We start from the raw sequence: 104,724 nt of genomic DNA, 5'->3' as shown, positions 1-104,724 counted from the left end.
GAATTATTTCTTCCTGTAACTCCCTCCTTGATCTTTTCTTCAGGCTTTCATCCTGACTGCTCTTTACTGAGCCTTCCAAAGGTCTTTCTTCTGCTTCAAGCTTGAGGGCTACTTATTTATTTTTAAATAAAGCTTAACTAGGAATGTAAATTTGGAGCTGATGAGTTTGAGTTTAAAATCAGGGCTAAACTATCTGCTCCTTCACTCACAGAGGTTTTTGCCAACTGGGATCACCTGGATCTGCCTCTACAGAAAGCAGTTGTGCCAGAGCTTCTGGAAAGGAGAGAGAGGGATGCTGGAAGTTAGCTGGTATGAGGGGAGCCAGTGCTTTCCTGAGCTGCTTGGTAATGTGTCTGGTGTTTGAGTGCTGTGGGAACTTGACAAAAAGGAAAAGAGTTGGGTGGGCTTTCTCTTTTAGTGTTGTTTCTGTAGCAGGACATGAGTTGGGCTGTGTCCCTGGAGTCCTGCCACATGCACCCCAAGTGATGACCACACTAGTGCCCTAGAAACCAAGAGATTAATTCTCAGGCTGTAATGATGGCTGGGAAGACTTTTAATTAGTCCTCTCTAGGCCAATGAAATACAGATCCTCTGAAAAGCCAAACTGGGGAGGAGTGGGGGGGTGGTGATGGAGGAGAAATAAGAGAGGGATGGGATCCCCTCTGAGGAGGATTGGGTCAGACAGCCAGTAACCTGGCACATTTGCTGTAGAGAAGAGTTTGGAGTAGAAACAGTTGCATCAAAGTGGACTAGAACCAAATATGGGGAAAATTATAGGGGAGTAATTTTGTTGCATGTGGAAACACAGGAGAACCACATCCACAGTGGTCATTTAGCTGGGTGAAATTTGGTAAATGCTTCTCTAAAGGCAAATGGTGTTGTTTGGGTTTGTTCTGTAGGTTGTTTGGGTGTTCTTTGTTTGTTTGTTTTTAATACTCTGACAGTTCATTTTAATACTCACAAAACAGGTTATATTCTTGGAAACAGAGATGTTCCCCAGGCTACATTGAGTAAGAAACCTAAGGGCTAGGCTGCAGCCTATTGAAAGGGACTTGCTTGGTCCCTGGTAAGTGTTCTTACAAACCCTCTGCTGTTGGGCTGCAGGAAATGCTGAGGTGGGTACCTGTGTCCCTCTAATTGAACTGCTTTAGCATTTTAGAAGTACATACTAATTGCAGAAGCACCTGGAAGCAGACTGCAGCTCTTCTCTGGGGCAGGTACCCTAATACACTTCGTGTATCCTTTCTCTTTCCTCTTGTACTGCTTGGCCAACACAGCTGAAGAGCTCCTGTCACCCTCCTTCTTAGGGGATCTAAGTTTCCTTCCTTCATTGTGACTTGTGAGCATTATAAACAGAAGCAAGGAAGCCCCAGAGAACTGCAAATGTTGAAATTAGATGTTTGGATCTGCCTGAAACAAAATTTGTTTTCAGTGTTCTTTTCTTGCTGCTATGGTAACAAAAAATCAGCACTTCACTGCCCTATGAAAATAAATAGGGTGTTCTCAGCATTCTGGGCTTCTGGCTCTACTTCTCCAGTGAAGAACTCCATGCCCATGTGATGACAGGAGGCATTGCCCCTCTGCCACTCTCCCAGGTTGGGTGCAAGTTAGCAGGGCTGTTATCCCCATTTCTAGGGCTGTGTTTCTGTTTTGCAAACCCCTGTGATGCTAGAGCTGTGTGAAAAGTGGTTTTTATGCTGCAGCATGTTGCAAAGGTGCCACTGGGCAAAGGGAGGGTGGAATGGGAGAGAACTGAACAACCTTGTGTTTTTCTGACTGATCTGTGTCTGTTTGAGAAGCGCTGCTTAAATCTCTCCTGTGACTGACTGGTGATTAAAACAGGCCATAACAGGGTCATATTTCCGTGCTGGAAATTGCATTAAGTGTTCAGATCTGCCTGTCTTTGAGTCTGGGACATCCTATCAGAATGGAAACAGTGGCTTCTGCTTGATGTATCAAGGAAACTTATGCTTTGTGAACTTATGCTTTGTGAACCCAGCCTCATCTGTATTGCATGGTGCAAAACAAGAAGAATTAGAGAAAATATAATAAATAATCCATTTGGGACACAATTGTGGTTTAATGTGATTTTGGTGGAAACCAGCTTCTCTGGTTTTGATTTCCATGGAAACTAGCACAGCAAGACTGCTTACCACTGCCTGCAGCGGCGCTGAGATTGGCAGGAACATCAGTAGCAGTGAGCTGGGTGCTGAGCTGGCCAGTGCCTGAGGCTCAGATTGCTGACCATGAACTGAACAAAATGGGGTCAACTCACCTAAAAAACCACCCTCTGCACCTCTTGATATCTCAAATTTGTTTTTTCAAAGGCTCTTCTCCCTGAATTTTGTGGTTAGAGAGCAGGACTTCTTTGCATTCTCCTCCCCATCTTGGTCTCAATGTAGATTTCAGTACCATTTTCTCTGCAGCAGTCTGTGCTCCCTGAAAGCATGGTGACAGCTGACTCCCAGAATGGTCATCAGCTCACACAGGATTCACCACAGCTCTCAAGATCCCTCTTCATCTCACACCCTTGGCTGTCAAGTCACTGCTGCTTGAGGCTGCCATAGAGTCTCCTGATTGTTATTTAGTGTTAACCTGTAGACATGCTGTCTTGCTGGTGCCTTCCCTTCAGCAGCTGGGTGAGCAGACCTGGCCCTGCACTGTTGCTGTATTTTGGAAGTGACCACAAAGGTTTCAGAGTAGTTGGAGTGCGGCATGCAACGTAGAGAAAACAGCTTAATCGAAAAAGTGACATCCTTCTATGTTTCAGCAGTGCTTGTGTAAATTCCTTTATCCATCAAAACACCTTGTTCCCTGGTCCTTCCAGCATACAATGAGGGCAAATCAGAAATCATGTCAGTCCTGTTGTAGTTTGAAGGCAGTGGTTTGAATTTTACCCTTGCTGAAGAGAAGCACTATTGTTTCCAGTGTTCTGGCAAGCAGAAAAGCAGTGAAAGGGAACGTGCTGAAGTTGGTATGAGGGCACTCAAATGTGACCATGGTTTCCAGAGTAGAAAAAAATGACAAGGTGGCTGATGAGTGCCATTGAACCTGATCAGTAGAATTGGCTGAGGTGGAAGGGAACTTAGAGATCATCAAGTCCAACCCTTGATCCACTACCGCCGCGGTTACTAGACCATGGCACTGAGTGCCACATCCAGTCTCTTTTTAAATATCTCCAGGGACGGAGAATCCACTACTTCCCTGGGCAGCCCATTCCAATGCCTGATCACCCTCTCGGTAAAGAAATTCTTTCTAATATCCAACCTAAACTTCCCCTGGCACAACTTAAGACCATGCCCTCTTGTCTTGTTGAAAGTCGTCTGGGAAAAGAGACCAACCCCCCCTGGCTCCAACCTCCTTTCAGGGAGTTGTAGACAGCAATGAGGTCTCCCCTGAGCCTCCTCTTCTTCAGGCTGAACAGCCCCAGCTCCCTCAGCCTCTCCTCATAGGGTCTGTGCTCGAGTCCCTTCACCAGCCTGGTTGCCCTCCTTTGGACCTGCTCCAGGACCTCGATATCCTTCCTAAACTGAGGGGCCCAGAACTGGACACAGTACTCGAGGTGTGGCCTCACCAGCGCTGAGTACAGGGGCAGAATCCCTTCCCTGGACCTGCTGGCCATGCTGTTCCTGATCCAGGCCAGGATGCCATTGGCCTTCTTGGCTACCTGGGCACACTGCTGGCTCATGTTCAGCTTCCTGTCAATCCAGACTCCCAGGTCCCTCTCTGCCTGGCTGCTCTCAGCCACTCTGTACCCAGCCTGGAGCTCCCCAGGGGGTTGTTGTGGCCAAAGTGCAGGACCCAGCACTTGGCCTTGTTGAACCTCATCCCATTGGAATCAGCCCAACTCTCCAGTCTGTCCAGGTCCCTCTGCAGAGCCCTCCTGCCTTCCAGCTGATCCACACTCCCCCTCAGCTTAGTGTCATCTGGGAATTTGCTGATGATGGACTCAATCCCCTCATCTAAATCATCAATGAAGATATTAAACAGCACTGGGCCCAACACTGATCCCTGGGGGACACCACTAGTGACTGGCCGCCATTTTGATGCAGCCCCGTTCAGCACCACTCTCTGGGCCCGGCCCTCCAGCCAGTTCCTAACCCAGCACAGGGTGCTCCTGTCCAAGCTGTGGGCTGACAGCTTTTTCAGGAGGATGCTGTGGGAGACGGTGTCAAAGGCCTTGCTGAAGTCCAGGTAGACCACATCCACAGCCTTCCCCTCATCCACCAGTCAGGTCACCCGATCATAAAAGGAGATCAGGTTGGTCAGGCAGGACCTGCCCTTCCTAAACCCGTGCTGGCTGGGTCTAATCCCTTGCCCATCCTGCAGGTGCTGTGTGATTGCACTGAGGATGATCTGTTCCATAGCCCTGCCAGGCACTGAGGTCAGGCTGACGGGCCTGGAGTTTTCCAGGTAGAAAGGGCAATGGGGTAGTAGTAGAGCAACGAGGTAAAGAAAGGGGTGCGAGAGGATCGGGAGTCTTCCTGTGGTGGCTGGGGGTGTTTCTAGGACAAGAGGACTATGGGCCAGGCTCTGAAGACAAAGTAGACCTGTCTCTCACTTCTAATCCTTACTACCACCCTTTTCTTTCAGAGCCCAGCTTAGTCTGTGCTGGGCAGCCAGTAGAACTTGGAAGAATGGTGCTCAGGCTGGGATATTCAAGCCTGGCACCCCCCAAAGGGATGTTATGCAGGCAGCAGTGGGTCTGGTCTGGTATGAGGGTGTTGTTATCTCAGGCTGTAGCAGAAAGCAGGATGCCACGGTGAGCTGCGCCTGATGTCCCAAGTCACATACAGCACCCACTTGCTTCTCTCCTTGTCTCTCTCTCCTGAGTCTTGTTTCTTAGGGTGTCAGTGAGGATCAAATAGTCCAAGGCTGTCCAGGTCTGCACTTGGCCAGCACTTCCACTACACTTCCACCACTTATCCCAATGATTCCTTCCCTTTTAAGATAAATACAAAAGCCACTAATGATAGAACTGAAAATGGAGTTAAGAACACATAATGGAGGCAGTTAATTCTGAGTTTTGCCTCATCTTACCAGGGGACAGAGCAAAAGGGATGCGTTCTGCTGTCAGCTGTGATCCCCACTGACTGCAGACAAGTCGAATCAACTCCCTGTACTCTCCCTCTCCTCCTAACTGGGAACTGTTCCACCTGGCTGCCACATGAAGTGAACTTTATTTCAGTCACCTCAGAAAAGCACTTTTCTCCATGGGAAAGAGGAGCCATTTTTGTTCGTGATGTTTCTTAATCAGTCTCCTCCTGCAAATTGTTTAATTCTGTGCTGAGTTTTATTCCTGTGCTTGATCTTGTGTGACCTCTGAGTTTGCTGTGCTCACTCTGCAGGGTGAGGAACATGAGCCCCACCAGGGGCTGCCCCTGGGCTGGGGGTGGTCTGCACCATCTGCCTTGACTACCCCACTGATGCTGGGGCAGTTTGTCCATTCTGATCCCCTTCTCTGCTGACCCTGGTGTGTGCACTGACATGTCCTTCCTTGCCTACCCAGCCAGGCAGAAAGACAAGTGAGAAATTCTTGCTCTATTTATTCTGTCTGTGTTTTGCCATCATCTTCACTTCCATTTGCCTCCTTTTTTTTTTTTTTTTTTCTCCTGGTTTTCAAACGGACCTTATGGGTGAGAAAATGGAACAGAGAAACAGTTTCCTCAGCAGAAACTGATGGTGGGCTTTCTTGCTTTCTCCCCACTGCTGCATTTTTCTTTCTCCTTTTCCAGGGTTGTGAAGTGTATTATGTTTTAGAGCACACACTTGTCAGGTTTGGGAAGCAGACACAGGCTAGATCACTGATCTTCCTTGGGTTAAATTTCTGATTGTGCATTTTAATACTGTTGGCCTTGAGAAAGGTGAGTAGCTGGGAGGATTCTACCTATCAGAGTGCAGATGCAGCAGGAGGGAGTTAGCCCAAGGTAGGTGAGACAGGGCTACCAGGGAGCTCAGTGGTTATTCTGCCTAGTTTATCCTCAGCAACAGGCACCAGTAAACCACTAATATAACACTTACCTCTTGAAGTGGCCATGAGGAGAGAAATACAGGTAAGGCTTGCAGCAGGCCTGCTTTCAGTCACTGCTTAGTAGGATGTTATATAGAGGTCCTTCCTCCATGTCCAGCATCATGTCTCTTCTCCTATGAACACCCAGCCTATCTCAGGCTGTTCATCTGCAGTGCTGCTTAATACTCTGATATTTCTCCCCATTAAAATCAGCTTAATGACAGCTGCTGTGTAGATGAAGCCTTGCTTTATAATATCATCCAGACAGCCTTTGCTGCTGAACATGTAGCTGGGCATGGAGCATGTAAATAGTGTTTCAGCAGGTCAGGCATGGAGGGACCTCTTTGAGGCAGAAGTAATTTTTTCTAGGTAATTTCTCAGATTTTTTAGGAAAAGTAGTGAACTGTAGCAGAGACTCAATTCCAAATTGCTGGATTTGCTCAGCCTTGTGTATTAGGTTTGCAGGCTGTTCTGCCCTTTCAGCCAGCCCTGAATAGTTGAAAATCATCCCTTATCTCAGGCATACTGGCACAGGCTGTCATGGTGCAGCCTGGCTGCAGCTGTAAATATCTGCTGATGAAAATGGGCATTAAAAATGTGACAGATGTAGCTGAGACTAAAAGTATACCAGAGGGTTTATACTTGGGGTTAGATTACAGAGAGCCAATGCTCATCCTGCTTCTTTCACAGCTCATCTCAAGGTTTCAGTGGAACTCATTCATCTTTGGTATTTAAATGCTCTCACATGCTGTTGGGTGAGATTTGTTGTGTGCATTTTTTTTTTAAATAGAGGTTATGTGTTACAATGCTGTTGGCAAGGACAACCAAGTGATGTCTAAGTCCTCCTGGTTATTCCAAGCTGAAGTGTGACCTCTGTTTTCCCTTGGAGTCAATGAAAGCAAAGAGACCCACTTCATGCCAGTGCATTTTCCAAGGAAATCAGCTGCGGGGAGCAGAGAAGTGTTAGGTGGTAAAGCAAGCCCAGAGCCCGATTCTTGGTGGATGTGGATAGGGTTCCATGGGAGGGTGAGGTTCAGCAGAAGTTTTCAGAGGTCAATCCTTGTGTTTGGGAGCACGTCTGGACATTTGGAATTTTGGAGCTGAAATTGGCCAGTATAGGAGAGCGACCGAGAGGACAAACACTTGAGGTTCCAGGTGGTAAAAAAGCCTAGAGCCCAGCTGGTGGTGGTGCTGTGGAGTAATTCCCCCTTCCTCCAAGCAATCTAAATGTTAAGGAGATTTTTAACATGATTGCCATAGCTAAGAGAAGGAACATTTTTCCCCTTCAAACACCTGATTCTGATTAGCAGTATTTAACATTATACACATCTGCTCTCTTTACTCTAAACTTTCTTAGTTGGTCAGGTGTCTGCAAGTGCTGAGCCTCTGCTGAAGAGCTTGGTGAAGCCTCTTTCCCACTAATCCTTTGTCCTGAGGGACAAGAGGATCTGGAGAGGAAATGTCCTCAGGTTGTGCCAGGGGAGGTTCAGACTGAATACTAGGAAAAATTTCTTTACTGAAAGAGTGGTCAAACTTTTGAACAGGTTTTCAAGTAAATGGTGGAGTCACCATCCCTGGAGATGTTACAAAAGCATGTAGATGTAGCAGTTTGGGACCTGGGCATGGTGGTGTTGGGTTGACAACTGGACTTGATCTTCAGTCTTCTCTAGCATAAATGGTTCTATTTTATGATTTCTGCAAAACTCTTCCCTCCTCCCCACTTCCCAGCTTCATTTGGATCTTATTCAAATAGTGTCAGTGAACAATGCCAACCTGGCACCAGCCTAAGTTTGGCCCCAAAATTGGAGATGAGCTTAGAGCTGAGTTCTCGAGGTGCAGGGTGGTAGAAATCTGGCTTTAACTTATTTTTGCAGCTTCTCTTTCCCAGGTCAGAAGAGAACACAGCTGGGTCTCTGGTGGCTGCTTGCAGCATCCAAGAGCCTTTGGCCAGGAGCTACCAGCATGGACACAACCCCTCCAGCCAGGGGTTTAGCACACTCAGAACCAGGAACCCCTGGGGCTGCCTTCCAAGCAGCAAGCAGAGCCTCCTGAGAGGGGAAATCCATAGGAGGGGTCTTCACTCTGCACCTCATCTGAATGTCAGGAATCACTCCCAAGCTTCTAGCAATGCAATTTGATAATGAAGGAGCAGACAGCTTGGGAACTGTAGCTCCTTGAGGTGGAGCCATCCTTAGCTCTGTCTGCTAAAGCAGCTTTACATTACACCTCACATGATAATAAAGCTTAGTTTGGGTAAAGGTTGCATGATTCTAGCTTAGTGGTTTGAGGGTTTTCTATCTCTGGAGCTAGGGCTGGAGCCTGAGATTACTGCAGGATTTACTTTGCATTTTTATTCTGTAGTCATTTAATATCAAGATCATAAAAAGCCTCCAGATCAGTGCCTGGAATGCAGGATCTTCTTGCCATGCAAATGCCCCAGCTGCTGCTAGAAAACTGTAATTACTTTCCCTCTGGTGCAGATCACCCATACCAAGGATTTCAAAAGAGCCTCATCATAAGACATCATCAGTTTTCCACCCTCCTGCCAGCCCCAGACAAGTCTGTGCAGCTTGGTGAAACAGAGAAAGCAGTGACTGTTCTTTTATTTTTGTGTTTATTCCCAAAGGCTGAGCTCTGAGAAGGCTTACCAAAGCAAGGGAAATGGAGGAACACCTTGTTTATGAGGTCCCTTAGCACTTAATCACAGAGATGGCCTGAACACAAATGGTCTAAAGTGCTTCTGGGTAGGTCTTGGAGCAGATCCTGAACTGTGAAAACTGAGATGTACATGTCTGAGATAAATCCAGCTTTGGACAACAGCTGAATAGAGGCATTTTGGATTGCAGTGTGAAATCTAATGGTTCAAATCCCACCTTTGGCTCTTGGCTTCTGGACACCATATGTCACCTGGGCTACAGGCTGGAGAAGAATCTGAAATCATCTGACTTCAAGTGCTGTTTTAGCTAGGACGCCAAGCATCCCTCTTAATGCACACTTCTCAAAGTTCTTATTCTAACGTCTCACTTGAATAATGTGTGCTTCATCACCACAGGGATTCTTTACCCTTTAATAAACTTCAAACAAGGCTGAAGGTCTCACGTTAGTGGAGTCTATGGGAGCCTTTTGTGGATGTGCTGTGCATGGTAATATTATCATCTGTGACCTCTGTGAACTCAGAGCTTCCAGACACCAGTTTCCATTAGTAAAACAGATTACAAAAACTCAAAGAGTTTTTTTATATATATTGCTCAGAGGGGAAGCAGGCACTGTTATAGAATTTTCCTCTCTCTGCATTATATAGCCATAAAGCCTGACCTGGAGGACTGTGAGAGTGTGTAAGGGTTATTTGGGGGCTCTCCCTCATACCCCTGGGCCCCCATCATCTGATCTGTTCAATCACCTCTGACCATAATCTTAGGAAGCAAATGAAAGGGAACTGGCAGGACAGACTTGGTGCCTTCCTTCACAGGGAGTGACCAGGCAGATCCTGAAAGCTGTAAAAGGTTTTAAGGGGATCAATATTCTCTGTGCTCTCATTTCTAATTGTGCTTTATTGCAGGGCTCTGGTTCATGTAGTTCATTAAATGAACTCAGAATGAGTTTCTATAACTGACTTTATACTCTTAGGGCACAGGATCAAAATAGCAGCAGCAAGCTATTGCCAAGGCCACTAGAACTCATCTAGAGAAGTAATTACAAGAGTGCTGAAGCATTAAACTTCAAAGAAACATGGATGGGGTGAAATCTGTATTATTAATTGCAGTTAAGTTTACGAAAAAAAAAAGTTATCTGCCATGTTAAGAGTCACTTAAAAAAACCCACTCAGTGCCATTTTTTCAACTAATTTGTAGTACCATTTGCTTTCTGCAGCAAATACTTTCTTCATGAAGCCCATAAGTAAGCAGCTTCTAAAATGTAACTATATCATGCATTAACTCCAGTTATCTTACTGTCCTAACATGGTGCTCAAAACACCAAACGAGTGGAAACAATGAGTAAATACACAACAGAGAAAGATGCTGCCTATTGTAACTCCTCATCTATCTTAGGTCTGCTTAGGCTCTCTCATCTTCCCAGCAAAAGATCTGTGGAAAACATCAACCAAGTAAAAAACAAAAACAAACTACCAAACAAAACCCACATCAGAACTCAAAAAACCTCAACATGGGCTGCTTAAGTGTATTTTATCAGACAAAAGTGCCACCTAGCCCATTAGCCTGTTTCTGTCATTGACCAAAAGCAAGTCTCTAGAGGAAAGTACAAGAACAGGACAATTGCATGGTGCTGCTCTGCCAAAACACTCCTGAGGCCCTCCGTGACTTCTGAGCCAGGGCTGGCATCCTTGTATTTAATAGTCATTGATGGATTTCTCTTTATGGGCCTTATCTAAGTAAGTAGGAAGAGGAATGTGTTTCAGTTTTTACAGGATCTTCTGCATTAACTAATCAGCACTACATATTGCTAGTTAGGGTGAGCATCAGTCAGGGCAAGAGGTATCACTGGGTCAATGTAGGTGTGAGGAGGGAAAGGGGAAATTGGACCGAGGTGTTCAGCATTAAACTGCCCAGCTGGTATTGGGCTGGGACCTGCATTTTACTCTTAGATTATTCCAGGAGCCAAAAGAGAGGCTGGGGAAGTCACATTCAATCTGACTTATGTGTCAAACACCTCCATTCTCCCTGCAACTAGATTTAAGCAATGTCTAAATTCTAATGACAGTGTGCCTGGAGGTGGTCATGAATTTTTTCTACCTAAACAGTTTTAATGGTGAACTCTGATATATGGAGCTTAAAATGTTTTACTTGGGATGTCCTGGGGGGAAGGAGGAGTTTGATAAAAATTCTGCTGGCTGCTGTTCCTCCCCAGGAGGAGTGTGGAACTGCTAACGAGATGCTCAGCCTTCCTCTACCTAGGGAGAATGGGGTCTGAGGAGTCAGCTGGAGTATGCTGAGCTCCATGGGTTATACAAGATGCTAACAGGATGATTAGTCCATTAATAAGATGGAGGGAGGTGCCTCTTTTTCCTTGGGAGTTTCTCAGGGGAAATGCTTCCTGGCGCTATGGCTTTCTCCCATGAAACAGAGCAACAGAGTTTTGTGGTGAATACAGCCCCTGTTCTGCTCATTTCAGATGGGATTTGAATTCCTTGGAATATCCCAGGTGAGTGTTCTCATTAAGATCAACTGTTTGATTATTCTCATGTGTCTCTTTCTTGGTCTTTTTGTTGAAGTTTTTTCATTTTATATGAATAATGAGTGCTTTTACTTGGAGATGATAGAGGAAAAAGATAGGGGGTGCACTGAGTGACCAATTAAATGTCTTGTAAACATGAAAAGGAAGCATTAAGTGAATCATCCTTAGTTAAGACTAAGGAGATATTAGCACAGTATGAAAAATTGGTAAACTTCATCTAGAGCTGCAGGTGCCCAAGCTGCAGAGAATCAATAGGATGAACAAAAGGCAAAGCATCCTATTCTTCAAGAAGAAAATACTTTAGCAAAACTGAGTTGGGGAATAATTTCCTAGGAGAGGAAGGGAGAAGCACTTGGAAAAAGACATGACTAGCACCAAGTGGATAGAAATTGAAATTAAACTCACTTGGCCCAGAATCTAGGATACTGATGGTGAGCTGGCACAGCCTTAAATCCAAACAAGGAAAGCTGCGTTGCTTTGGCACTGGCTAAACATCCAGAGATGAGAGGGATGGAAAAGAAACACTTCTGAATTTGAAAAATGCACGTCTTTGACAAGAAGACTTGAATGCTGACTGCTTGCTCTGATTATGTCTCAGTGCTTCTTACATTCCCATGCAACAGGGGAAGAGCTAAGAATGCCCTCAGGAATCAAGTTATTGTCTTGAGAGAGAAAATAGTTCATCTTTTCTTTCTGCTCCTTCCCTCTTCCTCCCCGCTTTTCCTTCCTGCTCAGAACCTGAGGTAGCCATAGCTAAAACTGAAATGTGTAGCAAGGTTTATTTCTAGGCCAAGTAGCACTCAGTTTCCTCTTTCCCTGCATGCAAATTACTGGATACTGCATTGAGATGCTTTTCCCTCCCACTAAGGTTAACAGGGAGATGTTGGGGTGCAGGTAGTGGTGTGATTGCTTTTCTCTCTTTTGTCATGTGTGACCCAATTCTTACCTTTCCCCGGCATTATACAATGTCCTTGAGATTTATCTATTAGTACATCACAGATTTCTGAGGCCTTTTATTTCTTTTTTCTTTTTTTTTAAATTTGTTGAGGGCTGGAAAGGCTTGTGGGGTGTGTGAGTGTATGGAGGGGAAGGGGGGCACGTCTGGGTAGCAGGTCTGATGATCTCAGGATTAAACCTCTATGACAAGGCATTATTCTCACTGTTTCATGGGAACCTTCATTCATGTATAGAGACCATTGGAACAAGATCAGATCTGGGTGTTCTGAACCTTGCCTTTGTCACTGGGGATTAGCTGCATTTTCTGTTCCCCAGTGAATATTTACCACGGTGTCGTGCAAACTCAAGTACTTGGTAGCCTGCTCTTTGGGCCACTGTCCTAGGTGACCTGAGGAACACTGAGATCAAATGGCTGCAGGAAACTGCTCAGAGGGATTCAAAGCTTAGGTTGCCCCCTTTTCATATTATGAGAAGTTCCAGTAGTGAGTTCAAGTGAATGATGAACAATTTAGGTTCAGAAGTCATCTAATCAAATCCTGCTCAGAGCAGATCTTCTGACCAGATCTGTTTGCTCAGTGCTGTGTCCAGTCAGGTCCTGGAGATCCCCAAAGATGTTTATTCCCCAGCTTCTTGGGGCAACAGCTTTATGTTGGGAGGGTGTGAAACCAAATCCTACAGTAACTAAGGTAAAAGTTAAAATTCAGGAGGCTGTGTCCTGCACAATGGAGTGTTGCCTTGAACAGAAAAGAAATACAGTAGATGGAAGAACTGGTGCATAGAGATCTGGGACATGCAAGAGGCACATTTAGCCTCTAAGTGCACAGCTTAACTTTTCCTCTTCTCTAGGTCCCATTGACTTCCATGGCACACACTCAAGGCATGCAGCAGCTATGCAGCATTCCAGCAGCTGTGTACATGTCACTGGCAGCTGATGCTATGACAACAGTGCATAGAAATAGGCTTAGCTGGAAGGACTATGGAGACACTGCATGGGCTGCCTCAGGAACAGCAGACTGACCAGGGCGTATACAACACTGGCAACAAAACCCTTGCTAATGCTCCTCCTGGGACAGCACTGAGCAGCGTGCGAGTTTTACCTTGCATTTCATATGCAAACTCAGCACAAGTAGCAGGACTAAAACCTATAAATTGGAGCTATGCCCAAACCTCACTCGGATAAACTGTTTATACAGCCATATGTTCATATAGGCATATGCCTACTGTAATGAGAAAACTAACTGCTAGAATATGATGCTTCCCTGTAACCAGTTTGGATGGAGCTGACTTTAACTTCAACCCTTTAGAGACACAGTGTGGATGAAGCATTTATTAATGGGTCAGAACAGAGAGCTGCCTTGTACTACACAAAACTAAACATCTCCATTCAGTGTATTTCAGTGGCAAATTCATTCCCCTGCCATTTCAGTGAATGGTATGTTGTATTCAGCCAGCACTAAGTAACATTATATCAGGCAAGATATTCAGGGTAGAAAACCTCAGAGATTTGACTAACATGGTGAAGCTTTAAATTAATTTTCTGTTTTGACAGGTTTACTCCTGCAGTTTATGTCTAGCTAGCACAAGTTATTTATTTTTTCATCTCAATTTCAAGGGAAAGTGAGTACCTCAGGCAAGTGGCCCAGATGCTCAGTGAGGCTGAGAACCTCAGACTCGGTTACTAGACTCAGCCATGCCCCACCTCCTGCTGGAGGATTGCTAAATTATGCTCCCTGGCATTGCAAATACTTCTTCCCCCAGACCTCAATCTATGATAATAATAAGAAAATTTGTAATTCATTTGTTTTAATGCTCTCCAGGGTCTAGCAGACACTTACCAGTTTCATAGCTGTTGAAAAACAGAAGCTTGAAATTACTTTGTACTTGTAATCCAGCTATGCTTGATTTTACAGTTTATTAACTTTCTTGATGGATTTGAGTTTGAGTTTCCAACATAGCTGAGTTGCAGTACAATCAGGCTGTTACTCAGTGGGAATTGCAAATGTACATAACTGTTTATGTACACTAAAGCGAAGTAGCTGGAGCATTCCCCTCCTCCCTCTGAAAGTCATCTTAAGGAGCATCCTTGCTCTCAGTGCACCATGAACTAGCTCATTGCTTGGCATCTGGTAATGAGATCACAATCAACAACTTTGCAACTTTCTGACCTCCTTCTAATGAAAGTGAAGAATCTGGTGGTTCTGCCAACCTAAAGAATACTGTGGGTGGTGAAGTCTCCTCTTGCTGTAAACAGGTCTTTCTAAAGCATGTACATTAATCATTAGTAAAGATAACAAGGTGGTCTTGGCTACTAATTACTCTTTCCTTGCTGTACATGACAGGGGTATTGAGCATGAGAAGGGACTGATGTAACAATGGGGATGCTACCTTCCTGCTGTGCTTATGATATAGTGTGATAGATGTCATAATTTCAGTCTATTTTAAAAGAATGCGATGATGGAAGAAACTGTAAGCAAGTATTTGTAAGCACCTAGCTTATTTTACCCTTAAAGTAAGAGCACACGCTCTACTTTCAGAAGCACCCATATTGAAGAGTGAGATTCCTGTAAAAGAGAGATCCTGTTGCTATTGTGGTGTCAAATAGGACTCAAATTCTGATCCTTGTGGGGTTACATCAGACCTAGGTCCTTGAATTGGCTGCAAGATTTTGGCCTGTACCAAAGGATTAATTAAAGCAAGCAACAGAATGTCAAGCATTCTCCCCCTGCCCCAAGAGCATTACTGACTTTTAGGAGCATGCAGTGGTACATAAACTGGTCCTTTATATAAACATCACAATTTATCTGCTATTTTCTGCAGCAACATCTACCATGTTTGACTTTCTTGTTGTTTCGGTTTTGTGAGGTTTTTTTTATTTGTTTGTTTTGTGGGGGTTTTTTGTTTGTTTTGTGGGCTTTTTTTGTTTTTTAAGTGACAGCTACTCTGCTTGGTGCTGCTTGGCAGTTGTCCTCTTCTCCACAACACCCAATGCCCTTCTTTTGTACGTAGCAAGAAACAGCATTCTGCCTTTCAACAGCTGTAACCTGTTAGGTCAGCTCAGCCCACTCTCAAAATTTCACCTCACTATTTGCTTGGCAAACAGCCATGGAAGAGATGAGTTGTACCATTCTGGCCATGCCTCAACTGGGAATCAGCACCAAGCAGCCCAGGGACTGCATGAACCCTTGTCTATTCAATGGTTAGCAAAGCTGCAGCATGGTCCATGGCTCCAGAAGCGAAGGTGAGCTCAGGGAAGCAGGCCTGAGCCAGGATCCCATCCTGGCCATGGCCATGGATGTGGGCTCTTGTGTCTCACTGAACTGAGCCTGAGCCTGGTGAATGGACTGGCTTTCTAAAAAAAAAAAAAAAAAGTTAATTAAGTCTACCTTTGTAATTCAGAGACCTCATCTATCCATTCTTTATCCCTGTTTTACAATACTGTACTGTTCTTCCAGAGGAACAACAAATGTAAGTTACTTTATAATTTCCTCCCATGCTGTGGCAGGTATAACCACCACTGCCACTGCCCACATAACCTTCCAAGTACCTGCTCTTTATGGAGGAAGCAGCAGGCAATCTGCCACAGGAAAGGCACACATGGGATGGCAGATTCTTTTCTGACATGCTTTCTATAATCATGTGATTTGTTTATGGATTTACGTGTAAAATGCTGCTGACAAACCTGACTTTTCGAGGAGCTGAACTCAGGCAAATTGTTGATGCAGCTTAGTACTTAGTAGAATTACCATCTTACGCCTCTAGGGACAGATGCAACTAGAGAAAGTTCTAAAGGTGTTGCTGTCATCCTTTGCTGGAAAGGAGCCAAGAAGCAAAGCAGAGGGTAATTTTTCACCTACCCTGCTAAAGCAGGCTACACTCCTAAAGTGCTGGTCACTGAGACACTGTGTTTCCCCTGGTTCCAGGGGTATAAAAGGAACATTAACTTGCATTTTCCAGTTCCATGAAAATGTCAGTTACTGAGATGACTACAGCAGTTTAAAAAAAAATAAATAGCTGAATTAATGTTTAAAGCTTGCTCACCTTCTACTTTCCAAAAATCATACCTTCACAAAATCCTTTTCATAAAGGAGAAATGCTTATTACTACCTGCTTTGAAGTACCTGCTTTCCATTTTCTGCTCTAACATGAGAAATTAGTGTTTTGTGTTTGTTTATTGGTCTTAGTTTGCACTGTTATACGAGAGCCAGAGATTTTTTTCATCAGCCAGAACTTCAGGTTATCTTTGAAGGAAGAGCTGTGTTATGTTTGAAATTCCCAATTGCTATAGATTCACCATACTCCCTCCACTTTTCACACTAAGGACTGCACATTGCTGGTTTTCCTTAAATTGCAAGCAAGCTCACAGAATGAGGAAAATATTAAATCACAATTTTTAGTGTGAGAGGAAGTGAGAAGGGATGTGTATTTGGGTTCAATTAAAGTCTGCAAAATTGCATCTACCCTTGAATGATCCACTATGAGAGCACTGGAAATGTTTTTTTAAAAATCATAAAAATCTACCAGAAGTAAAAGCCAAATGTGTTAGGAAAGTAGTAAAGTAAAATTTGTTACACAGGAAGATAAGCTATACAAGCTGGTTAAATTATAAATCTCAATGTTGTTATGTGGTGCAATAGCTAATTATATGTATTACTTGCTATGTCAAGATGCATTTGAATATCATCTTCCATTAAGAGATTTACAGATTTAAGTAACATTAAGTAGATTAATGTACTAGGGTTTGAAAAATCCCTATTTATTATAAAGGAAGCATGTTTCTACATTAACAGGATGTATCAATTCCTGGACACTACAAGTGTAGTGCTGGTAGGTATAATCTCCAATTTATACTCCTCTTGGAGAAGACTTTTTAACACGCTCTCCTCATACTTTTGAAAGAATTTTTGTCTCTTCAGTAATTTGATTCCAAGGCTGTGTGTTATTAGGAAGTGCAATGGAAAATTACATTGATCTGTTAATACTAAAACTGCTCCTGGGTCAGCATACCTGCATAGTGTTAAGGCTCAAATCTGCACCTATAGTAGAGAAACTGTAGACTAAGGCACAAGGTGCCAAGCCAGCCTTGCTTTTTTGCCTGCTTTATTTTTTTGGTCTAATGTGTCCTCCAATTCAAGCTTTTTAAGTACAGCAAAATTACAAAGACCTGAGTGTTCAAGAGGTGTATCTGGGGACAGATATAATTTTACAGTGTATGTAAGCAGTTAAGCCCTTATCCTTTGTAAAGAGAAAATGCAGTGTGGGGCAGATTCCCATCAAAACAATTTGCTTTGCCTGTTGCTTTCTCACTGGAAGTTTAGAAGTAGACCAATTCATGGTTTCTTTGTGATACAGTCAGCCTACTCTTACCCATCACCTGTCCCAGAGACACCTGAAGAGAAACACACTGTTGAGAGATCAAGTTTAGAGTGTGAGAAGGTTGCTGTGTTTCCCACAGATCCCCAGGAGAGACAGGAATCAAGAAGAGGCCAGGGAAATTAACTCAGCAGACCAGAATTTGAGGCAAACAACTGCTTGTTTGAATTAAACAGCAAAGAACTGTTAGTGCAGCCCACATAACCTTCCAAGGCCTGTTCTTTGGCAAACAGGTAAGAAAGAGAGAATTTGGTGTTTGGCAGAAAACACAAAATTCAGCACTCAAGTTTAACTAAAGGTAATTTTTTATTTCCCATTAAGACTGCCTCAAGGACATAACTAAATGCTGGAAACCCCACAGAAGGGCACATACAGTAAATGTGGTGAAGTATAATGTGAACAGCCCCAGGGGTTCAAACAAGGTAGGACATTAGCTGACCAGAGATAAAAAGAACAAATTAAAATTCTGCTGTAGTTGTTGCCCTTTCTTCTCCATTTACACTGAAAAAAGTCAAATCCAACAAAATCCTTGCACCTCTAACAATACATTCAGTCCTGGCTAAAGAGTTTAACAAGATGGCAACAGGATGACTATAATACAAAACGTTCACTACTACACTCTGTACACACCTGTTGTCCAAGCCCTCCCCCAAGCCCATGTACTGATGCTGCCCCATTATTTGCTTGCTTGCTGGGCTTGCCTGCGGAGGAGGACGTAGATCTTCTCCTTTATCCAGTCTTTATTGTATGGTTGGTATGTCTGAGTATCAGCACGGTAACTAGAAAGAAAAAAAAAAATATATATTCTCAGTCTGTCTTATAGTACCTCTACCAGAAGAACTACACAAACTATGAAGTGTCTTCAAGTATATGGGGCAGAAAGTCTTGCACAGATACAAACAGAATCAGAAGAGGATGGGGATTGCCAGTTAGGGAGATTTATCCTTTTTCCCTACAAAACAGTTACCCAGCAGATCATTAAGAACTTGAAATAAAACTAGATGATCCAAAGGCTACTGAATGACTGGATGACACTGGGTACACATCTTAATTATTGAATGTAAAATGACTTACGGGAGACAAAAAACCACAGCACCTCAATATTCTGGAGGTTGAAATGAAGCAGAATGTTTCCCAGACAATCTAATTTGTCTCAATAACCCAAACACTTCTTCAACACTACTTCAAGCAAGTGCTCATGTGAGGTTTCCAATGTTCCACTTCTGTTTGGAGTTTTCAGAAGAGGAATAAAAGCACAATATTCCAGGAGCAAAGGTAGACCCGTAGATGGATGACAAAGGATTCTTGCCAGTGGGCAGTGACAGCAAGCTTACACCTAACAAACAAGGACACTTCACAAAAAGCAAACTGAAAATGAGAACCCACAGACTCATTTTCTTCAGTGATATCAGGGATTGTTGATAGTAATCCACAAATACAACTTCTTGCCAGGTCAGAGAACTTGGTTACTCAAGGCAGTGTTTAACTGAAGCAGGATTAGACTGAAAAATGAGATCAAACTGCAGGAAGCTATCTGTGCAGATTCATGCCTTCCTTCCCCCAAGTTGTTCCCCACTGAATTTATTTTGGGGTTTTTTTTGGTTGTTATTTTGGTTTTTTTGTTTGGGGTTTTTTGTGGGTTTTGTTTGCTTGTTTTGTATGGTTGTTTTTTTTTTTCTAATGAAGATGGTAGTTTCAGTGAATGCATCAAGAATTACTGAAGAGTGAGATGGTCACTGGTAAGAAATTAAAATCCAGAGTTAACTCACTCCAGAATAATTTATAGTTTTTACCTAAGGAAAAAAACCCTAAGCATTTTGTCTCTAAGAAAGCCTTGTTATTTGAAACCCAGAATGACTAGCTCAGGGTCATGGTAAGTTTCAGTATCTATTGGTATAGCAGTAGTTAGTAGTAGTAGTAGTACTACTACTACCAGTAGCCCTGCCCCAATCCATTCATTATTCTACACAGCAAGAGCAGATAGCAAGTACTTTAGGAAACTCCATAAACACAAGGCAGGTCTTGTACATTATGTGCTACATGTGCCATCTGGTGGAAAACTGGAAGTTGGAGCAGAATTTGGCATGACACCGAGTTTACAAGCCTTATTAAGAAAGGCACAAGACTGTACTAGAAATCAGTTGCTAGTTCCTAAAGCAAGTCTGGTAGATAAACTAAAGCAAAGTTAGTCTTTCAATCTGCATCAGCCCAGCACTATGACACCTGCAGGTCAAAGGTGGCACAACGTCTAAGAAGGCAAATGCAGAAACTGTAATCTTGTTTTACTCATTCTGCTGAAAACTTTGGTAAATGGCATTTGTAGGAAGTCACTATCAGTAACACTGATTCTGTATGTACATCAGAATGCAAAGGAAAGCAATCTGATGCTCATTTTTTAAAGTAGGTTTTTACTTTTAAGTGGGATTAACTGGTAAAGGCTTTTTGCCAAGCAGCTGCACAAGTAGTTCCACAGAGATTTCAGACAGTGCACTACAGCTGTGGGAATGCCCACACCAGGTATGTTTTGAGAAGCTGCTGGAATTTTAAGTTTAGAGAGCCATAAGATCTGTATATTTATTCCTACAGAATTTCTGCAACATTCATGCCACATCAAACCATTACCTTGAAATTTATGGTATAGAAAGAACTCATGATCTGGACTAAGTGATTTAGTTACAATGTTCAGAATAATGAAAAAATACATTTGGTTTCACAGTGCAATCAGAATTGAGAATAGACAAGACCCCCTTTGCTTTGCCACAACTTCAACTCACAGATGCACAGATGAAAGCTGGAAATAATGTGTTCACAAGAAAACTCAATTAGCTAGGGCTCTCTGGAGAACTGATCTGTTCCTCAGTCGTTTTGTTATGATTTGCAGAAGCTTCCACCTTTCCATATCTTGACCAAAATGAACAATCAGCTGTAATGTGCTTCTGTATACTTCTACTGCACCTCTAGACCAGCCCTCAGCTGAACAAAATTTTGTAATCATTCTGCCTCCTTAAGAATTTGACCAACTGCACAAGGGTAGATACAGCCCCAATTTGAAGATGCTAGAATTAATAAAATACATGGTTATATTAAGCTGTCAGACTGCAATATTGCTACCTTGCTACCACTGTTACTGAAAAAACCTCCCACCAGAATCTTATGAGATTTTACATAAAACAGGTAAGAGTTCATGTGGCCCTGTAAAGGACTTGTACTGCTGAACTCACACAAGACAGCTGAGGTCTGCCAAGTCATCAATGAAGTCAAACAACTGGCTGATATCGTATGTAATGGATGGACTGTTGGGATTCATTCTCTTCAGATGCTCTTCATACATTTTACAGACTCCTACAGACAAAAAAAAAGATTAATAAACAAAAAAACAACTGCTTTTGTTGAAACTTCACCAGCTATGGAACCACAGATATCAGAAAAGTTTAGAGATGACTACCATGAAAACAAAGACATAGACTCCTTACACACGTTTTGCAGAGTTTAAATGCTTTTCTTCTAGCTATATGCATTGCAACTTAATACTATACTTTCAGGTAAGATGCCTGGGCAGAGGCATCTAGAGAAAAAAGTTTTAATTCTTTCAAAGATATCTAACTTTCCATGCAGGAAGCTCCAAAAGAAACCTGAAATTCCTTCAGATAACCTTAAGGACAGCAATTGCAACATACATCCCTACTGCACAAGCACCTGAGGGAGAGGAGAACTAATGTCAAAACTACTCAGAAGAGAGATCATTCTTGATGAAAGCCCTCAACAGGCCTATTGTGTAAGAGAGACACCTATATATTACTTTTAAACAATTTTATATTAAATCAATTATATATTTCTTTAAATCAATTTTATTTAAGCTAGCTCATAAGTTATTCAGATACATTTGAGAAGAATGTAATAGTAAAGTGAACAGAGGCTTTACATGGTCGTTTTGCTTTCATTTGCCTCACAAAACTTCTTGAAAGCAGAACTTTTAATGATAAGTTCCACATATAAATCATACACTTGCAATATTTTGGTCTTTCCAGCTCTGTTTGTGCCTCTTCATGTTATGCAGCATTTTTTTTCTGGCACATCTGCCATAAGGCTGCAAATTACAGATCAAATGCATAAATAACTTTTATTTTTACATATTATTTCTAGTAGCAATCTTTGCTTTACATGGCTAGCATAAAACCTGGTGAGTTAGGTTCTGAACCTGCAATGAAAGGCATTCAGGCAGGTCTGCTGCATGGCCCCACCAGGAATATTCCCCCCTTTAATGAGTTGAACTTGTTCAATCTAGTTAATTCAAAAGGAGATATTTAATATAAAAAACAAGTTTTAGAAACAAATAATAGCTATTTTTAATTTGCTAAAACATCAGTAAACTAAAAGACACTTTTGGATTTTTTTGTGAATTATCTTGAAGAATTTATTTTCTTAAGGGCAAAGTCTGAGAATATGTTAAAATTGGAATATGGCAAAAATGGGGTTTTAACAACAGTTTTTATCTATCATGTCTGCACCCACCTTCCATGCACTCATTCACTGACTCATAATCAGCATATGTTCTGCCTTCTGGCCTCTTGGTAGGCTGGACGAGTAGAATTGTGTGCGACTGCAGAAAAAAAACCAAAAGAAAACCACCAAGAAAACAGGTTACTCACAAAATTGTAATGATTTCTTGTTTGCATTACTTTATCTGAATGAAGAATTGAAAAGAATAATACTAAACACTGACCCAGCAATCAAGGACACAGACATTTTACAAGCAGCACTTATTGCTGATGTTATTTGTATTAAAGAAGTTCTATTTACAGTAAGTCTTATCAATCCTTGTGTAAGCTTAAAAATGAGTACAGCAGCCACTGCATTTAAAAAAATCCCACTGAAATAGTAGTTTCTATTTAAACAGAAAAGCAAAGCAATAAATTCAACATATAAAAACTATGCTATTAGTGCATTTACTTATTTTTTTATTCCAAATGCAAGCTGTCAGGATGATTCTAAACACCTCAATTAAAGAGCAAGGAGTCAGCATCAGTCTCACCTTAAAGGAGTTTAACACAATATAGTTACTTTGAGTTATTCATTCAACTTCAAAGGAACACAAATTATACAACAAATCCACACTTTTTATTCAAGATTATTTCCTTCAAAGCAGATGTACTGATTTTTCATTCTTCATTCAGTGTGTCTCCTGAAACAGCAATTATGGCACAGAACTGTTCCAAATGTCAAGTCTGTAAGCTTGTTCTTCTGCAGGGAAGACTTTGATGATTGCACAGTCTGTGGCTTGCAGTATTGCTATAATATTTTTCACTTGTTTGTTCAAATTACTTGTAGCCAAGTAAGGTTTTTGAAGTGTACACAGTCTGTGATCTAATTATCAGGTTACCCAGCACAGGAAGCTTGCAAGCATGACAGAAAACACCATTTCCAGTGCTGGTAATGGGATCCAATATTCTCCATGCTAAAATATGAGGTGAGCACACGTGTAATATTCATGGAGGCAACTGCAGAGGAAGACACACTGGAAATGAATACCAGTGCATCTTATTGGGCTTTAACTTATCAGCTGCTCATCAAGAAATCCTGACCCACACTTTGGACATGTCAGTGAAGATGCCAGTTCAGTGTTCAAATGCAGTGACAGAGAAGAAAAATGGCAAATAGGATGTACAAAAAAAAATCACACAAAGTTTTACACCAGGACTGGTAGTGTTCTGCCTGGAATGTAGTTTTTAGTTCTTTAAATTCTGTCTCAAATAACATGATATGAGGAGAACCAGAGAAGCCAAGGAATTAGTTACATGGAGAAAAAGAAGCAGCAAGACTTTTCCCAATCAGAAGTGGAAAGAGAGGGGAATTCAGAGCTACAAAGGACACTGGGCCTGTAAAGTCCACTTTCCTGTACATCAGAGGATGCTCGAGGTGAAATGAATTCCCCAAGGGGAGCTGGTATCTGACTGTTCCTAAGTGCATTGTACTTCAACAGGAATGTCCTACCAAGGAGCCCAAATGATTCTGACAAACTTTAATACAAAGTACTTTGTGCAGCACTATCATTTTTATTGGTCAGCCACTGATAACAAGGCTTGGTTCCAGGACTTGTAACTCTGATTTCCTTGCTGCATTTGCCTAGAGACTACCTTAGTAACAAGCTGCATCAGCCACTTCAGTCAGTGTGCTAAAAGAGTTTTTTCAGCACTGCATTTATAGTGTCTGGTTCTGTACATGTTTATCTCTTGCAGCTAAACTCAGTTGGGTTTCTTTGACAAAACAGAACTGACCAGCTGAACTGGACCATAGTGGAGTGAATTCTGTATTTGGTCTCAAAATCTTGCTGGGAAATCATGTATATTCTGAAATAATCCCAATAATTAGATAATAGAAAAAAATATTAGTAAAATAGACCAGTAAACCAGTTCTTTTAGAATTCAAAAGCAGAAATTATTAGGGTTTCTGACTTTAAACCATTTATCACTTGAGGGGCTTTACAATGCCCACATCAGATACTGGCCTGGAATTTATTAAAATTAATGCCATTGGGACCCATGCACTGGAGCATGACATCTCAAACATTTCCTTGGGAACTTCCCAATATTTTACCTTAAGGAGAAAAAACATAGAGAAGTGCACAAAATTACCAGTTCAGAAGCCTCAGAGGATTTTTGTTCAACTATTTATTACCTGCCCTACTGAATATATGCCTATGTGACATCAGTGTGTCAGGGAAAAATCAGTGTGTCTAGTAACTGTTTTCCTATATGTATGGATCTTATTGTTAGGAAAAAGACAAATGAAACAAAGGAAAATCTATAAATCCATAAACCTTCATGCTTTAGGACGAGGTTATCTGGAGAGCCCACTGTAGACTCTTAAGATTTTGATGCATACATTGGGTTCCCTGAATTTTCTTTTAGAGCACCCCAGCACTGGCTGCTGTTAAGCAGGACACTGAATGAGATCCCACGTGGTTTAAGGCACAATTCTGAACTTAAAGAAATCACTTTAAAAAAAGCACTCCAACTGTTCACAAAACCCTGCAAAAATGGTTAAGGCAATGCTGACAAACCAGTAGGACTGGGGAGCATTTGCCCAAAGAGGCTTCTAAAATTGTAGTCTATTCAACAGTTAAAAAAAAAAAAAAAAAAGACAAGTATTTTAAGAATAAGGTGCACAGCAATGGAAATACAGGTATCCTTTCAGTTATTCCCACTAGGCAGGAAAAGGGGTTCAAGTGTTTTCTTTCATTTTGGACAACAGGGACAGGGCTTGTAGCTGCTCCTCCCAGCAGAAGCAAACTGCTACCGAGCCGATGCCAGACAGACGTATAACTTTGCTGCAATCCCAAACGCAGTTCTCCTTCCACCACAGGGCAACAACTCGTTCCGGCATATTCAGATGTATCAGATGAACGCCACCGAGCTGTTGTGACTGCCGGGCCTTTGTGCTTTATTTAACCTGCCATGCAAGCAGCCCACCAGTGCTAACTATCGCCCTTCCCTCCTCCTAGTGCTGGGGAGGAGCAGCAGGGGCAGAATCAGCCTCGATTAACGCGATTCTGCTACCGAAGGCAAGCACGCTCGACGGCTCCGCCAGAAGGATCCCGGGAAGGAGCAGAAGCTCCCGGGTAAACCCGCTCCACGCCAGGCCCGCAAGCCTCCCCTCTCCCTCTCTCCTTCCTTCCTTCCGCCGCACCGAGAACCGAGCCCTTTCCGCAGGGCGGGCAGGGGGCCGGGGGGCGGCGGGGCGGCCCTTGGTGAAGCCGCTGCCCCCCCTGCACGTGGGGCCTCCCGCTCGGGCCCGCCGCGGCCTCGCCCACCGCGCCCCCCCTCCCGCCCGCCCTTTGCCCCACGGCGGGGATGAGGCATCCCTCCCCGCTCCCCTGGGCCGCAGGAGCCCCCCCTAAGCGGGGGTGAGGTGCTCAGGGCCCGTCCCGCCGCCCGCCCCGCCGCCCGCCCCGCTCACCATCCCGGCTCCCGCTCCCTCAGCACCGCCACGGAAAAGAGGCGCGCGACGATCCTCCCCACAAGCCCCCGCGCTCGCCGGAACCGCCTAGCTCAACGGCCGACCATAGAGCCGGCCGCGCCAGAGCGCCACACGTTGGGCGCGGAGGGTGCCGGGAGCGGGCAGAGAGCGCCAGTCTGGGGCGGGGCGGGGACGCCATCTTTGATGAGGGAGCCGCTCCTTCCCCCCGCGCTTCGCCGCGCCGCAGCGGTCGCCTGCGCCGCCATCTTGGAGCCGGGAACGGCGGTTGTGGGGCGGGGCGTGCCCGGGAAGAGGAAGCGGCGGGTGGCGGAGGTGCCACTTGGCCTCCCAGGTAGCGGCGGGGGCGGGCGGGAGGGTGAGGGGAGATGCGCACTGGTCCCGCAGGCCCCCTACTCATTCACCGTCTCCTCAGGGCTGCGGCCCGCCTTAGGCCGCCTCTCCGCTAGCGTTCCCCCCCGCTTCTTCCCTCAACCCCGGTCCTCCTCCCGTTGGGGTGCGGAGGAAAGCGCCTCAGGTGAGCGCTAGGCCAGGCTGCTCCCTCCCCCGGCCGCGCAGGTGTCTCGCCGCCCGCTTTCCCCCGCCCTGAAGCGGTGCTGGGCTGTCTCTAACGGGCTGGCTGGCTGCTGCCACACGCCAGGCCCGCAGGGACCGCTGCTCGGGAACGAACCGGCCGGGGCCACCTGGCAAGACGGAGATGGCGGAAAGGCTTCCCTGGGAGCTCGGTGTCTGCACGGGTTGAGGCGTGCCGGGAGAGGCGGGGGGAAGAAGAAAGAAAAAGTTGCTGTTGAATTTCACTTTAAAGGACCGGACAGAAAGCAGCGACATGGATGATTTCCGCTCCATCTGCCTGCTGTCTCTGGCCATGCTGGTCGCCTGCTATGTGGCAGGAATTATCCCCTTGGCAGTTAATTTTTCCGAGGTAAGACAGCATCGCCGAACTGCTTGTTGCTTGCTAAGGGAAAATAGCAGAAACTAAAGGGAGAGATCTCCCAGGAGGAGGTGGTGCGGTACCGGTTCAACTACGGCAATGCTGCTGGGGGCGATATTGTAACTTAAAAAGACGTTTAAGGAAAATTTGAATACCGATCTTCTTTCAAAATCGCATTGCAAAATTATGCTTGTTCTACAGTCAGTATAAAAACCATTAAAAAAAAAGCCAACTTTGATCTCAGTGTCTCCAGGTGAATCAAAGTCTTGGCATGTAGTGGAAAAGGACATGATAGCATCAGGACATAGTTATTTTTAGAAGCTGCTGAAGTCAGAGCTTAACTGTTGTTATGTGTCTGTGGACCTTTCAAACTAAGGTTTTTTACAATTCTAAGAATATTCTCAGAAAACTGTTTTGCTTCACAGTTTTGTTCACAGCTTATACCACTGAAAATGAAACCTTAGCCCTGATTACAACACAACTTCGAGTTCTGTTACTGCCCTATGGAACTCAAGGGAGTCTTTTGGAAAAACATCTTGGATATGTGAGGTGTTGTTATAGGAGATTTGGTTTCTAAGGGGTTCAGAAGTGAATGTTTTTGGATGCTTCTAAGAGGTGATTATTGAGGTGATGATGATTGTTACAGTCTCTGGAAGTCTCCTGATGCTTTTTTCTCTTTCTAAATGGTGATTGTTTTATACAAGTGTGCCTCAGAGTTAAGTTCTTCTAATATTGTCAAAGCTCTCTTACAAGAGTTTCCTGTTTCTGGTGGGAGTTTGTGGAAAGCCAGGTGCTGGAAGAGAGACATGACCTGTTCTTCCATCAGGTCCCAGAGCTGGTTGTACCTGTGCTTTGGACTCTATTACTGGGAGGCTTTGGGAGCAGTGGGCTCTGACCAGCATGGAATGAAAGATTGTTTGTTCATTTTTGGTACAGTACAGCTGGATGGATTGAGACAGGGCCATAAATTCTGAAGTTTTTACATAACTATTAGCATCATTCTGTTTTGCCAGTGTTTCCTCTGGTCCTTGGATGGACATTCCTTTCCATGTCCTGACTGCTGTTGATTCCACTCAATTGCTCTTCAAAACTCACTTTTTGCCCTGAAGCCTACGAAAGATTTTCTTGCAGATTTGCTGGGAACACTGCCTAGTGTTGTTTCCTTTTAAGGTTGCAGTTCCTCATGTATGCACTTGATAGTCACCTGATTTGATATTTGGTGGTGTTTGAAGGTGGGCTTCTTGATTTGTGTTCACATGGTTTACTTATATAATTGAATCCTAAAACTTTTGGGGTTCCCAACAGCTGCAGGTACACAGATCTGCTGTGGACACAAAACCATGTGCATAAGCAGTAATCACACATCTGTCAGCTTTGTGTGTCTCCGGGGTCTTACCAACAGTACACACATGCACAGGCAAGTTTATTGTGGTATCTTAAACTCTCAGAAATTCTTGATTCAGGGTTGGACTTAAATTAGGTATTTTGAGGATCTGCATGCTGTGCTGGTTTAAAATAGAAGCTGAATCTCTCTGCAAATGATGTGTGAATGCTACCTAATCCAGGAAGTGTGTAATTAGAAGTTAGAATTGTTTGTTAAAAATGGTTGCTTAGGCCTGTGCAACATAGGCAGTTTCAAACTGAATTGACTGGACTGTATGTTTTCTCACATGCAAAAAGTTTTGGGTTTGTGAGGAAGAATGCTTCCTCCCACTGGCCAGAAATAATGATTAGAAAACAAAAATGACTGCTTTACACAGTACACCCCAGATGCTGGAGAACAATAAAGTTATTCATTGGTTTTAATATATTTCTTCGATGAGTGGGTTTTTTACTTTGGAACCTATTGGTTATGTTCTGATTTCCTACTGATTTCTATTAGTATCATTAAATTTGGGTATTCTTGAAAGTATAAAATTCCAGCAAAGCCAGGTATGACTAAACATTGGTGAAAGGGTACAAACTGAACAGAGCTTCACTTCATTTCTCCGTGCAGGTATCCTTTCTGCTTAATCCTGATTTGCAGTACTCTTTTGGTATAACTTTGGTCTGGAAACAATGCTACATCAGTTCTTGAGACTGTATCCTAAGTTGTAGTCTAAATGCAAAAATCAACAACAAACGAGATGACTTTTGCCTGTCTGGGTAGGTTTTTATTAGTAGATTGCTCTGTTTTCTGTGTATTTTGTACTGAAAAGGAGAGGGGGACTTCTCCTGAAACAGTACCTTATTAGTATATATGGTTTTCATGGGTCTTCAAAATTTACATATGCCTAAATGATAGTAAGCAGTATTCAGTATTCCCAGTTCTAATAAAACAGTATTACTTTTGGCACTTTTTCCCCTGTATTTAAATATGTATGTAAAAGAGATTAATAGTGTTACAGTATAAAAATAATTTTATTTTTTCCTGTATTTTTGCAAAATGAATTTATGAACAGTGTGTGTTGAAGGTTATATCTTCTCATGTAGATTGACACTGTATAATGATTTACCAAGTGTTGCAGGCTTTATCATGTGAGGTCTTGGAGTGTGAATTCGATCCCAGTGAGCATTAGTGCCAAAGATAGCAATTCTTGCTATTTTCCACTATGCTACATTTGATTTTTCGTCTGATTTTTAACATTCAAATGAGTCATCTTAAACTTTCATTTCCTGCTTCAGTTGACTTCATCAGACACTGGGTATCTTCCCACAACAGAGAAGTTGTGGCTGTCCTCTCTCTGGAAGGATTCAAGGCCAGGCTGGATGGGTCTTTGAGCAACCTGGTCTAGTGGGAACAGTCCCTGTCCATGGCAGGGGGGTTTTTAAGGTCCCTTCCAACCCAAACCACTCTATGGTTCTGTGCTCTCTTCTCAGAAAGATAACAGAAATACAGGACTGTGCAGCTGAATTAAAACCTGCAGGAGATTTTGTGAATCATTCAGTATTGATTCTTAAAGATGATACTTCTTTTGTACTTTCTTGCAGGAAAGATTAAAATTGGTGACTGTTCTGGGTGCTGGGCTGCTGTGTGGAACTGCCTTGGCTGTTATTGTGCCTGAAGGAGTACATGCACTTTATGAAGACATTTTGGAGGGTAAGAACCAAACCCAGATGGCCTTGTTCAAGATGACTCGGGTCATGGTGTTACGATCTACTGGGGTTTGTTTCTAGGGTTTTTGACACGAGGGTTTGGTAGGACGGTTTCACAGCAGCATGACACAACCAGCATAGAGTCACAGAACTGCCACAGGCATGAGGTGGCATGGTTATGGTGATCTCAGAGAGGGATCTGATGGGAAGACTTGCTGAGTGATCAGGTCATTTGAAGGTCTGGGTGCTGTACTGCTTGTGGAACTGCAGCCATTTATGCCAGGTCATGTGTAGTGTTCCTTATTCTGGGAAGAGTTAAACTTTATGGAAGGAGATGTGAGGGTGCCTTTGGCAGAGAATGAAGTTGTGGCTATTTGCTGTTGTTTTTTTGTTGTTCAGGTTGGTTCTCATCAAAGCAGTTACAGAAGTGTTTTATAGATACACACTTACTTGCCCTCATAAGAGTTTCCAACTTTGAAGCTGAAGAATGTCTTGGAGTTACCTTAATATACTTGGCTGAAAATGATGGTTATATAGGTCTAGTTCACAGAGTAGGAGAAATTTCTTTCTTGGATGGTGGTGTCTGCTGCATGTGGATATCTGTGTGTGGTTCCAAGCCCAAGCATCTAGTTGGAGTCTGCTGTCACCTGTCTTCAACTTCACAGCCTTCAATGAATAGCTCAAAGCTAACAGCAATTATGTGTCTTGTAGGGATGTGAGTGTGGAGCTCCCCTTACACCCAAAAGTCTCAGTAAACCTCAATTTGAGGTTCTGACATTATTTGAAATGGTCAGGGCTCATTACATCTGTTTGGAATGCACTTTAAATCTTGCTTTAGCTTCAGGTCTTTTGGTATTACGTTACTGTTGTATGAATGTGAGTTTTCCAGTATGCTCAGAATCAGATCTTTTTTCTGTAGGCAAACAGCAACAACTTAGTACTCACAGGAGAAAGGACTATAAAGTTGGGGCTCTAGAAAACTCTGCGAGAGTCTAATATACTGTTCTTACTAATGTGGTATTGAGAGATAATTGTAATACTCTGCTTTTCTTGTACTACAGGTTTTTTTCTTGTTTCTACAGGGTTTTAAATTTCTTTTTAGTAATATGCTTTAATTTATCATGTTTTAGTTTCCACTAAATTTGTTGTTCTGCTTAGATTTAAAGTAAACAGAAGATGGTTTATAAAATCATCACTTCATCAAGACATGAAAGAACCTCTGATCATGCTTTTATACTATGCTGTAATTTGTGCACTTTAATGTCGGATGTCTCTAATGAGCTGTAGTTGTGCGTTTGCTCTCCATTCAATTTTAATTCTAAGTAGATTAAATTTTCTTGTAATGATATGGCTAGCAGTAAATACAATTGATGTAAATGTTTGGTTTTGGCTTTCTTTTTACTAAATGAGACATATTCTTGTATGAAATCTACAGTCTGCTATTTAGAGCTACATGCCATATGGCTTCAAGTTTAGTACGTGGAGGAAAAGGTACTTCCCATTACTGCAGTAGTAATATCAGAAGTATTTACTTAGGAAAAAAATAATTTGTTATGTGAATGAATTCAGACTGAATTCCTTACTCATAGTGACTGAAGCCAGTTTGCCTGTAATGATATTTTTATGTTGCAGAGAGGCAAAATTCATATGTGAATGAGTTTAACTACGAAAATGTTTTCTCATATCAAGGCTATTCAAAGCTAAGCTTCAGATTCTGAGAACTTAACAGAACCAACAGAACTTAAAAAGGGAGAGAAGGGTGTCTGTCCAGTTCCAAGTGTAAATTAATTCAAGAGACTGATGAGTTGTTATCAAAACAGATGCTTGTCACTGATACAAAAGTCATTGACTGCTGCTTATGTATATTCTCACAGGTGACACAGTAAATAACTTCTAATTTTTGACCTTGTAGGCTGAGAGCAAATAGCACACCATGATTCGGATTATTATTTGGTCATAAACCTATGTGTGTGTGTGTAGTGAAACATTGATTTGACTCTTACTAGCAAAGTTCCTTTGTCAACTTCAGTCCTTTGTTTTAATTGGTGAAGCTGTGTAACCACTGTCAGAAAGGTAACTCAGCCACAGTAATGTTTCATGGATTGAAATAATCTGGAGCAAACTTAACTTTATATGGTCAGAAACAATCTTATATGGTCTAAAATTATTTTACCGATTCAATCTTGTAAGGGGAAGATAATGTTTTTTTTAATCCTTCAAGCCCTATTCTGATGTGTTTTGTTTGTAGTAATGGCAGTAGGCCAATATTTCGTACAGTAGATGGATGTTCAATTGTCTCATCTAAGATATATGACTACTTCAGCAAGATGACTTGCTAGAGTAAATCAAGTTTTTGTTGTTAATGACTAGAACTTCTGAAAAGTAGTTGCCAACCAAATGACACCCCACCCCCCCAAATGACAAAAATTCTAGTTTTCTCATCCAAGCCACATATGTTGGGTAAAGTCTTAATGTATAATGTGCTCCATTTTGTTTGTTGCCATTATTTTTTCATTTTCTTTTTTAATAGTTAGGTGCGGGAAAGTTGTACTGTCTCTCACTTCAATAAAAAATCAATCTAGAGTCAACTTGAAAAATACAAGGTGAGAGAGACTCTGCTGAATTGTAATTATTATAATAAATTCAGACATTAGTATTCTTACCTTTAATCAAGCAGAACAAATCTGCTGCTCTGAAGTAAAAAAGCTGAATTACTCCTCCAAAAGCCTTGTCTGTTCTCATACTGAGAAAATACTGTTAGCTGTTAGACCAATGAAACAATATATTTACTATACTAGTTTCTTTTAAGAGCTGTACACTAGTCCTGTTAGTTGTCTTACCATTACATAATAAACTAAAATCAGTAACATTGTTTCTAGTAAAGATGTTTAGAATTTCTGATGCAAGCTTCCTTAATTGATGCTCTAGCTGGCATTGCTGTCCCCCGAAACAGCAAGAAATACAGAATGAAACTAAGGGAGTTTGTGCGTGTTACTGTTTCAGGTCACTTTGGATGGAGTGTTTTCTAGAACAGAATTCAGCCAATGGACAGCATAAAGTAGGTCACTCCAAACTTCAGGTAGAATTAAAAGGGTTAGATAGGAACAAATAATTAATATGTAAGGCTCTGCCGTCTTTATACCCTTCCCCATCAGGTATTTATTTCTATAAATTGCTAAGATCCCTCTGAGCCTTCTCTTCTTTGGGTTGAACAGCCCCAGCTCTTTCAGCCTTTGCTCATAGGTAGTCATCTTTGTGCCCCTCCAGTATGTCCAGCTGTCTCTTGTCCTGGGGAGTACAGAATCTCAGCCCAGTGCTCAGAGTGTGGCCTCAGCCTCACTGTTGCCAGGGAGAGGGCAGGAATCACCTCCCTTGACCTGCTGCCAAGCCAAGACTCAGTGTTTCTTTGCTATGGGGCACACTGCTGGTTCATGGTAAACTTTGTCTCCACAGCGATCTAGAGATTATTTTCTGAAAAGTTGCTTTTAGGTAGTTGGGTCCCAGCATGTACTGGTACCTGGGCTTATTCCTCCCTGGGTGCAAATCTTAACCTTAAGTTAGCTTTTAAGAGAAGATACAGTTCCTGATCAAGCATGACAGAGTCCTCATGTTCTTAGTTTTAGTGCTCCATCGCTCTGTGAGTGCATAAAAATTAATGTCACCTGCTTCCTTATATTGGACTGTGTTGCATATGAACTGGAGCTTTGCAAATGGGTTCTCTAGTTTATTTTTTATAGCAAGATGAACCTCTTTTAGGGCACAGCGCTCCAAGGTCCAACCAGGTGTTCCAGCAGAAACTCACAAATAGTGCTCTGAGTCTATTGCCCTCAGGGTTGACCAGCCTGGATCAGTGCTATTGCTCTGAGAGCAACTGACCTCTCTGCTGGCTTGCTCAGGACTGAGCTGAGCCTGTGAGTTTGAGCCTCACCTTTTATTGGCCCCCTAATCCTGCTCATGCGCAGTGGGGGCCCTGCCCTCATCAGGCACAGGTGGGCTTAACACAAGCTCATGCCCACTGCCTGGCAATTAGTGGCACCTGGTTGCCTCATTTCACTACAATTTTTTAATTAAAAAATTCTATTGACATCCCATGTAAACACAGGAAGGTTACTTGTGTTCTAAGTATAGTGGAGACTATGAAAATAATTACAATTATAGCCTTTGATACTGTCATTTGTTCTATCAGAGAAACAATATTTCCTTAAAAGAATGTTAAAGAAATTTACAAATATTAACTGAGCCTTCTAAATATGGTTGTTTTAAGCATTGGCTTTGTTCTGAAATTGAGGGAACTTGTACTGAATGGTAGGTAGTTTAGAGTATTCAAGAATAGCATGCAACTCAAACATCTGGTTTAACTTTAGGTATCAGATGTAGAAGTAGATTTACTGTATCTGTTCTCTCCCTGGAAACATTTGAGAAGTACTTACTGTGTGTAAAACCCCTTACCTGCCGTGGGCATACACCTGTTTATAATGACAAATATGCCAAGGAGCATTAAATGCCTCTTCTGCATCACCCAGAGGGCTTTCTAGCCTGATGTATTGTCTCTACCAGGGGCTGTAAGGGGAAATATAAAAAAAAAGAAAAAGAATATGTGATTCAGGTGAGGACAGAGCTTGAAACCAAGAGGTCAGATGTTTACTGTTCTCTGTATGGTACTTGGGAACTTAATTAAATTTAATTAAAAATTAATTTTCCTGATCTTTGGTACAAGTACCTTTCTGACAGTGGATTTCTGTATTGTGTTGGCAGAAGGAGCCTTAGACATAATTCTTTGCTTATGTCAGCTGGAAAGAATACCTAGAATTTTGTTTAAAATAGCTTTAATAAATCAGCTTGGCATAAATGCACTAAGGCAACTCATGCCAATCTGGTGGCCAGTACTGGAAAAGCTGTGTACTTCTAGACATTGCCCCCTGTGTCAGATGGGACTGCAGAAGCAGTGGTCATAAGCAAGGTTGGAGGATCTCCTGGATCTATCCTGGGAGCTACTAGGGCAAAGACTGCTGGAAATGTTAAATGCATGTGCCAGAAAAGCCTGCTTTTTCTTTAAGTCCATGTAAATTCAGTGCAAGACTGATGTGATTGTTCAAATTGGTGGGAATCATGTGTGGTGAGGATTTGCTCGTGATACAGATCACACATGCTGGGCAAATGGCAACCTGCAAAAGTTATATTACATCTCTGCTTTCTAAGAGTAATTTTAGGGAGAGGCACTTGTCACCTATGAATATGAACCTATAAAATATTTGAAAATGTTTTTTTAAATTATGAACTGTGCAGCAAATAAAGCATTTTATACTATGGCAACTAAAGTAAAAACCTCCAGCCATCTTATCTCTTCTTAAATTTTAAAGTAATTCTGAACTCGCCTAATGTCAGGGTAGACAGCAAATGTCTGGGGGAGGGCATGGAATTAAAGCTTGTGTAGGGAAATAAAACATTTACATAATCCCAGGGCTTGAACTTTGGGCTTTTAGTATGGTAGTGACATTTGTAGAAATGTTCTGACTGAACTGTTGTTCTTATCCATATCAATGGAGTGTATCAATGGTGACTTGTTTAACTCTGTGTAAAAAGTTCATCTTAAAGATTGCATTGGATCTTTTAGTGCATGGAACCTATTTTATGTTCTCATCCTGTAGTTTCCCAGTTAAATGAAGTTTATAACTGAACTGCTTGATAGTATCTCTGAATACTGACGTAACTCTCAACTTCAATTAAAAAATGAATTATTTAGCAGGTTTTATCAATCAATTTGTATTTAAAATGCAGTGTTTAAACAAAGTAGCCTGAGTTATCAAGTATTAATGTTGCCTTTGCTTTTGCCTGATGAAGAGGTATGGGGAGGGGCGAACAAGGCAAATGTTTTTCCCTAAGTAAATGATCCAAGACTGACCACAAATGAGAACTTTCCTGTGTTACTCAGGAAGATGTGAGGAATGCTTTCAGCAAAGGAGGAGAAGATTGACCGTGCCATTTTTAGTTCCCTTTCCTAATCTGCTTCCTTGCCTGCCACAGGGAAGCATCACCCAGTGAGTGAGATGCAGCATGTGATGGAGTCTGAGAAGGTAGCAGAAATTTCAGCTGCACATGAGTATGGCCATGACCATTCCAGGTTGCATGCCTACATTGGTGTGTCACTTGTCCTGGGCTTTGTCTTCATGCTGTTGGTGGATCAGCTAGGTAGCTCTCATGTGCACTCTACAGATGGTAAGTAAAGTTTCTCTTCAGTTAGACTTGCTAATTAATCACACGTAGGGGATTTCTTTGGCTTTTCAAAAAACTTAAGGTTAAGGTGGAGTCTCCATCCCTGAAGACATTCAAGACCCACCTGGATGTATTCCTCTCAAACCAGTCCTAGGAGATCCTGTTCTAGCAGGGAGGTTGGACTAGATGATCCTCTGATGTCCCTTCCAACCCCTTACTGTTCTGTGATTGTGTGTAATCTCAGCTTCATTTGGTTTTCTTACTTAATTGTCATGCATGTTGGTAAAATGTGCAAAGAACAAATAATTACTTTAAATAAGACTACAGAAATTACTCAGTGTAAGATCTGGTCTGCTACTGTAACTGCACAGCTGTAGTTCCACACTGGTTTGGAGCCTCCTGTACTTCAAAATAGGTCCTGCTTAACCTAAAGATTTCTCAACCTCATTGCAAGGTTCTCAAAATACTTATAGTTGCCTTTGTTTCTTGCCTGTGGCTTCCTTCTCAGATTGTAGTTTGAAATGCACCAAAGGTGTTTTGTCATCTGAAAAAGTGTCTTATTGCCTTTGGCTGCCCATTTTCTCCCACATGATCTCCTCTGATGGTGCCATTTGGCCCTCAAAATTTAAGAAACTGATCTGGAAGAAAAAGTAAAATGCCCAGAACAGAGGAATTGACACAGAATTAGTGTAACAGAGGCTGCCCCACACAGTCACTAAAGAAAATGCCAACATTGGGCTATGTGCTTTAAGGGTCAGGATGAGAATTCTAAAGATGCAAAACTAGGTTTTCTTTGCCCTAGTGGCCCAGAACTTTGGTTCAGGAGTTTAGTTCAGAACTCAGTTTCAGGAGATGAAAAACCAAAAAGCAGCAGCTTCTGCCTGTTTCAGTGATCCTCTAAATTGCAAAGAATTTGTTATTCTGTCACTTGCTTGCTGGCAGAACTTCATATGGTACAGAATTATTTTGAATATAACTGCCAAAGCAGCTAGTAGAGACATGTGCAGTGGTGCTTACAGTTTTTCTTCAAGCATAATTTCAATATTTATCTTTATCCTAACTGTCCTCATTTCAGATCCAGAAGCTGCAAGATCAGGCAACTCCAAAATCACAACAACGCTGGGTCTAGTAGTCCATGCTGCAGGTAATGTGGGACCTAATGTTAGCTCTTGACAAGGACTCTTCTTCATTGCTGTGTGGCTCATCTTTAAATGTGGCAGAAACACCTGGGGGATTGTTTTTGACAGTTCCTTCTTATATAAAAAAAAATCCTGCAAGGTGGGGAGAACTAAGGATACTTCCTAAAGCTTACTGGGAAAACACACTCCAGTGTTTCAAATGTTCAATGAAATTTCATTTGAGTACAGGATTTCCAGTCCTTTAGTTTTCCCATCTGAAAAGTTGTATTATACGTACTCTTTATCTTTTCAGTTCCTTTGGTTGCTGTAGCTGCTAAATTTCAATACATGGTAACACATTTGAGAGGTGGTATGAAACATGTCTGGGTTTGCTTGACAGTTGACTTGTGTTTTTAACAACAATACTAAGTTTAAAAAAATACCTTGTGGGAAAAAGGACATTATAGGGTGGAGTACAATGATTTGACTGAAGCACATTTGGGTTGACTTGAAAGGACTGAAAAAGTTGTTTACAGATTGCAGTCAATTGCAATTTGTTCATGTTGTAATTATTCACTATATGCTTATAGTATAAATATGTTGCTTTTTAATCTCTCCTGCTGAAGATTATTTGGTAAGTCACAAGATGTTGATCAAAAGATATTTCTTCCCTTTTTCTTTCCCATCTGTGTATCCATTTCCTATTTCATTTAGATGATATATTCACTAGGTGGTAAAATATTATTTACTTATATTTGAAAATTAATTGAAAGAATAATCATCAGCATTCTGTTATAATGCTTAGAATCTAAAGCAGATTTTTAGACAGGAAGCCACTTCTACAGCAGCAGGCTAAACTTCTTACCTGGCTCTAATTTGTCAGAATGTGTTGATATTTGATTGATTCTCAGTGTAGGTTTTTTTGGTGTTGTGAAATATGATACAGCTCCTATTGAGAGTTGTCTTAAATCCTGAAATTGTTATGGCTTAAAAAATAAAGGGGATTGAATAATATGTTGGGTTGGTATTGCTAACGGCATGTTGAGTAACAGGACATCTCAAGTCAACATGTTTTGTACTGTCAGCCATAAAGTGGGTGGGAAACCTGAAACTGATGTAGAGGAATAATCCATTAATTTGCACTCCTATTTCAGCTGATGGTGTTGCCTTGGGTGCAGCAGCTTCTACTTCTCAGACTAGTGTCCAGTTAATAGTGTTTGTTGCTATTATGTTGCACAAGGTAAGTCCTTATCCAAAAAAAAGTCCCCCAAAAATTGTTCTTTAAAATTGTTCTTTAAAAGACTGCTAAAGCATACCAAGATTACTGAAGACCTTAAATTTCACTAGTGATGTAACTTGGCAACGTGTAAAGCCATTAAAATGAACAGGCTCATAGTACAGCTTCAAGGACCAAAATGCACTGGAGTGATGTACAACAGGATAGCAAATAATGGATGTTAAGTTTGAATGGGGTACAAATGAGGAGGGTACTGCCTGCCTACTACTTGCCAGTGTTTGGGAAAAGTCTCCCACAAATACAGAGAGAATAACAGTTCATGAAGAAATGTAGCTTGACATTGACTTTTTCTGAAGCTACTGTAGTCCTGTGTTTTGGTTTGGTGGTGATTTTTTAAAAAATAAACTAGAACCCCTAAGATTGTTACTGCTGTGAGTGATGTATTTAGAGAAGTTCTTCAGGGTGAAGTACAGAAATATATGGTAGTGTATTCAAGAAGGAAAAGCAGCCTTATGCTGATTACAACATCTTTTTGGTTCTGTGATGCTTTCAAGAAAATGGGAAGGATATTTGTTACAAGTGTGTAAAAGGGTTAGTCTTGGGAAACCACTTAATACCAAAGCACTAAATTAGAACTTCTGGTTAGCTCTGTTATTGTATTAGCATCAAAATCAGTCACATGCCATATCTACAGGAAAATTCTTTAGATGTTTTTGTGATAGTAAAACACAGTGGCCCTTGAAGATAGGAAGATCTTTTTTTTGCCTAATGTTTGTGCAAATAAATCTATTGGCTATGTAGATGCTAAACTTATGCATGCAGATGCATATTTGACTTATTGGCTGCACATGCATGTATTACAGTAATTAGTCATATATTCAACCAAATCTTGCTTCATAATTGCATGTTCAAACTGTTAAGAAATGCAGATCTAGTAGGTCTTCACTCTTGATACAATAAGTTGTGATTTACATTACCCTCTTCAAACGTGGCAGCATCACATCTTGCAGTGAAGCTTGGTTTATGTCTGTTGCCAAGTGAAATTTGCTTTTATTATTCTTAATGTTCAAATTAATGGACTTCTGCAATTGTACAATTTTAGAGGAAGAAAATTCCATGATGAAAGATTCTCAAGAAATACTTGGTATTGAAAGAGAAGTGTATTTCTTGTCTGTATTTTTATTTTTCTAGTTTTCTGATCCTGGATGATGCTTTTGTCTTTCTCATTTTTTCCTTCACTCATGGTTTCCTACTTCTAGGTTTAAAAAGAAAGAAAGAAAGAAAGAAAAAATAAAAAAAGATTCAAGGATTCTGTGTGTAAGAAATGCTCAGAATGTTAGTTTGCCTTCTCAGAGGTTTCAGGGTGGACTGATGTTGTCTTTATGTGAGCAAAAACATTGTAAAGTCCATGAGCAGTAGGACAGCTGTGCCTTGTGAATGAAAAACTGGATGCCAGCAGAAGGAGAAGGAATGACTTGTTTGCTTCCCAGTGGGAACAGAAATGAAACTGAATTATGATGAATTAATCAAAAGAGCTCTCAAGTCTTTTTCATGTGGAGGCAGTTATCTGTCTTTGGGAATTTTTTTCCCCACTGTGTTAATTGTGGAATTTTTCTGCTGTAGATAGAGACTGTCCATCTAGGGATGCATAGTAGTATCAGGACAAAAAAAGAAATTACATAAGATAATGGAGACCTAGGGGTTATAGGAATGACTTGAGTGAGTGAACATTGTAGTATTTATAATGATTACACGAAGATTTGTGCTCTGATAGCCAGGCCATGGGTTTCCATGAGGTACTGTTATAAAGATAGAGCAGTCTGCAGAATTCTATTGATTAGGTTTAACTGCAACATTATTAAGGTTCTCCTGGTGCTAGTGCTGCATTTCAACGTAGTAAATCACATTGCAACTTGATCTTAGATTTCATTGGATTTTAGAAAGTATTGGATTACCAGTAATACTGTTTTTTTTTGCAGGCACCAGCTGCCTTTGGCCTTGTTTCCTTCCTGATGCACGCTGGGCTGGAACGGAATCGAATTAGAAAACACTTGCTGGTTTTTGCATTGGCAGCACCTGTTATGTCCATGGTGACATACTTAGGCCTAAGCAAGGTAGGTCTGTGATTTTTTTTTTTTTTTTCTGCCAAAAAAGTAGCTTAGTGGTTGAGTTTGGGGAAAGGAATGCCATACAAGTTATATGGAACATAATTGCAACCTGATTGAAAAATTTAGTAGAATGGAGATTTGTTTTAAAACGCTGTATAAACAGGTAGCAATATGAATGTGTGAAAAAAAAAATAACCCGTGCTTTCCAACAGACCCATCAGTTCCATCTAACTCCTCTGTAGAGTTTGGTATGTCTTTCTTTTCTTAGAAGGCTGATTTTTGTCTTTCTGCTATTCCCTCCTGAGAAATTAAGAGTTTGCTCATATACCAGATCTTCCCTAATCACTACAAAACTGACTAATTTTCAGTGATGCTGCATGCATTCTGATTTTAATATGCAGGTTGAAAATAATCTTTGCTAGTTCTCCCCACTATTGCAGAATTGGTCCTATATGTTTAAAGTCTTTTTCACACTGTGTCAGAAGTTGAATCCTCAGCTGGAGCAGCTTTTTTGCCTCTCATACTCCTTAAAGCTTAGTCTTGTGTTGGCTGCATGCAACAAATGGCCTGTGAAATGGGCCACTGCACGAGTTCCATGTCTGTCCACGTTAAGTGTTCCTGCTTCTCATAGTATTTCCTATGACACTGCAGTGAACAGTGCTGTTGGCACACTGTGCTGTGGTGTTGTAAAGAATCTCACCTGTGATCTCATGAAACTCAAGGCATGAGAGGGTACAGGAGACAGCAGGGGAAAGGCTTGGTTTGGAAATAGAAATGAGAATGCTGTTTGAACAACTTCTGTATGTTCACCATATCAACATAAAAGTTGGTTTTGCATTTTGCTCTTCAGAAAGAACAGGGAATTGATGAAGTATAAGGGCTGTCACAATAGGTGCATAGTTCCAGAGCAGATAATGTGTCTCTGGTCTTTGGAAAAATAGCATGAGAGTATGCCAGAGAACTGGCACCACCCTTGAGTTGGAAATTGTTTAAGAAACATTTTGAAACTGATATGAGTGCGTTTTCATTCCAGTACACTTAATGATGTGCAGCATGATCTTAATCCTAGTATGAATGTGATGAGGTACTCAGTTTTGATCCAGAAGGTGCATTTCTTAGTGAAGTTTACATGGAAATTCTGGAAAAGTTTTGGATGTTATCTTGTACATACAAATGAAATACTCAGTGAATAATGATTTGGGACTTAAATATAGCGAATCTTGCTCTGGCCATCAGGGGACCAGGCATTTCAAAACTAGTATTTTGAACTCCTTGTTTAGAAAAATGAGGGGTGGTTTAATATTTAGTGTCCTTCTTAAAGTTTGTGGCTTTGCAATCTGAGTTTTATTTTTATCCTAAGCTCAAAATGTTTGTTACTGTGAGATGGTGAAATTAGATGCTTCTGCACAGACTTACTTTTTTTGTTCTGTAAGGGTTCCTAGAAGTCTGAAGCAAACTAACTAGGATGAGAGGTGTCTTTCTGTCCCCCACATTCACTTTAGCCATGTAGCCAGTTGCTACATGTCTGGTGCAAGGCACAAAAGAATTTATCAAACCAATGTCACTGAGAGAACAAGAGTTCACCAAAGTGTGGACACCTGAGGAGGATTTTATTATTGATTGAAGAACTTTTGCTTATCTTTGTTTTGTTTTTTTCTCTTTCTGTTGTTTTGTTTTGGTTTGTTGTTCTTTGTTTTGGGGGTTTTTTTTGTTTCTTTTTCCATTTCAGAGCAGTAAAGAAGCCCTTTCAGAAGTGAATGCCACCGGAGTTGCTATGCTGTTTTCTGCTGGGACTTTTCTTTACGTTGCCACAGTTCATGTCCTCCCAGAAGTAGGAGGAATTGCTCATAGCCACAAACCTGAATCAGCTGGAGGAAAAGGACTCAGTCGTCTGGAGGTGGCCGCCCTAGTATTAGGATGCCTTATTCCTCTAGTTTTGTCTATTGGACACCATCACTAAATACTGAAATTTCACTGTTCCTCCTCCTCAGTCTGACATGAGCAGTGAATGTCAGCTGCTCCCTTTATCATTGTCTCTTACCCATCATCCATCCCATCTACTTTATGGAGTTCAGAGGGAATCTTGGTTGCAAAATGAAGAATACTGGGCAAGTTTTTAGTGTAGCAAAATGTACTTTGGCAGCCGGACATAAATTCTATGTAACTTTCTTTTCTGAAGACATTTGCTATTTTAATTGTTACTTCTGGCCCTATTCTCAGGGAAGATGGAATTTGGAGCTTAAGAAAAACGAGCAGGGGGGAACGTAGCGACTCATCATGAAATTGCAATCACTGAAGTATCCTGCAATTCATCTTTCAGAGCTGAGAGCAAAATCAAAGGAAGGCTGCTTTGGGAGCAGTTGAAGTCTTGCTAAGGAAGAAGGGGGCTCTCCCCTGTCTGTTCTGTGTTTTCCTGACAACTCAACCAGTCCTTGTGGTGTTTGTCACTAAGTGTATTCCAAAAATGGGCTGCGCTCTGGACAACGTTGCTATTGTCACACAAGTGTCACTGACAGGAAATAAATTATGTAGACAAAGTTTAGGATTAGAGTAGGAAATCAGCTGGCTTAAGAAAGTGCAAATGAATTTTGCAGTGTATTCCATTATTTAAGACAGAGGCTAAAAGCAAAGAGAATGGTGTTTTGATTGTTTATGTGATTGTTAATAAATTTTAAGAGGCAGTATTTCTTGGGAGATGGTCTTCTGCCAGGTCAGTAAACAGTAGGCACCAAAAATGTTAGCAGGAATTAGGTAATGGATACTGTGATTACACTACTGCTACTGTTGAGAGAGATGCCTGTAGTGTCCTCTAAAATCAAGCTGTTCTGGGTTCTGAGGAGTAGAAATCTGATGGAGACAGCTGCTGAGGGACCAGTGAACTTCACTAGCTCATTTTGAGAAATCAAAACTGCTGAAATCAGTGGGGGAATGTGGTTTTTTTTCATTAAATAAGAGCTATTAAGGCTAACAAAGCAAGATGTTTAGTTAAATGTTTATACTACAGATAGAGCACAGAGTGTATCAAAAGCGGTTCTGAACAACAACAAAAAAACAATCAACAAACAAAACCCCAAACAGGTGGATTCCATTAGGCATTCTCCTCGTCCTTTGGGAATTGTACCTTTACCTCTTACCCATAAGCATTAGTTTTGGTGAATCTGCAGGAGGGCTTATTGCCAACTGATACGGAACTTTCACAGGCACAACCTTCTGTGCCTTTCACAGGCACAGCCTTCTCTAGTCACCATTCCTCTTATGCAAAATATATTAGACTCTAATAACTGTAGTGCTTGGAAAGTCAGGAATGCTTGACGTGCACAGACTCAACGGAAAATTCTTTCCTTAGGGGAAAACCTTTTAATGTTGTACCCTTTTTAAGCTATACTCTGTCTGCACTTTTGAAATAATACATAGCCAAATATATTTTTCTTTTGATTTTTTTTTTTTTTGGTTTGAAATGGATTTTCAAGGCTTGAAATATCTTCTTAACGGAAGTGCTTCTTGATCCTTTTGGATGATTATGTCTAATTTTCATGCTATTTATTACTTATACTACACAGGTCATTGTGCCTCTTAACTTCTTTACATTTTTGTCATTCATTGTTCTGTGTGTTTACTAGTTCAGTACTGTGTCTGGCCTGGCCCTTGCACTGGGTTTCTGTGGGGTTTGTAACAATACAGGTGTGTCCCAGCATTGAACCAAGTATTGATCTCCAGGAGCACTTGTTCATTTCTCTGGTTTACTGTACAAAATCAATGCAAAATCATTAGAACATTTTTTCCCACAGGTCAGTATTTTTGGTAGAATTAGTGCATCAGACTTTTTTTACATTAGACCTTAAAATGTTCATTCTTTTCTAAAAAGCCATGGCAAAATTACTGACATGGATGAGATCTTCTCCTGAATGTTCTTAAACCTCTTGGGTTTTTTTTTTTTTGTTTTTGTTGTTTTGTTTAGTTTTTGTTTTTTTGTTTTTTTGGTTTGGTTTTTTTTTTGGTTTTTTTTTTCTTGTAGAGCATACATATGCAACTGGTAAGTTACCTTTTTGCAAACTTCCATGGTACAGGTTACTGATGCACATGAATGATACATGGGGATGTTTACACCAAAGCTCCCAGTGTTCTTTCAGATTGCATTCTCATTTCTTTCTTCCTTGATAATGTCACTATTTTACCTTGTGTAATCTTTCCACATAAATGTTTCCAAAGGCTGTAGAGATCTGCAAGATCTGCAGCAGAAGCAGGAGGTGGTTTAGTGCAGCACCAGACACTTACATTTTGTAAGGCAGTGAGGTTTTTCTGTATTATCTGTCACTTGCAGGTGCACCCCACCCCACCCCACTGGTTGAACTGGCATCCTGACTGTTCCACTTCATCCTCATTTTGTATATAACAGTTAGGGTTTTGAGGAGGTGTACAGTTATGGTCCCATTTCATTCCTTTTGATCTGGTGTTGGAGTATGTGGATAGTACCTTCATGTATATGGATCAGCATATATTTGAGGATGTGGCAGTCAGCCTTGTCATTGCTGGCATAACCTCTGGCCTATAAGTCATAAGAGGTGTCACTGCTAAGTGATCTTGTAGTCTCTCTTTTTTCCTGTCCCTCAGATCATGTTTTGAGTTTCTGGGGCAGCCACCTGAAACGGTAATACACAGTTTAACAATTTATAAACCATAGAGACCAAGTTATAGCAGCAGGTGAGGGATTTTAAATGAAAACATTAGGAACTTAAAATTGGCACAAAAATTCTGATAGCATATAGTTTTCATTTTGGCACACAAGTGACAGAAGACTTCTATGGTGTATTTTTTTTCCCTACCCATTTAGCAGTAGCAACAGCATTTTCTTTCAGCTGCCTCTTATTTCTCAGTTGAACTATTATTTTCAATTCTGTAGCTGAAACTGCAGCAACTAAGGAAGCTTTTGGCTATGTGCTAAGGAGAATACAAAATTTTAAATGATCAAACCTTTCAGAATTTTTAGTTCCACACGGTAGATTATTTTCTTGAAGCAAAGCAATGAGTTGAGTGATAGGGTCCATTTTATAGACCCCTTTTTACGTGTCTCTCCATCTGTCACAGTAAATCCAAGCACTGGTCATGGCCATCTGGTATCGTTTTCTACTCCTCAGGGGACCTTGGTGCAAACAATTCCTCTGCAACAGCCATCTCTGCCTATGTTTTCTGCTTTGAGGTAGGTGACAGCAAGTCTAGCAGTAATGCTTTAACCAAGTGCCAGGCATATCCCCCTTCTGTAAATCCCTCTAGGAAATAGGTAATTGTCTCATCAACTCTTTTCCAGTTTATGATTTCTTAAGTGGCAACAGGAATGGGAGTAAAGTTGTTTGCATTGATACTGGTGTGTTCAGGTACTTTCCCTACTTCTCTAATTATTTTATTGTTCCTTATATAAAGAAGGGAAGTACTTCTTTTTCTTTGCCTGATGACAGATGCAGAAGCTGCACTGACATTAACTGAAGTAATGATGGCAGAGCTGTCACACCAAGACAGATTTTTGAGAGTTGTGGCACGTCTGATGGCCCAGCTGTTAAACACAGACACCTGACTTTAAGGAGCCATTTCCAGGTGGGTTGTGTTAAAGGTTTATGTTATCCAAGAGACCCCGGAAAACTGCTGTGTTTATTCATGAACTAGTTCAGAGCCTCCAGGGAGCTTTTGGCAGTAGCAGCTGTGTCTTTGTATCAGCTCTATGTGGTATGAGGGAGAGATGCTGTGCAATAAATGTTCTTGCTGCTCCCTTTCCTGTTCTTTGCTGGGACTTGGGAAGAAGAGTAGGGAACTGTATTTGTATTCTTCCAGAGGTAGAAGGAGAGGAGGAGTGGTTGCAATGTGGTGGAAAGGTTTATGATGAATTTCACATTCTTTATGATGGATTTCAGATTCCTGTTCACCTCAGACTTTTAAAAATAAAATTATTTTTGTCCTTACTGTCCTTTTATGACATTTCTTATCAGCCTTGGCTTTCCAGGGAAATACATTGTGTGGTCATTACTGTTTACCTGACACCATGTATGGAACTGTAATTTTAATGTCTTTTTCCAAACCATTTGTACACAAAATCATTCCATGAATGGCTGCCTTATAATTTTTCCACTTTAATTGTGAATGGTTAAAATAATGTTGCTGTTTTCAATTTGTTTTATTATATTAAATTTTTACTAGGTGCAGTGCTTTGGACTTGGGTTGTTATTTACTGCATGGGGTTTTGTGACAACTCTGACAAAGAAATGTCAGTCAATGCAGACACTGCATTTTATTTTTGTATACGTGTGTCTGATACTTTTCTCCAGAATGTCTGAGCATCTCCTGGAAACCTGGTGTGTGAAACTGCATGTTGGAAGGCAGTCTAGCAGGTTGATTTGGACATGAGTATGAATAGATTTAGAGGGAAGAAAGGATTTGACAGCTCTGCTGGAGAGGGAGATTTGACTAAAAGTGACTCCCACAGAGTGTTTAGGAGTTGGCATTGCCCTGAAGCTCTCTTCTCCCACCTCCAAGGATATCTCTGAAGCTTACAAGGCAGAGATCTCTTTGTAGGACTATAAGGAGATGATTGGCTAATGAGTGCTCCAGGACACTGTTAAAAGGCTGGAAGACATCTTGGGGCTAAGGAAAATTGAGAGCCCAAAATGGACCCAACCCAAAATGCAAACACTGAGTCCTTCTGCTCTTTTTTGAGACTGTGACAAAATAGCCTTTCCTGTGTCTGTGCCTATGTGTGGTTTGGAATAAAATTCAACTTTAAATATGTATGCAAAGATGTGAAGAAAATCATAGCCTGGTTTTTGTTCTTGAGGAGTGTGGGGGAAAATGCTGCTGAAGTCTTTCCCATGTTCTATGAATTCTTTGTTTTGTGGTTTTTTTTTTCCTTCCAGTCTTGCTGTTTTCAGGCACCATCCACAGCTCAGCTTTCCTTCTGATTGCCCCGTGATCCTGCTGCTTAGCTCTTCACAGGTCTTCAGTATTGCTCTTGCTATTGACAACAGTTTTTCTCAGAGGCAGATTAATTCTGTACTGCAGGAGGAAGGTAAATGGAAGCCTTTTTAAAGCCAGAGCTACTTAAGTTTTCTCTCTTTATGCTAGTCATGGTGGTCATTGTAACTGAGAGCAGATTGTGTTCTTGCTGTGAAGAAAAATTGCCTTCTCAGGCTCCTGAATTTCTCTAGGAGGGTTTTTATTTGCCTCTGGCACAATTTTGAGTTGCAAAAAGTAGTTGGAAATTAAAATTTAGGAGTGGTCTCTGAGAGGTGCTGAGGCAGGAAATGAGAGCTTTGAAAATTATTATCTGAGTAAAAACTTGTAGATCAATTAGGTTTGCAGGTTACATTAAAAGAGTCTCCAAAAATCCAGTGGGTTACACAGTGCATGCTGTGATTGTAGATGTGTCAAAGTTTTTGTATTGAAACAAAATTTTTCTGTAAGATGCAGCTTTAAAAAGGAATGACCACACCTAGACACCTCTGGCTGAAAATGGTATTTTACCAGACTTGGCTGGGACTAGGTTTAACACTTGAAAACACACATAGGGCACAAATAGATTAATAAATAAATTGCAGAACTATATGCAGAGTGAAAAGCAGAAGGGCTCTTGTCTCTTGCCAAAGCATATCTAAGTTATGACTTCTGTCCTGATGTGTGTATGCATTCAGGGTTTTGTAGAAGAAAGTTATTACCACAGCAACATCCTACAGCTGCTGCCAGGATTTACTGCAGGGATGAGAGACAGAGCTGGGATCCTTGCAATAACTAAAGAATAACAAGGAAGATGACTCCCTGCCATGAGGCAGTCCCTGAGGAAACATCTGTGCAGGCTTTTCAGATCTGTAAGTATATCTGTGGAACTCTTGTCACTTGACCCTGTGTGATAAAACTATCAGCTGAAGCAGTTCAGGAAATGTTAATGGTCTAAAGCAATCTTGGAGAGTGAGGCAACCCTGTAAGCTGCTTGCAGAGAGGTACTTAAGGACTCACCTTCATCTCCCTGACACGAGGATGGTACCTGGCAGTGTGTCAAGTTCTTCAGCACATACTGGGAACACACTAATTTAACACAGCCTAGGGCACTGATCCAGAGTGGTTGAGGCTGAAAGGGACCCCCAGAGGTCACCTGGTTCAACAACCCCCCTGCACCCCACTCGAGGCAGGGCCACCTAGATCCAATTGTCCAGGACCATGTCCCAGTGGCTTTTGAATATTTCTGAGGTAGGACACTCCAGGACCTCCCTGGGTAATGTGTGCCAGTGCTCAGCCATCCCAAGAGTGAAATGCTTCTTCTGCTCTGTCCAGGGGAAACCTCCTGTGTTTCAGTGAGTGCCCATTGCCTCTGTTCCTGCCACTGGGCAGTGCTGAAAAGAGGTTGGCTCCATCTTCTTTGTACCCTCCCTTCAAGTATTTGTGTACATTGATGAAATCCCTTTTACAGCTGCTGAATTGACACAGTTTAGATATTCTTGCTTTTCATGCTTTCCAGCTGCCCTGTGAGCAGAATTGACTTTTAGATCCATTTTCAGGAAAGAAAAAGGGTAATGATGCTGTTACAGGGTGATGTATGCATTCCAAAAACATTCATACATTCATTTAAGAGAGACCCTTGATGGAGATGATTGGTAAGCAATTCATTAAAAAAAGGATTAATATATTTTTTTCTTCTGTGGTTACTATCTACAGACTTACCTAGGACTATGACACTTCAACAGTGAATGTTTTATCTATTTCACTCAAGCAGTAAGCAAACTTCTCAGCTAATTGCTTACATTTGCTTCTTTTTTTTCATAACTAATAGGACTTGGGTTAGGAAAAAGTGCCATCTCTTTACACTGGCTTTATCACAAGAGAATGATTACTGTAAAGTCAGTAGGAGAACTGAAATAAATGACAGGGTTGCTATTGCAGCTAGTACAGGCAATGCAAGGCAGGAAGGATAGAAAGTCAGTACTTGCCCAGATAGGCTTTTGTTTTTTTGGCAAGTAAAATTCAATTGTAATGGTGAAGCATTATGCAGTGTATTAGCATTCTTTTATTGTGTTCAATAAAAATGTTGTCTCTGTAACTTGAGACTTAACCACTGCAGTCTCTTGTAAATCCTATTGAAGATGTGAGGAAGTGCTTTGGGTGCATTTATGTAACAAGAGTTACCACTAAGCACTTCAATATTGAGGAGCTGTGGTATTGCAGGTCTCCTGATGATGGCTGTAGAGTGCTCCTTCATTGTTAAGGAAAAAGAAATTTTCATCAGCATTTTTACCAGAGGCTCATTAGGGATGAGCACAGCAGCAAGAAGATGAGCTGTCATCTGTTGTTCCAGCTTACAAATTAAGCCATTCTTCTACTGATGTGTGCAATTTACATCCCTGCAGGCAGACTTGCACAATACTTCACACAGAACTTCTCCCTCTTGTCTGAGCTGTTTAGAGATGAATCCCTTGATGAGGGATTGAGAAAAATGCCTCATTCCAAAAACTTGTAGAGCTAATTGAAAAATAAGCTGTGTTGTGATGTTGGACATGAAACCTATTTAGTATTTAGAAAATCTAAAAGGTGAGGTGAAATTATTATGGGAAAAAAGCTTCTGGATCTGTATGCTCACCTGCTGTCTGAAATAGTAATTACCTTATGAAAAATGGTCGTAGTTGTGTTGCAGTCTGTGCAAGGTAAAGGGCTCCTGCTGTCTGAAGGAAGATTTGAAATTTAGTACTTGTTGCACTGGGCTGAAAAGGGCAGCTAAAGCCCCTGCCTTAGAGCTTTAGTACTAATCTGAATGGCTCTTCTTGTAACACTTCCTAGTTGTGCTTGGCTTCCAGAGGTGAAGCTGTAAGTAGAATGAGTTGTAATTTAGGACTGCAAGAGATTTCCCATGTTCTGTTTTCCCTTTTTGACAGAGAAACTGAATGGTAGCTGGTCTTTAACAAAACTTTCTACTCCTGGTGTCTGCTCTGGGCATGTGTTGCACGTGAACATGATCTGGTGCACGTGGAGAGCTAACCCATGGACTTGTCTGGGAGTTTTTCCACGCGTGTCCCCTTCAGCTTTGCCTACAAAAGCTGTGTGGCAGCATGGCTCACAGGAGGATAAATTGAGACTGAGGGGGGGGGAAGGAGATGGCCCTCAGCCTGCTGTGTTTTGTGGAGAGCAGGGTTTTTTTGGTGTCCTTTCTTGCCAGGAAGTTTGTGTTTCATCTGGTTGATGCCTCTTCTGGACACAGAATTTGTATTAGAGCTGTCATGGTGATAAATGGTACCAGGAGATCTTTTTGCCTCTGCATTTAGATGGCCACTTGAGAATGCCAACAGGAAGAATGTGAGAAGTATGTCCTGTTCCTGTTCTGTGTAAGCACACAGAATGAGCCCTGACCTTGTTGTGGCTGGCTGTGAGCAGGACTGGAAAAGAGAAAGAAACTTGGAGTGGAGGCTGCTGCAGATTAGAGCTGAGGGTTATAGCAGAATGTATAAATTGTGTGAAGAATGTCAGTGTTGTGGTCCCTGCAGTTTCCTCTCCTGACTGAAGTCCTTATTGTTGTGTCCTTAGATTTTTTTTTTTAACACCTTACCTTCAATTGTCAGAATCATGGCAAGGTTAAAGGGAACATTAAATGTGTATGCAAGAGCAATTATGGTCTCTGTGTCCATGTGCTGGGCATTTTATGACTTAAGATTAAATTAAAAAATGTTTTAGCCAATCTGGTTTTCTGGATACAAATTTCTTGTTTAAAAGTTAAGCCTACAAATACTTCCCCCCTTTTGACCAGAAGGAACAAAAGTGGTTAGAAATTAGTGGACAGCAATCAATATCTAAACTTTTGCTGTCGAGATACACCTTGTAAAAAGTAGTCCTGCACCTAACCTTATTTTAGAAACTTGTTCAGTTCTTCTGACTGGTGTTGTAACAGTTAAGGATTGTGCTTCTCCTGAGTGAGCAGCCATCAGCCCTGGATCTCATTTATTGTCCTACTTCTTGCTGGGCCGTTATGATCCTCCAGTTGTTTGCCTGTGTTACTATCTAGAATATTACATTTTCCCCCTCCATTGTTCTTCCCAGGAAACTAACAAACCCTTCTCTTTTTTTAGATTTGTTTTGGTTTTTTGGTTTTTTTTTTAGCTGGCCATTGTATCCAAACTGTGCAAAGGCACACCTATTCTTGTGATATTCTGTATTTAGTACCAGTGTCATAGGTGAGGAACTGTGGCTGCAAGAAAACAATTTACTTGCTCAGACAGGGAGGGACATAGCCAGGGCTGGAAACTAAGCCCAGGTGTGCCCTGGAACACTGCCTTAGTGCTCTCATCATGGAGGCAGTACCTTTCCTCTGCTCAAAAGCAGGACAGAGGAACTTTGAAACTGTGTTGGCTTCCAGAATAACTGCTCTAAACCTTGCTTCTGATCTATGTGCTAGTCTCTGAGTGTGCTGCTGAGCTGCCCTTTATGTAGTCCCTGATACTCACCTGGTATGTGTATGCGTGTCATAGGTAGTCCTTGACTTGGAGATTTTCTGTGCAGAAAGCTTCTTGCAGAGCTCACTAAGCTGTATGACTTGGTCAAACCATGTCCTAGGTAACTCTCTACTGTTGCTACTGTTATTTTTGGGATTGGATAGAAGAATGTTGATGGCAAGCAGGTAAGACGTGGATAAAGCAAAATGCTACAGGCAAGGTAAATAGATGTGTAGGTGGTCTGCATGCTAAGCTGCAAGCTTGTCAGCTCTGAACTCTGTTATAAAACCTTCTTTCACAAAGGTTTGTTCTGTGTGTGTGTGTGTGTGTGTGTAGGTTCAGCTGCCCCTCATGAGGAAAAGTGCTCCCCCAAAGCCTAAGAAACAGGACTGGGAGTTGTCTGGTGGGGCCTGGTGTACTGCAATGAAGCTTACAGCCTGTCTTCTGGAAAAACCTGTTTCAAATGTACCTGACCACTTGAGTATATTCTAAAAAATGCCTGTTTAGCAGAAACCTTTTTGTTTTGTTTGTTTGGTTGGTTGGTTTGGTTTGGTTTTTTTAGCACCAGAGTGAATGAGTCTTTTCCCAGAAGAGATTTCTTAGTAGGATTTAAAAAAAAAAATCTGCTTTAGATGCTGAGAGAAATAGTCATTGACTGTGGTGTCAGTCACTGAGCATGCCACCTTCCAGAAGCCAGGCTGTGAGTGCCTACTGTCCACAAGGCTGTCAGGGCAGCTGCTTGCTGGGCACATCCCTTTGCTTCAGTAAACTGTCATCTTATTTTCTGCCTTCTGTGAGTGTCCTGAACTGGTGTTATATCCACAGCTAAAAGTTTGATTATTATGCTTCATGGGCCATCCAACATGGATTTGTGTGGGTTTGAAGGGCTGGGACTGATGGAGAGCTTTGTTTGGAACAGGGTACTGAGATGACGTGATTCTCACCAAGAGATGATGGCAGATGGGGTTGTACATCTGCAAAGGCTCTTCCCTTTACTGCCCATTTGCTGAATAATGTTTTGAGCTCTGCAGGACAGCTGACTTCCAATGTGACAGTAATAATGTAATCATGTGCAAAAGAAATATAATCTGTCAGTATCTCACACTAAAGAGATGGACTGATGGTGGTTGATTTTTTTTCTATTTAAAATTGCCTCTGTGCACAATTGCACTTCTGGGAAGCTGGAGCATCATTTTGATGCATTTGGTACATGTGATATTTTATCTTTGCAAGAAAGGTATATCATAAATTAAGCTTAAGATGGACTTGCTTTTTATTTCTCCACATTGTTCCAGCACCTTTTAATACATCTGATAATTGCTAATGGTTCTCTGGGTTGAAAATGGCAACAGAGCTTATCAGAAGCTGTAAGAGGAGAGCGAGCTCATACTGGAAGGCAAAATCTGAGTTTTTCCAGCTCTGCAGTGGCTCTAATCCAGATCTTTATTTTCTGGCCCAAGGATTAGTTTCTTATTTTCTGCATTAGGTACTATTATAAAGCTGCCCAGAACATAAAGCTATAACTTTTCCCTCAAAAAAAAAACCAAACAAAACCCAAACCAAACCCCACAAGCCTCCTCATTGGCTACAGTCAGCCACTATTTGCACCCTTAAACTAAAAGGGAGCATCTTCAAGGTGGAGGGTGGCCTGTGATGATGGAATGTTACTTTTGTGCTAGCTTGTGCTGCTCTCTGCTAATTTAAAGGTTATGGGGGGAAGTGTTGAGTAAAATTTTATTGTCTTGATGCACAAGAAAAGTAGGGACAACGAAATAATTCCAATATCAGTACAGTCTGCCTCCCTGCAGGAAAGTTTTTTGAGTAAAACTCCAGTGCGTTCTCTCCAGGATGTTCAGCTGTGTTTTTACTTGCGAGCCGTCGAGAGTGACACATCCTTTTAAAATCTCTTTTTCTCTGAAACATTTTGTTCTGGAATAATAATATAGTGAACCAAATCTGTACCCCTGGAAGGCATGGCCAACCTCAGGTTGCTGTGCATGTAATTGATTCAACTAATGACTTTTTGCTTCTGCTGCTCTTGTTGCAAGGCAATTCCACAACTGCCTTGCTGTGACTGTTACACCTTATTTTTTCATGGCCAGTTTAGGCCTATTTGCTTTACTGCAGCCATCAACCTTTACCAATACATTAAAAAGGGAAAGAATGCTTGAAGCCAGACAGCATTCAAACTCTCCCACTTGTTCTCATTGAAATGAGTGAAGAACTTTCACTGTTCTTCTAATACTATGGGTTAACTATACTTGTGATCAACCCTCAAGTTGTTCTCTGGATCTCTTCAGGGCTGGGGAATCTGTGTGGCTAGAACTGTAGGGAAGGGATCTTGTGTGGGTCTAATACAAGGGCCTATTTCTCCCATCACTTAAAATGCAGTCATGGTCTGTATGACTGCTTTTTGCACTGGTGTCACATGCTTGTCCTGATAATGTCTCATGTACTTGGGTCTCCTTCTGCTATAGTAAAACTATGAGCTCCAAGATTAAATACACATGGCTTACCTCTGTGGCTGTTAGACTTCACCAGGATCTTACAGCAAAAACAAGTCTGCTTGTGCATCCATAAGGATTTCCGTCTCCTGGAGTATGGAGAAGGTACTTCTGCAGGACCTGACTCTCCTTCCTCACCCTGTGGGATTCTTTTCTCTTGTTTAGTTTTTATGATGCTGTTCTTTTGATCTCAGAGTTCCTGGCCAGTCAAAGTAAGTTGTGTCTGATGCAAGAACTGAAGAAATTTTGGGCTTGCCTTTCCACCATTACCTTCCATTTGTGAGAGGCAAGCTTCTTTGACCTGTTGTGTTGTTCTCCTCCTCTTTCCTTCAGAGAGGCCCCCTATTTATTTAGATTAGTATATACATAAAGGAAATGTTAACATAACCACTGTTATTCTAAATTATTTTATCCAGATACCATCTATTACGTATCTCCCCCATTGCTTTTTACTGCTCCAGTACTGCTGGCTCCTGCCTATGTTTAATTCTTTGTGACTTTACAAAAGAAAGTTGCTGTTTCCCCTCCCCTGGAGCTGCTCTGAGGGTATTGATATGACTGTTCAGTCTTCTGCTTCTCCTGGAAGTTTTCAGAAAAGACAGACATCTCAGGTGTTGATGTATGGTATGAAGCTGGAGACCTCTTTTCTCTCTAGGTCTTTGCAATGTAACTTTAAGAAGCAAAGGATGAAAATCTGCTTTCCCTCACTAAAGGTCACTATTATGAGATCTTTCTTTCATATCACTGGTGAAGTACAATGGCAGAGGCAAGGGATTGTCCATACACAGGAGCTCTGTGGCTTTTCATTGCACATTTATAAATGAAGGTGATGCTGTGAGGTGCAGAATTCTTTTTACTCTTTGTGCAACATAATTCCAGGGAAACTTTGCCCTCTTCTGAAGCTCCTGGTTATGAGTGGTATTTTCTTTTCAGTGCAGTGTGTGGAATGGTCATCAGAGCATTAATGCTTCTCTTTTGCAATGCAGGGTTGTATTAAAGAGCTGGGGTCAGGTGAGATGGAGGAACCTCTGCTGCGGTTTCCCCACCCTTAATAGCACTCTGAGATGAGATCTTGCTTCTTCCTGGGACATGCCCTGTTTCGCACCAGAAAGGCAGTCAAAGCTGGGTGAGAGAAAGTAACAAAGCATAGAGTTTGCTGACTCCCTCATTTAGCAATCAACAATGACTTTTACCAAGGACCTGCATCTATGATTTCCCTGGTACCAAATTTCCCTGTGATCTCAAGGCAGCCTGCCTGAGTTTCCTCTAGTTGCTATGCTTTGCCAAGGGCCTGTGATCAGTTCAGTTAAGTGGGCCCATGTCTTGTCCTGTCACCTATGACCCATCCCAGATTTCTAATCTCTGGGAATGAGAAAGGACTGTGTGTCTGCAGTGTGTCACTTACAAATAACTGCATCAGTTGTGATTATCACAGCATCAACCTTGGTACCTATAGGATGGCACAAAACAGGAGCAGGTGCCTCAAAGTTTATATGTGTCTGTACTGGATACAGGCAGTTCTTATCCAAGTCCTAGCCCTGGAGGGAAGGTAGAGTGCAGGAACAATGTGATGCTCATGTACTTTCCTGTGCCCATTACAGAAGTCCTCCATTACAGGAGGACTTTTGGTTGTTTCTGTGAAGGGGGGGGGGCTCAAAAGCGGAACAAAGATGTAGGGAACCAGAATAAAGAGTTTATTGCGGGAGTACTGAAGAGATGAATGAAAGGGAAACTGATCTGAGCTGTGCAACATATTCCTGTGTCACGGCTCCATGACTGAGAAGGAGCTGGTATCTAAGAAGTAGGGCAGGGCTGTGCTTGCCACATCAGGATACAGTAAGGCACAGAGGCAGGCAGAGTTCTGATGCTCTGACTTTGATCAGCAATGGCCCTTTAAGGCTGAGCAAGGCAGGCAGCATGGACAGTGCCCAATCCAAACCCGTCAGCCACGTGAGCTGATCCTGCGTGGGCAGTGCCAGCCTGGCACAGCAAAAGCCTTCTGAAGGCAGAGGGAATCAGATTAAACCTACTGGGTCCCACCCACTCTGCTCCCCTTTTCCTCTGGACAAATGAAAAGAAGCTGTCTCCAAGCACAAGAATGTGGGGGTAGGTGTCAGAGTTAAGATATGCCTGTCAGCAAAATGTCCTCCTGACTCTGAGTTCTGCATGAGATGCTGCAATGTTGAATGAAATAACCTTCCAGGCTGACTCTGGTGCAGAGGTGTTTTGCTGGGAGCTTTCTTTTTTAGGTCTTTCTGTCTCTCTGTGTCCCTGGTCTCTGGCACTCTCCCTTTTTTTTTTTTTTTTCCCCTTGATCTGGGATATGTGCTGTCTGTAATGCGTCAGGAAGTAATACGCAATGAGGAAACTCTCATCATCTGTGCATCAGGGAGAGAATTATTGACTGAGTGCTGAGCAGTCAAGTTATTGATTCAAACCATAGCCCAGTCTCTCTGTCTGCCGCTTGGAGTGGCTGCTTACATCCTTCTGGTTCATTGCATTTAATCGGATTCCCTGAGCTGCTGCGGAAGGGGGGAGTTCGAACCAGATCCATCTATAATGTTTGCTTCAAAATCCAGCTCCGTATCCCCTTCTCCCTCCATGGAGCAGGCAGATTCAGATGCTCTGGACATCAGCACCAAAGTGCAGCTTTACGGTGTGCTCTGGAAGAGACCTTTTGGGAGGCAGTCAGCCAAATGGTCCAGGAGGTAAGCCACAGTCGCTGAGGGATGCTCCTCACAAAGCCTGAGGGTGCTGGGGTAAGCTGGAGTCTGAGTCCTTGGCTTTTCAAGTGTGGGTAACCAAGCAGAGACTAGGGGTGAAACTTTGGGTGTAGCCTCCCTGCTCTTGGGAGTCTGCTTTACAGACATGGCACCCCAATATGCTTTCTGCTCTATCTGCCCTGAGCTACGTGAGCTTCAGGGTGGGAACAGGAACCAGCTTGCATCCTCTGGGTAATAGTCCTACAACTATTCCATGACAGAGAAAGAGTTGGCTCATATATTTTGCCCCTGAAGTGCTTGACTTTTCTCATTAGTGCTTGTTAAAGCTCCTTTGGGTGTGAGATGGCTTTGCTGACCTGACTGTGTGTGGGATTCTGTACTGCAAGCCTTCGTGGACCAGCACCACTACTACTGTGCTGAGGGGTGGTGATGGCACTCTGGGAACAGCAAATGCAGATTTTCTTCCCTTGGGGAAAAGTGGCTATGAATTCTCTCCAGTCTGAGGCCAGGGAGTCATAGTCTGCTGTGTGTGGTGTATCAGTAGCCAGGAAGTTAAACTCTGGAAAGCATTTACTATAACCTTTTAGCAAGGATGGAAGTATGTTCTGTAACATGGAATTGATGGCTCAGTTTGAGGTTAAAGTTGGTGTAGTTTCTTTATGTGAATCACTGAATCTCATAGGAGAGTTTTCCACCAGTTGTCAGATGATGAGACACGACACGACTGTTTATGGCTGGGAACTTGCACAGAAAAATGGTACAGCTCTTTCTCACTGCTCACTGGGAGTGTGTGATCCAATGGATTGCACCTTCCAGCATTCTTTGATTAATGTCACTGCTGACAGACATAATTTAGTTGGAGGACAACAGTTGAGAAACTTGCATTTTTACCCTACTGCTGCTGGAGATGTATTTTGTGATCTGGTATTTGTTGTCATGATCTATAAGAGAAGGACAGTAGTACACATACCCACTGGGAAAAGACACAAATAAGTCATTAACAAAAGGCAGCACAGAAAGTCAGAGCTACCTCTGGAGCTGAGAGGCAGTTTTGTAGCCTTTCTAGCATAGTGTGTCTCAAGGCTTTTCAGACGAATAAATTAACTGGCACATGAGAAATGTCTGCTTCTGTTATTTACTTCTTGTGGGTACCTTTTTGCTACAGTTTGTGTGTATACAACACATCAAATCCATCTCTAAACCAAACTTTCCTAGTTCTGCTTGTGTAGGAACCATGGTAGAAACCACTGATGTCCAGTCTAAACCTGTGCTGATGGCGTGGCCTGAAATAGAACTAAATGTTGTTTGGGAAGCAGCTTTGTGTTTGTAGCCATCTTTGACCTGTGTGCAGGCTTTATTCTGTGCTTCTCTCTACCTCCAAAAACAATGGCTTCTTTTCACCCAGAAGAGAATTTGTGCTGCTGCTCCCTACTCAGCTCCCAAACATTTATACTGAAATAAATTCTGTCTGGAAACTAATGTGACTATTTTACGGAAAAGAAGTGAGCAGAGTAACAGAGAGGAAAGTAATTTGCAAAGGAGGAGACATTCTTAAGAGGCTTTTGTTTTCTGAGTCAAAATGTCTTGCAGGCAAATGGTCCATCTTTTCTCTATCATTATTTATTTAGTGCTATTCTCTTCCTAGAAGTCACTCCCATCTTCAGCAAGTGGTAAATATTTTAGTGGTAGCATGTGGGAAGAGATGGGGAGGTGGCTATGGGGCAGAGATGATGTGGAAGGTTAGCTGCAAGTGCAGCAGCTGAGGATCCTGGGGGACCAGAAACAGCACAGTGAAAGATGAACACAGGGGATCTTAGGGTTTGAAAGTAAAGAGTTTCAGGAATAAAAGGACTGGAACAGGAGGAACTATAAGATTTTTTATTTATTTTTTTTTTAGCCACAGAAGAGATTTGCTTTAAAGTAAAACAATCTTGCATGTTCTTACAAGTCACAGGTATAAGGGGGCATAAGGAGCAGTTCATCTCTTCTCCCCTCCTGCTCCCCATGCCCTGCAAGACGCAGCTGGTCAAGTGCTTTATGTTATGAAAGGATTTAAATTGAGAGAAAAAAATTACTATTGCTAGATAGAGTTGAGATCTCTGAGCAAGGTAGATTTTGTCCTGGACTCTTAGATTACTACATTTTATTTATTTGGTACTTATAGGTAGTGCCTTTGTTGTAATTTAGCCCTGGACAATAGTGCTCCCTGTCCCAAGGAAAGTCGTTCCAAGCTACGGGAGATAAACCAGCATGTAACAGGAGGACTGATCACATCAGGGCATCAGCCATTCAGGTGGGCTGTGGCTGTTCAGAGATGTGAGATACTTACTGGCTTGATCCCATTGGTTTGTCTGTAACACACTGCTGCTGGGGCTGGGCTCACTGAGAAGGGAAGCAAGTGTTTAAGGGAAGGATGGAGGCTGACTGTGGAACAGATCAAGGAAAAAAGTGTCCAGGCACAGTGTCCAGTGCTTTGGAGACTGAAATCCTGGGTTAGGGGATTTTGCAACAGCAGAGGTTATACAGGGAGCAGGGAGGCGTAGCAGAGCCTTGTTTTAGTCAAGACTGGCATCTGATGGCACCCGTGAGGACAGCAAGACTTGACATGAGGCAGTTGCCTGGAGCTCTTTCAGTCCCTTCCCTTCCTGTCCTACAGCCTAAGCATTTGTGTGCTGCCTGAGGTACTGACCCAGAGTGGGCTGGGTGCTCCTTGCACTGGACCAATGAGGCTGTGTTTGTCTTCCAGGGCTGTTTTCTGAGCATGCTGCCTTTCAGAGCTTTGTTTTGAGATGCCACTAGCAGCATCCTAGCTTCTGTCTTCCCTTGGCTAATGTGCATCTTCTTTCCTTGTAGTGTAATACCATAGGATTGTTTTGGTTGGAAAAGGCCTTGGAAAAGATAATCAAGTCCAACAGTTAACCTCGCACACTGCCAAGTCCACCAAAGCACCATTTCTATGTGTCTTTTAAATACATCCAGGCATGGTGACTCCACCACTTCCCTGGGCAGCCTGTTCCAGTTCCTGACAACCATTTCAGTCAAGATATTGTTCCTACTATCTGACCTAAATCTCCCCTGGCACAACCTGAGGCTATTTCCTCTCATGATATCACTTGTTACTTGGGAGAAGGGATAGACCCCCATCTTGCTCCAGCTTCCTTTCAGGAAGCTGTAGAGAGTGATAAGGTCTCCCGTGAGCCTCCTTCTCTCCAGGCTCAACAACCTCAGTATCCTTCCAAGAGAGACATAACCATCTTCTGACTTTACTGATGCATTTGACCTAAGCTTGGATCACTGCTGGGGTGAGTAATTGACTTGTGGTCCTCTTCCCAACAGGTTGCATCCCATTCTTCCTTACAGTTAACAGCAAGCAATATCCTCTTCCCTGCTACAAAAAGTTGTACTGGTAGTAGTGTCAGCGTGGCATGGAGGCTGGAATGAGAGACACAAAGTATATACCTGTCCTGGACATGGCATGAATGTGATGGTCTAGCTTTACAGGTAGGTAGCAGCACGTCCTCCTTTGCTGTGAATAATCCTGGCCCCACATAGAAAATTCAGGCTCTAAGCTGACTGTCTCCATTCACGAATGAGACTTCAGGGCCAAGGGGAGTGGTTCCAGGAGGGTGTCTGCTCCCATGGTCAGCCAGAGTCAAAGAGGTGGAACATGAGGAATCAAAGAGAGAACAAAACAAAATATGCTTACACCTCTGAGTAAAGCCATTGGAGATGCCAGTTTGCTCCTGGCTGTGGCACTGCAAAGCATGCCCGTGAGCTTGTTGGCCAGCTGAGTGGCTACCAACAGCCACCAGGTGTGGTCGCAGGGCAGGGGGCAGGGAGGGAAGCTGGGGGCTGTAAGCAGAGGAAGAGTAAGGGACAGGTGCTTCAGTCTCTGAGCAGACACACTGGTAAAAATCTTTGGCTTGTTGTTTTCCTGAGCTGTCCCCCCCGGGAGAGAGAGCAGGGCTGATCTAATAACTGAGATTTGCTGCCCCTGCTCCTGGCCTGGTGCCCAGAAAACCGCTGCAGTTTTGTAATGTAAATACTTCACGTGGGCCATTGCCACTTCAAAAACTTCTGCAAAGATTAGCTAATTAATCTCATTAGCCCTCTGTGACACAAAGGAAGCACTTGATCCTCAGATATCAGGTATCTATGTTTGCCCAGTGTGGAGCTGTTGTGTTTAATCCTGGCAGATCACAGCTTTACATCCAAGCCACTGGGATTGTTACCCTTCCTCCACTCTCCCAGGTTAATTACACAGCAGTGTTTGGTGGTTTCCTCCTGCAGGGGATGGGTGACCCAAAGCAGTTGACCATGTGTGAGTGGCCTTTGTATTACTTGTGCTGCACCAGGTCCTCTCACCTCCCACTTTCACTGCTGCTCTCCAGGTTTTTTGAATGGTGCTGTTTTTCAGTTTCTTCTTTTTCCATTTCTTGTTTTTATTAAAAATCTTCCCCTTTCTGGCACTCCCTTTTCTTCTGTCAGCATGCCTGTGCCCAGTTCAGATACATGTTCAGCATCTCCAGCACCTTGATCTCAGACCTACCTGGGTGTCTCTCCCTGTTCTCTCTTGTCCATCTTTGCCCTTTCTACTCTTGTTCACCTGACTGCTGCTTCAGCCCTTGTATTGCTCTCAAGCCTTGCAGCTCTTTCTCCTTTATCCCTTCACTTCATCCCTCTTTCCATCAGGCTGCATCTATCATCCTTGTGTCATTGTATGAAGACTTTTTCCTGAAAGCTAAAGTGGAGATCTTAGGTACTTAGGTGTTGCCTTCTGGGTAAGGATAGATGAGGAATATGGTCTGAGCATAAATACATTATGTCCATATTACTAGCTAACCAGATTCTCAGTAGTCTTCCTTCATTATTTGCTCTGAGTTTGTCGTTACTATTTTTAACTCCTCTTTGTGTATTTTCATTCCAAGCCTCCACAGATTCTCTCCACATCTGTGGGGTTAGGAGTCTACAAAGTTCATTCATTTGCCAGAGGCACGCTCATTCTCAGAAATCTGGAGCATAATCTGTATTAAGGGGACTACCAGGAGCACTGAGCAGACAAAGAGTATGTGACAAACTAAAGCCTGGCTCTAACTATGGGTTAAAACTTAGATTAAAAATCACACATAGTCAAAGATTAGTGTCTTTACCTTTCTTACAAATATTTCTCAAGGATTTTCAGACTGAAAACACTGTTGAAAATTATGAATAGACTTTTTTTTTCTTCCCCCCCACATTGTGTGTTTCTTTCTAGTCCTCAGTTTTGTATTTGTATCTTATTCACTCTCTGACCCAATGGGGCAAGAGCAGCCCATTCACCAGACAGGATATGTTTGTTCTTTAATGTTTCTGTATTTATTGTGCAGATGGCGTATCATAAACCTCTAAAAAAAAGTCCTTGTTTAGCCAGGTATTGGAGACACATAGTAATGATGCAGCTGGCCATATGGAAACATTGTCATAGAGTTAATGACAAGAGGTGTGAGGAAAAGTTAAGTAGGAAGACCAAAGGCTGCTGCTCACAGAAATGGTGTGGACAGGAGGAACCAGGAGCTTAGGCCCTGTCTGCTCTGCAGAGGTCTCTGATATCTGTCTTGGCCAGGGTCAGCTCTGAGCCTGCTGCAGGTGTCATTGCTGCCTTTGCCAGGCATGCAAATGTATTAAAAAATACCAGTCCTTGTTTCACACAGAGGTGAGACCTTGATGAATTCACTCTATCAGGAATATGTTCCACGGAGATGTGCCTAAGGCCTGTGAGCTTTGTTAATGTCTCCAAGTCGTGTGAGTGGTTCTGATCCCTGCCTTTTCTGGGGTACTCCTTCTCATCCTTGCCTACCTCTGTGAGGAGACTGTTCTGGTCCCTGACAGATGATGCTGGCAGATTTTTAGGATGGGGGTTCTCATCATGGGGAAAACAACAGGTGCTCCACTGACAGTCCATCTTCCTGTCCATCTTAGGAACTTCATACAATAGAGAGCAGAGACAGCCACCACAGGCAGGTTCATATGCTACTCTCCAAGATGAGAAGACTTAGGCTGCAACTCCTCCAGGAGGGGCACTGGGGCACAAACGTGGTCTGGGAAGGGGATGGGTCCTTTTGCTGAAAGGTGAATATTAATTGCTTCTGCTCAGATAACTTACTTGATAGGCTGCACTGTAAATAAACTCCTTTTCAGTCCTCTACCAACTAAATGAGCTCAGTGCAGAAGAGTCATTCTTGCACCATCATGCTGTTCTGCTCAAAGAGCTGTGATCAGGAACAAGAGGTGAGTTCAGGCAGTCAACCATGATGTTCCTGGAGTATCAAATGCAAGCCAGTGTCCTACTGAGGAAGCAGGCTGGCTTCTTCTCCTGACCTCTGATGTCAATATGAACAGGAATAGATGAGTGGATGAAAAGAAGAGAAAATTTTGGGCACGATAACTGCTGCTTGTGTTTGTATGTTCTGAAGATTTCTGGATGTAAATATGCAGATCTTCAATGCCTGTCACTTTTAAACATAGATCCAGAGCTCAAACTTGCTGCAGACATTCAGAAGTTTGCTTTGTTCTGTGGTTTTCAGTCCCTCTATAAGCCTGAGGCTCATGTTCCTATGGCAGGTGGCAATGTCATCTGTGCTGCCAGAGCCACAGCAGAAGATCAAGAGACAGGAACTGGTGGAAGTGGTAAAGCTTTCCCCTGAGCATAACAATAATAATTATTAATATATTAAGATAATGTCTATTATTATAATAATGATAATTCTCTGCCAGCTTGAAATTCTTTCTTTAGCTTTAGGAACTAAGCTGGTACCAAATTACTGTGCTCATCTGTGCTGGAGGCAGCACTTGGCTCCATCTGAAAGGAGATCTGCTTTAGGAGAGAGCCAGGGTGGGCATGAGCACGTGGAGGTATTAAAATAGCTCTTGGGGATTTAACCTCTAGGTTACATAGCCTAGTTTTAATGATGGCTCCAGAGAAAGGTGCAGGAATCCCTGAGTTGCACAGTGGGAATGTGCTGCATGGATAAGCCTCTTCCTGATCCCTCTAGGTGAAGGCTTCTGCCCAGAAGCAGAAGGATGTCCTGAGGGTGTTCTGGTCATTCACAGAAATGCTTTATCCTTTCTAGATTCTTCATGAGCTCTTATCCTCAGGATCAGATGAAAGTGATTTACACAGCAGTGTTTTGTGTAGTGTAAAAAGGCAATCTTCAGTAATTTTCACCTTATTCCCTTTCAAACTCCTCATATCAGAAAATCTGTACAAAACAGAGCAACACATTTTCTTTTGCCATTTACTCTTCTGAAACTTCCTTACTAAACTAGTCTCCATCTTTTCAGCTGTTCTTGAAGGTTTTTAAGTGCTGCAGAGATTTACACTGAATTTAAGCTAAGTGAGGCACATTTTCCCTGTACCATTGCCTGCAGGGCAAATGCAACCTCAATTTCTAAAGAAAAGAGGGACTCTCTCAAGGGCATTTTGAACATCCAAATAAGCTAAAAGTGGCACTCCTTTAATCACAATTTTGAGGACATGCCCCAGTAAATTAGAGGCTTGATTTAGAGAAGCTGTGATATTTTGTGGCTACTACACAGTATCCATCAGAGCATACCTCAAGCTAACTGAGCAGAACAAGGCACACTTCAATCTGATGTGTATGAAGGGGAAAAAGAAAAAAAAATAATTTTCCTTTGTATTTCCAAAAGTCAGTGACAGGAGACTTTGCCAGAAGCTCTGCTTAAAAATATCTCTAAAAATTATTTCTGAGTGTTCTTGTGGGTGATCTTCTGCCTTGAGAATCACTTGGGGATGCTGCCCTGTGACTCTCCTTGCCATACAACTCACTATTAAGGTGGGAACACTTCCCTTCTGGCTTACTTCAGCAGTGTAATGGCCAGAGATGCCAAAAGGCTTTGGCTGTGCTCCTGTCTTGGATGCAGACCACTGTCCAATTCCCCTGAGAGTAAAAGGTGCTATGGGTTGCCCTTCAACACTGGTGCTTGCTATGATAAACTGGAAGCACAAAGTCCTTGAACTTGGCACTTGGTGTTCAGCACTACCTCTTACCTGTGAGCAGAAGTGAGGCACCTCACCTTAGGCTTGGATGGGAATAGTAAACTCTCCTGTTCAGAGAGCAGCTTGAGTGAGGTGTGGATTTTCTTGTGCTATAAGCCATGATCTCTGTTCAGGCAGGATCTGTTAACTTTCTCTTCCTTAAAGGTTCTTCATCATTAAAGAAAGTTTCCTGCTCTACTATGCTGAGAGTGAGAAGAAGAGCTTTGAAAGCAATAAATACTTCAACATCCACCCTAAGGTGAGCAGTGTGTGAATGGGGATATGCTCTTTTTTTTTCCAGCAAGTGAAGAAGTCATAAATTTCATAGATCCAGAGGAGCCTCAAAAGCAAGAATGATCTCAGTACCTCTTCAGGCTCCTTAATGATTCAGCAGACCCATGATTTTAAGGTGTTTTTACCTGCTAGTGGATTGCCTGGTTTGCCTACTCTCCTACCCAACTAATCTTGTGACTGAGAATCACAGAATTATCCGGGTTGGAAAAGATCTGAGATCATCAAGTCCAACCCTTAATCCATCCACCACCTCCCTGGGCAGCCCATTCCAATCTCTGAATACTGTTGGCAAAGCCAGCGGTGGGCTTAGCAGCTTTGGTTGCTGCTTGTTCCTAACCTGTACTCACAAGTGGTCACAGCCAGCCCCTGCTAACTCAGGTACCCCCAGCCCCAAGAAGCAGCCTCTGTAGCTCTGCCACCTTGAGCTCTTGTGGGATAACTCTGTGCCCTGCTTTTCTCCTCTGCAGTCACTGAAAGTGGATGAAGCAGATGTCCTTAAAAAGGTGCTAATGCTTGGTGGTGGGAGTCCCTCTGCTTTCCAGGAACTGTGTGTATTGCCACTCCTGGGATAGCCAAGGTAGCAGGGTAGGGTTCCACAAGTAAATAAGGGTGGAAGTTCAGCTCTGGCTATTTGTTAAGTTATATTTGGTTTTACTGACTGATTGGAGTGCTCTGGGTCATCCTCAGGGTGTCATACCCCTAGGAGGTTGCATCGTAGAGCCCAAAGAAGAGCCCAACATGCCTTATGCCATCAAGATCTCTCATGAAGACTTCCATGTAAGTAGGCTTCTACTCTTCCCAAAAAAAAACCAAAAAAACCAAAAAACCCAACCAAGTACTCATAGACCACCACAGAACATATTGTTGCTGCTGAGCAGAGCTGGATAAGCAGTCTTTCCCACCTCAGCAAGGTATGTCTACCCTCCATGGGCAGACTAGCCTGAGAGAGAGGGTGGTTTAGCATCCTAAATCTCCTTAAGGCTTTGCTGCTGCTCCTGCTTTGACAACAAACAAGGAATTTTGGTCTTTCTGATGGTATGTCTTTATGATCCTAGCAGACCAATAGATTTCTTCAGGAGCCCTAGAGCTCATGTTGCTCCATCATTTTATTCTTACCATAACTGCTTGCTGTGGACAACTCCTTTCAGGAAAGACTGTGTGGTTGGCCTGGGTCATACATGCTCCTATCGGGGTGGAAACTCCTCCCACAGGAGCTGTGCGGGCTGTGTTTAGTTTCTGCCCTAAGTGAGACATGTAAGGCACCAGCCTCTCTAATTTGTTTTGCTTTTTCTTTTTCCCCTCCTCTCTTCTAGGGTAACATTGTTCTAGCAGCCGAATCAGAGTTTGAGCAGGCTCAGTGGCTGGAGATGCTACAGGAGTCTGGAAAAGTGTAAGCTTCTTTCTATTCCTTAATCTCTTTGATCAGTTTGGTAGAGTGTAAAGAGAGAATCCCGACTAGGACTGCAGAGAGGCAGACAAGCTCCCCAAAACTACTGAGACCTTCGCTTTCCTCCAGGACCCATTCATCCCCTGAATGAGAACACTCTAAAACTGACACAAAGCTTTCTGTGATGGTGTGCAGTGTGCTGTACAGAGGACCCTTTGCTGACAACCCCAGGCTGTCACTTGTTAAATGCTAAAATGCCAAGTGGCATCTGCTGTCCCTCTCTTCTGCCTCAGAGACTGAATAAGAGCTCATCCATTTTGTGTGGGAAGCAAGGTCTGGGAGCTTGACACAGGTGGGGGGCAGAAAACCTCCATGCACAGTAGGTGTGTGAATTTGGGGAAAGTTAAGAGTAGAATGGGCAAGACACAAGTGTAGTGAGCAGCTCTCCATGCTGCTGGTGATCAAGGCCTCACCAGCCTGACCCTGCTCTCCTGACTTGTATTGGCCATGCTGAGATCTCAGGAGCAGCTCTGAAGCAATTGTGTGGCCATGGGGTGTGTGTCCCTTCTGCCCAGGTCCAAGGACACTCGGGCCAAGCAGCAGCAGCAGGGTTAGGCCTCCTGAGACAGTCTGGTTCTGAAATGCAGAGGCAGACTACATCCCAGGGGAGGAGGTGCTGGCAAAGCATTTCCAGCCTATCTACAGGGATGAAAGGGTTTGGCCTCTGTGTGTACAACACTGAGTTCAGAGTTTGCTGGGAATGCCAGAGGGTTTTGCAGGCTGCTGGCCACCAGCTCTGCAATCTGTCAGCACCCAGGAGCCTGTCAGTACGATGAACACCTGTCCTGCAAAACCAGAGCAGGCTCTTCCAGCAGATACAGGAAGAGGCAACACTTAAGCAAGGATTTGTCTTCCCCAAGCCAGGAAGAAACTTCCAGGGTCTGTAGAGCAGAGCCTACTGTTCAGGTATGAGCCCTTCCTGGCTGCATTACACTGTGTGCATGGTCCTTTGTGAATCTAGGGCCAAAACTGTTCTTTCAGGCAAGTTTAAGTTGTAATACCAGAGTGTGTGTACATGTATACATGGTAAGGGCATTTATCTCAGTTAATTCCAACATTATGAAGCAGAAAATGTTAATCTGCAGTTAATGGGGAGGACAGTGCTAGGGTGGATCAGCCCAAGCCAAGCTTTGTGCTGTTTCAGGGAACCTGGCTTTAGTGCCAGTACCTCCATGGTATGAACTACCACATAAAGCTGCCCAGTAAAGCTTTGTGGGAGCCCCATGTGACACAAGACCCAAGGGAGAGGTCTGTCACCCACTTAGCATGAGCAGCCTGGGTCACTGCAGAGGAGGAGGGACTTGAGTTTAACTTAAGTTTATTTGTTTAGCTAGGTAGATATCTATTTATTTGTATCTGTTTAGCCCTTGAGTAATTTGGAGTTTTAGCTTTGATAGCAGAGGTCTGCACCTGTGTTCACCAATGTTAGACTTAACTATTGCCAAGGCTGATAATTTGGGGGCCAAATTCTTATTTCTGATGTGTGGGGGAGGGAAGGAACACAGCTGCACAGCTCAGGAGCAGTTCTGAGAAGCAAGTCCTATGTTGTGCCTTATTTCACACACAGATCCAGCCTTTTCTCTGGGCCTCGCTTCAATATTCCAGCACTAGTATTTAAAACAGAAACTAGATAGTAGCAGGCTACCTGCACCTAGCTGAAAATCTATCTGACAGAGATTTCCCTCCACTCTCTTCTTCTGTTCTTGTATCAGAGAAGAAGAGGGATGCAGCTCCAGTGTCAGCATAACTGGTGCTGCTGGTAGCCTGTATGTGAGGAAAAGCACAGATTATGTGATTTATATTTGCAGTGTTGGGTTGGGACCTAAGCAGCAACCAGAAAGGCACAGCATGGCTGTAAACTGATCTGCAATGAATAGGAAAGCTAAAACGACACAGCTGAAATGTTCTAGGCAGCCTGTTTTAGTGCTCTGTTCTTAGATGGAGATTTTGCTGCTAATGGCACTGCAGCACTTACAGTTTATTAAGACCCTCCTGCAGGCACTCATTATTTAAAACCAACCAAAAGAAAAAAAAACAACCCAACACCCTCAAAAAAACCCCCAACCCAAACCGACTGCAAAGACTGGCATGTTGTTAATGAAGGAAAGAAGTAAAAATGAACCCAGCATGGGGACCATCCTCTGTCTTCTCTCCTTTGCTTCAATTTTGTCTGCTGCCTCTCTACATCTGGGGCTGGGGGGTGGGAGTGTTTGTGAGTGGGAAACCACTTTCTGAATGCTGAGTGGAGCTGATGGTTGCTCCACTCTTCTAACATGTTGCAGCTTGGACTTGCCACACTTGCCAGATCTTGAAAGCTTTTTGGAAATGTACAAATCCTTGACTTCCAGCCAGCCAGCTTCTCTTCCCACCCAGAGAGGCTTTTGCTGCTCCTAATGGGAGAGTGGGGCACGTATCGATAGCAACATTCTTGGCAGTGGTTATAAAAGTAGACATGGCAGGCAACAGGGAGAAAGCAATAGGTAACGCAGTACATATGCCTGAGGACCATGAAGTGCTAAGTTTATCCAAGAATTGGTTGCAGATGCTCCCAATATGGGTAAAACTCAAGCGAAGATGAAGAGTTCCCAGTGCTGCAAAAGGACTGAAAGAGATCATATTTGAGCTGCTTAACATATGCAGATACTATACAGCTTTGGGTTGGTTTTGGATTTTTTTTTTTCAGAAGTTTATAAAAGGGTACTTTCTACTTGTCCCAAGAGCCTTCCTGACCCTGTGCTTTCCAGCTCTTTAAGCAACTTGGCTTTTTCTGATGAAAACTCACTGGTGAGAAGTCATACCCTGTACATCCCACCTGCTGTACTTAAACATCAGCTCTGGTTCCAGCAGGTAAAATGAATAAAAGCTTAAGCACTGCACAGTGCTATAGGTACATCTTCTAAGTCTCACAGCAGTGGTTTCAGTAACCTTTGAGTTACAGAGAAACATCTTGTTAGGCTGGGGAAGGGAGGGAGCACAGAGAAAGTGAGTCTAATAAACAGACACCTTATAGGCTACATCTGCTTTGAAACACTCCGAGTTTATCAATGATAAACACTGCTGTTTTCCCTCCCCCCCCTGGCCTTGAGCTTTTTGCTGTTTGTTTCTCTGGGGTCAGATTCATCCTGTACCAGAGAATGTTACTGAAAAAGCACATTCACACCCACGTGTTCTCACTCGAGATGAAGATGTCTACCTGTGGGCAAAACAGCAGCTTTTTAATTAGCACTCTAATTTTCTCTGTGCTTTAGAAATATCCTAGATGCTTATTAGCTGAAAAGAAACCCAGCTGTCAGCAAAGAGCACAAGGCAGTACTGGGGCTGCTGCCTGGTCCCTGGGGTGATGTGTGTTTTATATATTTGTCTGGCTTTTGGAAGAGGTAAAGTACAGGTTGCCTTGGAATTGTTTTATAAGAGTCTGCCAACTTAACGGTTTCCAAAAAGCTTGAACTTCAAATGGCTTACGAAGAGGCCCTGTACACAAAGGCTTACAGATACTCAGTATTTCATAAACTCTCTTAGAATGTAGCAAAGATGGCAAAAATTCTGGGCAGCAATTGCTGTTCCTGTATTTGCACCTATATAAATAGATCTGGATGAATTTTACATATGCATTTTATGTATTCTATGTGTGTAGGTATTTTTTTTTAATGGAACATTAATATAAATGAGTGGCAATCTCCATTTCTGGTTCTGTTTTGTAATTGTGTGTCCTTGTCCTTGGTATTTAGTATCTGTATTAAAGCCTACCATGTCCATCAGCTCTATCAGTAATGGGCATCTGCTCCACAGGCCTTTTTTGGAGCTTAGTTTCAAAATGTGCTCAAGAGACCTTGAGATCCTCTGGTGAACAGTCCTACAATAACACAAGGTATTCTTTGGATACACTTTCTTCCTCTAACCATCCCTACTTGCCAGCATCTTGTCTGGCTTTTGTCTCTGGTTCTTCATCATTTTTACAGGGAGAGGCACTTTACTCACAGTGTAAGGCCAGGCACTAAATCCTAGTGGCTTACAAGTTTAGCAGAGGAGGGTTTGATTGGCTCCAGGATGGATGATGGATACCAGAAAGGCTGAAGATACACAGCTGTAGAAAGGAGCCAATAAATGGTTAAAGTTTGAAGGGGAGGAGAGTCCGTAGCAGCAAGATATTGAAAAGGCTGCAAAAGACAATGCCACTAGCAGGTGCAAAGCTATTTGATTTAAAAGGTAAAATGTGGTTCTCAAGTCTGATGGGATCCATTTAATGTTTTCCAGGTACATCCTGTTGCAGCTGGAGGCTGTGCATGTGCTGGGTTGGTCTGGAGAGTCTTTAAGTTTAGAGTACACATTTCTAAAACACTGGGGAAACACACCCCCCCCACATTTCAATATCTGTGCAGTGTTGACATACAGTTCCCCTTATAAAAAAAATAAATTACTGAATGCCAAGGAAATTTCAACTGATCTGTGGATAAAAATGTAGTGAACTACTGTCCCAGCTGATGTGTTTGAATTCCTTGGTAGATTGCTAGGCTGAATGCCCTGCCTCACTCTGTGGACCCTTAGATCTCTTGCATTGTCTGATTTGTGCCTGCTCTGTCTAGGACCTGGAAGAATGCCCAGCTGGGAGAAGCCATGATTGAGAGCCTGGAAGCCCAAGGACTGCAGCTGGCCAAGGAGAAACAGGAATATTTAGGTAGGAAACTCTAAATTCCAAAAGCCATAAGCCCCTAAATAGCCACAGTCAGCTACATGTTTTTACAGCTGACTTTTACTGGATGAATCTTTTGAGTAGTCAGCAGCTGAAATTCAGGTTTTTAAGGGACTCAAAACACAAAAATATTAAGGTATGGTCTGGACATGCAGTTGGAGTGAGAAATGACAAGGTGCTCTGGCCAGTGTGCTGCAGTCCTGCAGCTCCTGGTGGCTTCAGTGTACAAACTTTTGCTGCCCCAGAGAAGTCTGTGTGTGCTGATTTCAGCTGCTCACCAGGCAAAGAGACTAATACATTTGCTTCTCTGAATCACACAGGAATGGTATTTCTGAGTTTCACAGCTTTTCAGCTTTTTTTTTTTTTTTTTTTAATATGTCTTTCTCTATCTGGACTTTATCTGCATTTGCTCGCTCGCACACTTCTTATTGGAAGTGGAAGAATCTACACAGGCTTCTTTGATTCTAATGGTAGTTGCTAATTTGTCACTGGTGTCTCTTTGGGTAATGGAGGGACAGCAGTTGCTCCAGATGAACACAGAATAATTTAGGTTGGAAGAGACATCTAGAGGTTATCTAGTCCAATCCTCTACTCAGAAACCAGCCTCTAGATGGCAGTACCCTGGGTGCTCTGACTGCCTTGGGAGGTCCAGAAGTCTCTTCCCCATGTTGTCTATAGGAAGAGCCAAGGCAGAGTATCCTTTTTAACTCAGATGCCTCCTAAAGTTAGAGCAATCCCCAGGGTGTAAAGGTTCTTCTAACCTGAGGGCTGCTGGTCATATGTGTGAACCCAGTGACTCATCTGGACAGTCAGCTGCTTTAAACCAGCTAGCAGCAACTTTGGGTGCTTCAGATGGTGATGTCTTGAGCAGGGTCTTGTGGTATCTTGTCCTAATCCTTGAGCCACTAAGAGGAATCTTGAAGAGCCTTCTGAATTTCTGCATCCATGCTGGTCAGGGGTGATTCCAGTATAGGGTCCCACACATAACAGCAATCCTAATTCAAGTGTCAAGATGTGTTCATTCTGACTATCCATGCACATGAGCTGATGGATGGACTTGTCTGTCAGGTGGACAGGGAGGAGGGGATCCACACCTGACAAAGAGATAATGGGGAGTGCTGAGAGAAGGACATGGAGAGACAGGAGGAAAATTATAATCAGGAAAGTTTCATCAAAACATTATTTTGCAGTCCCCAGAGCAGACTAAAGGGCCTATGAGACTAAAGAGGGCGACAGTACAATAAAAGGCAAGGTGATGGAAGAATAGAGGAACACATGTTCTGTGGCAAACAGGATGTGTATCATAAAATATAAAGAATCATAGAATGGTTCAGGTTGGAAGAGACCTTAAAGATCATCTAGCTCCACCCCCCCTGCATGGGCAGGGACACCTCCCATTACACCAGGTTGCTCAAAGCCCCATCCAACCTTCACATTCAACCTTCTAACCCCAGCCACAACTTGCTTGGGCAGCCTGTTCCAGTGTCTGACCACCCTCACAGGAAAGAATTTTTTCCTAATGTCTAACTTAAATCTCCCCTCTTAAAGTTTGACACCATTTCCCCTTGGCCCCTCTCATTGCACACGCATGTAAAAAGCCCTACCCCAGCTTTCCTGTAGCCCCCTTCAGATATTGGAAAGCTGTTATTAGGTCACCTCAGAGCCTCCTCTTCTCCAGGCTGAGCAACCCCAACTTCCTCAGCCTGGCTTAATAGGGAGCTGCTCCAGCCCTCTGATCATTTTAGTGTCTCTCCTCTGGACACGTTCTAGGAGCTCTGTGTCCTTCTTATGCTGGGGACTCCAGAACTGGACACAGTGCTCCAGGTGGGGTCTCACAAGAGCAGAGCAGAGGGGGAGAATCACCTCCCTTGACCAGGGGTCTATGCTTCTGCTGATGCAGCCTAGGACATGGATGGCTTCCTGGGCTGCAAATGCACATTGATGGTTCATGTTAAGCTTCTAAATATATATTTCACTGTTGTTCTTGTCTTGGACAAAAAAACCCCAACAATGAGAGCTGATCAACTGTCACAGTTGGTTACTTCCTTTTGACAGCAATCGTCTATTCTCCTATAACTGCTGAGACTTCTGCCTCATTAGCCTTCCCTTCAATGATCCGTGTCCGTCATGCAGCTAAGCTTTGAGGTCAGGCACTGCTCCTGGCAGCAGGTCAAGGTTCTCTGGAGGAAGCAAACACTGCTCTGAGGAGTTTCTTGAACCCCTCTGGAGTTACCTTCCACCAGCACCCTATCCAGCTGGGATCCAGGTTTGTCTCAGGCAGAAGCCCATCATGCCCTGTGCTTGGCTCCCCACAGGAGGGGTGGAAGAAGGAAGGTGGGAGAGGCTCTGTGTAACTACTGTGCATCTGTCCTGGGTTGTAGCAAGGAGGAAGAGGGTGAGAGTGGGAAGGAAAAGCATCAGTGGTGGTCAGTGGAGCTTTTGTAACTTCACACTATTGCTCTGGCAACAGGAGTCCTGCTGTGGGCAGGAGGTAGAGGTCTGCATTCCTCCTAGCAGAAGTAATCCTTCCAGCAGCAGTAATCTCTTCAGGTCCCCAGTACAATGGGGACAAAGCATCCTCTTCCCCTGATAGGGGAAAACTTGATGACCCAGAGCCACACTGAATCTGCCCTGCTCACACAGCAGCTGGGTGGCAGAGGTGAGAATTAAACCCAAGTCCTAGCTATGAGGCTTGTGTTTCTGTCTTCCCATAAGCATGGCCAGGAGCTGCCCAAGGCAGAGCTTCTGCTTAAGGCTGGAGTGTAACATGAGGTAGTAACATCAGGTCACAGTGGAAGCATCAGAGCAGAGTCTCTGGTGGGCCCATGTCCTTCTCAGTAGAGCAACTGATGCTGGGGGGGCACTATCCTTAACAGCTAGAAGTTCTGTGGCTAAGTTAGGAAACTGATTTCTGGGCATGGCTGGGACATTCCAAAGAGACAAAAGGGAACAGGCACTGATGCCCAGGTGACTGAAGGAGGTGGTGATGTGCTGCAGAGGTTGTGATGGGGTACTGAACAGCAGAACTGATGACTGCTATGCACTGTCTGACTCTGTGCATCCACCTAACTTTTCTGTGCCCTTGCTTTCTCATGTGTGAAGCGGAGATAAGGATATTTTCCTGACTCAGCTAGAGAACGGTGAAGGTTAGTTTGGTAAGAGCATTAGGAGGAAGCCTTAGCAGGGGTACACAGAAATTTGGTGCTTTGGTTTATAAAGTTATTTGGCAGGAGGGAAATTACAGAACATCTCATGTGTGTCATTTCAGCCCTGGGAGCCTCCCAGACAGATACACACAGAGCAACAGGGAATGAGGCATTTCCAAATTCCACACAGTGTTTCATATTCATAAATATCTCCAAGATAGAGATTGCTTATCTCTTTATGGACTTTGTTTGTGTCTGTTTGTAGATAAGCTCATGGAAGAAACAGAAGAGCTGTGTCTGCAGAGGGAGCAAAAAGAGGTGAGTGTTCATCATAAGCCAATTCTCTTCATCTTCCATGTGGCAGGACTGGGAGGTTCGAGCTGTTGGTTTGAGATCACACCAGATTGCAGAGAGGGAGGCTGCAGAGCCAAAATTTTTTCCAGCTGACCTCTGGGCTCTGTGGATAAAGAGAAGTATAAGAGCACTGCCATGAGTTGGCTCCTGGAGGTGTATCCCTGCTCCCATTCCCAGGCACTTTCCATGCAGCATGCTTGTGATTGTGTCTTCAGGAGGACCAGGGAGGAAGATCAGATTAAACTCATTCACTAGGTTGAACTAAACACTTGTTATTTTATGGACTCAGGAGAACTCTGGCAATCAACCTTTCTGTCTCCCCAGTTAGAAAGTAAAAAAACCAAACCTGACATTGTTCTAGTGTAGAGAAACCATTCTGAGAAAACAAGGAGCCGTGAAAAGCAACATGGTTTCTCCTTTGGACACATCAGAGATGGGGAAAATAATAAATATTGCAGCAGGAAAAGTCTAAGAGAACACTCCCTTAGATGTCACTATTATGCCTTAGTTTTTCAAGGGTTTTTTTATTTTCAGTTTTTTTTCCCAAAACTATTCCTAGCTTATATTTGCTTAATATAATAAAAGTAGCTTATTCTCATATTTACACCAAATCTAGACTGGTTTTCATATCATAAGATGATTGTAAGATAGCTTTGCAAGTGGGTTGTCCTATTACACAGTAGGAAAGTCTGCATGTAGACCACCACATTGCAATTTCAGACTGTTCCATGCTCTTTTCCAGTTAATCCAGAATAACCATCACACCTCTTTAGCAAGAAGATTGCAGTGCTGACCTAGGCTTCCTAATGCTTTCCCTCTCTCTGCACATTTCTGCAGAGCTAAAGTCCAAAGGTAGCTTGGATATTCCTGTATGGCTGAGCTGCTTCTGCCTTTGCTGGGAGACATCCTTTTCTGGTGAGGTAGCCTGATGCTCAGCCCCACAGCCATAGGGAGGTAAATGCCCTTGTCTGAAGACCCTGGGACAAATCTCTGCTCTTACACAGTTATGCCAAATATCTCCATTGCCCACAAAGAGTAGATGGGACCAGGTTTGCTGATGAAGGAATGCATATATAGCTCTCTGAGCTGTGATGGTCTGAGCTGCTGTGAGCCCGGAGGCTTCAGAGCAGTGCCTTGCGAAAGCAGCTCGAGCCATGGATCTTGAGCAGGATTTATGAATTTACCTGGTGTCAGTGCTGTTTTGTGACCTGCCTGGGCCTGCAGTAGGAGTTCTGCCCAGCAGCTAGGACATCTTATCTGCAAGGGGACCTGGCCAGGAGTGGGAATCTTGCTGTGCTTTGTCCCTGTCTCCATCCACCTGCAGTAGGTATTGGTACAGTGGCTCCTTCTTGGCTAGGGCAAGAAACTATTTGACTGCTTGAGGATGGCTTGTGGTTTTCAGTGTTCTTCAAGCACAGTTTTATTAGCACAAAAGTGGCAGGCTGATTAAACTGGTCAAAGCCATACTGTTTGTGTTTTCCTGCCCCAGTGGGGATGGGAAGCAAGGCTGTGATAGTGGAAATATCACACTTCAGGTGCAACAGTACTGGGGCTGTCACATTCCTGCCTGGGCCTTCTGTGCATGTGGGTGCCTGGAAATCACACATCCATGTTGAGTCCAGCTTTCCCAGGGAGAGTTGGACCTTCTGTATACATCCAGCAGCCCTGATCTATGCAGGGAGCATGTCTGGGACTTCGATGTGCCTGGTAACCTGGCTGTGACTTCTGGATGTCTTCCTCAGCTAACCTTGCCCCTGGACAAAAGTGTGGGGAGTCAGCCACCCAGTGGCTCTGCATAGCTCAAGTTAAAAGTTCAAGGCATTGATAACAGGGAAGCCTTTCTTAAATGTAAGTGTGTCAGCAGAATATATTCCTGTTTTCTCTTTGGATCCAGGAACTTGAGCGTCTGAACCAGATCCTGGAGGCAGAGAAGCACAGGTTTGAAGAGGTGGTACGGGAGCTGCGGCTGGAGCAGGAACAGATCAGGAGGTGAGACAGGGAAAGAACATGATTTCCCACACTGAGCAGGAATGTTGGTGCAGTGGTGAATCAAAGGTGTTCATAAAATTCACTTGTTTTGTGCATGTAGGAAGGAGATAAATGCTGTATTGACCAAAGCAGGAACTGTCGAGATCTGCTTACGTGCTATCGCTTGAGTGATCCCTAGAACACAGCTTTGCTTTGTTTTGTGTTCAGGGCTCCAGCAACCTCCTTTTCAAAGGGCTGGGACATGAGCAAGCCCCAGATCAGTTGGGGTAGCACGGCAATGGATAGGTGCTGGAGGATCTCAGAGAGGTAGCTTGTTTGTTTGACTGGCCAACCATGAAGCTGCAGACATCTGAATCTGTATTTCCACCATCAGCTGAATGACTCTGAGTGGATGATGAAGTTTCCTCACCAAGAATAATTTTGTAATTTTAAGAGTTGCTGTGCAAAATATGGACAGCAAATGTATTTAGAAAGGGAAGAATCCAAGTGTTTTGCTCTGAGTGTTGAAAGGGATGTTTTACCATTGTCCTCTTCTTTTTCCTTTTCTCTCCCTAAATAGCTTCTCGGAAAGGCCAGCATAGTTTTGCAAATGTTTTTGTTTTCATAGACTTATAGTATCCCTTAGATATGACAGCCCTGTCTAAGATCTCCCAGTTGCAACTGTAGCCTTGCCCTTTCTAGAAGAGCAGTAGGTTTTAGTTTGACAATCAAGAGGCACAGTAAAGTTCCTGGATATTTGTAATGTGTTTAAGGCATGATGCTTGCTGGCATGTTCCTGACTCTTCAGGGCTGCCACAGGTTGCAGGTTCTGTGCTGAGAGATTCACAGCCTGGGCTAATGTGGGGCTTGTGTTCCCCTGCAACAGCTGTCATCACCCTTTCTGCTTCTGTAGGGAGCTGGAGCTCACAGCCCACTCCCTTAAAGGAGTGGAGGAAGAAAAAAAAGAGTTGCGAAGCCTGACACAGTCCTTACAGAACAACCTAGAGGTGAGTGACCAGTTCTCCTCTCTGAGTGACATCTTGGGAACAACCCAGGAGAAATTACCAGGGCTGAAAGCAATGCTGTCCCATGGAATGAATCTAGCATCCACTAGAGCAGCAGAGAGGGATTCCTTGTTTGCACAAGGAAGCATGGTTCCCAGAGAATCATACCATGTGAGAATTTAGGAAAAAGGAGTGCTGATTTATTAAACACTTTCTTTACTTGGTATCACTCCAGTGAATTGAAGCAAAGTGGCTTTTCTAAATGCATACAATTTTTGAAATTTCCATACAGCTGGCCTGCTGAAGCCCAATGTCACCCTTAATGTCTGAGTCCGATCCTGCAAGTTTATACAAAAATCTTTTGCTGATTTTCCTTTGAAATTTTTTCCTTGCCCATGGTTATGGGTATGAAAGAACTGGAAAGCTAAGGATAGAGCATTCATGCTCTAGTTGTACAATGGACCAAACACTTCACAAGCAAACAGCACAGTGTGTCCTTATCACCCCATAGTTAGAAGTACCATAGAGGGGATACCTCTAGTTCATACTGAGGAGCAAGGTAAGGAGGCAAGGCAGGAAAGCTGCCCACACTGATGATGCACTAGAAAAGCAAAAGAGCTAGGTCCTTGCCAGCATATCATGTCAAAGAGCAGCATCCAGGCCCTTGCTCCCTTGTATAGTGAAGGCCATGGTGGAGACTTGCTGCTGAAGAGTCAGGTAGGAAGGGAGAACCCTCATCTTGTTAATCCTGTTTTTAATCTGAATGAGGAATGTGGATGTTGGGATGGAAGGATTCAATAGGGAGGAGTCAGGCAGGAACAGGAGAAGAAATATTAAACTTGGCTGATATTTATAACCTCTGCCCTTCAAGGAACTCTCCTTGGAAAAGCAGCAAATGCTGGAGATGCTGGAAGAAAATGAGAGCCAGCTCCCACCTCCAACCAGCCCCAGCAAGGAGCAGGGCCCTATCTGGGGACTGCACTGCAGCCTACAAGAGATTGAACAGAAGATGCAGCAACTTCTGGAGGAGAAACTCCTGGCAGAAAAGAGGTAAAGTAAGAGCAGGGCCTTTTCTGGTGGTGCCAGAGATGTGATGCCTTCCATCATGAAGGTGGTGGGGAAAGAGGCTGTTTTCCTCCTTGCAGGTGGGAGGCAATCCGAAAGGGTGTGGCTAAATATTTCCAGACTTAAAATTAGGATCACTTCAAAACTGTTCCCTCGTTTATTCTGACACTTTCAGTGAGGCAAGATCCTTCACAAATTCTATTCTTGAGTGTGGTAAAAGGAAGAAGACACGTCTACCCTGCTCAGGATTACTGGTGCCAAAGATGCAGCTGTCTGCTGACTTGCTTCTTGGTTGCCAACACAGGACATATCTCCAAGCTTGTCTGGTTCCCATGGCAGGACTTCAAGTTATAAACTCTTTAGAGGAGACAGAGGGAGGCAGGGCAGCTGAACTCCTTGCTGCTGCTTGGACCTGCTCTTTTCAAATCAGGGCTTAGGCACATGAATACATTTGGTGTTCATGGACTTGTCCATGGCAAGTGTTTGGTGCTCCTGAACCTCATCTGGAGCTTGAGAATGTTTCATCTAAGAACTGTCCACCTAACTTTCTCCAGCAATGCCTCTGCTATTGAAGTGAAACAGACAGTGCTCCTATTAGCAGCTCTTTGCTCAGGACAGACAGGTAGTTAAACATTGGCCTGTCACAATACTGAGCCCCTTCTTTCCTGAGAGTTGTGATGGGCTGAAAATGGTCTTTGTCCTTTGTGCTGTGCATCAGGATGAAGGAGAATGAGGAGCGGTCCCGAGCCCTGGAGGAGGAGCGGGCGTTTTACTCTTCCCAGTCCCAAGCTCTGCAGAACTCACTCTCGGAGCTGACTGCAGAGAAGCAGCAGACGGAGAGAGACCTCAAGGTGTACCCCCTGTGCATGTTGCATATTGCTGTACCTGGGCCCAGAGTTCTCTCATTTTCCCTTTTAGTTCACCCCCTATCAAGACTTAGTTTTATTTTTTCATTTTGGGATTGAAAATCTTCATTTGTTGTGCTTCATAGCATGGTAGCTATGTGAAGATGACATGCTGTGTCTATGTAGCAATACTATTTATTTTCTCAGTTCTGATTAACCCATCCAGTAAAAGTCTTTCCGTTTGCTATTGTGAAAGCATCATCAAAAGATGAAAGAAGGAAAAAGAAGTAGGAGAGGAAAGTAGATACAATCAAGAATAAAGATAATGTCAAAGAAATAATAATATGAGCAAAGCTGAGTAGAAATCTTCCCTCCCCACTTGTGCTCAGAGAATCAGACTTAAGATCTGTAAATTTTCAGAACCCTTTCCATGAACTTGGGTTCAAAAGCAGAGCAACTGGTGAGGTGCCATCTTCCTAGTAGTGGAAGATACCTTAATCTATGCAAAGATTATTGGACAAAGCATGACATTATATTGTAATCTAGATAATGCAAAGGTTATGTTTATTATCAGCTGTTTGGCACTCAATCTTCTGCTACAAATATTTTGTCAAGAAAACCCTGATTTTTCTTTTTACTGAACCTCCAAGATTTTCTTGTCCTGTAACCTTCCACTTTGCCAAACTAAATCTAAGTTGACTTAAGTGGCAGTAGTTTTTCTCATTTGCTAAGCTCCTACTGATATTGTCCTTTATTTCTATCTTTTTTGTGTGTGTTTTGTTTCTGAAACTAAGTCCTGTACACCCCTTTGTGGGAACTGACTGCCTGGACAGGGACTTCTGTAACGGCATGTAGTGATGGGATAAGAGGTACTGTTTTTAAGCTGGTAGAGGGTAGACTGAAGCTAAACATGAAGAAAAAATTATTTTCTGTGAGGGTGGTGAAATTCTGGCAGTGGTTGCCCAGGGAAGTTGTGTCTGCCCCCTCTCTGGAAGTGTTCAAGGCCAGGTTGGATGGGGCTGTGAGCAACCTGGTCTGGTGGGAGGTGTCCCTGCCCATGCAGGGGGTTGGAACTGAATGCTCTTTAATGTCCCTTTCAACCCAAACCATTCCATGGTGTGTCTGAGTGTGTCTGAGATGGTATGATGTCCTCCTGTTCCTGCTCAGCAGCAAGTACTCACATAAACACAAACTGACATGTTGAAATACCATATTTGATTCCATTTGGGTCATCTGAAAAGGGATTATTATTAAGACAAGCTGTTTTTCAGCAATTCTTATTCTCTTCGTCAGGCTGAGGTGAAGGTTCGCATGGATCTGGAGAAGAGACTGAGAGAAGCTGAGGAAGCATTGCAGAGCTTGGAGCAGGGCTTAAATTCTTTGGATCGCAACAAGGAGAAAGATGAGAAGATGAAAGCAGATGTCAGTAACTTGAGAAGTAAGTCAGTCATCCATCCTCTCTACTGATAAATGAGCTCTAAGAGAGGAAATATTTCTACCCATCTTTCCAGACACAAAAAGAAGTTCCCAAATTAGTAAAGCTTCACAGAGTATCTCAACTCCTATCTCAGCTCCTTGTATCTTAACCACACATTGCTTTTGAGGAGCCAGAATGTGCTATGCAGGCACTTGATGTTTTGCCCTCATGTAGCAACATGCTGGTAGGTGACTCAGCAGGTGAAGTTTGGATCCTTGCTCAGAGCTGAATCACTGTATCAGCACAGTACTGCTGTGCTGAGATGACTGCAGTCCTCAGGCCAGGTGTAAGACTCAGTTTCCCCACAGTTTATCCCTGGTTTTGCTTTCATCCTCAAGTATAGAGCAGGAAGAAGCTGTTATGAAGATGCTGTATCTGTGCAGTTAAAGTTTCAGTTTAGTGAAAGGTGGATACTGTGGGCTTAAACAGAATGTCAGAGTACAGTGGCATTCTGAGCACTGTTACCTATAAAGTATAAATACATTTAGAAATAGTGTATCCATAAAAATGTTTCTAATATATATTTATAATTTATATAGACATATATGTACATTAAATAAGTATAATCCAGTAAATTCTGCATCAGATTTCTAAATTGAGACAAAAGGGCAGATTCTGAACCTCATCCTGCTGGCTCAGAGCCATGGTAAGAAAACAGCTACTGTGGAAGGGCTGAGTTCAGCATTTAGCTAGAACTGAGCTACCTGCACAGGGCATGTGAGTAAACCCTGGCACTGAATGTCTCTTGACACTGATTTCCAATCTTGGATTTTGACCAATGTTGTCTTCAAAAGGGTAGAAATGTGTTGATGAGCAAAACACTATAGAAAGTGAGGGACCAGCAATATTTTCATTAACTTCAGTCTCAAGTTGTCATCTCAGTCCTTCCAAGTGATTCCTGCAGCTCTGCTCTGCGCTTTCGTGTAAAAGTTGGGTCCCATTAGCATGTGTGGACTCTGAACAGGCAGGAGGCCATCAAGACTGAACTGGCAGAAGATATGCTGGTTAGATCAGAAGGGAAAATGAGCCAGGAAGAGATTGGGCAGATCAGGACAGACTAACATTGTCATTGGCTTTGCATGACTACTTAGACATGACTACTTAGACATGACTACTTTTAGAAGTCTTTCAAAGAAAGTGCTACGAGATTCAGACCCCTCTGTTGCAAGAGACTTGAGAAGTTTTATCATAATATCAGAAGCTTTTAGCAGGGGACTAATGAGCAGTTGTGTGAATGATTGATAGGGAATGAAATATGCATTTGTTGGGCACTGGTGATTTTTATAGCTTTGAACTTGTTAATTCTGATGATATTCTAGAGCTTCATGAACTGCATGTCATGAATATCTAGGGAGATGATGAATGCCATTATCTGGCTGAGCCTATGAGCTAGTGCAGTCCCTTGTGACTCGTTCATTGCTTGAAATGTTTGTGCCACCACTGCTCAAAGTAGTGTCATCTCCTCAGAGTTCTTTGAAGAGTGCATCCGCAATGCTGAGCTGGAGGCCAAGATGCCTGTGATCATGAAGAACTCTGTGTACATCCACAAGGCTGCCACTCGTCGCATAAAGAGCTGCCGCTTCCACCGCCGGAGAACCAGCGCTTCCTGGAATGACTGTAGGTATTGGGCAGCTTCTTACTCTGTATCCTACAGGAGCAGCTATGTGCAGATTAGGGTGACAGAGCAGCAAGGTCTGCCAATGTCATTCATGTTTCATATTCCCTAGAAGTAGAATGGAGCTATGGAGAAAGCTTCCTCACGCAGAGAGCAGACACTAAGTCTGTGTACCAGTTGCCTTTTTCTTCATGGATGTTGAAAGGTGGTCCTGAGCCCCTAAAAAACCATATGCTTTAAGCCAGTTTCATCTGAATTCTTGATCAGAGACTGAGTTAAGTTGGAGGGGACACCTGGAAGCTGTCCTGTCCAACCCAGTGCTCATAGTGGCTACCTGCAAGATTAGATCAGGTTCTATGTAGAACCCTAAAACAGAGGCAGCTGTAAAGAAGAAAAGCGTGTTTCCAGGATGTCAGCATTTTCCTCTGAAAACTAGAAGGTGAAGCTGAGTGCAAGGCTTAGCTCAACCCTTGCCAGGCTCTCAGATGTGTTCATCACATGGCTTGTCTGCTCTAGTGAAGCTTTGTCTTCAGTTTGTGTCCCTCATGCAGAGTGCTGACCTTTCTGTGCTGCTCTTGTTTCAGTGAAGCAGTCCCAGTCCTTCATCTTCTCGCACACAGAACCTGAAAATATTGAGGAGCTGAAAGAAGCAGCCAAAAGACTGAGCCAGGACCATCAGTTCAGGGAAACTCTCTACCAAATAATGAGATCACAAAAGGATTCTGCTTTCGGGGATGAAAAGTGACTCTTGTTGGCAGGAGGCTTCTGATCTCAACTTGCCTTCAGCTCTTCAGAAGTTATGCCATTGGGTACTAGGATCAGAAGGGAGATTTGCCCTTTGGTGGGGAAAGTGGGAGAATATTGTTTGTAGGCAATTCCTTCAGTTAGAGGCTTTGCTTTAGCTTGAATGCTGCCTGTAGCCTTTCAGTACCCTCTCTGCTGATCACTTCAAATCTGTTTGCTGCAGCTGCTTACGTTAGGCCATGTTTTGCCAAGGTACCATGGTCAGTGTTAATGTGAACCACAGGCCATAGCTTAGGAAGTGACTCTCCTTTCCTGTCCAGTCTGTCTGCCATACACAAGTGCTTCTGCTAAAGCCCTTTGTCAGCTCCCAGACAGTGTAATCTCCCAAGCTGGACACAGCTTATCCAATTCTGCCTGATTCCCTCTGGGAAACAGCTTGCAGAACACCTCTAGTCATGAGCACTTTGGTGGGGCATGTTTCCTAGCACATTTCCTGAAGACCATAGCAGTCCCAACCTGCCAAGCACAGGCAATACAAGATGAAGACAACCTGAGGATGCTGTGAACTTGGCTCTGAGGAGGATCATGTGCAGAGAAGAGCATTGTTGCAGGCTGGTGGACAGGTTGTGTTGTGTTGACTGTAGGCAGAACACCCTGGGGCCACCTTTGCAGTTTTTTTAAATGAGGACATCTTGGCTGTATCACTGCCAGAAGGAGAAGCAAAGCTATGTGCTGCAGGAGGTGGCATCTCTAGGCAAATTCAGTGTGGAGGACCCCTTGACTGAGCTCTGATGGCTTTCTCATCAGCTCTCCAAAACAAGCTAGAGGACAGGTGGGTGAGAAGTGTCCAGCAGCGCTCTGCCACTCAGAGAATTCGACATTGTCAGCAATAAGCTGTTAGGGCTGTGGAAGTGTGGAAAGTAATTTCTGTATGTGCTGCAGTGAATAGGCTGTGTCCAAGGCTTTGTACTGCTCTCCACCAGTCCTCTTAATTCCAATCCAGGTCGAACTGTGTTGGCAGAATCGCTGTGGTCAGCCTATTCAGGGCTGGACTTTTGGCTGCCTCGGTCCCCTCTCAAGTGCTCACTATGTGGTTATTGAAGGGCAGGATTTACCCTGCGTGGGGTTATCTTGTATGTTAGAGGAGAGAAATCACTGTTGTGGAAATTTTGCAACCTCTCCCACCAATTTTAAGCAAGCAGCTGACTAACAATTGCCCATGATGTAGTAGCAGCACTGCCTGGTTCTTACAGGGAACGTGACAAGCACACTGAGTAATGCTGTTATCCCTGCAGTATAAATTGAGAAACAAAGGAATAAAGAATACAAAGATGAATGAAGTTATCACCAGAGGTACAGCTAGGGCTCAGAAGGTCTTGAGTGCAGATTTACTGAGGCTTTCAGGGCTGTACTCTCATCAATACCCCTGGATATTTCATATGCCCAAGTGACACTGGGGTAGCTGCTTACCTGTCCCACATAGATTGTGACACTGTCCAGTCCCAGGCTCTGTCTTCTGGCATCATTCCCTATCAATTAAGTGCTGTTTCTAGTCAGAAGATGGGGATGAGGCTGGAAAGAGAATGCTGGCTTGCCAGCTGGAAGAGAGGTGTTGATGCTAGGTGCAGGAACATACTGGGAAGGTGTGATGCTCCTGAAGGGGATCACTCTGGTGTGATCCAGAGGAAAAGCACTGAAGGCACACACAGCCTGTACTTTTCATTTCAGGAAGGTACTGACCAGTATTCTTCTGCCAGGCAGTCACAGGGTCCAGCACTGAAGGCTGACATTTTTGTGATGACAGGTGATGCAAAGGGAACATAGAATTTCCATCTCTTCTTAGCATACCTAATCCTTCTGTGTTTTTTCCACTTGTGCTTGTGTGCTAGGAAGCTACAAATGAATTCTTGCTCCTAGAAGGCTGAAGAGCTGTGAGAAAGCAATACAGAGCTGGTTTCCCCTTTACAGTGTCCTCACATCATCTCTGGCTTTTTGCCAGTTACAAGGTCTGTATTATGTGAAGGGACAGGGAAAAGGACAGCCTGTAAGGAGCCAGGACAGGGAAAAGGAGACTATCTGTAATTCAGGCAGTCAGGAGAACCACCCTGTGGCTTGTGAATGTAGGACCTTTTGTATATTACCATCAAAAGCCACAATATCAGGATTTACAGAAGTATTGTACTCAGGAGGCGGTCACATCGGGTCTTCCTTTACTGTGCATATTAACAGCAATAAATAAATAGAAGTTATGCTGACTCTAAAGTGAATTCTGTGTTTTCTTGCTGTACTGTCACTGAAATGATGTTAAATTGCCTCTGCAGGAGCTGAGAGATATCATTGTGACACACTCATTTACTGCCAGTGCACTTTTCTGCACATCACCCTTCAAAAGGCCTGGCTGTGTGTAAAATGCTTTCGCCCTTGCAACTCTCTTTTGCTTTAAGAATCTATTTAAAGTTGTGGTTCCCACCTGTCAGTAACCACATGTGGCTTGTTGTATGACCTGCAGCACCTTTTTGCCCAGTGAGATAACATCCCTTCTTCTATATTAAGAAATTTAATTCTAACTCCAGACTTAATTCTAAAGCTGAAATGAAGGAAAGATTCAAATGAATACTTGGTCAGGTTGGTGAGTTTTGTCACCAGCACTAAGTGCAGGATGTGCCACAGTGCTGGAACCAGCACCTCTTCTTTCAATGTTGGCAGGTGTGGCACTTCAGAAGAAAAATTATAAAGGCCATTTTGTGGGAGTAGCAAATGTACCTTTTGCTAACTCAGAGGTGCTGCAATAAATAACTCAGTAGGGTCATGTGTTCTTATTCTACTGTGTTATAAAAAGCGCAAACTTTGCAAAGCATAAAATTGCTTACCCTTGATTTCCTCTTGACTGCACCCCTGCCTCAAACCTCTCTGTGGAAACCATCCAAGAGCAGAGCAAAAGGTCCTCTCCTGGAGCTGCTGCTCCCATCGGGTTCTTCATCATTAATTCTGGGGACAGGAGAGAGCTCCCATTGTCCTCCACACTTCAGTAGCTACCTGCATGGGTCTGGTGGCTCCAGCCAGACCCCGTTGCCAAAAGTGATAAGATAACGCACTGGAAGAAAACCCCCATTTGATTGTTATCGAGTCCTTTGGGTGAAGAGGTCCCAGGGTTTGAAAGGTCTGTCCTTCTAGGAGGAGGAGTTTTAACGCTTTGTCATGGGTGTGATTCCACTCCCAGTGGCCGTGCTTCTTTAACAAGTCATACAAAGGCCTAGCTATTATTGACAGGTCTGGTATGTGTTTCTGCCAATACTGCAAAGTTCCCATAATTTCCTGTAGTTCCCTTTTATTTGTGGGTGCCTTTATTTCTCCCAGGTGAGAGAGAGTATCTTGCGGGATATTCCATGTCCCACCTTTCCATGTGATACCCAGAAATTTTGTTTCTTGGGAGGGAGGTTGCTGTTTATCCTCAGGAATTTCTATTTGTAAGCTCGTTAAGTGCCCAATTATGGCATCATAAGCTGCTCTCACGGCTTGCTCATTTTGACCACCTATCAGCACATCATCAATGTATTGATAGATTTTTACATTTGGGTTTTTTACATTTACATTTTACATTTTGGATTTTTACAATATTTCTGGAATATTTTCCAGCTCGTGTGCCAGAGCATGGTGGGCAAGCGTGGGTGAATGTTTATAGCCCTGAGGCAACCTGGTGAAAGTATATTGTACTCCATCCCAAGTAAAAGCAAAATATTTTTGATCCTCGGAATCAATGGGAATTTGGAAAAACATATCTTTCACATCGAGAGAGGCAAGCACTGGGTGCGCTGCCTCCTGGATTTCTAGCACCAGATCTGCAATGTTTGGGACAGCTGCAGTTAATTTCTCAGTACCAGCATTCAATTTTCTATAATCTACAGTCATTCTCCACTTACCATTTGGTTTTCTTATGGGCCAAATCGGGGAATTATAAGGCGAATGGCAAGGGACAATGATACCTCTCTGTTTCAGGTCAGAAATTACTTCTCTGATACCTTCTTTTGCTGCTATGGGAATAGAATATTGTTTCACATTCGTAATTTTGCTTTGGGGCAGCTTTTAACAGTCTAACTATAAGAGTGGGGGTGCCAAAATTCCAAAAGTGACCATTCTCATCTCTCCAGGATCGACCAATCAATACGTCCATTCCTAACAGATTGTAAGGAATGTCGTCTACTATCATTTGGGTTCAGATTAACTCTTCATCTCCCAGTATCTTGAGGTAAACTTTAGCTGTCTTCTGTAACACAGGTTTTCCCAAAGCACCACTCACGAATATTGGTTTCAGAGAAGAATTAATACCACATTTCTTGGCCACATCAGATTTTAGTGTGGAGATCTGTGCAGCAGTGTCTACCACAAATGTTACAGGGTAGCATTTTGGCCCAACAGTGCATGTAAGTTCTAAATCCCCATTTTTATTCAAGACCAATCTTAGCACATTTTGCCAGTTTTTTGGAGGACTTGATATTTTAGGATTTGATGGTTCATTATTTTCGGACCAGTCATTTTGATTTGTAGGGAGGGTTTCCCAAGGTTAATTCAGGGGGTCAGTAGAATTTACTGAACTGGGATCAGGACCTGTCTCCACTCTCTGTCATCTTTTTGCTTTCTTTTTAGTAGCAGAGAGAGGGCTTTTTAGTCTCCCGAATTATGGGAATTTCCAGATCTTTCCCCTGAATTTGACCTGGCAGGCCACTCTTCTACTAAGGCTTTTAGATGGCCATAGATAAAATTGTGACTCAAAAGTGAAGAAGGGATGCCTTTTCGCTTAGCTTCCTCTTTAAGCTTTGCAAAAGGTCCCAATTCACCTGGTGGTGAATTATTTCTGTCTCAGGGGGGCCTATTTTGACGTGGGGTATTATTATTAGTATTATTATTATAATTATTATTATTATTTCTTCGTCTGCCTCCTCTATTTACAACTGTCCATTCACCCCGTGATTCCTCCTGCTGGTGGGGAGGAATTTGGGGAAGTCTGGCAGCCGCAGCGGCATATGTCAATTTTTGATTATAATTATAATTTTCTGGGGTTTGAAGAATTCTTACAGATGCAAACTCAACTTCGGGTGCCACATATTTGCGTCCAAACTCTGTTAATTCAGTAAGCAGATTGGACCAAGTATAGTCCGAGCGTAATAGCGAATTTCTATTTGAATTTTCGATTCTAGCCTTGATTTGTAGGGCTAGATTTTGCAGTTGCATAGGTAGCTCTCTGATGAGAATATCCATTCTCTCAGGTTTTACCTTTAGCATAAGTGGGTCCTCCTGGTTAATCACTAGAGCATGGTCATGAATCATTTGGATCACACTGGCTTTATGAACGTTGTCCAGTAGCTGGGTACGATCCCCTTTCAATACATGGGGTTCTCCCCTAGCTGTGGGGTCAGCCTACATTATAAGCAACTCGTTGGGTCAGGGACCATGGAGCTCTGGAATTACCAGTAATCAACATAACTCCAGGACCCCAGTGGCCTGATGCTTCTTTCTCTGATAATAGTATGTGGTCTCCACCCAAAGATGAAACCCTTACCGCATAGTCTATATCAGTTTCCATAGGTAATCTGCCAAATTGCCTCTTTAATTGGCTCAGTTCTGGAGGAGAATATGGAAACTCTTTATGAGTAACTTGTTCTCATCCTGTATCTAATTCACGTGTATGTTCTGCTCTAATTACAGGACGCAGACACTTATGTGTTATAGGCATGCTTTCATCTTCTGAACTATCAGAAGTCTCATGACAGGAGAATGATTGAGTAGAGGACTTCTCGCTCATTACAGTGAGCTGCTGGACCTTTTCCTCCAATTTATCAAATTTTTTTAGCCCCAGTTTTTATAAATGTGCTGGCCCATTTGCGTAATTCAGCCATTTCTCCCTCGGGCGGGTTAACAGCCTGATGGGGAGTGCCTGCTTACATGTTGGCAGCTTTCGGCTGTGGCTTTGATTTTAAAATGGAGGGTCTGCTTTTCCCCTTTTTAGGTGCAAAACGCACCGTTTTTTTACAGCGTCTTTCAGGAGAGACATACACCCCATCGTCTGTTGTATATTCAGATGCAGATGTAGTGCCTTCCAGCATCGGACCAAGGTAAGCACTAATTTCAGAATTTGGCTCCCGGGGGTCCTCAGTTTCATCCATTGTTTTTAGGAGGTCCCCGAATTCTACAAACGTGCCACTTTCAAGATTTTCCAATCTTTGGCGCATTTCTTCTTTCTCCTGCCAAATTATAGTGGCCAGGATAAGGAAGGCATGAGTGTTGAAAAAGCCTACCCCGAGTTTTTTCACTCGTTTTTTGCAATCTTTGTCCAGAGCAGAAGGAGTGTCTAAAATTTTTACAGATTTAGCAAGGGCAGTAAAGTCACCATTCTTATAATTTGTGTAAATTAGATTGTAAAGCGTATCCTTCGGGGTATAGTTATGAGTTGTTAGGTGGTCCCAGAAGGGGCGAACCAGAGCGTATTCACGGAATTGTTCCTCCTTACAGAGGGAAACAGTCTGGTTTTTACCTCCACTGGATTTGGCAGAACAAGCTATGGCCTCCATTTGTCTTTACTTTGACTTTAAGTTATTTTAAATTTCTTTAAGAGTTAGTTTTGCAATTCAGGCGTCAGACTAAGAGCAGGCTCTGATATTGTTCCTCAATTTTATCCTGTCCGTGACGCCAATAAAAATGTTACAATCCGAGTTATTATTTATATTTTGATTGCAAGGAAAATTCAGCCATTGCTTATAGACGATGCGTGAATTTTACAAAAATAACAAGGCGTTACGATTTAAGAAAGTTACAAGGGTTTATTTTAAACAGGGAAAACCAGTTTCCAGGCTAGCAGAAAGCCTTTGCATAAATTAGTCACCTTGGAACGAGAGTCATTAAGGTAAAAGGAAAAAGCAAAGAGATTTTGTCACCCTCCCCTGGCCCTGGCCTCAGGCTGTAGTCTTTTGTGAAGGATCCATCGCTTCTGCCGCTTTTCCGTTCCTCCCCTGTAGGTGTCTTGTAGCTGAAGCCGAAGTGTCGAGAGAAGGGGACATCTAGAGGAAAAGCTGCTGCTTTTTTCCTTTTTTGCTACGTTTTTTAATACTCCAAAAGAAAGACGGGTCCCTTTATTGCATAAGTCCCTGATACATACAGATTTCCAGACTTCCCAGAGAGGAGTCATCCTTATCTTTTTGTCTTTTGGTGTCTTGCTCCTTTCATTGTTTTTGGTCTCCACCATGCACCAGGAGGCGACCTGATAAGCAATCTTATCTTTTAGGTGTCTGTCAGGCATACACTGAGGTAAACATATGTTAATTGCAAGCAGGAAGAGAGAAGGAAAAAAAGTGATTCAAGAGACATATTTTGTATTTTCAGTTCCACGTGTATACATCAGACGTACATCAATTGGCAACACTGACACAGTGACACACCCCCTCTCCTCTCCGCTTTCACCCTCTCCTCACCCCGGAGGTGGGCGGCGCGGCGGAGCGATGGCAGCCGCCGGCACCCTTGCCGGGCTGGCATTCCGCGTTCTGCCCACTGGCTCCAGTAACGGCAGCGGAGGCTGCGGGAGAAGCGGATGCAGCGGCTTCGCGCCAGGTGCCGCCGTGGCTTCCGCAATAGCGTCGTTCCCGCCTTTTAGTTCTCTGTCAGTGCTGCCACCCTGTGGCTGAAAACCAGTACTGCAGCTCGCACTGCAGCTCTGAGTCCGCGCATGGGCACCAGCAAGGACTGGCAACTCCGGCTCTCGCACGTGCGCAGTAGCGCCCAGAGAAGCCAAAAGGTGCCCGGATGCTCGCTAATCTGTCTACCCGCTGCGCCAACAGCGGCGGGGCCGGGAAGAGATGGATGCGGCCATTCCGTACGGAGCTAGGGGGCGTCACCATGATTCCGAAACAAGGGTGGGTGCACGGCTTCAGCCGCCGCTGCCGCGCATGCACAGAGACACTGGCGCCTCGCTGCTGCAGTGCTGGCTTCTCACCACCGGGCAGTGCAACAGGCACCGAAAAAAGGGAAAAAAAAAAAGGAAGGGGAAAAAAAACCTAATTACAAAAGAAAAGCGCCATGCAGCGTCCCCGTTACCCTCTCCTCCCCACAGGACCCATTTAACTCCCTCCCAGCGCCCCCAGCAATCACCAGCGCCACCCAAGTGCAGCTCCAGTCCCCCCACACCCCTCTTCCAGTCACAGCCCCAGTCAGGCATCTCCCCTTAAAATTGAACGTCTGCAAAAAATAAAGCAAGCACCTCCATAAGTGGGTTCACAGCTCGTTTTTATTGGAGTCTCTCAGCTGACAGGTACCGACCGTATTACACAGCTGACCTTCACGTTTCCCTCCCCTCTCCTCAGTGGCAGGATCTTGCCCTGTCTGAACTTCCCAGCTCCAATACAGAGCAGAGTCCTCCCTTAAATCTTCATTTTTTACCAGACAGCTCCTCTCAGTGCTCATGCTATGGGAAAGAGTCCACACAAAACACGTCCAGATCTTTATCTCTAAATCAGGAGCAACTTAAAGCAATTCAGTGTTCCATTAACACTGATAAAAAAATTCTCAGGGTAAAATTGGCAGATCCAGTGTAAAGCAGAGGGACAGCAGAGCGCTAAGGAGTGCTGAGTGCTGCTGCCCTGTGGCTGAAAAGGAGCACTGCAGGTGGCACTGCTGCTCGGAGTCCGCGCGTGTGCATTGGCAAAGACTGGCATTCTGGGTTTCCCACATGCGCAGTAGTGCCACACAAAATCCATACGCCCCCAGCCCCATTTAAAGCCCATTTTAAAAGCCCCTTTTGCAGCCCTTTCTGCCGGTACTGGTCCTTTCAATTAGGTACTGTGGAATCTTAAAACAAAAAAATAGTAGGATTTTTAAAATAGTTTAAAAAAAGAGCACAGAAAATTAAAACATTTTACATAGTACAGGTTTTATTTTAAACATCTGTATTGACACTGATTTAGCAAAAAGGGGGTTTTATTTAACAGAAGCACTCTGCAGAAGCCCACTCATCTGCTCTTCACACCCATTTGCACCACACCACCCAGGCAAATTGAGCTGCAGCCTCTGCCCTGCACGTGACCACGTTCACCAACAATCACCTGCCAACAAACTATCCAAACAAACCGTGCAAACAAACCATCCGAAAAAAACATCCAAACAAACCATCAGAACAAACTATCCGTGTTTTCAGCCTCCAACACCACAACACTTCCCTGTTCTCCCGTAACACAAGCTCATGCACAAAGCCTTCACAGAACCATCTGTTCCTCCTGCACAAGGGCTGCAGCAAACATCTACCTCAAGGCTCCTGCAATAACAGCCTCTGCCACCAACACTTCCTCTGTCTCCACAGGAGACTCTCCTATGCTGCCTGCTGACAAACTCGCCCTGTCCTCGCCAAAGACACACACCACCACCACCACCACCACCACAACTACAACAACAACAACTCCTGCCAAGACAGATTTGTATGTGCGATGGGTAGACCCCAGGTGTAAGCTAATGCAGAGCTGGGCTTGAAAATGGCAGAGTGCACAGCCCGGGGGCTTTATCTAATATTTTATTGCTTTATCTGTCTCCTCCCAGGAACCCGTGGACGAATCCGCCTCTTCTTCAGTCTCCGCTGGAAGGTCCCCCGATGTCCTCATCTTCTCCTCCCCGCTGTCTTCTGCTCCCAGGCTTTCTCTTTCGTGAGCTGTCCAGAGAGACACACAGAGGTGAGCTTTACACCAACCCTCTAGTGCCAGCCCGTGGCAGAGTCCCAAGGCTGAAACCTCCCAACGGCCCCACCTTGCCTTCTTCTTCCCTGTACTCCTCTCTGTACCCCAACTCTGCCCATTCCCAGCAGCTGAGCTGACAGGCACTGTCCCTTTGCCAGGACTCTGCTCTCCCCCTGGGCCCTGGCACTTGCTGCAAGACCCCACACCAGCAACAAGCCCGCTTTCCCCTTCCTCGTCTCCCTCTCCTCGCCCCTCCCCTCCTGAGAGCCTTTTACCAGGCTCTTGCCCAGGCTGCACCCTTTTGGCTCTGCCCTTTGCCGCTTCCTTCTGGGGGGCCCAGGACATCCCTCTGAGCCATCTCTGCATCCCTCTTCTCCCACAGCACCCTCCCCCCCCCCACCTCCTGGCCCCTGAGAAGCCCAAAAGCTCAGGCAGCAGCCCCTGCTCCTCCCCACTTACCAGCCCGTGCTGCTGGACACCCAGGGAACGTGTCTGTGGTTGCCAGATTGATACCTAGCTTTGAGTGCCATCCTAAAAGCCCGCTCCTTATCTGCTCTTCACACCCTTTGCACCACACCACCCAGGCAAATTGAGCTGCAGCCTCTGCCCTGCTACTCGGTACTACTCGGTACTCATCCTCTTTGGATACTGTGATATTCATTAAGGTGTCGATCGAGCACTGCAACCCCCAGCATCAGGCCTCGACCTACGTGCAGTGCAAATACAGAATTACAGAACCTCCTCCTTCCCTCCCCAGAGTCCCGTGCAGCAAGTTCCACGTCCCAGAGGCACGGTTGAGCAGGAACCGAGAGACAGGAAAGAAAGAAAAAAAAGGAAAAAAAAATTTAAAATAAAAGTAAAGCAGTGGCAGGGCTGGGGACAAGGGGCAGGGGCACAGGGAATGGTTCCGGGGGTCAGTGAAAAAAAGAGGAACATGGAGGTGGGAGGGGAGACCCGCACGGGGGACGGGGACACGAACGGAGGTGGCGGTGGAGGGCGAAATTACTCCAATGCTGTCGAGTCACGGACAGCCTCACCTCTCCGCTTAACACCTCCACTCTTTGTTCATAATTTCTCCTGTTTCCCGCCGGGAGTGCTGCTCATGCGTGGTAGCGCCGCAAGAAGCCAGAGGGCACCCGGATGCTGGCGAGCCTGTGTAAGTGCTTCTCCGAATGCCAGAAGTTGCTTCTGTGCATGTACCAGAGGACCGAGACACCATAAAGATGAAACCTGGAGGAGTGACGGGGTCCTTGGAAGACCAGACCATATTGGAGACAGCGCTCGGAGCTTCTGCACATGCACAGAGCTCCACTGCAGTAACACCATTTGCCACAGAGAGGCGCACCGAGCACCGGGAAAAAACAAAAAAAAATCAACCCCAAACCAAAAATAACCCAACCCTCAACACAAAAAATAAACATCAAGCAGAAACCACAAAGACAAAAAGAAAAATTTAGACCCCCTCCCAGCTTGCCGAGTTGTAATCGGTAACACCCACTAGAAAACAGAGAAAGCTGCACGAGAAGGAAATAGAAAAAGAGAGAAGAGAAAGGCAGAAACAGAGAAAGAGAAAACGAGAGAGAAAGAGAGAAGAAAGAAAGAAAGAAAGAAAGAAAGAAAGAAAGAAAGAAAGAAAGAAAGAAAGAAAGAAAGAAAGAAAGAAAGAAAGAAAGAAAGAAAGAAAGAAAGAAAGAAAGAAAGAAAGACCTAGACCACAACTGCTACCTATAAATCTCAGTCTTCACAGTTTTAAACCAAAACAATTTTCTTTAATTTATGAAGCCTGTTTGTTTGACTGTAGGTTGGAAAATGTTCATTGTTTGTTTAAAGTGTACTTCCATAAAAAGACCCAAGAAAATTCAGGAAAAAAGCTGAAGGCTCATGAAGAACACATGCATGTCTGAAATTCACAGTGATGTGCAAAGGAGCAAGATTTCTGCATTAAGTGTCCTCAGACAAGCATGGGTCCTAGCCTGAAGCAAGAAATAGGCTGGGCTTGTAAAATAGATTTAGCCAGTGAGTCTTACTTTTTCTTAAGAATTCTCTTAGGAATGTAACTCATGGGCTAAATCCCCTTTATTACTTCTGGTTGTGAAGTAAGATCCCAGTCCCTAGGCAGAGATAAGCAGACCTATTTTTTTAGATACTATTAATTGTATTTTCTGAAAAATACTTGAATGAAATGCTACTGAGGAAACTGGCAACAGTATTTTTTCCACCAGAAAATTCCTTTTTGCCAAAAATAGAAATATTTCATGAAAATACATCAATTTCATGTGAATATTGCTTAAAGTAGCATTTTTTTGTCAAATCAGACAGCGAGGAACTCCATTAGTGCAAGACAGCTAAGTGCTGTGAAAACCAAACGGAGAAAAAGAAAATGGGACAAATAAAGATGGAGAACTCCTCTGACTGAAGAGAGGAAGAATGCTTAAAAGTGTCTGAAGGACGCATTTTTCAGAGGAGACACTTAATGTGTATGGGCTGGTATAGAATTGGGACAGGTTGAATCTAGATAATCTGCATTTCTGAAATTAAAGAAAACATTGCTTTTTTTTAATTATTTTTTTAGGCATGTCACACCTGGATTTGATTATGCTCAGATACTTAAATCAAAACCAAGTTTCCGCAGACTCACACACCCATTTTTGTCTTACATGATGAGTTGCACAGATTATTTACATGAGGTGAGACAGATATGATATTCTGTGAAGATTAAGTCAGGGGTTCCAGAAGTTTCATAAAGTTAATTACAGACAGTAGTAACCCCATCATTCTTTGCAAGATGATGACCAGCAGAATAACTTTTTTTTTTCTTTTTTCTTTTCTTTTTTTCCTTGCTTGTTCTCCACCAGATGGCACTCTTTCTCTCCTCCTAAGGTTGTTGCAGTTCTCTCCCAGATAATTAATACCTAGCAATATTAGCCCTCCCTGCATCTCTCTATCTTTCTCTGCCCACACTGTGCAGCGGGATGCATTGGACTGGGTAACCTGCTTTCACAGGTCTGACCTGCAGTTGTGCATGACTGCTTTACAGGATGTTTGCAGTCTGTTTTTTCTAAACTTCATGCTTCCTTGCGAAACTGTGATATTGCAACTGATTCCAATCACATTGTGTCAATACATCCCAGGGCTTCCTTACCACCATACAGATTCACCTTTATAGCACTCTCTGAGACAAGCAAACCAAGAAATAAATGCTCCGTGCAATTCTGCACACCAGCATGACTGCTAGAGGTCAGCATGTGTTAATCAAGCATGGGATTATGACCTATGATGGAATGTGTTACCTCTTTGGAAATCAGGTATTTGTTTCTCCAGACTAGCTCTGTATCACTGTAAAAGTGCATTACATGCCAAATTAAAAACAAAGGCTGAGTCAACAGGAAAGCAACATGATTTTACACCATCTTCATCCTGTGATTTCCAGAACACTTGATGCACTTGGCTTGGCATTGGGCTGTCAGCTCCCTACAGAGGGCTAGCTCTGATCTTGTGTCATCTGGAGCCAAGGCACTTTTGCTCACCCAGAGCAACTCTCCAAAGAGCTCTTGCACCTTCTGCTTTTATCTAGTGCTAGGAACACAGCCAGCAAAGAATGCTGTAAAGGCTTCATTATCCCTATGAAAATTTCTCTAAAAATCTCTGAAAGCTATAAAAAGTTAATGCAGTGTCCCATTTTATGTTCTCTGGGATGTACAGAGTTATAATGCTCAAAACAGTAAAAACAATGAGCCACAATACTGCTTTTGGGACCAGACAAGTCTCCAGCCACTAGCTGCATAGTGGAGGCTACAGAACAATTTGCAGCCCAGTTCTTTAGCTGTCAGCATCCTCAGCATGCTCACAGCCATCCATAGTCCTCTGTCTTTTCCACAGATCTCATTTTAATTAAACTCTTGAATTTACTAAGTATATTATCTTGCTGATATTTTTTTTCCTTTGTGTCTTTCTCCCTCACAATATATCTAGCCTGTTGTCAGTCCCCTGTCTCCCATCCCCCACTTTCCTCCTTGGCAGTGTATTATTGGTGAAGTTGAAGAGACACAGCTGCCAGATGGTCCAGTGGTTAACCCAGTGTCAGGAAGGGATGGGTGAGTTGTTCAGCATCTGATATAAATAGATTGTGGGCTGTAAGAGTTGCTTTTCTTTAAGACTTTTGTGCTTTGCTCTGATGATATTTCTGGGGCTAGGAAGAGGGCAGGTAAAAGACTGATACAGAGACAGGACTTTTCATAGGAACTTCTTAAAGTATTTTATAAGACTGAGAGTTATCGCTACCTGTTTACCTCTGCATGCAATAAGACAGATACTTGTGCAAGGTGCAGAGTGAGTCAGTGGTGAAAAGGTATACTAGGGCTTTAGCCTGTAAATTTAAAATGCATTTTGGAAGCTCCATAACAACAGCAGAATTTAAAAGAGATAAAAATGATTGAAGGAGAACTTGGCAAGACCAGAAGACTGTAACAAACCTCAGAACCTAAGGCTTGTAACTGTTGAGTCCTATTCGCTGCTGCCAGAGGCTGCTGATTCACACATATCCTTTGTGATCCATAGATCAAGTTTGGACTTTTACTGGAAAGCTGAACTAAAATTCCATTCTACTGCTTCTTCCTTCCCTTCTCCTTTTAGTAGGAAAAATGTTTTTAACTATGAATAATTTTAATTTCAATTTTTTTTCCCAGATTACATGATTTTCTTTGTCTTATTTAGTGCCATTGTGGATATTTAATTTAGTTTAAAGGCAAGAAGCATTATATTTTCCTCAATGGCAAGCAGCTGGCTCCTACCAAAAGCTTCTTCAGACTCACCAGGTGCAGGGGTGATGACCATTTTCATGGACCTTAAGTGCTATCTTGAGCTTAATTGTTCCTTGATGCTTCAGTGATGCATCAGGTCAGGTTACCTGTTGTGAGGGCTTTGCATGCTGCTTATTCTAATGCCTAAATAATCTATCAATAAATACATTCCCACCGGTTGATTTTGGTGGTAGAGCTATTACATGTGTTTGCACCGAATACTCCAAGGATTAATGCAAGGCAATCCTACAGCTCAAGATCTGTTTTTTAGTATGAATTACAAAGTCAATTTCTGTTTGATCTTTTCCTAGCTATAAGTTTGCCTTTGTTGTAAGGTCAAACTGTAGGAGTGGGATTCTCATTTTCACTCTCCAGCTAGCTTAATAGGATACGGAAAATTATCGGCAGAATTTAGGCTCTCATCTGATCCACTATCCAAGAGGCAAGACTTCAGAGTATTTGTGTCTTTCCCATTCAGAGCTGCTTGGTTCACCTCTCTCTGGGAGTGATTTTTGCCAGATTACCCAACACTACACTGAAGTATGAAAATAGATTTGGAAACAGTCATAGTTCTGATGAGGAGGGGACAACAGGGCTTCAGGAAATACTTGCTCATAATACAGAAACACAAATTGTACAGTACATGCAGAAGAATTAATCAAACAAGTGATTTTATGTCAAGACATAAACTGAAACTGACCCTTTCTTACACATTTGGAATAGAAGTAGATGGAGATAAGCCAGCAGTCAAAATTATACCAAGCTGATATAATAATTCAGATTGAGACCACAGGAATGAATAGCTTTCTCATTACCAATCTCAGTTATAGACAGGCAAAAGGAAAGGTACTCTTATGATTTGGGAAAGGTCTAGAGATCCTGATTTGTCTCTCAAGTAGCCAACTGCGGGCAGGGGAAGAGTAAGGTCCATGGCTGGGCTTGGCACAGTCTGTCTGGACTTTTGATGTTTAACAGTAGCACTAGTGATAGCTAATGAGCCAAAAGGTGTTGAGAGAAACTGCTTTTGCAGTTTTGCAAGAAGAAGATAATCTTGCACTGACCGAGTTAATCTATCACCTTAGTTCTACTTAAAACCTGAAATCATCAGACTGCAAAAGCCAGTGACCAGGTGAGGTGAAGCAAGACTCCAAAGAAGGAGCAAACTCTGCCTCCAAAAGGTTACCAAGGAACTGCCGTGATTCAGAGCATCTCAGAACCGAAGTGACAAACCAAGAAAGTGCTCTCCAGAAAGACCCAGTTATACAGTTGATATGGGCACTGTTCCTGGCATGGAGCCATGGCACTGGTTGCCAGTCTAGCACTATCTGGTGTCCCTGAAGTTGATGGAACACATCATCTGACTTTGCCCTCTGTATCCCCCTGTATTTAGATTTGCCTTTTTTTTTTTTTTTTTTTAACAAATTCTCATTCACTACAGAAATCCTCAGGAAAAAGTTTTCAAGCATGTAGTGAGGAGTATGAGGTGCTCTGCAGTGCTGGCACTGGCAATGACAGTATCCCATCAGAACTGAATGAGTGGCTGTAGCTCCTGTGGTGGATGCACCCTTTGTGGAGGCTGTGAGCACTTCCTGGGGAAATGCACGTAGTTGTTGAAGGTCTCTCAACCACATCCCTTTTTCTGTCAAAGGCATAAAAAGAGCCACCAAAACTGTACTGTACTGTATAAGTCCTGCATATTAGCAAAGCAATGAGGAGTTTCTCTCTCTTTCTCAAGGGAACCAGGGAGTGATTCAAAGAGCTTTGGGAATGTAAGTTTTAAAAACAACACTGGACTATACTTGCTGGTCTTTGCTTTTGGCTTCATGTTTTGTTTACTATAGTGTTTGTGAAATAGCGACAAGCCATAAACATCCATTTAGCTGCACCTCTTCAATGACTTGCTCTGACATGTAGGAGTATTTTCAGTGGAAGTATTTCTGCAGCCATCTTAGATCTTTGTGGGTTCCCAAGTCATCCAGTTAGGGAGAAAAACAACCATAACCTGTTACTGAGGTCACAGGATGAATAAGGCATTATGAACAGTCATGCTGGAAACAAAAGCTTTGGTGCATACTCGATGAGAACTGTGGGGGTTGGCAAAAGTTTTCAGAGCATTTATGCTCTCACTAATAAAGCACATGGAAAAATGTTAGCTTGTGGATAATTTCCAGGCAAAGAGAGCTTCTGAGTAAACTGTTCGATGTGGGGATTTCACCTACCTTTATTTTAATCTGAGCTGTTAATGATCCAACCATTGTCTTGAAGGTAAATCATTAAGAAAAAATTTAGAGGGAGGCTAGAATCAATGTGTCAGGTTTACCCTGTGTCCCAGAGAAGTGAATAATTGTTTTATGTTGCTGTAGTAACAGATGCCTTAATCCCTTAAACTTAATCTTCTCACCAGAAGTGACAGCTCTTCTCAATGTGTCATAAATATATGTGAATGTCTTCTTTGCATCAGAAATGTTGCCAACAGATAAAGTACCTTTCTCTATATACTCTTTAAAAAAGGGCATACTCTAACATGCCCACATAACAATTGGTCCACTTGTGACAAAACTTTGCTATGTATCACATGTTGCTGTTGATTCACAACGTCTTTCATGAACTGCTCTGTTTTTATCTGGAAGTTTCAATCAAATAGGTATTTATAATTGTGAGAATTTGAACATTTATTCTCCCAGTATCTGTATAAAATAATATGTTTTATAGGTCTGGGTCTTAAAGAGGGGTGTTATGTAATCTGCCTGTAGTCTTGCAGAAAGTTTATGGTAGAAAGAGAAAAATATTCCTGATTTCCTAAGATCAGCCTCAAAGCCTTAAATACACAATCATCCAAGCTACACATCAGCTCTGAGATCATGGGCCCAGGCATATCTCTCTCTAATATAAAAAATGGCAGACATACTGCCATAAAAATAGTGGGGTGAGGTTGAGTGTCAGAATATTTACTTTACTCTTACGAAATCCTAGCATGTCGATCTTTTTTGGCCTCCCTCTGAGGTACATTTTTAGATTTTTCTTAAGTTTTTTTGTCACTTATTTTTCCTTTCTTCCACAGAATATGAAGAGGTTTGTCACCTGGCAGGAAATTTCTAAGGGAAGTACACAGCTGGTAGCAGCAGTCATCTGAAAGGATGAATGTACTCATTAAACAAAAATGCATGCTTAGCAATTAAAGTATTCTAAAATATCATTGTAGTTGTTTTTGTGCTTTATGTACTGTATTAAAAATAAAATAGACTACCACAGGTAATTTATGAAAACAAATAATAATGGGTTCATTATTGCATAGCAAGCCTATGTTGCATTCGTGGTCATAGGCCTAGCCAAGGTCTTTGATCTTCTGGTTCATTAATGTATAAATGAAAAGACTTTAGCTTTCATCTTCCATTCATCTGCTAATTATCTCAGTAACTGGTCTCACTCAGGTCCCAGTCAGTTCTTATTAAAGGACTTACCCTTTCATTTTCCATCCTCTATACAGGGAGTGAATCACCTGACTCATAATTTGTATTCAGCTTTTGTATAAGAGATTTTTAGTTTTTACAGATCTGACCAAGGGATTCTTCTGTCTGTAAAATCTGTAGTTGAAACAATCTGAAAAATACCAGGTGATGTAGCTATTTGAAGTGACACCATTGGATATTACTTGGGAGAAGTTAGTTTTAAACAGGAAAATATGGCACTTAAGAGTTCAGGCAGCCACAGAGATGAACTGAATAGCATCAGAACATTACTGTTCTCTTTTGACTTCTTCTACTCTTAGTTTATCAGGAGATGAAAACACATGACTGTGAATAAGATTCATTATTAGGAGTGCATTTAAAATACAAGGAAGATGAATTCTTGGATCTGCTAGCCTGGTTGCTCAGACAGCAAATGATTTCTTCTGGGAAGATTTTGTACAAATTTAAGGCTTCCTATCATCTCTAGAATCTCTAGGCAAGAACCTGGTGTAGTTTAAAGCTTTAATTTACTCCTGAATATTGCAAATGGACACTTCTATTTAGATCAATTTCAGTAAAAATTATACATATCTATGGTAATCATATACATGTTATTAATTCTTAATTCTGAAGGAATCAAATCTGATGTAGATGGTGATTTTAAAATGTGATCTTTGTTTTATACACAAATTGGGTTTTTATCTTACATCTCAAAGGATATTAGTAGTTACCAAATGGTACTTAAAAGATGATTACCAGTCTCTCTTCCCCTCTCTGCCATATTTTTCAGTATTTAATAATAATATTAATAACAAAAACAATAAAAATAACAATTCAGTGCCAGCAGATGAGTGATGAATCCATGTATGAACATATCATAGCTTACCTGCCTTCACTGCCTTTGATTTTCCATGGATAAGAGCTGGTGTTGGGCATTAAGCTTGTTCTATACAACTACGCTATATGGAGAAGTATGCTGAAGGTGATCTTTAGCAATGATTGGATTAATGTATCATTAATATACCATCATTTTCAGTGGCATTTGCTTCTGTTACTTTTTTACTATCCATAAATATGAACAGGTGGCTTCTTTCTTTTAACTTGTATCGTTATGAACACTGGATTACATGGTTCCTCAGTGCCTCTACATATAGCATTGTTGGAATTGTCAGTCACAGAACTGTCATGGTTGGAAAAGGAATCAAAGATCACTGTGTCCAACCATCAACATCTCCTGCCCAAAATAACATAAAATGTCCTCACCTTCATGGTTTTTGAACAGTGCCAGGGATGGTGACTCCATCACCTCCCTGGTCCATTCCAATGCATAACTGCTCTCTCAGTAAAAAAAATTCTTCCTAATAAGTAGTCTAAACCACTCCTGGTGCAACTTCAGGCCATTTTCTCTAGACAAGTTCCCTCAATCTCTCCTCACAGGACTTGTCCTACAGACCCTTCCCCACCTTGGTTCCCCTTCTCTGGACTCTCCCAGCTCCTCAGTGTCCTTCTTGGAGTGAGGGGCCCAGGGCTGAACCCAACACTCAAGGTGCTGAGCACGGGGACAGCATCACTGCCCATCTCCTGATGGCCACACCACTCCTGATACAACCAGGATGCTATTGGCCTTCTTGGCCCCCTCATCACATTGCTGGCTCACATTCTGCTGGCTGTTGACCAGCATTCCCCTACAATGAAAAGTCTTGTAAATAAAGAAATACAAGTACCATAACACTTAAAGTACTCTAGGTGATACACTAGTTGCAATGGTAGCTATAACTGAAGTTTCAATTAATGGAATACACCTGATTGATCAAAGAACTTATTTAGAAGGACAAATAAAGATCTGAAACCTATAGCAACTTGTTCTGATCAGTCATCTGACTGCATTTGAGCAGGAGGTTAAACTAGAGACCTGAAATTCTTCCCAACCTGGACTACCCTATGAAATAAATAAATCCAACTGCTCAGTGAAGAAAATAAATACACAAAATTGACTGCATCATTTGCAATGTAGTCCACAGATCCATATACAAGCATAGAATCATAAAATGGTTTGGATTGGAATGGACCTTAAAGATGACCTGGTTCCAACCCCCCTCCCACTAGACCAGGTTGCTCAAATCCCCATCTAACCTATTCCTGGACACTTCCAAGGAGGATGCATCCACAACCTCCCTGGGCAAGCTGTTTGAGCATCTCACCACCCTCACAATGTAGAATTTATTAATATCTAATCTAAATTTCCCCTCTTCAGTTTAAAGCCATTCTCCTTTGTCCTATCACTACATGGCCTTTACAAAAAGTCCTTTTCTCTCCAGAGCCACAGATGGATCTTACATGTTCCACGGACTTGTGCAGTTTCTGGTTCTTTAGATGGTCTTGAACCTGCTCTTCTCCTACAGTGGGTTAAAACTCCCCTCTCCCTTTCTTCACCCTGCTCCTTCCCCCCCCCTTTTTTTTTTTTTTTTTTTTTTTTTTTAATTTCTGTTTCTTCTCTCCTGTTTTCCTTCTGTAAGTCCTGGGAGTAAGTCCACTTTCCTGTGTAGATGTGTTGTGACCCAAGAGCACGTTTTTGTTCACTTTTTGTCTATACCCAGTATTAGTCAGATGCAAGCATATTTTGCCAGTCACCACTTAGACTGGATCAAGACCAACATCTAAATGATGAAATTGGCAGTAATGACAGAATAGCCAGTTCATTTTAGTAGCGATGGTGCAGTATTCTAGTACAGATATTGACTGGGATGGGTCCATTCTTCCCTCCTTAGTGTCTCTTCCACAGATACTTATTTCACGTATGTTATTCAGAGGTATTTCGACAATATGTGTGCTTAGAAAAGCTTAATCAGCACATCACTTCGCTATTTTGGGGGAACTGAATCCCACTGTTATGATGATTGCAGCAGGCATTGCTACCTGTTAATATTTCCTGGTACTTAAGACAGCTGGGCTCATAGAGTTCTCCCTTGCAAACAGCATGTAAATAGAAGGATTGCCTGCAGGGCATGAGGCCAGGAATGGAGTTTCCTGACAATCAAAGCTCCAGCTCCAAGGCTTTCACTGGCTTACTCGAAGAATAGAGAGCAGTTCAAGGAGTGATTCGCTCCTTTGAAATTCAGGGCTGTTTTACTGCTGGTCATTGACTCTAGTTTGCAAGCCAAAGAATGAGTCCTGGTAAAGCCACTACAATTTTTCTCATTCTTTTCTCCCACAGATGTGCCA

General features: G+C 42.9%; 3 protein-coding genes across 6 annotated transcripts; 2 read left to right on the top strand and 1 right to left on the bottom strand.

Moving 5' to 3' along the window:
• Window positions 1-17,817: 17,817 nt before the first annotated feature.
• ERH (ERH mRNA splicing and mitosis factor) lies at window positions 17,818-25,641 on the bottom strand. Its single transcript, XM_030452698.1, has 4 exons — window positions 25,487-25,641; window positions 22,043-22,130; window positions 20,752-20,872; window positions 17,818-18,309 (listed from the first exon to the last, which is right to left on the bottom strand). Exons 1-4 carry the CDS (start codon window positions 25,487-25,489, stop codon window positions 18,207-18,209), a joined length of 315 nt encoding a protein of 104 aa, XP_030308558.1. The 5' UTR covers window positions 25,490-25,641; the 3' UTR covers window positions 17,818-18,206.
• Window positions 25,026-65,089, top strand: SLC39A9 (solute carrier family 39 member 9). 4 transcript variants are annotated; one of them, XM_030452694.1, is made up of 8 exons: window positions 25,026-25,148; window positions 26,310-26,426; window positions 29,406-29,514; window positions 35,535-35,726; window positions 36,799-36,867; window positions 37,996-38,081; window positions 40,058-40,192; window positions 41,916-46,381. In XM_030452694.1, exons 2-8 carry the CDS (start codon window positions 26,331-26,333, stop codon window positions 42,144-42,146), a joined length of 918 nt encoding a protein of 305 aa, XP_030308554.1. In that variant the 5' UTR covers window positions 25,026-25,148; window positions 26,310-26,330; the 3' UTR covers window positions 42,147-46,381. The 4 variants fall into 4 exon arrangements, with proteins under 4 accessions (XP_030308554.1, XP_030308553.1, XP_030308555.1 ...); XM_030452693.1 differs by lacking the exon at window positions 25,026-25,148 and adding an exon at window positions 25,796-25,838; XM_030452695.1 differs by lacking the exons at window positions 25,026-25,148; window positions 41,916-46,381 and adding an exon at window positions 65,064-65,089 and having other exon boundaries at window positions 25,849-26,426.
• Window positions 56,646-85,809, top strand: PLEKHD1 (pleckstrin homology and coiled-coil domain containing D1). The gene is made up of 13 exons (XM_008498691.2): window positions 56,646-56,848; window positions 65,064-65,157; window positions 65,880-65,969; window positions 66,506-66,582; window positions 71,223-71,314; window positions 74,741-74,793; window positions 76,724-76,818; window positions 77,711-77,804; window positions 78,673-78,851; window positions 79,585-79,717; window positions 81,005-81,149; window positions 82,656-82,805; window positions 83,388-85,809. The coding sequence occupies exons 1-13, from the start codon at window positions 56,700-56,702 to the stop codon at window positions 83,546-83,548; spliced, it is 1,512 nt and encodes a 503-aa protein (XP_008496913.1). The 5' UTR covers window positions 56,646-56,699; the 3' UTR covers window positions 83,549-85,809.
• Window positions 85,810-104,724: the final 18,915 nt, after the last annotated feature.

The sequence above is a fragment of the Calypte anna genome, chromosome 5A (genome assembly GCF_003957555.1).
Source record: "Calypte anna isolate BGI_N300 chromosome 5A, bCalAnn1_v1.p, whole genome shotgun sequence".
NCBI lineage: Eukaryota > Metazoa > Chordata > Aves > Apodiformes > Trochilidae > Calypte > Calypte anna.
This window is presented reverse-complemented; position numbering and strand designations above follow the sequence as displayed.

Bases quoted from the DNA above. Each gene is read 5' to 3' on its own strand.
- ERH (XM_030452698.1), bottom strand. The intron at 20,873-22,042 runs GTGGGTGCAGAC...TTTTGTCTGTAG, and splicing joins AGTGAATGAGTGCATGGAAG to GAGTCTGTAAAATGTATGAA. The intron at 18,310-20,751 runs GTGAGTTCAGCA...TTTTCTTTCTAG, and splicing joins GCAGACCTCAGCTGTCTTGT to TTACCGTGCTGATACTCAGA.
- SLC39A9 (XM_030452694.1), top strand. From the start codon at position 26,331: ATGGATGATTTCCGCTCCATCTGCCTGCTGTCTCTGGCCATGCTGGTC. The intron at 29,515-35,534 runs GTAAGAACCAAA...TGCCTGCCACAG, and splicing joins TTATGAAGACATTTTGGAGG to GGAAGCATCACCCAGTGAGT. The intron at 35,727-36,798 runs GTAAGTAAAGTT...TCCTCATTTCAG, and splicing joins TCATGTGCACTCTACAGATG to ATCCAGAAGCTGCAAGATCA.
- PLEKHD1 (XM_008498691.2), top strand. From the start codon at position 56,700: ATGTTTGCTTCAAAATCCAGCTCCGTATCCCCTTCTCCCTCCATGGAG. The intron at 76,819-77,710 runs GTGAGACAGGGA...CTGCTTCTGTAG, and splicing joins GAGCAGGAACAGATCAGGAG to GGAGCTGGAGCTCACAGCCC. The intron at 77,805-78,672 runs GTGAGTGACCAG...CTGCCCTTCAAG, and splicing joins CCTTACAGAACAACCTAGAG to GAACTCTCCTTGGAAAAGCA.